General features: G+C 38.9%; 7 protein-coding genes across 12 annotated transcripts; 3 read left to right on the plus strand and 4 right to left on the minus strand.

The window, feature by feature from the left end:
- Positions 1-10027: 10027 nt before the first annotated feature.
- LOC121508561 (fibroblast growth factor-binding protein 1-like) lies at positions 10028-11928 on the minus strand. The gene is made up of 2 exons (XM_041785494.1): positions 11837-11928; positions 10028-11601 (listed from the first exon to the last, which is right to left on the minus strand). Exon 2 carries the CDS (start codon positions 11574-11576, stop codon positions 10884-10886), a length of 693 nt encoding a protein of 230 aa, XP_041641428.1. The 5' UTR covers positions 11577-11601; positions 11837-11928; the 3' UTR covers positions 10028-10883.
- A 9288-nt stretch (positions 11929-21216) lies between these two features.
- Positions 21217-21969, minus strand: fgfbp2b (fibroblast growth factor binding protein 2b). The gene has a single exon (XM_041784031.1). The coding sequence runs from the start codon at positions 21967-21969 to the stop codon at positions 21217-21219; it is 753 nt and encodes a 250-aa protein (XP_041639965.1).
- Positions 21970-25730: 3761 nt separating this feature from the next.
- On the minus strand, positions 25731-68940 carry prom1b (prominin 1 b). 5 transcript variants are annotated; one of them, XM_041786250.1, is made up of 27 exons: positions 68172-68940; positions 52499-52560; positions 50665-50691; positions 50358-50563; positions 46845-46965; positions 46645-46708; positions 46432-46521; positions 43271-43488; positions 43105-43179; positions 42932-42995; positions 42458-42617; positions 41720-41872; positions 40941-41064; positions 40690-40793; positions 40282-40366; positions 40046-40192; positions 38364-38435; positions 37569-37661; positions 36864-36917; positions 35545-35625; positions 35026-35094; positions 33700-33789; positions 32093-32208; positions 31582-31647; positions 31316-31407; positions 28282-28316; positions 25731-28195 (listed from the first exon to the last, which is right to left on the minus strand). In XM_041786250.1, exons 1-25 carry the CDS (start codon positions 68440-68442, stop codon positions 31338-31340), a joined length of 2682 nt encoding a protein of 893 aa, XP_041642184.1. In that variant the 5' UTR covers positions 68443-68940; the 3' UTR covers positions 25731-28195; positions 28282-28316; positions 31316-31337. The 5 variants fall into 5 exon arrangements, with proteins under 5 accessions (XP_041642184.1, XP_041642185.1, XP_041642186.1 ...); XM_041786251.1 differs by having other exon boundaries at positions 31307-31407; XM_041786252.1 differs by lacking the exon at positions 31582-31647.
- Positions 68941-71076: 2136 nt separating this feature from the next.
- On the minus strand, positions 71077-91551 carry tapt1b (transmembrane anterior posterior transformation 1b). Its single transcript, XM_041785404.1, has 14 exons — positions 91349-91551; positions 85944-86074; positions 85722-85840; positions 83751-83913; positions 83510-83645; positions 81678-81775; positions 81517-81586; positions 81251-81331; positions 80411-80520; positions 77547-77606; positions 76489-76557; positions 76296-76372; positions 75692-75864; positions 71077-74506 (listed from the first exon to the last, which is right to left on the minus strand). The coding sequence occupies exons 1-14, from the start codon at positions 91524-91526 to the stop codon at positions 74253-74255; spliced, it is 1719 nt and encodes a 572-aa protein (XP_041641338.1). The 5' UTR covers positions 91527-91551; the 3' UTR covers positions 71077-74252.
- Positions 91552-93940: 2389 nt separating this feature from the next.
- On the plus strand, positions 93941-100069 carry clrn2 (clarin 2). 2 transcript variants are annotated; one of them, XM_041786161.1, is made up of 4 exons: positions 93941-93996; positions 94134-94472; positions 98902-99081; positions 99215-100069. In XM_041786161.1, the coding sequence occupies exons 2-4, from the start codon at positions 94220-94222 to the stop codon at positions 99481-99483; spliced, it is 702 nt and encodes a 233-aa protein (XP_041642095.1). In that variant the 5' UTR covers positions 93941-93996; positions 94134-94219; the 3' UTR covers positions 99484-100069. The 2 variants fall into 2 exon arrangements, with proteins under 2 accessions (XP_041642095.1, XP_041642094.1); XM_041786160.1 differs by lacking the exon at positions 93941-93996 and having other exon boundaries at positions 94029-94472.
- A 1175-nt stretch (positions 100070-101244) lies between these two features.
- Positions 101245-109147, plus strand: lap3 (leucine aminopeptidase 3). Its single transcript, XM_041786290.1, has 13 exons — positions 101245-101430; positions 101647-101762; positions 102332-102386; positions 102839-102944; positions 103041-103200; positions 103336-103500; positions 104063-104221; positions 104310-104434; positions 104599-104687; positions 104803-104905; positions 106508-106587; positions 106677-106789; positions 108679-109147. The coding sequence occupies exons 1-13, from the start codon at positions 101332-101334 to the stop codon at positions 108863-108865; spliced, it is 1557 nt and encodes a 518-aa protein (XP_041642224.1). The 5' UTR covers positions 101245-101331; the 3' UTR covers positions 108866-109147.
- A 3685-nt stretch (positions 109148-112832) lies between these two features.
- Positions 112833-116722, plus strand: med28 (mediator complex subunit 28). The gene is made up of 4 exons (XM_041784483.1): positions 112833-113062; positions 115225-115291; positions 115368-115480; positions 116263-116722. The coding sequence occupies exons 1-4, from the start codon at positions 112850-112852 to the stop codon at positions 116464-116466; spliced, it is 597 nt and encodes a 198-aa protein (XP_041640417.1). The 5' UTR covers positions 112833-112849; the 3' UTR covers positions 116467-116722.
- Positions 116723-120542: the final 3820 nt, after the last annotated feature.

Raw genomic sequence — 120542 nt, forward strand, 5'->3', positions numbered from 1 at the left:
TCTGTTTCAGCCCTTCTCAGAACGAGCTGTTTCTGTGTCCATGGCTTTAAATGGTAATTACCTGTCTGATTTCGCCCCTGACCACACCCCTCACAGTAAATAGATGTGGCACTCCTAATGTTACAATGGTACGGACACTTTCATACAAATTTTTGGACTTGACTGGGATTTGAACCATCAATCTTCCAGACAAAGGTCAGCAGGGTAACCCACTGAGCTCTCCAGCATTTAGCTGGCAGCTGAGAGGAACATCAGGAGAACAGCAGAACTTTCCTCCAAGCAGGGAGGGCTAACCAAACCTGGGGGCGGGTGCTTACTCCCCACGTGACATCATAAGGGTAAATCTGAGAACGGCTTGTTTTAGTTCACATTTTCTGAAAGGTGGAGAAAGAGAGGGGGGAAGGGAATGGATTTCTCTGGTATTTGAGGGGATTATTGACAGGCCAGTGGCACATATTTTTGTTAGAAAAGCCTGAAAAAGTTATTCTTGCTTAATACGTCCCCTTTCACTCTATTGTACTTTTTAGTTTCAGCAAAAGGCAGTGCTATCATGTTTGTTCTGTAAACAAACATTTTGACAAGAAGATTTTTCATTAATAACGTCCTGATGGATTATCACAGCAAATAGCAGCACCAGTAGCATTTCATGGGCCAAGCCAGTGGTAGCCAGGGCCAAGCAGGGCCCTTTGAAATCTGATTGGCTCCCCAAAGTCCTGAAAATTATTCCCTATTTGCCTTGTCAGCCATTATCAAGCCATTTAGGTGCAGTCACTAAACATGTATTTACTTTCTTTGGATTAGTCTTACTAACTTTAAAAAGGAATATGAAAGTGGCTCACTACCCTGATATATTTCTGTATGTGGCCCTCTGTGGAAAAAGTTTGGGCACCCCTGGCTTATGAGATTTACTCTGTTTTCAAAGCGGTGGATATGTCATATATCTGCAGGAATCATTTAGGTAGTTATGTTAACTCATGCGAGAGAAGCTCTTCACTAAATCTGAAGAAAAATGGCTTGAAAATGTTCTTTCAAAACCAAAAATAAGGACATATGTGCTGATTAAACAGCAATGTATGCCTGAATTGTTAGTTACATCTCAATTACCTTGAAGCCAAAGATCCTTGGTTGCACAGTTAAGATTCGGTATTCCTCCTCCTGCTGTTGAGATCAGACAGATTCGAAAATATTCTCAGAGAAAACAGACTCTATGAGCTGTGTGATTCATCAGAAGTAGAAAATACATCCCATTTTTTTTTGCACTGTACAAAATATGATGACCTGAGAGAGTTATTGTTTCATGAAACTACTTGACTGAACCCTGATATTCTGCATTTGCGTGACGAGTAAAATCTGGAATAGCTGTTTAAATTAAATGTGTTTAAACTTGGTTTGTCTCAAAAACTGAACTGAATTAATCTTTGTATGTTGTATGAATGATACAATAATAAAATAAAATCAGCTTTTTTCTCCATTCTGATGCAGATTGTCTTCATCGTGTCTACATGGCGAAATGCATCAGCTGATTAGATATTTTTGTGAATGAGCAGTTGAACAAGTATACCTAATATTGTGATCAGTGAATGTAGCTTCGGGTCGAAATGAGTAGGCCGGGACTGATGATTTAGTGACTTTTAATTCCGTTTTCCTTAGTGACATAAGCCAGCTAAACCAACGTAAGAGCTGGATAAACATAAACAACAAGAGACAAAACACAACCATTAGCTTTAGCCTTTTCCACAAACCAAAATTAGCTAAACATGTCTCTGTTCAAGCACAAAAAGTTACTAAACTACACATATATTTCATTATACATGTATATGTGCAATAAACATACCTTGTTCCCACTTTCGACTGCAGCTAAGCCTTTATTGTCTCTCCCCGTTACTCTTTGCACCTTTTCTCTCCCCGTCCTCGTCTACTTTCAGCGCCGTTTTATTTGTTTACAGTCAAATCCTGTTTGTTACGTTCATACACGTCCTTTCACAATAAACTTCCGGTTTCACAGGAAGTGCTAACACATTCAAAATAAAAGCACACAATTTAACGTTCACTTTACTTTGGAGGCACTTACACTCCCACCAAATTATTAAGTGTTTTAACAAAAATTAACATTTTAAAAACACAAATAATTTACTTTTATGAACTGACATTCCATAAAAATCTACGAACTTAGCTCTTTACAGTTCTGCCATTGTTCTCCTTTTAAGAAGTCTCTAAAAGCAACACTAACTTGTGAACTGGGCGTTCAACCACTGACACCTTGCTTAAGCGTTCACCTTTTTTGTTCAGATTTCTGTCTCCAAGAAATACCTTGACTCTTCTGACGAGTCCATCTTTGTCTGTTACAGTCTCAGAGACTCTTCCAAGTCTCCACACGGATCTTGGTAGTGTTTCGTCAGTGTCCATAACTATGTCACCTACTTGAATGTTTCTTTTAGGCATGTGCCATCGCTGCCTGACCATGATGTTGTGAAGGTATTCTTTCCTCCAGCGGCTCCAAAACTGCTCCGCTAAGTATTGCATTTGACGCCATCTTTTCTTACCATACAAGTCCTCTTTGACAAAGTTTCCTGGGGGAGGCAGTACAGTGTTGACCTTCATTGTGAGGAGGTGATTGGGAGTGATCGGCTCCAAGCTGTTTGGATCATTCAGGTTGTCCAATGTAAGAGGGCGACTGTTTACAATTGCTGCTGCCTCATACAAAAAGGTCCTTAAGGAAGCATCACTGAGTTGACCAGGTGAGAGGGAAAGCGTTGAGTTGAGAATGTTTCTCACAGTCCTTATTTGTCGCTCCCACACTCCACCAGCATGACTTGCGTGAGGTGCATTAAAGACAAAGTCACATTGTTTTTCTGCAAGGAAGGTAGTCAGTCTCTCAGCATCAACTTCTTGCAGAGCTGCATTCAGTTCATTTTTAGCACCTACAAAATTGGTACCTTGATCACATTTAATCTGCCTGACTGAGCCTCTTAGTGCAATAAAGCATCGTAGTCCATTGATAAAGGTGTCCGTTGACAGATCCTCTAACATCTCCACATGAATGGCACGGGAGTAGAAACATGTGAAGAGCAGGCCGTATCTTTTGTGTTCCTTTCGTCCTTGTTTAGTAAGAAATGGACCGAAAACGTCCATGCCGCAGTGTGTGAAGGGCGGAGAAGGTTCCATTCTTTCTGTAGGGAGTTCACTCATCTTCTGTCCTTCCACAGGTCTCCTTTGTCTCCGACAGAATACACACTGACGAATGTAAGATGCAACAGCTTGACTTAATCTGGGGATCCAGTACCCACTGGATCGGATCTCATTCATTGTGAAGCCTTTGCCCTGATGATGAACCTTTTCATGACAGTGAGCGATTATTTGCAACATGATGCTCTCTAGGAATGACTATGGGGTGCTTGAATGTGTTTGGAAGGGATGAGTAATGTAGTCTTCCTCCCACCCTGAGCACAGCATCTTTGTCTAAGTAAACATCTAAATGATGTAGTTTGTTGTTGCTTGGTAGGGATTTACCTTTGCTTAGTGTCTCTATCTCCCCCTGATATGCTTGTCTTTGGAGATCTTTGATGATCACACACTTTGCGTTTTGTCGTTCACTTACAGTTGAGTGTGCGCTTGATTTGTCTTTCAGCATACGGTGTCTGAGACGTGCCACAGCACTGACGGCGTGAGACCAGGATGAAAACTTTGTAAGCCGATCAGAAAGACTGACATGTTCAACAATTTCTGTGTGCAATGTCTGAACTTTTCTCACTTCTGGATCTCCGACTGGAAGTTCAATGATTTCCTTTACTGGAGGGAGTATTTCCTTTTTCCACAGGAATTGTGGACCTGTGAGCCAGTTGGACAACAGCAGTTCATCCACTGTTGTTCCCCTGGATGCCTTGTCAGCAGGGTTTTCAGAGGTGGAAACATAAAACCATTGCTGGGGTGTTGTGCTATCGCGGATCTTTTGCACCCTGTTAGCAACGAATGTGTGAAATCTTCTTGCTTCATTATTTATGTATCCTATGATGACTTTAGAGTCTGTCCAAAAGAATTCTTGGACATTTTCAAAGACAAGCTCTTCTCTGAGCATGTTACTCACTGTGACTGAGACGGCTGCTGCAGTGAGTTCCAACCTTGGGATTGTGGTCACTTTTGTGGGTGAGACACGAGCTTTTCCCATGATGAAAACACAGTGCACATCTCCATCCTCATTTATCAGCCTTAGATAAGAACACTGTCCATATCCAGTGATGCTTGCGTCCGAGAAATGATGCAGTTCTCTTTTCACCACTTCTCCAAAGTTAGTGGGCACATAGCATCTGGCTACTTGTAAATTTTCAAGATTGACAAGATCTTTTCTCCAATGCTCCCACCGTGGCTTCAGATGATCAGGTAGTTGGTCATCCCAGCTGGTGCCTTGACGACACATTTCTTGCAGAATCTTTTTCCCACTGAGGAGGTAAGGGGCAACAAATCCAAGAGGATCATATATAGCTGCAACAGTGGACAGTACTCCACGCCGCGTAGGAGGTTGATCCTTGAGTGTTACTTTGAATGTGAAACAGTCCTTTTCTATGTTCCAATGAATGCCTAGAGCTCTCTCTGTTTGTGAGTCGCTGAATGTAAGGTCCTTTGTTTTGATGCCTGCAGCATGTTCTGATGTTGGTATGCTGTTTAGAACGGCATTGCTGTTTGATATGAACTTGTGTAGTCGTAAACCACCTTTAGCACACAGTTTACGTGCCTCTTGTGTAAGCTGTATGCAATCTTTCACTGTCTTTGCACTGGTCACTCCGTCATCTACGTAGAAGTCTCTGGTTATGAACTGAGAGCCTGATGGGTACACAAGGTTGTTCTCTTTGGCAAGATGTTTTAACCCGTAGTTTGCACACCCTGGAGAGGAGACTGCACCAAAGAGATGTACTGTCATCCTGTATGCTTTAGGCTGTGTGCTTAAATCTCCATCTTTCCACCATAAGAAGCGGAGATAGTTCCGATCATTTTCTTGTACTTGAAACTGGTGGAACATTTTTTCAATGTCACACATTACAGCTACTTGGTGTTGTCTGAAGCGTACAAGAACTCCTGTTAGATTGTTGATCATGTCTGGTCCAGACATTAGATGCTCATTGAGGCTTGTCCCATTGTGCTTGGCTGAGCAGTCAAATACTACACGCAGCTTGTCAGGTTTCTTTGGGTGATAAATGCCATGATGTGGTATGTACCACGTCTCACCTGGAAGTCCCTCATCCTGAGCTTCTTCTGCATCGCCTCTTTTGATGATGTCACTCATGTACTTAACATAATCTTCCTTGTATCTGTTATCTCTAGTGAGTTTTTTCTTGAGTTGGTTTAGTCTGACTTCAGCAAGTTGTCTGTTATCAGGCATGTGTGGTCTTTCCTTGAAGGGTAGTGGCATTTCGTAGTGCCCTTGCTCTGTTTTCTTTATGCCTTCTTTAAGCTTGTCGAGAAAGATGAGATCCTCTTGAGACACCGTTTTGTCACCTCTGCTGATTTCTCTGAAGTCACTTTCTAATACACGGATTGCATCCATAGGAGTTGTAGGAGGGATCTCTCTCACTGCAACACGATGACAGAAGCTGTTCCTCATATCAGTCTCAAGGTAAGGCTCTGAGCTGCCAACTATGCTCCACCCTAGATCTGTCTGCACAGCATAAGGTTCATTGTCTTTGCCTAGTATCACTTGTCTGGGCGCTAGTGCTCTGGGACAGTTATAGCCTATCAAAAGACCTACATCACAACTGAGAAGGGGTGGGACTTCATCTACAATTGGTGACAGGTGACTCCAGTGTTTAGCAGTTTCACAGGTTGGTATGTGTTCTCTGTTTGCAGGAATGTATTCTCTGGTATATGCAGGAGGGAGTTGGAGGACTGTTCCAGAGCTGTAGCCTCTCACACGGAGACCAGAGACCTTTCCACTGCTCACAACTGCATTTTTGCTCATCATGGTAGTCAGTTTAAGTTTAACTGGACAAACATCTGCCTGCAAATCATAGCTCAAATCTTGATCAATGAATACAGTGTCACTCTGTGTGTCTAATAAAGCATAAACAAGTTTTTCCTTGCATGGATTTGCAGCTGTAGACACCCACACAGGAACTATCATCGAGGTACTGACATACTGTCCTTCTCTGGCAACATTTAAAGACATTACAGCTGCTGTCTCTGATGTGTTGTTCTGTGTTGCATTTTCTGTACTCACATGTCTCTCTCTTTTCAATTCGCTGACATAGTTTCCGTCATGTAGGCAGGTTGGGTGTGCTTTCATGCAGGTGTCACAGGTGAGGCGACGTCGACAATCTTTAGCACTATGACCTTGTTTCAAACATCCATAACATAGTTTATTGTCTTTAACATATGTTCTTCTGTCTTGCAGAGACATTTTTACGAGGTGCGGGCACTTGTGAAGCTGATGTTTGTCCTGGCACAGGATACATGAAGATCTTACATGTGTTTTGGTTGTTGGCTGCTTGTCACCTTGTACGGTTGCTTCTGTGGTGAATACACTTGCCTTGTTCCTTCTGATGTCCTTTGGATTCCTGTTGTCGCTTGGTGCTTCCAGAGTACGAAGTGCACGGATAGAAGTGACAGGATTACAAGCGACTTCTGCTTCTAATGACAGGAATGCAGCAAAATCACTGAAGCTGGGAAAGTCTTTGCCTTCCATCAGTTCCTTTGTAACACTGCGGTTCCATCTGGCAGCTGCCCAATCAGGAAGCTTCTGTATCAATCTCTGATTTTCTTTGCAGTCATTTAATATTTCCAAGCCCTTTACATGAGGTATTGCAAGTGAACATGTATTTACAAAGTCTGCAAAATTTCTTAAACCTTCAGCGTCTTTAGATTGGATTTTTGGCCAGCTTGATAGCTTCTCTCTGAATGCCCTTTGAATAGTAAATGCTTGGCCATATCTCAGGTTAAGTTTATCCCAAGCATCTTGATAAGCTTCTTCATCATTTCTGTAAAATGTTCCTTCAATGCATTTACGTGCTGGACCACTCACATACCTTTTTAAGTAGTACAGTTTGTTTGCAGCAGATATGCCTTTTTGGTCAATCAGAGACATGAAGGAGGATTTCCATTCAATAAAGTGGATAGAATCACCACTGAACACTGTGGGCTCTGGTGTTGGAAGTCTGTTCATCATTATACTGTCCTGAACCGCTTGTGCTAGCTGAGCAACACTGGGGGGCGCTGACAACATGGGCGTGTTAGATGGGGGGGATGCAAGGGGCTGAGGTACAGAACATGGGCTCACTTGCACACTTTTGATTGACTGGACATCACCCATCTGTGTTATTTCTCTGTTATAAGCTTCCAATCTAGCTCGTGCTCCCTCTAGCTCCTTCTCAGCTTGCAGACGTTCTAACTCTGACCTTTGTGTCTCCATTTCCTTTTTGTGTTGCTCCTCTAGAGCTTTCAACCTTTCCCTCAGCTTTCTTTCTTCTTCTATGATCTTGTATTCAGCCTCCTTTGCAGCTAGCTCTGCAGCTGCATCAGCTCGTTTTGATGCAAGGTAAGATGATGCAGAATGGTGAGAGATGTTTGATTTTGCAGCAGTGGAACCGTAAATGGAAAGAGCATAGTCACGATCCAGAAGCCCACGTAGACGATCTCTCTCTTGCTCTGCATCAAAATCCCCATTTAAACCTGATATCCTTTCATATATGATTTTGATGAGGTCACGAGTGACTGCTTCACATGCATCTATTTTTCGTCTTAAATCAACTGCTGGTGTTACATGGCTTCTTAGATCATTGTACAGCTTCATAATGTCATCTCTTTCCTTTTCTAGCATGTCTACAAGTGATGATGAATCAGCTGTAGTTATGTCTGACTTTAACTTTTCTCTTGCCTCACGTGCTACATTTTTCCACTGTTCATATGCACTCATGAGCTTCTTCTCCTTTTTACTTTCTTCTTCTTTCTGATAAGCAAGCATCTTTTCAGTTGGAATTCTGACTCTTTCAGAGCGGCGAGGTAAATCACCCATACTGTGTAGTTTACTCTGTAGCTCAACTAACAGTTTTTCCTTACATCTGATAATTTCTTTAATATCTTGCCTTGTATTTTCACTTTCATCTTGAAGTAAGTCCTTATAGTCCTTAATTTCCTTTTGTAGACTAGCAATCTGCTTATTAGTGTCCTCAAGACTTACAAATGTTGTCTGTGAGTCCTCCATTTTTCATGCAGCTTTGTATAGCCTTATTCCTTTAGTTTTCCGACCAAATTCCGCCACCTGCTGTCCGTTGCGGGCATGCACCTTCAAGCGTTGAGACCCCGTTGTCCAGCATGGCGGAGAGTGGTCAAGCTCTTACTGTAGCTTCGGGTCGAAATGAGTAGGCCGGGACTGATGATTTAGTGACTTTTAATTCCGTTTTCCTTAGTGACATAAGCCAGCTAAACCAACGTAAGAGCTGGATAAACATAAACAACAAGAGACAAAACACAACCATTAGCTTTAGCCTTTTCCACAAACCAAAATTAGCTAAACATGTCTCTGTTCAAGCACAAAAAGTTACTAAACTACACATATATTTCATTATACATGTATATGTGAAATAAACATACCTTGTTCCCACTTTCGACTGCAGCTAAGCCTTTATTGTCTCTCCCCGTTACTCTTTGCACCTTTTCTCTCCCTGTCCTCGTCTACTTTCAGCGCCGTTTTATTTGTTTACAGTCAAATCCTGTTTGTTACGTTCATACACGTCCTTTCACAATAAACTTCCGGTTTCACAGGAAGTGCTAACACATTCAAAATAAAAGCACACAATTTAACGTTCACTTTACTTTGGAGGCACTTACAGTGAATGTATGTTTACATATTCCCATGCTTTATGAGGTCACATATGAGCTAGTGCACTAGTTTGGCCTCAAGGTCCACCACCTCCTGATAGAAAAAAAAATCACTGTTGTCAATTAGCTGATAAATACTGTCACAGTCTGGACCTTAGATAGGGTAAAACATCTGATTAAACAAAGAAACTGGACAAAACAAACATACTTTAAAAGTACATCACTGCAGAAGCACTGGAAGGAAAGGCATGCACACATTTAGTTTTGCTCTGTTCCTATGTAAATTTTAGTTCTTTTCTAGAATACAGAAATTAATGAATTATTATGGGGACTTGAGTTACCTCTGAATAAGTTAAATACAGTAGGGGTCCCCAAACTATATAGCCCATGACCCCCAAAATAACCAGAGACAGGGACCCCCACCATCCCTGGAGATGATCAAATCATAAGCATGGTTCTCATACAAAGTTACATTTTAAGGAGTTTTGATACACGTTTCTTATATTAAAGCAATACGCTATTTTACTTATATCTTATTAACTATTGTTTTATTTAAAATTCAAATTATTTTAAAGATATGTTTTACAAAAATTGATAAAATAAACTGCTTTTATGTATTCAGCTGTTTGTAGATGTTTTGCCTGATTTATGGAGGTTTTATGATCATAGTTAAATTTTTAACAAATATGAATTCATGTTTTCTAGTATAATTCATGTTTTCGAGTATTGTTTGTAGGGCTGCTTATGTTTGTATCCTTGTAATAGGTGCTGCTCTTGCAAAAGAAATATTACAATCTCAACGAGTTTTTCCTGGTTTAATAAATGTTAACAAATAATACAGTAGGTAAACTTCAAATTTGTTTTGTAGAGCATCCCATAACCCCTTTTAGTGTCCTGACCATCCCATTTGGAACCACAAGCCTAGTGGTTAGGTCGCCTCATGTACACAGTCCGCCTGGGTTCAAGTCCGGCCTGTGGCTTCTTTCCTGCGTGTCATTTCCCACTCTCTGTTTCTGACTCTTCTCACCATCCTTCTGTATAAATGAAGGAATAAAATTCCCCAAGTACCTTTTTTTCAAGTTACAATTTATGACAGCAACACCGGTCATTTTAAGGTTTAAGAGGCAAAAAGAGAGAGGTAAAAATATAACACAGCAGTATTGGTGATAGTGCCACTTCCCTCCTCACTCAGTCTTATACAAAGACAACAGGACACATCATGTAAATAGAAAATATTTATTTGTGGTGCATAAATACAGTGGTGTTTACAAGGTTGATTGATAATCAGAGGTAGAGGAAAGAACCACCCTGCTGTAATCAGAACCAGCCTTAAGTTCTGTGTGATGAGCAACAGAAGAAGTCCTTGAGTTGTTAGGGTGGAGATAAAAACCCGGTAAAAATACTCTATTCCAAGTTAAGTCTAACTTTAACTCAAGATCATCATCTTAACTGTCAACATCCTGAAATTGCAAAACTTTATAGCGTTACAGAGCAACAGTGACTTCCCATGTCTTTGATAAAGGTCTGTTTCTTTAAGTAGTCTGGTAGAGTCATCTACATATGATCCAAATGATAGTACCCAAAAACATTAAGAGTACCCAAGAATGCAGGTATTGATGTGTGAATAGCGTTTTAATTGTACTGTAAAATGTAAAAAGAATCATTCCATGTGTTTTAGAGGAAAATTTGATCACATGGAGGAAAAGTAACAAGTGCTTTATAAATGCCAAAAATGAAATATTCAAGTAAAGCAAGTGCCTCAAACCTAAGGACAGTACTTTAGAGTCACTTTCACTTCTGGTGATAAATTACTGCATTTACTGGAAATAATAAAGTAGTGTGTTCTGTTGGGAAATGTTAAAACATCCTGATAATTTTAGCATCTAACAGAGCGACAGATATGTCATATGTGTGTGTTAAAACTTAAAATTACTCATTTTACTTCTGTAAAAAGCGCACTGAGGAGAGAATAGCTGACCATTACTGGTTTTAAAAGACAGATTTACCAGCAGATGCTGATGTTGAGTCCTTAAGTGAATCCTGCATCAGTCTGATCATGTCCACGTCCCTGTTGGACTTCAGCAGTCTTCGCTTTGCAGCATGGACATAAAGAAGGTGCACAAACTGAACCACCTGCCGCAATTTTCCTTCGCCTTTTTTCGCTGCTCCTCGCGCCCCATGCAGGCTGTGGGTCTGGCTGGAGAGAGGCCGGTGGAGCGGGGAGGAGGAGGTGGTGGCAGGGTTGGTACGGGTTCCTCTCCCCCTGACTGAGCGGAGACCACAGAGGTGTTGATATCCAGCTTGAAGTGAGCATCTCGGGTTGCGCGCTTACACATGCCGGCCTTCACCAGCGCGCGCGAATCTTTGCACACTTTGCCCCGCAGCCTTTTGAACGCACGTGTCACCTGTTTCCAGAAGCCTTTGGGGTCGGATTGGTAGCCCGGGCAGCGCTGAGGTTTGCCGTTGTAATCACACTGGATGTCGGTCACTCCGCCTTTGATTCGCGCCTCCGGGTTTTCACATTTGAACGACAGCTTGACCGTGTCCCTGACGTCTTTAGCCACCCACGTGCACTGCATCTTGTCTTCAGAGATGACGAACTTTCCCCGGCCGGTCGCTGGGGACTTGTTCCTGCTCCTCTGCGCTCTCCCGGGGGCTGAGGTCACAGTTTTGCCCGCTCCCCGGGTCTTGTTGCGTGCACCGGAGGACAGCGAGACCTGCTGCCCGAGGAAGGCCAACAGCAGTAAGGGGAAGAAAGTCTTCAGCAGCATCTTCTTTAGCCGGAAACTTTATCACCTAAAGGGCAGAGAAAGGTTAAAAAATTAAAATCAAGAAAAGCAAAATCACTCCCAGAGATCATCAGTTTTATAAAGTCTCGGGTTTGAAAGCTTATTAGCTGAAATTTTGACCTTCTGAACATGCTGTTAATTCAGACGTAACTGCTTCAGTTACCCAAAAGCAGTGCCACAGTATTTTACAACTATAACACACTGCTCATATCAAAAAGTTAGACAGACAGGGTCTAACTTACCAAAATAACAAGTGTTTCCGTGCGTAAAGCTGCTTCTTGTGCCCCTCCGTGGTCTCGCACATGGCTTTCATACAAAGATGCTGCGGCACGCCCACCATTCCCGCCCAGCACACACACTCACAAAGTTACGTAGGCTTACGCATCTCCATTGAGTAAAAAAAAAAACAAAAAAAACTTGGCAGTATTTCCTTTGAGCGGACCGGAATGTGTTTTGTTCTGGCATGACCTGACAAGTCCAGACGGAGCTCCCGCCTCAACAGAGTCCAACTGAAGATCAAAGAGACCGAAAACCAAAACTGGGGATGGATTTGCGTGTCAGAGCAGAGTCGGTTTAATCTAAATACCTTTAACAAGCCTCTTTACCACATTACAACCCCACCTCACACACACTGCGGGCACGGTTCTGGAGGCTCGACTCTGACTTTCCACCAATCAGCTGCGGTACTCAGTTATCAGGAGATCCTCTCTTTTACTCATATCCGGCATGTGGCTGGACTTGTGTTGACAAGCAGTAGACTACGTGACTTTTATCAACAGAATAAAAAGAAAATGTAAGATACAGTAAAGATTAACCATGATTTTGGTGGGAAAAAAACGCACAGTGAAAGGCAGTTTGTTTGTTTTTAAAAAAGAGGATGAAAATGACTCCAGCAGAGAGCTGGGCTGTTTATGGTGAAGCTGCGTAAAAGTTCAAGTTGTTGTATTCACATCAAGGCCACCCTTAAGGGGGGATAAAGGAGACAGCTTTGCAGGGCCCAGCCAAACAGGGCCCATGGAGGTAAGAGAAACCATTGGCCACTGTAAAGTTAAGCTGTGACAACCAACATGTATTTTTAGCCTGTCTGGATGATAGAAGAAAAACGTTAGTTTGAACATAAATGAAATGTAGTATAGGGTCAGAGTATAATTTTTCTGAGCCTTATTTCTACTGTATTTGATCAAAGATTTCTCTTATCAAAGAACAAAAATGAATTTTCTTCACTGGGGAAACATAACTGAATAATTGTGAAAAGAGATAAAACAGTAGCTGATAAAGTGGCAAAAATGTGTGAAAGGTGGCAAAAAGTGGCCAAACAAGGGTTAAGGTGGCACAAAGAAGTGGCAAAAATGGGTTAACAGTGTCAAAAAAGTGATTGCTAAGGGGAAAAACAGCTAAACTTGGCAAAAAAAGGCATACAGATTTGGCCAAAAATTCATAACTGGCAAAAAAAAAAGGGGCTAAAATGAGAAAAAAAAAACAGCAATAACCAATAACCTTTGGTTACAGTGGCAAAATAGGGCAACAAGGGGCTAAAAAGTGGCAGAAATGGACAAAAGTGGCAAATATGGGCAAAAATGGGTTTAAAGTATCAAACACATGGGGGAAATGGCCAAAGGTGGTAAAAATAACCGGCAAAAATGGGGTTAAAAATTGGTTCAAAGTAGCCCAAAAGTGGCAGTTGACGAAAGGGGTAAAATGGGTTAAGAGTGGTGAAAATAAGTGGAAAAATGGTTGAAAGTGGCAAAAATTGGTTTTAAGTGTCAAAAAGTTAGCTAATAAGGGCACAAAGCAGCAAAAAATGGTTTATAGTGTCAAAAAAGTTTATGTCAAAGGAAGTGGCAATTGACCCCAAAAAAGGAAAAAAAGTAGCAAAAAGAGCAAAAACAGGTAAAAAGTGGCAAAATAGGGCAAGTAGTAGCAAAAGTAAGCAACAAGTGGCAAAAAGTGGGAAAGATGAGTGAAAAAGGGAATAAAATGGTTAAAAGTGGCAAAAATTGGTTAAAGTAGAAAAAGATAGTGGAACAAATGGGCAAAATTTTGCAAAATGAGTTAAAAGTGGCAAAAAAAAATGTGATTGCTAAGGGCAAAAAAACAGCTAAAGCTGGTAAAAAAAAGTGGCATGAGGATTTGGCCAAAAACATTCCTAACTGGTAAATAAAAAGGGCTACAATGAGAAAAAAAACAGCAATGATGGGTTAAAGTGGCAAAATAGGGCAACAAGAAGCTAGCTAGAAAGATGCAGAAAAGGACGAAAAGTGGCAAGTATGGGCAAAAATGGGTCTGAAGTATTAAAAAACATGGCAAAATGGGCAAAAGTGGCAAAATTGGTTAAAAGTGGTCCAAATAAATGGCAAGTACATCAGTCAGGACACTCTAAGTAGAGCTCCCATGTAGAATTTTTTAGGAGTAGTGTGTTTCATGGGGGTAAAAGAAAAGGGTCCCAGAAAAGATCTCAGGGGGACTCCACAAAAGAGAGAAGTGGCAGAGAAAGAGACCACTACAAACACACACTTGCAATCTGTCAGCCAGATGGGCTGGTAAACTTATTTGACCCAAAGACCACCAACAACATCACAACTTCAGGAGAAATTTTGAAGAAAAATCAGAGAACTGATCACAATCTATTTAATGGACAGCCCATCTGATAAGCAGTTTCAAAGGCCCCATTATTGTCAAATTAAAGGCAGTTGCAGTGGCAGTGAACTTTGGCGTCTCCCCCTTTTCCTTCCTTAGTATGTTCCATATGATGTCCGAGTGAAAGCAGGAAATAATCAGCTGAAACTAAGGCAGAATTGGTGGGATGGTATGAAAACACAACAACAAATGAAGACTTTAGAGAGAGAAAGAAAAATATCTCAAGGCTGTATCAGGGAATGTAATACAGCACAACTACTATTAAAGAACAATGCTGTTATTGTCGACAGGCCTGTCCACAGAATTGGCTGGACCTCTGGAAAACCCAGAGACTTGGCCTTTCCTATCTGCAGTCTATTGATGGAATGAATGCATGTGTGGTGGATCAGGAGCCTTGGTGCTAGCAGCCTGGGTAACAGTCCCTTCATTTTGGACCTGAAGATTGTGTCAAGCTTTTACTGGGTTCTGATGTTCAAATTACTTATTCATTCTACTTTAACCCCTTTTCATCCCTGTTTATGTACATTTTTGCCAAATTTGACCCATCTTTGTCTTTTAATCTTTTTACCACTTGTGGCCTTTTAACTACTTTAGCTACTCAATTTTCCACTTTTTATGCAGTTCTGGCCATTTTCGACCTCTTTTTTGCCTCTGTAACCCACTGTCGCCATTTTCACCCATGTTTCCCCTTTTTGCCACTTTTTGACCACTTGCTCCCTACGTTTCCCTACATTTTTGGTTTTCATTTTCTTTCCCTTTATAAGCCATTATTGCGGCTTTAAACCCTTTTTGCTACTTTTAACCCGTTTTTGCAACTGTGTAACCACCTTTCATCACTTTTTATCTGCCAGTTTTTGCCAGTATTCATCTTTTAAGCCTCTTTTCAGTTCCCCCTACTTTATTCTATTTTATATTTATTGTGGCTTTTGTGCACATCATGGCTTAGCTATGAAGTCTGATATCACTTTCTGTATGGTTTAGTCAATAACCCCAACCACATTGCTAATATTACCAATAAAAAAAGGTTAATTCTGCTTCAAGAAAAGGGGTTTACATTTTGAAAAGGCTACATTGTACCATAGCATGAATAAATACAATTCTTTTTTGTTCCTTTGATGATAGTGGTGTTTCAGTTGATGTAAAATATGGTCATCAAAGGCCTTGCTTGTAGATACTGCCATTGTAGACTGAAATACTGCTCCCCAACAATGATTATAAAAGACTAGTATAGATGAGCATTGTCTCAGTCTGAAGTGTTCCAGTGACATCAGTAATGGTGTGTGACTGACTAATTGTTGTAAAACTCAATGATTGAAGCTTCTGTGTTAATCCTTAGCTGTTTGTAAAGCCATTGCCTTGTGCCATCTCCATCATTTGTCCCACATTGACCAGATTGTAAAATCTGACTTCCTTTGTTCACGTTATCTATGAAACGGTGACACATTAACTCAAAGCCAGCTTCTTTCTCTCCATAAACCCCATCGCTTCTCCTTTGATATCCTGACATTAACTCATTGAGCATCTTTATTTACTCAACTCAAAGAGAAGTTAGAGGAAATGATTGTCTCTGTTTGCTCAGCTTAACTCAAGGCTGTTCATTTCAACAACCAATGAATTGTAACTCCAAATGCATTGGATTATTTTTTTTTGTAAAAACTCTGCTGTACAGCTGACTTCTTATTTAAAGGAAAAAAAAAGCTCAAAAGGACAAAAATATATTTTTAGTTTCACTACTGCACATTGCATTGCAAGGCTAAAGGGCCACACCTCAGTTTGTGCGTGAGAAGTGAGAAGTTTCCATCACCAGGGGGCGCTTAATCTAAACAATAACAAAAGATAGCAAAAAGAGACATGCTGCTCAGCTCAGGCCACCCTCAACATCTCACTTCATGTTATGAATTTGGAGCCCTGTTCCGTAAAGCTGCACTCCCATAATGTGTGTTTACTAAACAGTTAACCACCATTTTTCATTTGATTGATGAATTAGACATAATGATATGTTCATCTCATAGACATAATGATATGTTCATCTCATAGACATAATGATATGTTCATCTCAGCTTTTCCCTCTCATTGTGTGACATTAACCCATGCAGTGAAAACAGTGGATTGTTTAAACCTTATGGAGCAGGGCTGAATACACCTCATGGAGTGAAATCCTCATCTCATAACAAGAAGTTACACAGACGGGCAGAGCTGAGCATGCCATTTGGTCCAAACCTTTGACAAAACATCCAGCGTTCCAAGGCGACATTAAACATTTTACGTCTTTCATGGTGGCTCCATCATGGTGGCTACCATGACATCACACAAACCAATAAAATGATCAAAATTAAGGATTCATGGCTTTGAAAACTGTTGGAGATATATGAGGTGATCTAATAACTCGACTAAAAATATACAGATCTGTGGAGAACTTTAAGGCATGTTTGGACCAAAACTAGAGTCCAAGATGTGATGAGTAAGCTGCCTGGAGTCACCATCAGGCAGGAAGGAAGACTGACTCAACCCCAGTTGTGCTCTGGATGTCTTTGCATTCTACCAGACGCATGGGGAAAAAAGTCTGTTGAAAAAAAAAAAAAAACAAAGTCCACACCTTTAGAGTGGAGAAAGGAGTGGATTTGGCAAGTAAATGTGGAAGGTACTGTCTGGGCATGTAGCATGCAGCAGAGCCCCTGGCTGTGCTGTTGATGTCTGAATGGCCTGAAAACCACCGGCAGTCTCTGGGTGTATTACCAGGTGTGTAGAGGCCCAGAAAAAAAGAGATGCCATCGAGCTTGACCTTGACTGCAAATCAACACACACGTGTGTGACCAACCTAGGCAGCAATCTGCTGACTGCGAGGCTGAGATTGACCGCAGACTTGGACTCCTGCATGGGACAATGAGGTCTGCTGAGCAATGTGGCTTCCCGAATATCTGAGCATGCGGACGAAAATCAGAGTCTTTCAGTTATTGGTCCTTCTGGTCTTACTCTGCTCTTGTGAGGCCAAAGACGTCGACTCCTTGGTGACAACTTCTCTGCAGCGCATCTTTGGGTATTGTTGGCAGGCCGTGTGTCTAATGCTGACATGCTCAAAGAGTGAAGATGGTAAGGGTCAGCTTCATGATACAGGAACAGCAGCTGCGCCTTTGCGGGCATCTGGCAAGCTTTCCCAGGTCTGGGAAAAGCCAGGACCAAGCATGTTAGTCCAGATGCTGAGGGTGGCCGCCTGTGCTGTGGAGGGGTCAGCTAGGAAGGTACCCAGAAAGATGGCACATGGGCGTTGTGCAGGCCTGGAGGATGGCCATCAGGGGGCCAGAGTAGCACAGGACCAATGTTGACGCGGCAAAGTGCCAAACTGGTATATGCACCCATACCTGGCCCGCATAGGTTGTTCCATATTTTATTTTCATACACTTGTTATGAATTTCATTATTACTATTATTATGGTTTTTTTTAATTAAGATTTATTTTTGGCCTTTTTAGACTGCTTGGCCATCTGCACACCCATGAATGTCATTATTATGTCTCCATTGGGAACCAGAAGTTTGCGTTAAAAGTTTAAATCAAAAAGGGGAAATGTTACAAGTGGGTTTCCTGTGGCAAGTGGATTGAATGACGTGATCAGACTATGTTGTAATGGTCCTTTTTCTTGCATGCATTTAGATCCAAATATAAACAGCGTTGATGACATAGAAAACAGTTGGTCTCAGTTCCTCTTTTTGCTTCTGAAAGTGTTTTTCAAGCAATCCTTTTAAGAGCTGAAACATACCAGGGGTTTGGACTAAAAAGGCCTACATGTAAGCAAGAAATGAAGATGAGTCCCAGTGACCTTGACATTAGACTCCCAAAATTTAACCAGTTCATCCGGAAGTCAGAGTGGTTGTATGCAAAGTTTGAAGATAATCCCTAGAAGGGGTCACAAGAATGGCCCTGAAAGACAAAATGAAAACCTGAAAACGTCATGCCTCAGTGCTCAGTGGGATACATAAAAATATAGGAACCATACAGTCTCAATACACCACTATGAAGCTTCAAACAAGGTTGTACGTAGAATTGAAAAAACTTTATACTTAGAATAGATTTATAATCTGAACTGGACTACATGTTATACTTTTTATATTCTTTTTGATTTGATTTTGGCCCATATATAGTTCAAAGCACACTGCAGACTATTCTTAAAGGTAATCGACTTCACCACACCCTGTCATTATGTTTTATCTCTTTAAAGCTGCTGCAGAGGAGGATAAAACACACTGTGTTACAAGGAAGGAGCTGAACACAGCCAATATGTGTAGATGCCTAATAAGCTACTTTAAAGTTAAAGGAATTCAGCGATGACTCACTGTGAGTGGAAACAGTACTAGAGGATTTACTGTGGGAGCTTGTGGTTCTGTGAGTCCCTGTGTATCCATGTTACAGGTCAACACAGCACCATCTGGTGGTAGAAGGTGTCTGACAGTATGAAACACTGAAGCTACTGGAAATGTGGTTTAGTATTATATGCTCAATTGAAGAAAATGAGCTCTGTCAGAAGAAGAGATTTGTTAAAATTGTTCAATTTTTAATGTACATTATTTTATATCTAACACTGCTATGCATACTGAAAAATTGGATATTTTTCTTTACAACCTTTAGGCTCTACTTTATTTGTGATTAGGGTTGTAAGTTTGTTTAATTTTATCTTATATTAAGTTACATAGCGGCTGTATGTGGGGAAAAGTGTTGGGATATATCTACAACCCAAATTCCAAAAAAGCTGGGGCAATGTGTAAAATGAAAATACAACTGAGTGCAATGATTTGCAAATCTCATAAACACATATTTTATTCACAATAAAACATAAACTACATATCAGATGTTAAAACTGCGAAATGTTACCATTTCATGGAAAATTTCAGCTCATTTTGAATTTGATGGCAGCAACACATCCCAAAAAACATAGGGAAAGGGTCACGTTTAACATAGTATCCCCTCTTCTTTTAACAACAGCCTGTTAAAGTCTGGGTAGTGAGGAGAAGAGTTGCTGGAGTTTTGGGAGAGGGATGTTGTCCCATTCTTGTCTGATGTAGGATTCTAGCTGCTCTATAGTCCTGGGTTGTCTTTGCTGGATTTTTCATTTTATGCTGTGTTAACTAATGGTGAAAAGACTGGACTGCAGGCAGGCTAGTTCAGCACCTGGACCCTTCTACCGTGAAGCCATGCTGCTGTTTTGGATGTGGTAAGTGGTTTAGCATTGTCATTCTGAAATATGCAAGGCATTTACTGAAAGAGGCCTTGTCTGGATGGGAGCATATGTTGCTCTGAAACCTCAATATCCTTTCAGCATTGATAGTGCCTTTCCAGATGTGTAAGCTACCCACAACACAAGCACTAATGCAACCCCATACCATCAGAGATGCCAGCTTTAGAGCTGAGAGACTCTACCTCACTAAAATGCTCCTTTTATACCCAGTCATGATAGAGACCCGTTGTCAATGAATTAACCTAATTAGTTGCAAACTGGTCCTGCTGCTGATTTTTTCATTGGTGTCCCCAAAGGTGCACATCTTATGTGCACCTTTGCAAAACTTTTTCCACTCTCATATATATGTTGTATTCTTTTCTGTTGAATAAAGACATTTCTTTATTTAAAGGACACTTTTAAGTTCTTTTTATCTTTTATGTCAAGCAAAATATGCGTACAGAACTTCAAATGTGTATATTTTATGTTTTATTTGTAATAACTTATAATAATTTTCATGCATCTGGTGCAAGAAGGTTTGATGAAAGATTAGCTCTATTCTAAACTCTCTCACACTTCTGTATGACCTCTCAGCCTGATCCAGCATTCATCTGATGCACCAAAAAGAGCTCAATGTTTACCAAGACTGCATTTTTCCCCAGCTTTAGCATGTTTTCAAATTAAAATATTTTTTTTGTATTTTGTCCAAAAAAGTCGGCCTGTGTTGTCTTTGTTTACCACGTCATTGTACAAAATGTTAAATTACAATATTCGGCTCCTCAGTATGAGTTTATTTTGACTGAGCTGAGGTTTGTTTAGGTTTGAATAATCAAGTAATAGTCACTGACTAGCAGTGATTTGCAGCATCCTGTGCCTTGTGTGTGTGTGGTTTCCACCCACACAGAGCTTCTCTGTTCCCCCACACGGTAGCTCTTAAGACTCAATTCATCAGCTCATACAAAGAAGTGTTGAGCCCCACTCAGACGGCTCCTGTGCCTGAGCCGTATTCTCTGGCTTCACTCTGTGTCTGTCTCTTAACTACTTCCTTAGTTTTGTTACAGCCAGTGATGACAAGGAAACAAGGACTCCTTTCAATGAAAGAGTGTGAAAAGCTGGACTGCTAATCGTGTTTAGGTGAGCAAAAGCAACAGAGCGACACAGGAGGAGGAGGAGAGGTCACCACTTTGACTTTATTCTCTTTAGTTCACATTACTGTGACACAAGGAGGGAATTTTACATCATATACAAACACAATCACATGCCTGCCATATTTTCCCCGTTGCCTTGCTGTGTTTTACAGATTTAAAAAAAAAAAAGACATGTACTATACATGACAGCACGAGCAGTCATCCGCTAACTGTTCACAGGTGTAGATGGAGTGTTTTTGGCTCAGCCTGTAAGATGCTGCAGTGTGGGGAGTCAGACTTCACAAGGCGACACAATGACTCCAGAGGCTCCAGCACAGATCCTGGAGAGGTCAAAGACAGACGAGAGGAGTTTTGACCGGGTCCATCGCTGCTGTTAACAACCTGAAAAATAAGGGGAAAAAAGGAGATTATGCAACTAATTTAAGATATTCTTTGTTTTTTGTGAATGGAAAAAGATTGCATGGAGACAAAGTCAGATAGAGTTAAAAATGGATGGCAATTTTATGTCCAAAATACCAGCAGGTTAATCCATTCAGTTTTTGTCTTTCTCTAACTTTTGATTCTAACTTTCAGAATTTTAAATTTACATTTCTTTGTCTTATTTCCACTCACCTGCATCTTTGGTGTCGCCTCAGTTTTGGAACCAGCTGATGAAGTAGGTGCAGACGCCATGGAAGCTCTTCCAGCAGTACTCGGAGGCCATGCGGGATGCTTTGGACTCAGCCTGGTCTGTGGGACGAGTAGTGGTCTTCCCAGGCTTGGGGGTAGTCTTCTTCGTCTGGGGGCCCTTGCCTGGCTGGGGCTTGACTGGCTGTTGCTGAGGCTTGACAGGTTTAGGAGTAGTGACGGGCTTCGTCTGGGCTGGCACCACTGGTTTACGGGGCTCCTGCACAGGTCTGGAGGGCTTAGGGGTGGTAGTCTTGGGCCAGGCGGCCAGGAAGGTCATCTGGGCCTCGTCGGGGTATTTCTTGCACATCTGAGGGCGGTAGATTTTGGGTCCCTGGCAGGCATGGCTCAGCTTCCTCATGTCCCACATCATCTGGGTGAAGTAGTGGCGAGGGTTGAGGTTGTAGGCGCGGCACAGATTGGGTTTGCCCTGGAAGTCGCAGTAGTAGGAGCGCCCGGCGGTCTGGCCTTGACTCTGACCTTTGCAGGAGACACGAAGGCGAGTATAGTCCCCGGCCCCAGAAACCACCATGGTGCAGGAGTCTTTGGTCTTGGTGCTGAATCTGATGGGCTCGTCCCAGATGCTGCGTTGCTGCTGCTGCTGCTGTTGTTGCTGCTGCTGCTGCTGCCTGTTGTCGTTGCTGGCGTTGTTGGTCTGAGCATTTGACAAACACAGATATGCTGCCAAACACAGCAGCATCCTCATCCTGGCTCTCATGGTGGCGTTTGGTGTTGTAGTGATGGGTGAATGAGGGTGCGGGATGATAAGTATGCGAGTGTCCGCACAGAAGGGTAAGGTGTGCAAGGGTAAGAAGCATCTGAGAGCGACTTTTAAAGGCCTTTCACTTACAAAGAAGGTATTATTCAGGTGAGCTGAGGGGCTCCTCCCCCAGCTCTGAAACCCCCACATCACGCCACACGTATGTGCACATATAGTATCACGCAGACACATACACAGACCACATAAGACTTGTGTGGTATGTTCAAAACTAAAAAAAAAAAGTGATGGGTGATGGGAGGAGGGGTCTGACATAAACTGAAGGAGGAAGAGGGAAGAGGGGGAAGCGGTCAGCACACACATGAAGCCAAATGTTCAAATGGACTGCACAAAATTATATAATCTCACACAGAAGGCCCTTTGACTATTGATGAAGTGGAAGAAGACTGAGGGTCCAGAGCCAGATTACAGCCCTGAAGTTAATTGCTGAGGATTTAAAGTTGATATGTGGCCCCTGTAACAATAAAAACCTCCTCATGTTCATCTAAGGATGCAGATGTAAACAAACAGCTTCATGCATAAAAAAAGATATTTGCAGCATCTGTAAAAACCTCATCAAGTGCAGCTAAAACTGCCCAAACTCACCATGCTGATCAAAGTTTACAACACTACCAAAGATGTCAAATTAAGTCAGGATAAATGTTCAGGAACTTGATAAAATTAATGCACAAGGATATTGCCATTTTAGATGAGTCAGACAGCATAAGGTATAACAGTTCCTTACAAATTAATATCTGATATGGTTTATCATTCAAGCCCTACGCTATTTCTAACCATTTTGTTTCGCCATTATTTTGTTGTGCCATTATTCAAAGCTGTTCCTGTCTGCAGTGACACAGAGGGCCACATCACAGGCTCCCTGTCTTTCTCTCCATTATGAACTACTCATGCTGTCTCTACCATGATCAAAGTTTTAAGACGTGCAGTTGGATGCAGCATGATGCAACGATGGAAAAGCCTGCCTTTGGTTGCCACAGCCTGTCATAGAGCATTCTGGGAAAACAATACAGTGGTTAGCCATTGGCAGCCAGCGGCAGAAACAAATGTTTCGGATTAAAAAATGAATAAAAAGTTGTTTAATGTCTGATGTACTGGTGATGATTTGATCTTTAAAGACCCCTGTAAGTCGCCAAGCTCCAGGCTTGCTAGAAAAACTTCTGTAATGGATTCGAAGGCATGGATAGGGTCATTGGAACAGGAAAATGGCAGGCTGCAGGAGGGAAATAAAGTAAGAAGCTACTCCTGTAATAATAAGGCTAATAGTCTATCTCTTCTTGTTGTGCATGGCAGTGCCAGTCTCAGAGGGTTATTGCATTATTTTATGTGCAAGATGAAAAGCTAAGTTGTTAGCAGTTGTGTTGATGCTGAATAAATTTAGAGTAGTTGTCAAATGTAGTCCACAAGAAGAGACATGAACACCCACCTGTTGTGGCTTCAGAAGTCAAATAGCATGTCCCATATCATGTTAGAATATTGTTACAGCACAATTAAATACAGTACAGAGCACTTAATCCCAAAATCCCACACTGGCGTTTTGTACTTATGGGAAGTGACGATGGTTGAACTGCATCTGTTTTTGTCTTTTTGTTTTTAAGCAAGTTGTAAAGAGACGTTAAGCAATTAAAATAGAAATGTGACATCTATTTTTGTCTGAATAGTTCATGTCTTTTTAAGCACACACTGAATGGGCACACTTATGTTTTAAGATGCATATGAGTTGTGCATACTTAGCTGAGCTAACTTGTTTAGCCATTCAAATGTTTATGTGTTAAATAACCAATTTTTATAAATACATTTTTTGTTTTCTTTTACATCTATATTTAGAGTGGAGGACAGTAAAGGAGATAGTTAGTTAGGTTGGTTTTGCAGGCATGTCAGACATCACAAAGAATCCCATAGGACTGAAAGGCCTTCCTGTTGACTTACTCTGTAACCATACTTATGTGGGAATGAGGAGTCAGGCCTGTCTCAGCTCTACCTCTTTGTTTCTCGATTTATATAGTTAAACTGAGACAGCATTTGCAATTTAGCAACAATAGTGGATTGGCTTTAAAAGCGCTCTTTAGTATCCATAAAGCTGACATCACTCCGGTATTTTCAGCAGTCAGTATTAGTCTCACCCCTACAGAAGTCGTTTGACAATTAAGTACACAACTTTACATTCCTGTTTAGAGTGAGGTAAGATTCACTCTAAAATTGTAACAGCTTACATGCTGTGGTGGGGCTCAGTTGGTCAGCCTTGCTTAGCGTAGATTAGCATATGGAAAGATCTAGTTTGTTTCTGTCTAAAGGCAATACAATCTGCTTAAAGCTGCACTCCAGCAGACTAATGACTGGTTATATCTTGTTTGTTCAATCTATAAAAAAACTGTATTTAGGGGGAAGTTACATGCAGTGACCTTCCGGCACTTAGCCTGAATCAACTTTTTTTACACTTCTGTTTTTGCACTGATTACACACACAAGATACAGCCTGTCAATTAAATGCTGGTTGGTAATTTTTTTCTCACCTGTGAGCAAAGGACACCTCTTCCTCTATACCTTTATGTTAAGCTCTCCTGCTAACTGCTGTCAGCAATAGCTTTGTGTTTTTACATTAAAACTAACTGTGGGTGGTAAAAGTGGAAATGTTTTCAGTGAATTAAACACTTACACAAGCTGCATAAACAGCTGTGTTGCAGTAGCAGTCTTAAACGTGGATGAATTTCCCAAATTTGCATATTATTAGCTGTTGACAAAGAAAAAAGCTGCACGTATGCACAGGAGTCTCAGTATAGAGACTAAGCTACAGAAAGAGACATGATTTAACTTTAAATATCCCCTGAATGAATACCGTGTGATGGTTCGGTATCATTTCAATGGTCTAAATGGTATGCAGGTAATAAGTTCAAAGTCAAAGCCTACCAGCTCACTACAGTCGGTTTTAACATATGAAACTAAACAGGAAAACAGAAGCTGCCTTTTTAGAGACTTAAATATTCTGTATGAACTGGCTGGCCTGGACACAGAGCGGAAGAAGAGAGCGTATGTATGGCCTGCTGATGTGTACAAAGTCACATATGTGTGTACTAATGCACGCATGCCCTCAGTACATTCAGGAAGTTTTGTTTTTATAGCCATCAATCTGGTGGGGAGAAGAGAAAAAAGTTTCCCCTAGTGAGAGACACCGGGAATGCAAAGTAAACATATGAAGAGTATGTGTGTCTGTGTGTTGCTTGAAACAGATGTTTTCCCAAATTAAGTTAGTGTAGTCCTCTTCTGATAGGATGCAACGGCATCACGCCACCTCGAACTGCTGCCAAGCCCCCTCCTTCTGCCGCTCCCTGCAAACCTGTCATCCCCCTAGAGCAGACCTGAACCCTTTCAGCTGCTGTGTGTGCATATATTCAGCTCTGCATGTTACATGAATGCTCTCTGCAATCCTGTTGATTTTGGCAAGACACAGGACTTCTCTTCTCTTTTTCTTCACTTCTATCGACTGTACTCTTTTTCACTCCTATCTGGAGGCTCCTGCAAAACGTTCAAAGATCATAAAAGCACTCTTCAAAAGTTAACTTGGGTGTTTTATGACACTCAAAAGCACAAAAATGCTCTTGGTTTTCTCTGTGTATGTGTGTTTTTTCTATACCATATGAACTGTAGGTATATTTAGTCTGTGTATATTCATGTATTGGAGAGAAAAAAACACAAAGCAAACGCTAGTTTGACTGAAGTTTTTATTCACAGATTTGATCCCTTACCATAACTCCAGCTGTTTAGTCACTTTTTTGTGATTCTCAAACAGGCCTCAGTAATCAAAGAGGCTTTTGGGATTTCAATTTCTGCAACCACAGAATGGCAAAGAAAAACAAAACAAAACAAAAAAAAAACTGACAACACAAGCAACTAGGCTGCCACTAATGTTCTGGCGAAAGATGCCTAAGACACAATATTTTGTTCGTTAGCTGTCGTAATTTTTATGTACTGAGACCCTGAAGGCTCAAAATTTGACATCCGTTCCCATACACTGCAAATCACCAGATAAACCGCGGGAATAAAATCACAACCTTGTTTTCTGACCTGAGCTTTCAAGAGCTTCACATGCATGTGTGGAGCATGAGTGTGTGTTGAATTTCAAGTGACACTTTACATCTTGCAGTAGAAATTTAGCAGGATACTTATCTGTTTTTGTTTCAAATATACAATAATATAAGAGCAAAATTTATATGCCACTTTACCCCCTTAAAGTTAAAAGCCACATTTAGGTATCACATATTTTTGTGAGTAAGCTGAGAAGATAGATTGCCCTCACATATATGTACAGTATGCTAGTCAAGAAGCAACAGCCATGAGATGTTTAGCTTAGCACCGCACAAAGACTGAAAGTGGTAAAGCAGTTAGCCTAGCTCTGATGAAATTTAAAAAAGTACACATAGAAGCTTTAACAGCACATTTCTAACCTTCCTATCTTGTTACTTTAAAGCTGGGGTAGGCAACTTTGGGAAAAATCACTGAGAGTAAGGCTGGCCACACAAGAATTTTGTTGGTCTCGATTTTCATAAGGACTGTTTTAACCGATTTTTTATCTTAAAATCCTCTGAATGCATACACCAGATGACATCACAGGGAAGACTCCTAGGTATGCATGCGATTAGCTGGCTAAATGGTAGAAGCAAGATCCTTTTGTAGTCAGCACCAGAATTACTAGTTGGTTAAACTATGTAATAACATTTATTTTGTCATTTTAGCCCCATAATCCTGGTCAAAAGCTTCGTCTAAATAGTAATGCAGTTGCCTGACACTAGTAGCCACTGTGGTTGTTTTAATGACTACTGCCTTGCTGCCACAATGCTCTTTAATCTGATGTAAACAACTGCTCACTGATAGCACCGATAGCATCTTGTAGGACTGGCAAGGTTTAGCCCTATTTTGATCTAGAAAATGGGGATAAAGTTGTCCAGATACTTTGTCAGGTTATAATCAAATATAACCAAAGCACTGAGTGATGATATTTAGCACAGGAATGTAGACATTAATATGCAAAGAGGAGCAAAGGCTGGCCATGTTAGCACTGCTAAGGTTAGCCACATTCTCTAACCCAAGTTTGCATTGACAAGTCAACTAAAATCAATTATGATTTGCGTGTAATCCCATAGAAAATTACTGTCTAGAAATGTCCCTGCTCTACCCACACATAACATCTCAATGGGACCAAGCATGTCTAAAGGAGGAAAAAAAACATGGAGGACAATTGAAATCCTTGGCTGACCTTCCTTGCATGTGTTACAGTTGCAGCAAAAATTAAAAGACAATTCTGACAGGAGTCTGGCCTAAATCAGGCTTAAAAATCATGTCGTGTGTGGCCAGCATAAGCTGCATTTTAAAAAATATCCTTCCAAAATCATCAAAAACATCCCCAAAGCCATGTTAATGTGCAGCACTGTACCTGTGCTGGACTCAGAGTCAAAACGTTGGATTATTGCAATAGTTTAGCTAAGTTGAGATAATATGCTGCGCATGGTTAGCATCCAGTGTGTGCCTCACATCATCATGTTATCAGTGAGAGCCTGTTAGCATGCTGATGCTAGTATAAAGCTAAAAGCAAAACATACTTTGAGTCTTTGTTTTTGTATTATTCATAACTAGGCGAATCAGCAACTGTCATTAAATAATAAAGTTTGAGAGCTCCATCTTCTCACCTAACTCTTTGCATATGAATTTCTTTCCCAAACTGATAAGTAATCTCTGAATTCCCTGATCAATGCAACCTGGAGAGCCAAAACGATTCAAGCTAAATTACAAGTATTCACAAAGAAAAGCTAACACTACAAAAGCTACGTACATGTTATAAAACATTAACAAAAATATATATAAAACTTTCAAAAGATTTGAAAGCTGTAAAAAAATGTACACTTGTGTCATCGTGTTAAAACTCATAAGTAGAAACAAATGTTTTCTCTAAAATAAAAACTATCTATGCGGGTACATTGCTCTGGTTGGAGATAGGTGGTACTGCTGGGGCTTGATACCGGTGGGTAGAGAGAACACATGATATATTACAATTGGCTTGCATTAGAGGTCCTTGTCAAATGGCTTGAAGCTGTACTGGGGGGTGGGACGCCCTCACCACACAGTTCTTGATTGCTGCTGATCTTCCCTGAACAGGAAGGCTGAGAAGTCCAGTGATTCTGATGGAGAGAACCCATGTCAAAAAATAACAATCACATGTTACACAGTGCCTTTTTTTAATGGCAATGAACAAATGAGCACTTACCAACAGGGAACAATCAGTTCCAGGTCTCTTGTCCGCTGTGGGAAGAGAAAGAAGACAAGGTCAGCTCTTGGCTCATGAGGTATTTTTGTTAAAGCTCAAGACTTGCTGTTATGCCAGTATTGAGAAATAGATAACATCACATAAAGCAACTAGGGATGGTCTGATGGGTACCCAAACAAAACCAAGTGCAAAAAGTCACTGTTTGTTCTAATATTAACTTTATGAGCTGAAACTTACAATTGTGTATTTAAGAATGACATATCTGGGCACCAGATAGTCTAATGGTTATGGCACGTGTCCATTTACAGAAGCTAAACATAGTCCTCAAAGCATAGTCCTTTTTGCTGCTTCTCCCCCTGCCTCAGGCTTTCATTATAGACACAGGAAAGGCAGGAACATGTGCTATTCCTGCTTGGTGCTTTCCACTAAGGCCTGTGGAAGAGCAGGGGGATCTCAGAACAGCTACACCTCCAAATACAAATAATGGCAGTAAGTGCAAAATCATAACAGCTAATGAAGAAAAATCTTCATGATCACAATCATGTATGTCCCTTGACAAAGTGGTTCTGACTGAAACTTTATACAGAGGAAAAAACAGCCTCAATCACGAGCAAGTTGTCAGATGTTCAGGTCCAGAGTTTGAAAGCACACTGATGGTTAGAAGAGATGTCAGTGATGAATGAAGGATGAATAAAGTGACAGCCAAAACACAAGGCAAGTTTCAGTCCTCTTGTTTTGATTCTTTCATCCCAAAGCCTTCAATGTAGAGCTGAATATTGGGAAAACCTTTATATATTGCAGTTCTAATACTTAGCCAAGGTGGGAAAGTTGGTGCATAAAAATACAATTCAAATCTTCCTGGCAAATGAATCTTGACAAGCACAGAGCAAGAAACTGACAAGAGTAATATGCAGAAATTTTGCATTTAAACTAGGCCTGTTAATATAAATGTGTTAACACTCATAATTAATCTGGAAATCTTTACACGTTAAAAAAATAATAATACAATTTATTCATATGACTAACTTTGACCATAACTTTCTTCCGTGGTCCTCCTATGCGGATGTTTAGGTCCCTGGGGTGAAAAGGTTAAAGACGGGCCAAATGCAGCCAGCAGTGATGATTGAGGAGAAAACCCCACGTCTGCTTCACTGCAAATTTGGATTTAAAAAGCTGCCTTATGGAAGTCTGGATAAAACACAAGTTGTGTGTTCATACTGTGGTGATGAACTGTCTTTACGGCAAAGCAGAACAAATCTGAAGTACCACCTCCAGGCAAAACGCATCTTTGCAAATGTTAACAAAGACGCTAACAACAACACGTGATCAAGCCCAAGGCCAAGCTACACTGGCGCAGTCCAGCAGACCCAGATTTGTCCCCAAAATGACAACATCTAAGCTGATTAATGCAATCGCTGATAGGTCGCCAGAGACTGCAGACCATTGACATCGTTGACGACAAGGGGCTTAGAGGGGCCTATGGCATCTAAAAAGGCAACTAAAGTGGAGCAGCTGGCTCAAGCTACATTTATTACACTGGCGAGAGACCACTGGACATCAGTCAGCAACTTCAGCTACCTGGGGGTAACAGCACACCTGATCATTCACTTTACAGCAGAAGTTATTGTGTATCTGATGTGTTTGTATACTGGGCTCGTTTGCAGTTGTCAAAAATTTATTTGCTGAGTGAATTAAGACACTCTGATTTACAAACCACAAATAAGTTTAAAAACTCTAGTTTGTTTTATATTTCTTCATTTAAACACCATACTTGAACTAATTTATCTCAACCGCAAATACGAGTAAATGGTAATATTTTAAATGTTAATTTATAGATAATAATAATAATAATAATAATACATTCTTTGGTAAAAAGCGCTTTCAAAAGGCTGTACATAAAGTTAAAATAACGAAAATAAACACTTGATAATAAGGACGTTTAAAAATCTTAAAATTACTAAAACTAAAGAAATGCTGTGATTAATCATGATTAATCACAGAAGAGTGATGTGATTAACTTGATTAATTTTTTTAATTAATTGACAGCACTAATTTAAACAGTTGACTTGTGATTTCCTGGAGTTATGTAGTTATACTGTTGCAAATGCTTCCAGCAATATTAAATCAGAAAGCTGCTTGAAGCCTTCAAGATCCTCAATATTCTTTACACAACCATGCGTTTCAGTCTTTTGCTGGTAGTTCTGGTAAGCCAAAGAAAATGTGAATTATTTACCATATTTGCATTACACTTGTGATGGAGGGGTGTTTCTTTTTTGTTGCTGATGGCATGCACATTCAGTCTCAGCTGTTGTCCCTACCATGCAAGTTCATGACAAGCCAGGGTGACAAAAAGATTTCCATTTTGAGGGGTCTTCAAGACAGGTAACCACCAATTTAAGGATGACTTCCATGACTCTGACTGATCCACAATGAGATGAAACTATTTATTTTATCATTGGTTTGACTGAAAGATGTCTCGCAGTAGAAATGACCCCCTGGCAGCAGATGAAAATATCAGATTTTTATATTACAGCGGTGTCCAAACTTTTGTCATTGAGAAGAAAACACAGAAAAATATTAAGATGCCTGGACGACTTTGATATTGTTTGGACACCCCTGATAAAGAGCAATTAGTAGCGTGAAATGATTCTCAGAACTAAAAACAAAACAAACAAAAATCCCATAATTTCATCAAGTTGCCTGAACTTTCTTGTGGTTGCTTTTTTACATATGTTGTTGTTCTGCTACAATGATCTAAGAACTGACTGCACATTGGTCACCCCAAATTGTACATGTTATATAAATATTACAATAGCTTTGGATTAAAAACTCATATTTTCTTGTGCAGTCTGGCATATTCAGATATTTTTGTGCTTCATCTGGGTAAAAACCTGACCCTGTGTATGAGGAAAGGATGTAGAAAAAAACCCTGGATGAAGTTAGATTGCTGAAGATGAAATGAAAGGTGGTTCTTGGTTATTGTTTGTTGATGTTAGATGAGAGTTAGTGAAAAGTTGAAACTGACTTTTAGTACCTCATCGACGAGTTCCTTTGGGTCACCAGTTGGAGTAGCTCGGGGGAGCAGATGCCCGAGGGAACCGGGTCAGAGTGTCGTAATAAGGAGAGCTACACGTACACACACAGGTACACACATACATATCGGGAATTCTTTATAAAAATGTAAAATCTGTGGAGAAATGTGGAAATGTTTCTCTGTCCGCAGACTCTCAATGACAGGCTGAAAATTATCCCTCCACCAATTAACACGGCGGCATGTGAGAAAGCAGCGACTGCTCATACCTGAGCACAGCGAGGTCTCCGTGGATTTCACACACCTGTTCACCATGATTACCTGTATTACCCATACTGCAACACAAGAGCGAGGGTGGACAAGTGAGAGAGAGAATGGGAGGACTCCAATGGAAGAAACAAGGATGGAGTTATCCTTGTAAAGCAAATCAAGATGGAAAATAGATGAAAAGAAGACGGAGGACAAGACGATGAAATCAAGATCCATATAAAGATGAGAAAAAGTATGAAGAAATCCAGAGCTCAAGTATCCCATACGAACAGAGGAGTAGGAAAGGAAGAAAGGGCGTGTGAATGACAGACATTAAAGTGCAACAAGCCACGGGTAAGAGGTACTGCAGAGACATGAGGAAGTATGTGAGGAAAAAATGAGAAGAGTCAAAGAATAGAGGAAAGGAAAGAAGAGGATGATTAATTTCATTTTAAGAGAGAGGATTGAGAAAAACTAGCAGCAATTTCAACATTTTTCACTGTGGCTGCAGGTAAATGTGTTTCGACTCACTCTTCGAAGACGTCCTCTGTGTCCATTCTTCTGTAATACTTGGCCAGTTTGACAGAGAAGATGATACTGGGAATCAGGAGGATGCTGCAGCCTCCCAAACCAAACCAGAATGTGTTCTAAAAAAAAAGGGGGTCAGTTTTAACATTTTATTCTCTAGATGGATCAATCACATCACAACCAGTGTTGGGTGTAACACACAACACTGTAATCACATTGCATTTGTCTGTAACACAGTAATGTAACGTGTTACATCTGCTAACTTAGTAAACACATTACTTTTACTGTAAAATAACATTCTTGCTACTGGTGTTACTGTGAATCCTCCAACTACCTGTACAATGGGAGCAGTTAAAAAAAAAGGATAACTATTTATGTTTGGAGATATGCACACTGTTTTGGATTTGTTGCACAAAAGGACAAGAATGTGCCAGTGAAGTGTAAACTGAGCTCAGACCAGAAACAACTCTCCACTGCTGTGAACTTCATACAAAATCTTTCCAAACACCTGCAAAGGCAGCATATAAATATGACGCTAAAAGCTTTAGACCCCCAGAACCCGAGTGAGCCTCAAGCTAACTGCGATGGTGGTACCGTGTTTAGCAAAGCTGCCTTTTAAGCAGTTGATCCCGGTTCACTATCAGCAATCGCAGTGTCTTTTTGGCATTAAAGGGCACAGCAAGCCAAAACAACCTGAACAGTCCCCCTCACTATAAATTTATCCCATGTACAAGCCACTGATGCATCAGTAGGACTACTTTGATGCTGAGTGTCTTACCCAAGGACACATTGATATGTGACTGCAGGAGCTGGGGATCAAACATCCAACCTACCAGTTGAGAGTCAACTGAATCGACTACAGATAATCATACAGTACCTAAGTGTACAAGCTAAAAACAGCTTTTTATAATGTAGCTCAAAAAGATAAGTAGGTATGTATTTGGCATTTTTCAAAATTTTTAAAACTTTGAAGACTGATTTTTTTTGAATATTCAATCAGACCTATCTATGTAAGTAAGTGCAATGAGTTTCACCTTTTATCACACAAAGAAAAACGCATGGAAGAAAAAGAAATATACACATTTCCAACACAAACAGTGCAGGACATACTGTATAAATATAAACACACATGCATGTACACACATGCAGCTGTAACTGCAGGCTCGCTGCTGGAGCTCTGATATATAAAATCTCTGTTTATATCAACCACAGTCTGTGGCTTGTTTGAGCTCTCATTAAACTCTCACAAACTCACATGCATGAATTATGGCTGATATGTAAATATGAACCTTTACAACTCCTCAGGAGTCAGAGTGCAAACAGTGAATAATCTGTGTGTATGTAACTCTCCGCCCTGCCTCCAAACAGACTGTATCTCATCTCAGTGTGTGAGAGGGAGTGTGTTGAAGGCTGGAGAACATACTGTTCTCATATGTGTGGCCCAATGACTCCACAGACTTCATCGCTGCCTCGTACAGTCAAAGAGCCGTTTATGTTTCCAGTCTGAACCCAAATACATGTGGGGAACATGTTCTGTACATACAGCTGCAAAATGAATCAGAGCACCTCGGCACACTCACACAGATAACCACAGTGTTCTGGAGCCTTACCACTGAGTCCACTATGAAGCTGCATCCGACGATCTCCATGCTGTCCACGATGTTACTGATGGGTTTGCACTGGGCAACCTCTACAGTCAACTACAGACGAAAATACACACATTAAGAACAGATTACAGTAAAGAAACCCAAAGTATAGATTACAGAGAGTGTGCTCATGACGTCAAATGTCAAACCCAAACTTCCTGAGTATGTATACATCAGTGGAAATTCTCCTTAAATGTGGACGCTCCAGCTCCTGCTGGCTTATCTCCCCTCAATTTTTTATCATAAGTCTTGTAATTTAGTCCTGAACTAATAAATTCCCTCTGGTTATGATTTTTAGAGCTCCATTTATTGACTGAAATCCGAACTTCATCTTGTTTCAACAGAGTGCATCTTGATATACAAGAGACAAAATACAAACTTCATAAGACCTGGTCTCACTAATATAGCTGAAATAACCGAGACCTGCTTGATGGCACTTAATGAGCCTGCAACACGAAGCCCCACTGGGCCTCTGAGAGGGATATATGTATTTTATTTTTTCAGGGGAGGTAGAAGTCCTTATGAAAGTCAGGTGGTGCAGCATTAAGACTGAAAAAGTAGGGTGGATAACGGGTCAAACAAACACAGGACATTCTCAAGGAATGTAAGCATTTGAATCCTGTGTGAGACCAAGTGCCAACACCGATTTATTTACTTTTGTTAAATGAGAAATGTACTTATTTAAACCAAACCACAGACTTTTTTTTTAGATGTAAGCAAGCAGTTCAGATGCCTGAAAATAACTTTACAGTCCTGTTTCACGATATTAAATGTGTTTGAGAGGCTGTCTTCATCTCTTACCTCATGGGTGGCACTTTTAACACATAACAAGCCACCGCCACAGAAAGCAGTGTCAAGATGTTGTGGTCTTTTCATGTTTTTAAGATTAAAGAAAGAAAACCAAAAAAATGTAAAGCTTTAAAGGGAACCCCCCCTACTGTACTGTTGTCCTTGTAAAGCTTGCTCATGTATAAAACTCCTGAAAATTTAACTTGTTTTCCAAAACCAATCGCAAAAAGCTGACTGTACTTTAAGAGAGTCTCCGTATTTGGTTGATTTTTCCCACTTTGCAGCATTTTTAATCATATTGGTGATCGTATGAACTTGATGTTCATTCAAAGTCAATGAGTATAATTTAGCGCTACAGGAACACTCAATGATATGTTTGAGTTTATGTGGGCTAAGGTAACTGCACCTGTTGACAATTAAGCACTTGCTTTCTTGTTTCTACAGGAAATAATTAATCCTAAGCTTTAAAACGAGACATCAGTATCATGGCAGTATACTCACCGAGTTTTTAACCCACGCTGTGTACTGTTTGAAGTATCCCACTAAGCTCTCTGTGTACGCCCTTGTCTCCTAGACACCAACAGAGAAGCAACATGTTAGCAAATATGTGCCTGGATAATGTCCTGGGAAAGTGCCCTGGCTGCATAAACCTTCTCATTTCTCCACAGATGTTTTTCTTTGAAAAAGGGGTCTGCACCATAGGGTGAAGACTAAAGGGTTTTCTTTTCTACAGGTCATATCCTTCCTCAGGATCATTATTTTGGCATTTCTAATCTTATCAAAAGTGATAGTATGGCAGCATATGGTCTAGCATTGGATTGTAAGTGGAAAAACTTTACAAAATTGCCTCTCTGATGATCTTTTAAGGTTAGAGAGGCAAGAGCTTGGACTGGGCTGATAAAAGCATGCCTATTTAGAATAATTTGCAGTTCATCTTCATCTGATTACCGAAACTAAAACAAGAAGTGGGATGAGAAATGTACAGTATATATACAAAATAAAAACTGTTTTTTCCCATACCTGTTTAACCACATGAGAAGCATTATGAGTGATGAGGTACTCTGCTGCATCGATGGCACTCAGGATGTTTGTGACTTTGACCTGAGAAAGAGCAAGAAGATAAGATTCAGCTTTTACATAGGAATCAATAAAGGATTGGATTATGGTAAGCAGATTGTTATGTATTGTTTGTTTGCATTTATTATCGTAAATGAAAAGGTTTTTGACATTTGATTACTGTGGGTTAAAACATTAGTAGTTAGGTTTACCCACTGACAGCAGGTTTATACAATGCAACTAGACTTGTCCCAGCATATGTGCACTGCAAGAAGACTGATTTATTGACTCAAACATGTCTGACTCAACTGTTGGATTTGGTGATAAGTCCCCTTTCAGCTTCTTGACCTTGCAGACAACATTGCAAGAGAGAGCCATACATTTTGGTGCAAATGTAATAAACACTTCTTCTAGCTTATTGTGACATCCTCAGGTGGATAACAATGCGACTCGTTCTACGCTTAGATCAAACATTGCTAAAATTTGGCTGATTTCATGAAGCCAAACTGATTCCAAATTGACAGCTGCTTGGGAGCTGAAAGAAATGTCTCTTCTTATTGAGCTGAATGATCCAGATCACCAATAAGAATCTTAAGACTGTGAAGCAGAGGTGGATAAAATACAAGACTGTCATAATCTAGTAAAAGTACTCTCTGTACTCAGTACTTGATGCTTCCTCCAAAATACACTAACACTCATAAGTTTGGGATCCCTTGAAACTTTTCTTGTATTCCATTGAAACACTCATGAAATAAGTCTGAACAGGAAATACAGCAAATGAACTGGGCATTGTCAAAGTTAGAAATAATGTTTTAATGAAAATGACTACCTTTGCCTTCATAAAAAACACTTCTTTTAGTAGTTACAGCCTAGCGGACCTCAGCATTCCAGCTTTCAGTTTTTCAAGGTAATCTGATGAGATTTCACCCCATGCTTCCTGGAGCATCTCCCACAAGATGGATTGGCTCGATGGAGTCTTCCTTCATACCATACGGTTAAGCTGCTCCCACAACAGCTCAATAGGGTTCAGATCCGAAGGCTGTGCTGGCCACTCCATTACAGTCAGGATTCTGACTGACTGCTTATTCTTTAAATATTTTGTAGACATTTTGGAGGTGTGTTTTGGGTCATTATCCTCTCCTGCCATTACTTGATTTAAATGCTGCCACAGAACTATGTACGCCTTTTGTTCAGAAGCCCATTGCATGTTATGTTGCCATTTGCCTACTTTTTCTTGTTTTCAACGCCAACAAGGCAGACAGAGAGCTCAGTTTGTTTCTCACCGGTAGGTCATTTGACGTCCTCTGCAGTTGCTTGATACTCTGGCTCATAACACTCTGTGTGAAAAAAAAAAAAAGTCATGACCCAAACAATAACAGCACATCTAAACACTCATGGAAAACACACAATCACGTCACTGACACAACCATCACTAACACTGTGTAGACACACGGGCACAATGTACACTGTCACATAGCTGTTTATCAACAGTGTCTTACCCGTGCTCTGACATATTTCTGTTACAAATCAACAAGAGAACAAAAAGAAAAGTTTGGATCAGCTAACAACTCATCCACTCCTTTTACTCAGTGACTTTTTACCATAACATTATCCACAGTATAAGCTGTCTGTCATCAAACTTGTGATTTACTGAGCAAATTACTTTAGTGTTATTTTGGCCGTTTGATGTATACTTTATGGATTTTTTTGGTAGATGCAAGAAATTAAGGTCTGTTTTTATCTAGAGCTACAGTTATATTTATGATTTGTAACAAACATCAAACTAATCAGGATCAAAATAGAAAGGAGTGTTTGCCCCTTCATACTGCATACAATTTTACCCTTTATTTAGCTAAAAGAAACATACAGCGATGTGTATATGGTGTTTTGGACATAAGAGAGGATCTATATGTATCTGCTTGTAATCAGTCACAACGTTTACAGTGTTTAAATATAGTAAATTATGGTGCTGTTGTTGAGTTTATTACCATTGCTTGCTCCATGGGTACCACCTGCTCTCTGTGAATCTGTCTGATACTGCTAGCATGTCCTTTCAGTGCGTTTTCCAGAGCACCACGTGGCTGTAAACAAACACACAAGAGAAGTAGACATAGTTGCACATTATGGAGTTACTTCAAAACACCTGTAATAGATTGTTAAAGCTTCAAGATAAATGGGTCATTAACAAAATGATTTGTTATTCTTTCCTTAGATATGCACACAGACACAGTAATCCCTCTGTGGCGTTTCCCATGTGCTTTAAATGGCACAGTTCCTGTACATACCTGTATTTATACTATACATGTGCCATAAATGTGTCAGTGTGTGTTCAGGGTGAATGGGTGGCTTGTTCAGGCCTTCAAGCCCGATCACTGAGCATGAAGTTTAAAAAAAATAAAATAAAAAAAAAAAAATCTTGAGAGGCAGCCCGACTGTACATTAGGATTTATTGGTTTTAGAAAACTTGAAGTTTTGCATTTCAATCCAACAATGAACACGTTGTAAATCTTTGTCACCAAAATGGAAAAAAATACTGTTAAAACAGTTCATACAGTATTAGATTCCAGTAGAATAAATAATCAAATGGACAATTTATTGTGGATGTCTGTGACGAACACCAGAGTTTCTTAGCCATAAGATGACTTTTTGCATCATCTCAGTCAAGTATGTTGCTTTTTTTAAAGCTGCACGTGTTACTCAAACATGTTAAAATTTTGGTATGGCATGTTAAAAGTTGTCATCCTGTTACTTTATTTTGTTGCCCATTCAGAGTTTAGACTCACCAGCTGGTCGGCCTGAGCCTCCAGGTTGGTAGAAAAGGACAGAAGATCCACCTGAGTGACTCCCTTATTCACCTAAAAGACAAAACAAAGCGCAGGATTATTAAACATTAACATTTATACATGGATTTGTCTGAATTTAGGTTGGTGACATATTTGAATTATCATGATGTCTCAACAGTACTTGCAAATTTTGGCAATGCTGTCCCACTGTTAGTGCATATACACTCATCGATCACTTTATCAGGTTTATCGGTGCAAATATCTAATTAGGTTAATACATGAGTAAGAACCTTTGTGATTGTACTTGTTGCTCAGGGGGGGTCAATAAAGACCAACAAACTAAGTTGGTCGTCATGTGTCTCTATTGATTCAGGTTAATATTGTACCCATAAACAATATAACACTAATCAGCCAATCACATGAAAGCAAACAATGGATTTTGACACTTAGACATGATCAAGGTGATCTGAAGGTCATACTGAGCATCAGAATTGAGTAGGTAGAGGGTTAAAGCGGCTTTGGATGTGCCATAGTTGCTGGTGACAGACAGACTGGTGTGAATAATTCACAAACTACTGATCTACTGGGATTTTCAATCACAACCATCTATCAGGTTTAGAGAGAATGCTCTGGAAAAAAAAAAGAAAATATCCAGTGAACGGCAGGTCCATGGGTGAAAAACAACAATAACTTTAAAAAACACTGAGAATGAAGGCATCTCTGAATGTACAACAAGTCGTACCATGTGCTCTTCAGCAGCAGCAGAAGATCACACTGGGTGTCACTCCTGTCAGCTAAGAACAGGAAACTGAGGCTACAATTCACACAGGCTCACCAGAAATGGATGATACAAGATTGGAAAATATTTCCTGGTCTGATGAGTTCTGATTTCTGATACAGCGTTGAAATGGTTGGGTCAGAATTTGGAGTATACAACACAAAATCCAACCAGACCACAAACAATCGTAGCATTTACCAAAGTCACTTTAACCCCAGTGTTTCCCAACACTGATGCTTAGTTTGAATTGCAGATCGTCTTGACCATGCCTACATACCTAAATGCAGTGGTTGCTGCCATGTAATGGGCTGATTAGATATTTTCATCAAAAAGCATCTGAACTGGTATTTTTAATAAAGCTTAGCTTTACGTCATGCCGGACATGGTAGTCACACGCCCAGTCGTGATCAGCTCATCCCAATTATCCCAGCTCTGACAGCCCATCACAACTCTTTTCCCCAGTGCGGCGGTCCATTTAGATATGATGTCTTTCTCACTAACCCCTGCTTCATCAATACTGAGGCACCGCGCTGCTGCTGGTCAAACTTCACCTCCCCCACCCTAGCCTCCTCCTTTATAGCACAAGCTTGTTGCACCCTCGTATTCAGATTCATGTAACTATGGATTAATTTCTTCTAAACTAATTTGACTGTAGTCAGAATGCATTGTCATAAACGTATCTATCCATACAGCGGTTTCTGATAAGTAGAAAAAAATCACACATAAAAGACCAACACTTAAAAATACTATTTTTGTCTCTAGGCATTTAGCTAATTAATCTCACCTTAACTAAAATATTCCTATCCCAAAGTTTACCCTATGGTGACCTGCTGTTTTCCCTCGTATGGGAGTAGAATCCTACCAGTGTGACACACCACAGGGATAGCACACAAACACAGATTACCTCCGCCAGGTAGGCATTGTAGTCGATCTGTCCAATCCCAGAGTTGGCAAAGTTTAAGAGGTTGTCTCTGCCAGCCTGTTCCAGCAGCGTGATGTCCCGCAGGTCAACCTGAACGCTTTCAAGCACATTGGCCAGATCCTTGTTGTACTGTTGTGAAACACACAGACAAACCCTCAGATGCCAGCTTGTCACTCATTTTTCACCAGTAATACATCAGTGCTGAAACAGACACCTACCACAGTTCTGTTGAGGAAGGAGTTGACGTTGAACATGGTCTCCAGCTGCAGAGCGTGGTACAGACCGTTGTTGTCATAGCATGCCCTGTAAGATGAACACAACACACTCAGTATGCCTCCTTCGGTTTAAATGTATATGTTTATGTATGGACTTTTTTCAGGGCTCTAGAAATTAAATAAAAATATCACTCTGGGCAAAAACATCATTTTACACATACATTTTACATTTAAAAGATAATAAGCATCTTACTGGCAGTTTTCTACATTTTTTTTCAACAATCTCTGACACCAAGGCTGATATTCTGTAAATTTTTACAGTTAAAACGTGGAACCACAAGTGAACCAAGAGTGGGGGAAAACACTGAGCTCCGTGGTGATGATGTGCATTATCAGCTGTTAGCATGTTACCTGTACATGCTCCCCAAAGTCAAGTCAATGTTTGGATTCTGAAACAGCATCCCAGGAAGGAAGTTCTTCTTGGCGGGATGAACCAAGTAGGGTGTGTCTATGATCTACATACAAACACATACACATTCATCAGTAAAAAGCCACAGTGTTATCTGTTACTAAACACTATCCACTACAGATAAGACCCAGAATAATGCAGATGCAAGCAGAGAGTAGACAATTCAGAGAGGATAATAGTGTGCGTTTACTACCTGGAATAGCTGTCGGTTGGCTAGCGGTTCACAAATCAGCTTCTCCATGTTACCGCTGACAACAAACAAGGTGCACACGATGCCCATCAGCACCCAGGAAAAGATGAAAGAGAAGCCAACCCCACTGAAAGAGCAAGAGACAGAGGATTGGAAATAATGTCAGAGAAGAACTGGTTGTTCTATAGTCCATTCCTTCCATTATATTTTAAAACATCTTTATTCTTTTCCCTTAATGCCTCAATACTGCAATTATTGTCAAAATTAATTTGCAAGATCACTTCTCAGTGGCCCGTATGAAGCAAACTGCTAGCTCAGCTAAAGGATCTTATTTACAAAGGGTTTATATATATTTAAATATTTATTTCTATAAATTTTCTTAGTGTTATATTTTCCATATTCAATGTGTTATTCCTGTACATTGCTGCAAAGCTAACCCGAGTCAAAATCCGAAAGACGAAATTATATTTTATCCTTATTTTTGATTGTTTATTTCTACTCCTTTTCCAAATTCATTGTATTTTATTTTCATTATTTTTTTGGATGTAGCACCCACTAGACTAGAGCATAGTCCCGAACTTTCTTATCATTTCTCAAGCATCAATTATAATGATTTTTAACAACAGTCATCATTTTTACAAGGACCCTTTAACTGGCACAATTATAAGGTATGAAATTAATATATCTGTTTTGAGTTTGATAATAGCAAGTAATGCCAACCAAAAAGGCTTAATTTGTTTACTAAAGACTCTCAGTGTTGAGGTGTTGTTTTGGTAACATACGCCATCAGCAGGTTGCCTCCTGTGTTTGACAAGCAGCCTCGGGTTGTAGGTGTAGCTTGCTTATCGTAGCCACAGGTTCCACAAAGCAGCCCAAGTATGTTAAACGCCACAACCAGGATGACCATACAGAGCACAGCGATACAGCCGATCCACCTGCAGCACAGACACATTAGTTTATGAGGACACTATAGTGACTCGCATGAAGCCTACCACAACCATAACCATGCCACCAGGGCAGCCCATAAGGGGGGAGAAGGGGAAAGCTTTTGGTCGCTGCAGAGGGAGGCGACCCATTCAGGTTAGTATAGCATGGTCTATCTGAAACTTAACCCTTAGATAGGCAGAGACATATAAACATTAGAGAAAATTATTTACTTACTTTCTTCTAATGTGTATAAACCAAAATAACAAAGTTCAAATTATCACTTTTAATTTCCGAGTTACAGTTTGTTTCTCCTGGGATACGTTGCCCATTGAGTGTAAGCATTTTTCCACTTTTCTTATTCCTTTTTTTACTTCTAAAAGCACATAGACAAATTCCAAAAAAGTTGGGCCACCACATAACTGTGGATAAAAACAGTATACATTGATTTTTGAACTGTTTTTAACCTACACTCAATTAAAATGCACCAGACAGATCTTAAGGGACAAAAGGTTTTATCCCCATTATTATTAAGTCTAATTTTGGAAGTTTGCTCCAACAATGCATGAACCCCACCCTGATTCACTTGAACAAACCTGTAGAAATCCATCTGGTCAATCTGTGGGTAATAGGACTCGATTTTTTTCTGTGCATCGTTGAGAAAAATTGTGAAGTTGGCCAGCGAGGCCTCCACTGGAAACATCTTGGCAAAGTTGTTGATCTCTGAGCTAATCTTATCCAGCATGTTCTTTACACCTAAAATTACAAAGATGAACAAATAATCAGAGGGCAGAAAAAATGGCACCTTTCAATTGAGTGGTGACAGATTAAATATAGGCAAGAAGAGTGGAAGAGCTTATCTAACCTAGAGAGAAAAGATACTTACGAGGAAGAGCTTGGTTGCACCAAAGTAAAAGTATGCAAGTAAAGGTAAGAGAAGAAAACATTAAAAAGAAATACTACAAGCAGAGTTAAGATAAAAAGAAGAGGAAAACAGTTTGATTCAATAGGCACACTACATAAAATAGCACCTTATACATGCAGACAAACAAATACCCGTGTTTTTGTACCTGTGACAATGTTCCTAGTTTGTTCTTTAACCAGTTTTGGTGTATCATTGAAGGATGAGTAACCCTGAATGAAAAGGAGAAAACAACAACCAAGACAAAGATTTTGTTTATCTAGAGTTGCAGTGAGGTATAATCAGGGATAATATGATGATGAGCTGCACACAGGCACTAACCTTTTGTACAATATTACTAAGGTCCGTTTTCAGGATTACATTGACGTTAGCCAAGGCGTGATTCACATCTGGTAGCTGAAAGAAGGAAGTAAATAAAAGTAGCAGTAAATTAAAATGCTTGTTACAATCCCCCCTCATGTGCCAGGTCATTTCTAGTTCTTGTTACCTTTGAGTAATCAGCGTTGATTCCCAGTTGGGACAGTGTGGAGCGGATGGTGTTGCATGTGTGAGACACAGCTCCATTAGTGCATGCAGGGTCTGACAGGGTGTTGGAGAGAGAGGCACGCTCCCCTGACAGACTGGCCCGAAGTTTCGCCGTCCCCTCCTGGAGAACCTCTAAGGAGGAGCTGACGTTCTCCAGGGCCTCTTTGGTCTCCCGCATGGCTACAGGACAAACAAGAACAATCGACTCAACCAAAATAATTCAAAATAGTATATTTTATCACAGTTTTACTGGTTTATGAAAATGTACATTCACATTTACAATTCACCACAGTAAAACATAAATATAACAATAGCACTGGTTACACAGACTACACAACAGAACACAAAAGTCACAACAACCACTGATGCACTGACACCGAGTCTGATTACCTTTGATGGCACTTTCAACTTTAGCTTTAGCAAAAAGGAAACATGAGGATGACAGAGCAAAAGAAAAAGTAAAAAAAGGTGAGGATAAGCCCTTAAACACCACACCAAGAAACCTGCCTCAATACATTCTTTACAATATAAAAATAATACATAAATGTTAAATGCATTACAGCTTTCAGTTTAAACATTCAATTAGGAGTGATCCCAATCAATGGAATATTTGGCAATTTGTTTGAAAAAGCCTCATTTGATAGCCAATCTCAGTCAAACATCTGCATAAGAGACAAGTTAAACAGAGATGATTAATGCCAAATTTGCATAGATCTGCCTGTTTTAATCAAAATAAATCTTGACAAACAGCCTATCTGAGAATTACTATCAAGTTATTCATACTCAGCACAGAACTGAAACAAACTCATGTACTTTTGATCACTCTTTTTTGTAACATTAAAGAAACACCACATGAAAAAACGCAATTATTTGAATCATTCTTTCCCCGTGCAGTTCATTTTTGATAACTTGCACATCCTTTGTCATGTTTCTTTTAATGCAACCCCAAAGGTTGCTGTTTTATTCTTCTTCGCATTTCCATTGCACTGCACTTTGCAGAAAAAAAATCTGTTGCTGATAAATGTGAAGGACAACCAAAACTCACTTAAAGTGTCAAGTGTTTCATACTAACTTAGGTAGATTAGAATTCAAGGCAGATGTAACCTTTATGCTATTTAAACATTCTTTTTGGCAATAGTTTTAACTGAGTCAACATTAAGTCAATTATTATATACAGTCCCCTCCAAAAGTATTGGGACAGTAGGCCCAATTCCTTTATTTTTGCTGTAGACTGAAAACATTTGGGCTCATTAATCCACATTGATGATGTAACACATGATGGCAGCAGCAAAATGAACTCAGAAGTCTACAGAAACATTTTGGCTGCCAATTTAAAGACAGATGCAACAAAACTGATTGTCAGATCCTTTATCATTTAGCAAGATAATGACCCAAAACACACTGCCAGAACAACAAAGGAGTTCATCAAGGGCAAAAAGTGGAAGGTTCAGACTGGCCAAGTCAATCTCCAGACCTAAACCCTATAGAACATGCATTTGACCCGCTAAAGAGGAGACTGAAGGCAGTAACTCCCCAAAACAAACAACAACTGAAAGAGGCTGTGGTGAAAGCCTGGAAAAGCATCACAAAAGAAGAATGTAAAGTTTGGTGATGTCAGTGGGTCACAGGCTTGATGCAGTTCCTGCAAGAAAAGGATTTTCAACTAAATATGAAGTCTTAGTCACTTTAATCTGTTTAAGTCTATCTGTTCCGATACTTTTGCTCACCTAAAAATTTGTTGTTCCGTTACAAATAATGCTATCTCCAAAGATTTTTTATCAGATCCAGATGTAAATACCTGGAATTAGCGGAAATGTTTCTCTGGTCTCATATTCATCTTTTTGTGTCAAACCCAAATGTTTTCAGTCTACAACAAAAATAAATGAATTGGGCCCACCATTCCAAGACTTTTGGAATGGTGGGCCCAATTCCTGTAGGCCAGTAGTTCTCAAATCATGGGTCAGGACTCAAAAGTGGGCTGCAAAGCTCTTTCTAGTGGGTTGTGAATGTGTGCCTGGGAAAAAAAAAAAAAAGTGACAAAAAACTCCACAGAAGCCCTGAGTGGACACAGGGGCATAGCCAAGGACTTTGGGCCCCCAGAAAGAATATTTACACAGGGCCCCCAGGCTAGCCAAGCAACAAATGTTGCATCCTTTTAACAAATATCTATGCATTTAAATGTTTTCAGACCATAATTAACCAATATATGAGCAATATTTTTACTATGGTTAAATTACATTTACTTGCATTATTTTGCAGTGCTGGACTAAACCATTTGGATATTTTTAAGGGAGAAGCAGGGGCCCCCCAGTAATTTATTTCACTCTATTTGACACAAAAAAATGTAGTTTGTTGATCAATTCATGTAGTTGCTTTTGATTCAATAATGATACTAGTTACTAAGAAGAAAAAAATAAGAACACACTTTACATTATAGACTTCCCAAGATCCCCTCCCTACTGTGGACCTGGGTAATCAGTACCCTTTTTCCCCCCTGTGCCACACCCATGAGTGGATATATAGTAATTTCATACATGTATTTTTTTTAAGGTTTTCCTGTGAGTCAGAATAAAATGTAGTATTTTCCTCAAGATTTTTAACTTTTTTATCTCTTTTTTGCTGGTTTACCCAACATTACAAGGAAATTCTTAAAGATCCATGCTATCCTTGGATAATGAAGTAAAATAATATGTATGCATGCAAATCCTTCTGTAACGAACATGCAAGAAGTTTTTCTACTTAGGGTCCAAATATCAATATTTTTGGAGTGTTCTTTTGTCCTCATGGTGTAATGGTTGCCCAGAATACTGATTAACCAACATTCATGAAATAAATGACGATTTCTTTTTTTTATTATTATTTTGGGTCGTGATTTCTCTTAAGGAGGAGGTAGTGGGAACTGATGCCTGACCAGCTGAAAACCACTGATATAGGTTATAGACCAACTATGTGACCGGTTAGAATCAATGATCCTTAGTTGTGCACACCCCTACATGAAAACAGTCATTATTTAAACCTGTAAGTAGACCAAGATGTACTGTTACTTCAGCAGAATCAGCATGTGACTGAGGTGTTTGAACTGGACAAAATTAATACTAGATGTAAGACAGTGTTGTGTGTTACCTCCAGCCATGCGCAGTGCTGTATCTAAGGAGGGGACCACTTCTTTCTCTAGCTGACTGTGGATCCTCCCGCCCAGCAGAGGCCCGATGTCTGCCAGAAAATAATGCAAAGATCAGTTATACATCTTTTAGGTAAACACAGGGAGCATTAGGTGAAAAAATGTCCAGTAACATTCAAGTAACAGAGAATGTAAAGAGTGTAAGTTTGTCTTACTATCAAGGTCTGACAGGACTTTGTGTTTTGCTGTGGTGTACTGCGCTGTCATGTATTCGACTTGCTGCAAGAGAAGACAGACACCTCCAGTAAGCAAAGTATCAAAACAAATAAGCAAAGTCTGAATTATGGTGTATATTTTGATCTCAGAGGAAGAGCAAAACATGCACCATGTAAGGACTGTGTGTGAAAGGACTTACTGCGGGTGTGTTGTTGGCAAAGGTCTTCATGTCTCTCATATTGGTGTTGATGAACCGCCGAGTGTTTCTGATCTTGGTGCTGACATTGTGGTTTGCTGCATAAGAAATAAGTACTCCAGCGCTGAAATGCAAACACACATTAATACACACATTAACACACATTTTCACAACAAAAGACAATCTAAGCAAGTGTGTTTGTCCGATTTCGAGTCAAAAATATTTTATTGCACTAATTGTAAGTCAAATTCATGAGAAAAGTCCACCAAAGTCAGGCAAAACTGTAAAATGATGTTCAAAAATGAACTGTGTTAACTTAAAAATCCAAAACAGCTATTTCAGCTCTATTTTTCTGAGTTGATATAACTTAAAGATGATGTACTGAACTCTATGGAAGAGCATCTTCTGGTGTCAAAGTGCAGATTTCAGCCTTTGTTACGGTTGTCAATCTAGTAAGCTTACTTTTGGAAGCATTATTATGAAAAAATTAAATATGTGAAAGACTAAAGGGGGAAATGCAGTGGGGAAACATGGCAATTGCATATTTTAACTTGAGCCATACTAAAAAAAACATATTTCCACTGCTTAAAAACATTGAAGTAATCAGTTCCAGCAAATATTTTGAATATTTTTTAACTTGTTCAGTTCTACAGTCCAAGAAGACATCTTAATTCAAGATTTATTACACAAAAAGTAAGGCCTTCATTGCTTATGACTATTCAAAATATCTGTCACGGGGCAATCACAGTTTACATGTTGAGTTTCAAGATGCTGTCAATTGTCAAGAGCCATTTTGGTAGATTTTTTTTTTAATCTGTATTTTTTTAATAATCATAACAAGTAAGGCCTTATTTTTTTGTTTTATAGTTTGCATATAAATATGGCTTACTATAAGTGTAATTAAATATTTGTCTAAAACTAGACAAAAATCTTGCTTTAAAAGTCAGTTTTTTGGTACAGCACAGTAATCTTTAAATCATGTTTTTCTTGTTTTAATGATTGTTGGGAGCCAAAATTGAAGCTTGCTTAAAGCACAGCAGCAGCACATTTAAAGATCAAGAAAGCAGAGAAACAGAGTGAGCAGTGTTCACCAGCAGGGGGCAGCATTGCTACATTCAGCTGTATTTCTGCTGAATGGGTTTCAGGAGTCATTCAGGGACTTGTCACAGGTCAGTTATCACTGTTAGAGAAAGTCGAGTCATTCATGATTTTTTTAAAAAATATCTTACTTAATTTTCTTAGTCTTGTTTTAAAGACCAGCTTCAAAATGTGAGATAGCAGCAGCCTTCTGTTTGTTTATTTCTTCACGCTTGACCACAAGAAAAGTTCCCATCATGAACCATCAACACCTCTTTAACAGAAATCGCAACCCTTTTTTTTTCATTTCTAATCACTCGGACCTCAAATGGAACAAAACAAAGGATAGAAAAAGGAACAACATATTTAAAAAGCACATCATACAGAGGAACATTAATGCACTCATATAATTTTACTCCATTTGTCTGGGAGAGCATGGAAATTTGGCAATTTCTCAAGGAATTTCCTCATTATCTTGGGAAAAGTAACTTTATTTTCCAAAGACAAGGAGATAAATAGGTTGAAATCTTGAGACAAACACTGAAACACACTTGTCATCTTAGGAAAACTTCCTGTATGCCCAATTAGGGCTTCCATAATGAGACTTGTTGCCACATTTTTTTCTAGGCACATATTCGTGAGCCACTTTTGGGTTCTGACCCACCAGTTAAGAACCAGTTAGATGCAGGGGCCATTACAAGCACCTCACAGGATGACAGTTGTGTAACATTGATAATTAAAGCAATAATAGTTTAATTTTTGATTTTTTCAATCAATGACAATTGAGATTATGAGTAAAAAGCTGATGGGCAGGACTTTTTCACAGTCTAAACTAGACAAGGTTGTCATTTTTGTCAGATCAATGAAGACTTTGAAAGACCTCAGAATAAACTTCAATGAACCAAATGAACTCACTTCCCTTAGCATTAAATTTTCTGCCTTTATGTCTTTATTTTACTCTGAAATGGGACGACTAGCCACTGCCAAGCACCTGTTAAATTTGGGATCTCAGACTAATGTTGGTTCTTTTTCCCTAAATTGGATAAGCACATAACTACCTTCTTTGGACCTTTTAAAGATATTTATCTCAACTACCAGAGGCCTCAAGTAAAGTATTGACAGAAAGACAAGCTAAGGGAAAAAAGAAAGAACCCTCTGTCTAAAATAATAAAAGACTCATATCAACAAACCCGGGTCATATTATATCTCCACAACTCCAACTGGCCACAGAGAGCTTTATGTATGCATGTGTGCATGTTTCTCTGAGTGTGAATGAGCATGCATGTGTGCGCTGTGAAAAGACTCATTCAGACAGAGAGGCCTCACAGAATCGGCCAAGTGGTATCAGTAACACTTAACTGTCCTGCAAGGTTTGGATTGTGTTTCTCTGCCAGTGCACCTGTCTCCTCTGCCGCAGGTAAACTGCTTGTTATACAAGTTGAAGAGAATGCAACTCGCACCAACTCTTCTTATGTTCTTATTTGTTCAAGAGCAAATCACTGATTCTATTTCTGTGTTTTCCAAAATTATGGTCATTCTTTTATAAAGGCTTTTGGCTTGTTATCTTCTGATTGGCAGATAAACATTGTAGTCCCTTTACCTTCATAGCCCATGTAAAGGTTTATTCATGCTCTATATTCTATATGCATGTAGAAACAGACGGAGCCTTCTGTCAGTGCTTCATGCTCATTTTGTCTGGATTTCTGCATGTTTTCTGAAAGCTTACAGATAAGTACCAACACTTTTAATACTACCAGAAATCATGGGGGAAGCATGGAGCAATGCAGACTGACTGTGTGAGTAGGTTAGGAACTATAAGCATGTATTTAAAGATAGAATTGATTATAGAACTATAACAGAGCCGCTGGGGGGAGATCAGATGGGAACTGAATGTTGGTTGGACACCAAACAAAAAGAAGTGGATGTTTTCTTTTAGCATCCAGCCTTATCTTAAGCCTGTGTATGAATATATGGGTAGTCAGGGTTGCATTGTTTTAAATGCATATTTTTAGACTGAATCATTAATGATACTCAATAGTTAAGAACCTTAAATAAAGATATCCCAAGGTTGCCAAGAACCTGACACAGGTCTCTGGGGGGAATGTCTGGTAGTCCTTCTATTGATCTCTTACCCGTAATAAATCAATTTAAACTGGTTTGACTCCATTATAATTTCCAAAATGTTTCATTCGTGGTTGTCGTGACAACTATGACTTCCAGTTAAACTGAATAAATTCTTGTCCAGGTATAAATATCATGGTCTTTTCAGTATATAGAGCAGATAATCCCAATCCTTCACAGCAGTAAGATCACTAAATCTACAGCCTTTCCTAAATCAGGATCCACACCGTAACGGCAAGACCTCACAAATCAAACAAGTTCTCTCATGGATAGAAGAACAAGAAAATGAACACTTTTAGTAAGAAGAATATAACTCACATGATGAAGATGGTGGTGGCGATGAGTGAAGCAGTGAAGAAACCTCTCTGACAGTCTGCGTTCTTTCTCTGTCTTTGATGCATCTCCCCTCCACAGTTCTCACAGCATCGACACACACAGAAACACATGCCTATGATGGGGGTGAGGACCACAAATAGAACACCGACGGTGCCACAGATGAGGAAGCCAGCCTCATAGTAGATCCACTGCAGGATGACAAGATTTGCACAGTCGTTATATCCCCTCTTTTTGAGACCTCATTCTGTGATTTACATGTAACATAAAGACTTTATGATGGAAAGTTTACCTGCAGTAACAGGACTACGTTGTCTGGCTGTAAGAGCCGCCCACGAATGAAGGAAAACAAAGCAGAGGCAAGGGGACAACAAAGACAAAAATGTGATCAGAGTTACAGCCAAAAAGTCAGAGGGCTTAAAAGGAAGTTCAAGACAATGTAATGAATAAAGCTAGAAGATGTCATCGCAAAATCCACATCACTACATTAGGTAGGCTACGATATAAAGTTGTTAATGTTGTCAGCATTAATGCATTAACTTGAATGGGATTAAGGTCCACAATAAACACATTTTTTTATCATATTGATTGCATGCTTGATTGCCTTGGTTCTCAACTGTGGGTTGGGAGCCTAAGTGGGTTGCGAAGTCATTTTCAGTGGGTCGTGGATGTATGCGGGAGAAGAACATATGTGGCATGAAGTCTATGAAATGATTTATTTGTAAGGAAAAGTCTTTATGTCTAAATTTTGTCACAGCCTTTGATCCTTTCCAAGTCCACACAACCACATTTTTCATTAAAATCTTGTAGGTGTGGTTAAAAAAAAAAAAACTGGGGCAGGATTGGTCAACAAAGAGGTGGTAGTGGGTCCTGACTCCAGGTAAGTTAAGAATAGGGCTGGGTAATGCCGCCAATTGCCTGAATGGATTCAATTCAGATTCATATGGTCTAAATTTGATCCGATTCATGAAGGGATGTTTTAGTCATAAAACCTGTTTTGCTTCAACATTAAAGAAATACCAGAGAACAAAAATTGTCAACAGTAGAAAGATCGCATTGATAATATGCCTGGATATCCAAAATAAAATAATTAGGTTTAAGATTCAAACCTTGAATTAGAATCTAAAGGGTTTTAGAGGTAAGTGCAGGTCAAGTCCCAAGCAGCATGACCAACGAAGTCTGAGACTGGCTACATGAGGAGCCACCAGGAAACAGAATAGGTCTATATATGAGGATGGATCTTTGGATAATATGAATCACAGAAAAGACTTTTTGAACCCCTAGTTGACAACACCTGCTGTATAATCCCTTTCAAACATTTCCCTTTTTATTGTTCACGCATTTCCTTCTCAATCCATAACCAGTTTCTTGGATATATTTGTCATAATCTCCAATCTACCTGAGATTCCTTATCTTCTTTCAAAATAAGCAGGTCTGTAAAATAGGAAGTAATTTACCCTTAGCTTTAGACTTAGTTAAAAAGGCAAAACAGTGGAATTTTAAAAAGTGACAAAAATTAAGATTGATCCTCATAAACTGTAGAATTTCTGAAATTAATTGTGTAAAACTTTTGTTTGACAGCCTTAAAAACTGCTACCAGTACCGTGTATCAGTGCTGATACCAATCCTGAGTACTCATAAAACCCTGCAGGCAGGTTTTATGACTGATGTTAGTCTGTCATTATTTGAGTATGTAGTCAAAGTTGGAGCCATGTCTGCAGATTGTTGATTTTTTAACATAAATGTGGATGACAAAAGCAGAAGAGAACAAAAACTATGCACTAGTAAACTGTCAAGAGGAGGGGTGAGGAACACCTGATGAAAACAGAACAAACTCTCAAAATGCTCAAAAGTGCTTCCCTCCTCAAGATTTAATGAGTCAATAATTAAGAGAGGAAACTGTGTATAATATAATTATCCTGAAAATAGTACACAGATTAGGCAACAATAAAATCTTCTTATTTAAAAAAAAAAAAAAGCTCATTAAGGAGCTATATATGTTTCAATTATACAGGGAAAACTCATAAACATATCCCAAAAAGGCTATAATATTTGGAACATCACTATGTAAAATTTGCAAAACTGTATTGTTATACAGTCATTCTGAAGCATCTCTGAAAACATACCTTTCTCCATTCTTCTAGTTTGATTCCTCCCATGTTTTGTTGTATAACTTTCACAATCAAATCTGCAAAGAAAAAAAAACAGATAGTCAGCCATCAAGCCTGTTTTGTTTGCTAAAATCATCCAGTACATTCATAATCCCTTGTACAGCTGTGTTTTACATGCAGTGCACAGCTTGGAGGGGGATCCATCTGCCAATTTCATACATAATCAGAAACACTTCTGATATGAAATTTGACAGACTGCTACAAAGAGAACAAAAATCTGTTTCACAGACACATAGGCAGATTGTGTGTACTGATTGTTGCATTACTCTACTATTAATGTATTTCAAATTGTTCTGGTAACTGCGTTCGAAGCCTGTAGATTTCCAGTAAGGATACAGCTCAGTCCAGCTGTCTGGGTTTATGTGGGTCAGCCAACACTAAGCCTACCTGGTTGTTGACTCACCCACACTGTTAACTCCCTAAGCAGGTAAACAATGGGTCCTTAGCACATAACACTTCTATCTGTGCCAAGAACATACAAAGCCATACCTACTGTGTAAGCATGTATACACAAAGGCATTTACAGTTAAACACACCACATCATTAAAAGATAGCTGATAAAACAGTGTCAGTGTGTACCCAAATTAATGATATTAAGTACAAAAAGGTATTTAATCAACTGTGCTTATGGAGATTTTTTAAATCATATATATTTTTCTAATTTTGGAGGGCTTTTTTAATTTCATTTTGATAGGACAGGAAGGTGGGAGAGTGGGAGACCGGGGAGAGAGAGTGGGGAATGACTTGTGGGGCAGCCCACCATGACAACAGTGTCTACAAACAGATGTTTTATATAAAAATATATTAGACAATTAACAATTAGCAAATCTATGAAGCATCTTGATAGACAAAGTTTCCTATCAGTCTAAAAAAGTTGTTTTAGCTTTACCTTTAACAGCTAAACCATTGGAGATCTAACTAGTTCTAGTAGCAATTTCCATTTCATTGTTAACAATGTGATGGTCTTACCTCTGTTCTTCTTAAGAGAATAATTCTGCTTAAAAATTATTTCAACTTTAGCTGTTTCTATATTTTAGTTTGTAACTTCCTTATTTTCACTGTAAATACAAATTAAATTCAGGATATTTATTTGTTACTAGCAATACACAATATTGTCAGCATGATATTATATTTGCAGATATTAGCATAATAAGTTAATAATTGCAGCTGCAGATTTGAAATTTTCTGCTGATGTAAGTATTAGCCTTGTGTACGAATAAGTTTGTGGAGTTTTAGGCAAAACCAACTGACCTTTGTCACCTAACGTCTTTTTCTTTTTTATCCTCATTTCCTAAATTTAAAATTTATTTTGGGGCTTTTTTTGGCTTGTATTTGGAGAGGACCGGAGTTAGAAATTAGTGAGAGCTTGTGGGAAATGATGTGTGAAAGGGTCCACAGATCAGACTTGAAATCAGGCAGCCCATTTGGAGGATGAGCTTCTGTATTGTCCATTGTTCATTTTTGCACTAAAGTTTTTTAAGGACTGACTTTTTAGGTCTGAACTAGATTTATATATCAGTGCTGATAGCAGCTAAATGCATTTATAAATACTGGGATAAGGCAAAAACCTATTTGTAACTGAGAAACACATCAGAGTAGTTTAATTTACACCTCAGTCTTGTCAGCACTGATCCTATTTTTATTCATTTTTCACCAACTACTTTGGATGTCTGCAGGGAATCTGCATTAGTACCTTGGTCACTTTATATATAGCTATTATATCCTGGTCACTAAGTCATGAAGTTACTAATGTTATATGATTTCATGGTGCTGCTCTTGCTACTGATGAATTAGGGTGACTTTTTGATGTAATTGTTGCATTTAGGCACTACATAATGCTGCTATTGTGTCCTGGTCATGCTGTAACTATTGCCTTCCTGTATTTCTACATGGGGCTGCTTCTGCATCCTGGTCACTTTATGATAATGCCTGGTCTTTGTATATCTCATAGAGCAGGGTTTATCTAAGGGTATATTTACCTCCGCCAAGGAGGTTATGTGATCTGTTGGGTTTGTTCGTTTGTTAGCAACATAACTCAAAAAGTTGTGGACGGATTTTGATGAAATTTACAGGAGATGTCAGAAATGGCATAAGGAAGAACTGATCCGATTTTGGGACTGATCCAGATCACCGTCTGGATCCAGGAATTTTTTAAAGGATTCTGTACTATTCGGAGACAGGGCTAATGGCAGAGGTCTGCGCTGTTACCACTTTACACCAAGAGATGGTGGACATGAGCAACTTCAATCCCAGCAGCATTTTGGGTGTGTTTCTATTCAAAGTTTTGGAGTTTATAGAGTTTGAAAGATGCACGCCCGGTCGAGGAGACGAGTCGGAGCATAACCGAGAGAAAGACAGCGAATTGTAGCGAGATACTCACAATGCTGGGAGGAATAGAGGAATATTCACCCTCTGCCATGACTTCCAGTCGTCTGGTGAGACCATGGGTGCATCTGTTGGCAACTGTAGCGAAGCCAGTTCTTTGCCTCACCGTGTTTCCACCCCACCGAGGAGGAAGTAATCGGCAAATGCCGTGGTGGAGGGCACATAGGGACGGATCCAGGAATTTTTTAAAGGATTCTTCACTATTGGGGAATAGGGCTAATGGCGGAGGTCTGTGCTCTCTGAGTGCTTTTCTAGTTAGTGTGTTAGGCCTCAGCATCTGGAACCAATCTATTCAAAACACATCTGTGAATATTTTAGACAACTTTTTTAATTTTATACAATTTGTTCTCAGTAGGACTAATTTATTGTTCTCTTTGATGATTAACAATATACCCTACGTACTTTGTCTTTTAAGCTGTTGTCAGGTGTTTCTCCTTGCTAAGTGGGATTATTTGGACGTCCTGCGTCAGTTTTATGTGGGATTAAAGATGGAAATTAGCTACTTACTAAATCTGGTGCAACCATGTTTTCATTTACTATGTATGAATGATCAATGTCATTTCACGCTGTCCCTTGATAAAAATAAATAAATAAATAAACCAAACCAAACATCTGAGCACCTAATTCTCCACAGCCACAACCAGATCTCTGACAAGATATAGAATCTAACCATAAACATAAACAATAAGCACTTCCTTTTTCTGAAGTAACATTCATTAAAAAGTTTTAACATTTGCTATCTATATGTCAGATTTCTCAGTATATTGGTTCAAACATTGTTTAAGTTCTGATGAGCAGGCAAAAATAGAAGGGGAAAATGTATGCATGCCATCTCTTTCAGAATATAAATATCTTCAGAGGTTCGTAAAGGAGGTGCCACTGCTCATGCTAAGCAGATGGAGGCCAGTCTAGCATGTACATGCTGACACAGCTGATACAACCACAGACACAAACCTGCACACAGACACTCACATTATAGCATAAGTGTACTTTTGCCTTCTGCTGGAACACAAAGGATGGCTGATGAATCTTTTATCTAAAAAAAAAAGGCCCTTGACTTGATTTCTTCTCCAGTAAGTAAGTTATGTACTGTTAATTCAATGCTTCTTACATGTCCCATATCCTGATTACTCTCATCACCAAACTATTTGATAATTATTTTCCTGATAAATTCATATTAGTCATAAAAATCCCCAAAATACAAACAATAAAACACCACTATAATTCTGATTGGACTAAAATGACATCTTTTAATATGTTAGGACTTAGTGTGCATTGTTATATGACAAAGACAAGCAGCATATAGGGGTGGGAAACCTGAGACTGAAAACCACTGGTATAAATCAGTAGTTCTCAATTGGTTGGCCAGGACCCAAAATGTGGTTGCAGAGCCACTTTGTAGGGCCAGGATTGGGTTTCGGAAAACCTAAATTGCACCAGAAAGTCTAAAAACATCTTTAAAACATGCTTGTTTTGTTCTTTTTGTGTGATCTGTTACATGGTTTTTGGCCCAAACATTTTTCATTAAATAAGTCTGATTGGTTAGAAAATATCTCTAATTTGGGTTATAATTTCTTACTGATATAAATGTTCTAGATCAAGCTCTCAAGATGGTTCAAAAATGGAAAAAGCCTTTAATTCATAGGGCTAAAAACATAATAAGATACCTCAGTATTGGCCTGAGACTTCTCCAAGGTGGCCTTTTTATATCCTGAAGTATTCCCTCTCATGTGCTGGGGGTTTGAGAGACAACAGATGATTTCCTGTTGTCTCTCTTTATCAAATATTCACATTTGAGATGCTTAGATCAGGGAATGTTCAGCTTTTAAATCAAATCTTCCAAGAATACATAATGATAATAGTTATTGCCAATTTATTCAGCAAACAAAGGGCATAAAAGTAGTCATTTTATCAAGTACACAGTGCAACAATGGTATATATCTTTTTTTTTCAATGATAAGTGCATCTCATAACAAAGTGACCTCTTTTCCAGGCCTCATGAAAGTAAAAATGTCTCTCTGCTGAGGAAAAGGAGACCGTGTATATCCTCTGTAAACATGGATAATCCTCTCAATACCATCTTCCCCTTTAGCTGTGAGTCAGCTGCCTTATCTTTTCTCAGATGTTTATTAGCTCTTCATGAGCCGTGTGTTTACCTGAAAGAGACCCCAGACTGTCATTTAGGGTGAACACATGTATATCGGTCTACTCTGCAGATGCAACATATGAGCACATCTGAGTTGTGTGGATGCCACCTGCTGTTGCTCAGCTACTTAGCTAGCATTAGCCACAGTGGGCAGTTAAGCTTAGACAGCTTAGTTCAGTGACCCAGTATAAGAGTTCGCTACTGCAAACGAAAGGAAAGGGGGAAGGGAGGGGGCTCTAAGCATAAGAATTAGACCTGAAAGGATGAAGCGACCACCGCGTCAGCTAAACTCATTCTCGCAAGTGAAAATGTTCAGCTTATATAGTTTCACTGTGCATTGTGAAGAGCTACCTTTAATAAACTAGCTATTTAAATTTTACTATAGTTGTAGTTCATTTTATGTGATTATCTCATCACTGTTTCAAATGCAGCAACCCTCAGTGAGTCTGACCCTGGTTTGACCTTACAGTGTATAAATCAGGTAAAAAGGGGAATTTATCTATTGATTAACCTGATGAGATTTTTAAAAAACACCAACATCAAACATTGCTGCTGGTTAGCTTTAAAGATGTTTAAATCAGAACGTGTAGCCCCCTCACTGTAATGTTTAAATATAGGCTGGCACAATCCTATACACTGACCCGCTCCAAGAGATTACAGCGAGGTGTGAGCATAACCTTACCCAACCAACAGTCAGCTCAACTTTGTAGATAAAGGGTCTCCTCTGAACAGTGTAACATTTTTGCCTGTACAAACAATACAAGAAATCACTAATTAGACAGCTTATTCCCCATTCATGGTGAAGCCATGGGTGGACTTAAGGTACAAAAATAATATCTATATATATATATATGTCCAAGTCTATTTTTGAAGATTTTTGTAGAGAGCCAGTGGTTCAAAATGTAATATTTAAACTTTTGTTTTTAAAAAAGAAATGTAATGCTGGGGTGGTTGTGTGCGGTGGCTTATGATATCTTATGAATGCATCCATAATTAACTGATTGCTTTATGTCTTCAGATTAGGGCTGTCAAAAGGTTGTCAACTGCAATCAATCCCAGAAATTCTGTACTTAATTGTGATTAATCCCATCCTTTTACTGCATTTTAAAATTCTACTATTTTGCAGTCAGAACTGTTTTTGTGTTGCTTTGGATTTTTTACAGCCTTACAATCAGGGTAATTGACTTCCTGTCAGGACACAGACCTGCTTTTATAGGTAGATTGAGGATTTGAACATAAATATTACCACAGAAAAAGGAGTTTGTTATGGATCTTAAAAGACACAAGGGGGCAGCTTAAAGGTAAATGTTAGCACAAGGTTCAGAGGACTTTTGACTTCTCCACTTAGCTGAGAGAGTGAAACGAGACATTAGGTAGCAGTGGTGGACTTATTTTACATCACTGAAGCTGCAGGGAGATGCCGGTGGGGCTTAACCAAAGTGTGCTGAAAGGGACAATGAAGAAATAGACTAACTGTGATAAAAAATGAGTGAACAAATTGTGGACCTTGATTAATATTTACCAATTAACCTGATTAATCTTGACAGGTCTTCTTAAAATCCTATTTTTAAGTGGTAGCAGATTTATTCAGTTGTAACACAAATGTACTGTACAGATATTTTAACAAAGTCAATAGTTATATATTAAGTAGTGACTGAAAAAGAACAGACAGAAGCAAACTGCTTATAGCCTGTCCTAGATTTGTATTAAGTTAAGCTATCGACTTCCAGAATGCAAAGAAAAAATAACAAAGAAATTAATCACACTTGTAAGCATCACAAATAGCTTTACAAACTGTTTTCTGAACAACAAAAATTGAATTTCATGTTTTTAAATTTATAGGCATCATTACATAGCTTAACTCCAACAATGGAAAAACATCTCCTTTTAATACATTATTTTTTAGCTTTTTGCACAATAAATTTACAAAAATCTCTCAGATTATAACAACTCCCCTAAATTAAAAAGAACTTCTGTCAGAGAGTGTCTTTGATTTTGCTCTGAGCATTATTTGCATTATTTTGCAGCATTAAAAAAATCATAAAATTTCATAACATGGGAATATAGAAAAGATGGATCTGTGTGAGCATAACACTCAGCTTTATTGTTAATATATATAGCTTGATTTTGCAGTTTTATTAATGAATTGATGCTTGTTTTAAAGGTGGATCCCCATAATTCCACACAGTAAGATTCCGAACAATTCCGATATTGACATGTAGTTCATACCTAAAACAAACTTCACCCCTTAAAAATATTGAGGTTCAATGAGTGAGGATGAAAAAAGAGAGCGACTGTAACTGATGTGGCTCTCTTGATACTCCCTTAAACGCCACAAACCTCTTTGAACAAACAGCAGATATTAACAGTTGATATATCTATTGTAAATACTGGCAGAAGTGTTCATATCTATTAACAACAATATTATTCAGATAATATAATACATCCCTGATCACATCAAACCCTGTGCTACCATCATGTATAGCATTAAAGTGTATGGTATCAAACATAAGATAGAGATGCAACACTTGAGTCCTAGACATATTTCTCTAAGAGGATAATGAGGTGCATCATATTGTGTCATACGGGATTGTACTGAATCCATCTGTGCTGAAAGTGCAGGGAAAAGACATTAATGTTTGCAAAACCCAGACCTGTTATATATGTTTTTGAGGACTTAGCAGCTAAATTAGAGCACTTTGCATGTCTGTGAAAGTTTATAAAGGAGATCTAATACCCCTGCTACAGATTCTGAGCAGCTAAAACTAGATATATTGTTATATAGAAATAGTGAATAGGGGTGCAGATAGCCCAGTGGTTAGGTTGCACCCCATGTTTGCAGGCTGCCCAGGTTCATGTCTGGCTACTGTGGCTACTTTCCTGCATGTCTCTCCCCCATTTTCTCATCCCTGTTTCTGAATCTATTCACTGCTCTCCTCTCTCTAAATAAAGGCGCGGAAAGCCCAAAAATAAGTCTTTAAAAATAAGGGAGAAACAGCAAAGCCTAAGATGTTTTACATTTACAGTACAAGAACAGGAAAAGTATTTAATTTTTTTTCTTCATAGTCAGCCTTTTGTATAAGTATTATATGGTACTTTCTAGAAATGTCTGGATCATCAGGTGGGGAACACTGCTTTAAAATTCTCATACAAACAGCAAACAGGCAGGAACCATCTTGACTAAAATAGCTTTAAGCCAAAGAAACACTTTAAAATAGAATTTCTCATATTAAGCAACAATATTAGTGCAAAGTGATGCAGTGGGCTGCAGTTCAAAAGGTGCTATGACATAAGTCATGCCAAGTTTATAAAGGACTAGTATGTAACACTTTAAATAAGACTGTACAGTATGTTTTAGTCAGTGTTACACAAGCTTTAAGACTCAGTTTGTGTATGAATGGCACCTGGGGCCAAAGAAAGTTACACAGCCCCCCGTCAGGGAGAGCCACACAACTAAGAGGATTATGTAGAATATCTTTCCTCACTATTTATAATAGACACTTAGATAAACTTACAACAAAAGCTCCACTTTAAGATGATGTAAAGATGGGGCACAAGACTGAAACAGCTGTGTTCATAATCATTTAACTGAACATTCATTTTCCTGGGGCGCCGATGGCTTAGTGGTTAAGTAATGCCTTATTTGAAGTGGCAACAGTCCTCCAACAGGTGGACCAGGCCTCAAAACTGACAGTTTTCTGATACATCTGATCTACAGAATATTAGAAAAGAAATAGTGAAAATGATATTCAGATATTGAGATAGTTTTTATAAGAATAAGACATTAGAACACCTTCTCTCTTCATAAGAAAGCAGGAAATTCACTCCTTTTTTAAAGATTTCTATGGGCTTTTTGCCTTTACTGGGATGGGACAGCAGAAGACAGACAGGAAACACGGGGAGAGAGACCAGCGACCAGTGAGAGACAACATCAGTACAACACAACTCCACTTCTTGGAGTTGGTAATTCCTCTCTTGTCTCATCAGTGGACTTAATTTGCTCTCTCTTTAGTCTGATCTTATTTAAAATGTCTGTTTGCCCATAACCAACTTGTCTACTACCGATCATCGTAATTAAGGAGACAGACAGATACCAGGACTATGACCCACTTTCAGTACATGTCAGTGTGTGTGCATGTCTGTGTGTGCTCACACGTATGTGTGTACGTGAGAGTGTGTGACAATGCCATCTGTAGCAGTTGTAGCTTTGCAGTGTTAGCATTAGCCCCGTGGATGCTAATCCTCTAATCTACCCTGTGTGTACCGGAGGGATAAGACACTGCCTCCTCACACAGCGAGAGCCTGAAATGCATCGTAAAAAAAAAAACCTTCACACAGATTTAACATGGATCAGTGATTAAGGAGAGAAAAGAGATGCTCATGAACCTGTCATGACCTCATAGCTCTGGTATTTTACCTAAAAATGTAGCTATTTTTAGTATTCAGAAGACTTAAAATATCACTTAATTTACTTTATCTGAATCCTTTTTGCTATCATGTTATAAAACTCATCTTTACGTTCTTGTGATATTACAAGGATTTGTCACGGACTATAGTATGTGTCAGATTAATAAATGGTTAACTATTATTAGATTGATCAACCTTAGCAATCCACCTGATCTCATAAGACTAATCAATTTACTTCTGATCCACAGTGTCCCTTACATCAATTTGTGTTCCTCCACCTCAGAATGAACCCAGCCTTTGCCCTGACCACAATCACCTCTGCCACAGCTAATTATGACCTTACTAAAGCCCCCAGACTCAACTTCATTCAACCCCAGGGAATAGTAGGGCAAGTATACTGACAATGATCTTGGTGAACATAATCACTATTTGGCTAGAATCACAAGAGAAACAGCCCCTTTTTGAGTAAAAGCTTCTAAGCAAATAGCATTCATTCTGAAATGTTTCAGCTTGTGCTTGCTGTTGGCTTTGTGTGAAATGTTGAGCAGTAATCTCAACTATCTATAGTTGAGCCTGTAGCCCACTGTTTAAAGACCTTTCCCCCCAAAGGACCGGGTTGTTGTGATGCTCTCTTACCCAAAATCCCAAGTGGCACAATAAGTGACCCAGCAGTGTCTGTTCTGCCAAGAAGAGCAGACTGAGCCAGGAGAACACAGTTGCCTATCCTCTCATTTGTGTGTAAATAGGCATGAAACTTTTTGAGGTCTCTGCTAGTCTTTTGAGTCTCGTTATGCATCCATGGAGTAAACAGGATTACTCAGACAAAGAAAAAAGAAATGATGTAACTGACAGCTGACTGACATCACGCAGCTGACGTTTGAATCCTCAGAAAACGAGGCAGAGAAAGATCTAGAAACACTGGTGTAACTGATATTGCAACCTCAAAGTAACATTCATAATATGCAAAATTTCATTATATATAGGGATGCACAATGATATCTGACACGCAGATAATGCCAAACTCATTTAAGCAGAAACTTTTGATTTAATTGTAAATAACACCATCTCCTGTGCAAAGAGAGGCTGTTAGAAGGAGCTAAGAGTTAAGAGAGGAGCAGAGAAACAGAAAGTTTTTCTATTTGGAGCTTCACTCAAAGTGTTCAGGGCTCACGCCACTAAAATACCTGATGCTACATTTAAAAATTTTACCCATAGTAAAGGCTGATATATGATACTGGTAGTATTTACAGCTGACATTTCCGCTGAATTTTCATATCTGCCAATATTTACTTTTCAAGCTAATATCTGCTGATAACATCCTGCATAACTAAGTCAGACCTCAGGAAACTGAGAGGGGTCTGGCTGCAGACAGCTGCTCTCAGACACCCCCTCCTGCAGAATCCCACTGAGACACAACCTCCATCAGGTAGGAAGTGGCATAACTTGCAAGAATGACGTATTAGCCGCTTAAGAAGTAGTTACGTGAACAATGGCTAGTTTAAGCTTTGTTAGCTATGTGGGTATGTGTTCATGGAGAATGAGCTTTTATCTGTATGCTCACTTTTTTAACAGGATGTACTCTGTAATCATGTTTTGCAGGCCAGATTAGTCACTTTTGATGGAAAAGGCTTAAAGTTTGTAATGATGAGACTCTTTGTCTGAAACTTGGTTAACTGCTGCTGAAAGAAAGAAAGAAAGAAAGAAAGAAAGAAAGAAAGAACATTTTAAACCAACAGCAAAAAATGTATTTCCTTAAATCCAACAAGGCATGTATCAAGTTAGCTTGGGAAATAGCATCAACTGTAGAAAATACTGGTCAAAGCCTGAGTGACATCAGCCATTTGGTTACTGAAGACGGCTTCAGAAGTCAGGCTGCAGTGGCTGCCATATCGAAACTTTCGGTCAAGAGCTGGAGCTGAGGCGGGTCTCAGTGTACAATCCAGTTAATCTCCAAGCTCAGAAATTCCGAGGTGCCAGTCGGATACACAGTGTTCTGACTCGTAAAGTTGTAGGAACCTTAGTAAGCCTGAGCTCAACATCCAACATGGCCACACCCTGCATCAACTGTGAGAAAGACTTTATATTATAGCATATAAAAGCATGTTAGCATTAGGGCTGAAAGATTTGTGAAAATAATCTAGTTGCAATTTTTTCCCGAAATATTGCGATTGCAATTTAATATGCGATTATTTCGGTTCCTCATTTTATGTTGTTCAACAAACATAAGCAAGAAATTATTCTATATCATGACAAACACAATATTGGATAAGTTAAACTAGGGATAAAAAATTAAGAAAAAAAATATTGCGATTTTGGCTCGTATAGCCAATTTAATATAAATTCCTTTATTAAAGGGGATGATCATTTTTCATGTCATTGTCATTTTGATGAAGAAAAATAAATACATGAGCAGGAAAAAGTAGGAATTTTGTTAAAAATAAAAGAATAAAAAGGACACTGGAATGTTTGAATAATGTGTAAAGCATAAAACAAGAAAAAAGACTGTATCAAACTGATATTTTGACACTTTTCCGGAGGATTGCACTGTCTGTGGTTTGAAAATTGCAGCATGTCAAATTGCGATTCAACCAATTTCGCGATTAATTTCCCAGCCCTACTTAGCATTGTTTTTTGCGTTATAAAAGCAGTCTCACCGACAGCAGAGCAGCATGTATCCACTTGTGTTGAGTTGCTGTCATACTAAAATTGCTGTCACGTTGTGTGTTGGTATCGTTTTCAAGTAGCTAAAAAGGGTCAAAACAATATGAGCTAACGGCTGAACAACCACAGTGGCGTTGATTCATTAAAGAGTGTGTGCCCAGACATGAGCTGCTCTGCGAACCATGCAGTAAGCATGTTTATCTTTAAAAATGTGTGCTTTAATATGGGGTGTGTATGTGACTTGTAGTGCTTCTACAGCCAGCCTCAAGTGGGCATTCAAGACTCTGCAGTTTTTTGCACTTCTACATTTATTTCATTCTTCACCACGAGAAGCTGCTGCTTGGGAAACGGACACACCTTCGTGGTGATGATTGTGTTCAAGTGCAGACCTGATTGTGATAGACAAAACAATGTTTTAAAACAGCTGTAACGATAATTTACATTATGTAATGTCAAAACCTACATTGCAATCATGACATTAGCCAAATGCTATTGAAGCTCTGCTGTACTTTTCTTCAATGCATTTACATCACGGTGAAAACTAAGAACTTAACTAATTTTGCAGACTAAGTCAATCAAAAACTTCCTTTGTCAGAAGTTATGGGTGAAGCATGTCATTTTAAAATCTTGACTCTCAAACAATGAACAAACAAAACCAAAAAAATTGACTCTGAAAAGGGAAGAAATAAAATATGGTAGATTCAGCTTTCTTAAAACATGCATAAATCACTAGTTCATATTTGAAGTAGTGTGCAAAACTGGGTAAATCAAAGCAGTATGTTAAAGGATCTATACAAATAGTCAAAATCTCTGACTGACTCTGTCACTGCTGATTCAATTTGATCCTAAATTGTTCATGACTCAGAGGATCTGGCAGTTTAGGCAGCATCGTGGTTCCCTGAACTTGTGAAACCTCAGATTCTTGGGTGAACTGTGATTAACCTCTGTGTGACAGTCCTTGTCCTGTCCCTGTTTCTCGTAACTAGCTGGGTTTATATCCCTGTATAATTACCTGGCTGCAGTGAGGATTTGATGTCAGTAAGAGTGTTTTACTTTAACCCCTCCAAAACACAATATTTTGCTCTCTGCACACTTTTTAAGCAATTAAAAAATCAAGACAAATAAATATTTGACTGAATTTAACTATCATCTAAGAGTCAGTCATGCCTTTATCACTTGTCTTCTGGTTTATTGTATTGCAGAGTTTACATGCCTGTGTCAAACATGGCCTCCTGGTGTCAAAAATCCAGTTGCCAGATCTCAATGCATGATTTTTTGTCTTTAATGTTGACTTAAATTGCTGCAGCCAACTTCAAACTTGTGATAAAGTTTTAGTCTTAACATTCAAGGGTCTTGGCTGAGCTTCTAAGTAAAAGCTCAGAGGACTAAAGTTTAAGCGTAGAGATATTTAAATGCCATTTTTCCAGGTTGACACAGATTTAGATACCTCAGCATTTTTGGGCCAATCTGATTCCAGCCCTGTATACGATAAACATACAAATATATACCCACAGTAGAACGAGGATACTGACCCTGACCTGTTCAGCAACTCTAGTGTCATCTTTTAATAAAACTAAAGCTTTACAACTCACATGGATTATATACGTTGACTATTCCCACAGAGATTTTCCGGAGTAAAAATCTTGTCAAGTTGCAGAAATTTAGCTTTTCTGACATCTGTTTGGGCCATATTGTTGTTTCTTGGCAGCTTACATGAGCAAAAACCCATAAGGGAGAACTGATTTGTGTTATTGATGTTGGTTTTTTGGGGCTAATCAATTTAACAACTGAAATCCACAAAAATAGATGCACATGCTGATTCTAACATGTTTTCAGGGGGTTTAAGAGAGGCATCCTTTGGTTTTATCATAATATTTCCTTGACTATTTTCCTCTTGGTTTATTTATATTTATGAAGCACTTTCTCCTTAGTAGAAAAGTAAAGTTGCTATAAAAATCAAGTGTTAACTCTATACAGAATAACGAATTTGTTTTCATAGTAGCATGCATTGTTTAACCTACATCTGATATGTGACTTTAGAGTGCAGGACTTGACATCCAGGTGGTCTCCACCTGCGTGTGTGACAGTGTGAATCATACTGGAAAGTCCCTTGCAGCAGTAGCATATGGTCCATTGGATTAAGGTATTATGTGGTGATGCAGGTGACTGAGAAAGCCTCCTCTAATCGCTGATCTCCTAATTGATTAGCCAGCCAGCAGCCCTAACCCTGGACACCAAAATGGCAGCAACTTAAAACCTCCAATCCTATTGCACGGTGTCATCCTCCAACGTGACCACTCATAGCTACACACAACGCATAAACAAACCACTTAGAGCTGGTTGTTTCTCTATGGGTTACTTTACAACACCAAGAGGATCAAAAGAATAACATTATCTGTGAATGTATTGATCAAGTGATAGCCTGATCACTTTTTAATCACCTCAATATTGTTAAAGCATAGGGCCCTGAGAGGATCAATGATGTGCTATATCAGCTATTGATCCTATTAATCTGATCTTAACATTGGTTTATGGGCTCAACAAGCACACAGTAGATGCATGCAAGCTCTCCGCTCTGGTTGTGCTCTTCTGACCTGGTAGCATTTTAATCAGGGGCAGATACTGATGAAGAGGAAGTGAGAAGTCACTGGGCAAAGTTGACTGGTTGTAGAGTATAGACAGATCTGGGATGAGCAAATAACTCTTGCCACAGAGGTCTCTGAAGTTTTCAATGTTGTTGGACTTTGATGTTTAGTTTATGATGCACTAAAGGTCAGACAAAATCTGTGATGCGAAAGAGACTTGTAACTTTAGCAACTTGTACCTCTCAATATGATTTATAGGCTTACTGTGGATATGTTCTGTTGAGTTATTTTCTGATAAAGTGTTTAAGTTTAAGGTTTTATTTTAAACCTGAAGATGAGAAAAAATACAATGGGTTTAAACAAAAAAGTTACACTTACAGCAATGTTTACAGAAGTCTGTCTTCATCATCACTTTCATTATCTCGTTACCCTGTCAGATTAATCCTGGGAATCTATAGTTGGATCTCACACCCCAGGCTGGGAACTTTTAGCTTTAGCACGGGTTAAATAACCTGCGGGTGTCACCATATACTGACACGTGCTGTGTCAGAGTGACTTAAACACTAGCTGCAGTTTCTGTAAGCACACTTACAGTCAAAATCTTTAAATAAAAGTGGTCTTAAATACCTCCAAGAAAACATTGACCCTTTTGATAATACCATAATTAAATACCTCAAATATAAGCCACTGTTATGAGTCCTGTTTTTTTTAAGTCACAGTATGGAGTACAATATTCATATTTAGTGTTTAAATGCTTATTTTACATTAATACTAGAGGGCTGAAGCTGACTTTACAACAGCAGAGTGAAAATGAAATATCAGTTTATCAACAAACCTACTGAAATATTTTGCTGTTTTATCGGCTGCATATATTGTTGTATTTCTTTGTCATTTATGATAGTAAATGATACATCTATCAATACAAATATGAAGATGAAAAATCTTTGCTGTGGTTACTTTTTAAATACATATACTATTCTGTATGTTATTCTGCATGTAATCTATAACATGCAATATCATTCATGCACCAACTATCTACTTATCTGTCTATACTTCTTTCCATATTGTGCAATATTGTAAGTAAAATATTTATCTCTATTTGTACTAAGTTGTTGTTTAATGTCTAAAATTTAGTTGAACATTCACCACAAATCAGAAAGTGGTCTTCAGGAAGCAACTGCAGCGTCATTAAAGCGACATTTCTTAATTGGGTCATTGAATACGAAGGGTAACAGAATTAACCGTATCACCAGTTCAGCACATACTTTACTTACAGTAGACTTAAAGGTTATTTGAAAGGAGTTTCAGCCATGTGAGCATTAAACATGACTTGTAACCAGAATAAAAAAACAAATCCCTGGCCATGTCAGAGGAATAAGACAGAGTGAAGATGAACAAAGAAGAGTATGAATGTGTTGGAGGGAGGGGGTGATTAACTTCTCACCTTTTGGAAATGAGTTCGGTTGAACCACGTAGAGAAAAGCATGGACCATGTGGAAGAGGATGCCCACGGGTCCTGGCTCGTAGTAAGCATGGGTATCATAAACTGCGGCTGGTACAAACCCAAAATCCAACGGCTCCACAGGTGGAGGCGACCGCTGTCTGTGGGAGTCCGGCCTGACCGCAACCGGGCTCCCGTCCCTCTGTTGCGCATGCTGCTCGCTGCTTGTAGACCCCCAGCAGAGCAGCAGGACGAGCCACCTTGTCCACAACATGGCTCAGGAAAGTCCAGCTCCGAACCTAAAATAAAAAAGAAAAACAACGGGGAAAGAAAACTCCTAGCACCGGCCGCACAGTGAGCTAGCGGGAGGATGGAGAGAGGGGGGGGAGTTGAGACACCTGTCCCTCACGGTGCTTTAATCCCCGCAGGCAGGACAGAGACAACGGTCCGAGGGTAAAACTTTAACATCCAACGGTCAACCGTGAGCTCCTGGTTCCTCGGTCCGGACTCTTTAAAAACATTTTCCTGGAGAACGTCAACGGCATACAGAAACAACAACCGAGGATGTGCCCGTTATCTCGGTGTCCTCACTCACTCTCACCGGGTGCCTGCCTGCCCTAATCTCGCGTGCACGTGGAACTCTAGAGCGCTCGTGACCGATGGGAGCTCGCACGGGCGCTTTTGAGGCGCGCGACACGGCACAGTCCTCTCTTTCTGTCTGAGTTACAGGTGTGATGATAACACGAAGGTGTAAAGCTGTTACATTTAGGCGTGTTTAGCAGGCATTATGTTGTTCAAATTTAAGGCAATTTAAAAACAACTGCAATTCAGAGAGAAAATAAAATTAAGCATTTTAAGCCGACTAACTTCTTTTCTTTCCCCAATTAAAATACCAGACATAATGTTAAATCAATTTGTCTAATAGGATTTGTTGTGCATTCTCATTTTAAATATGCATTTTTAAGTAATATTTTATCAATTTAAGGATGCCATCTTGAAAAAAAACTTGTGAAAGCCTTTCAGTCGACAATATGAACAGGATATAAACTCTTGTTGTTGTATTTTCCAGCATCAGTGTAGCCAGAAATAGATTTAGCATAATTGAAACTAACAGTAAGTGTTTTAGACATCAATGCATTACAAATAATCTGCAAACCCAATTCTAAAAAGGTTGGGACACTGTGTAAAACATTAATAAAATAAAATACAATGATTTACAAATCCTTTTCTACCTATTTTCAATTGAACACAGTACAAAGACAATATATTTGACTTTAAAAATGTTCAGCTACATATTTACAGATTATTCACACTTACTGAATTTGATTCTAGCAACATGCTCCAAAAAGGTTTGCACAGAACAACTAGGAAAGCCGTGGAATACTCCATAAACACCTGAAACATTTCACAGGAAAGTAGGTTTATTGGTTACAGGATCCTTTTATACCATGACTGGGTAAAAAAGGGGCACTCCTGAAAGGCTCAGTCGTTCGCAATCAGTGATGTCACAAGGCTCTCCATTAGGCGAATTACATGGAAGAGAGATTTAACCATCTATGGTCCATAATATCCTCAAACAATGAGGAAGAAAACCACGACTGATGGTCTGTAACCTTCAACCCCTTAGGTAGCTCTGGTTTTAAAACTGACATCATTCTGTGATTGATATAATGTGGGCTTAGGCACACTTCAGAAATGCAGCACCTCACTGCATCTACAATCATGTGTTAAGATCCTACAATGCAAAGTGAAATCCATACATCAACAACATTTAACAACAATACAATAACAATAAACATCAACAATAATGTTTATTGAAATGTACGTGAAGAATTCCACTTATAACACTTCAATAACTGGAGCGTATTGACCAAAGATACTTACAGGGTCTCGTTAGATAAGAGGTGATGTAACACAGTGGTAAATATGCTCCTGTCCCCACTCAGGCATCAAATTCAGAATGTGTACATTCAAAAATAGGTTAAGTCAAAATGCACGTTACTAACATTAATTACCTAGTCTTTGTGCTATATCAATAAAACATGCAGTCATGTGCTTAAGTTTTAGGCATGTCAGGCGCTAAGGACTCATCACAGGGCCTGACAAGCCACAGCGGGGGCAGCAGGGGAGGGGCAAAGTCAAGGTCAAGCTCGACAACATCTTTTTGTCTTGGCCTTTCCACACCTGGTAAGACACCTGGAGGGTTTTCGGGCCCTTGGGATATCCACAGCATTACCAGGGGATCTTACTTGCCTGTTATTTCTTTTAACTGATATTTTCCCATGACCCTGGTAGCATGCAAAGACGTCCAGAGTTTGACCAGGGTTGAATCCCCCTTCCCGTCTGATAGTGCCCTCGGACAGCTTACTCGCAACACCTATGCCTTATTTCAGCTTCAATTTTTTTGGCCCAAACATACCTTAAAGTTCTGCACAGTACTGTAGGTTGAAAGGGATTTGTATAGTGTATTTGTATTTGGTGTATTCTGTTTTTCACTTGCATTCTATCCAAAGCTCCAACTTTTTAGAATTGGGTTAGGTAATATTTAATTGATTTAAAATTTTTCCACTTCTGCCCTTTGTTGTTGTAATCCATGCATTTCAATAGTCCGTCTCTGTAAAGCACAATGAATTGTCCCAGTGAAATAAGCTATAAAAATAGGCTGTCATTGCTTGGCCTCATGTAAGCACATGTAGCTAACAGTGTTGTCTTAATTATTTTGAATCCCCCTTTTGTTATCAACTACTCTGAGGAGTTTTTCAGTTGTTTTGAAAATGAAGAGAGAAAAAGTAACACATACAGATAAAACCCAAACCAAAAGTTCTTAACAGTAGCTTTAAAAAACAGTCAATACATGACTTTTATTTGTGATCACTGAGCAGCTGACCTTCAGCCCTGTGGTCGATCTGATAGGTGTTCAGGGCTACGGTGAAATGTTGGCAAGCACAGAGGGTTCGAGTTCAAAAGAGGGAAAACCCAAAGTTCAGCTCCAGCCCGGTTAAGTTGTGCAAGTGTTTGAAAATAGCTTTGAAGTCTTTCACATGTCAGCGCTCTCTTTCATCTGCTCTCACATGGTTTGCAGTCACTTTACACGACACATGACACTACAGCTGGTTTAATGCAAATGTGAAATACGTCCCATGATTACAAAACACAAGTGTCCAAAAGCAGATAATTTTTCAGTGTTGGGCCCTGAAAAAGTCCCCCTGTGTGTGTGATGACAGACACCCCTCCAAATGCCCATTCAAGGGGAACAGTGGTCCGCAGTGTTTGCCCATGTGAACAGAGACCGCAGTGACTTCTTTCAGTGAAACACCCGCCTCTGTGCTCACAAACACACACCATACAAGCAGTGAGAGACAGATACCACACACCAGAAAGGGTTAGAAAACAAATACCTTGTTTTATTCTCCCTCTGCCATGTAGGAGATGTATTACATAGATGGGCTGCACATGAAAATAAAAATAAGGGAATGTCAGATTCATACATGAAGTTTGTCTTTTAGTAGTGAGATTCATTCATGCAGTGCAAAGTATAGCACTCACTGATACACATGTGCACCCACACGCTGCCATGATGAATCCACTCGCTCAAATCCTTCCATCACAGAGTTGCATTTATTTAATTTACTGTCCTTTCCAGGTATCATGAATTAAATTATATTCAATGCATCTTTTCCTGCACTTTCTGGGTAATAATTTCCTTGCAGAAGTTGAGAGAGTGAGAAGAAGCGATGTGAGGGGCTTGACCCCATGCAGCTGTCACTTAAGACTGCAATTTCACTGATATTCCAAGTTGAAACTCAGTTTCCCAGGAAGCCTGAAATAAATCTTACTTCTTAAGCATTCAACAAGAAAAATATAAACATATATTTGTATAAAAACTTAGAATAATCAGTAATATAGACACATTTTTACATCTAGTGATAAATCCTACATATTTGTTCACAAAGTACAAATTATCTTTATGTATTACTAACATTATTGGATATGAAAAAAGAGCGGCAACTTAGGAAACCAGTTCAGGAAGGTTGTTGAAAGTGTATCTGGTTATCCTGTAACTTCGGAAAAGTAATTACTTTTAAATGTTGAAATATTTTGTGTTTTTCAAGACCACATGATTTGGATCATTTCTGGTATATGGAATAAATCCTGGTGCTAGCATGAAATGTAAAAACTTGGTGCAAAGTTAAACGACAGCTGCAATGGTGGGTCTTTTAAAAGATTGAATGAAAAATAATTGCCACATGTTTTAATAATAGTTGAATCTTTCCTTTGGGCAAATTGGCATTAGGGAGGTATGATATTAGAGTTTCGCCAGTATCTTATATTTCTAAACTCATTTTATTTACACCTTTTTTTTTGTAAAGAACCCAGAGTGTCTCTTCTGCAGAGAGGCTGACTCAAGCAGAGCTGATCTGGATCAATATCTGTAATGGTTGAAATTTATTTGTAAATATCGGTGTATCAGATATTAGTAAAAATCCAATATCATGCTTGCCTAATTTAAGCTGGTGCTAGCTTCTTACATGTTAAAAAATTGACAGTAAATAAAGGGTGTAAAGGTGTAAAAATAGCATGGTGGGCTCTGGGTGGACAATTACCATGTAAACATTTTTTTTATTATTGGATACTGAAAATATTGTAAGATGCAGCCTCTGTTGAACCTCGCTTTTGTACAGGATGTACAACTCCTGGCACCTCAGACCAAGGTTATAGGATCCACAAACAGTTTCACAGCATCTTAAAGCGGTCTGCCACACTGTAACTGCCAACTGTACCAAATAATATCAGAAACATTCAGGGATCAAACCTGATTTTCCAACTTTAAAGGGATGTGAAAACAGCTGGGTTTACTGCTCTCATGAGATCACAGTGTTGTTATGATCCTTCTGTTATGATGTGATTCTTCCAGCAGCTGTTTTATGCCTTTTGATGAAAACACAACTGAATACATGTAGTCATCATCTTATCACTGCCCAAAACAATGTTCACCATGTTAAAAAGATGCCAGTGTCACAAACTCTGAACTGAAAATGAGACCAAGAACACAGTGGTGTCACACCATGATTACCTGAAGGCTACATGCTTGTATAATGACAGTACATATGAAGCATATTGATTAGAAAAAACAACGGAAAATACAAAAGAAAAATCGTCCTTGATTTTTGCTTTGAGTCTAATTCCAAATAAATAACGGTGCCTTTAAAAAAAAAAAAAAAAAAGCACCATCTTTTCTCAGTGCTTCAAAGCAACAATATCAACACAAACAGCACAATATTCAAAACTCTCCTGTTACTTGAGTGGAAAAAGGTAAAGTCAATGATGCGTCCTCGCCATGAGTATGTAATCTGATGACTTACACCCCAGCTGCTGCTCTTAGTGCCACTGCTGCCATATGTAAAAGCTTTTAACATCTGGGCTCTTCACATTAACTTAATTTGAATGGAGCTTTTCTCATTTGTTTGGGTTTATGTCTGCAGAGAGATTAAGACTTTTATATAATTTGATGGGATCATTAGTCTTAAAACTGTAGTTGACTTGGTCTTGGAAAAAAAAGATTCCCAAAATTTCTTAAAAACACCATTTAAAATATAAGAATTTTTCACAACTTCAAAATAAAAAAGTACAAAAGTTGTCAAGGTCTGTTCTTTCTAAAAACAACCCTGCGCTTTAGACAGGTTTGTGCTTTTGGACACACTCTCACAGTCCAGCTGTCATGTTCCTTTGATCACACAGCCACTAAGAGTCTTGATCCTGATGCTCTCTTCCAGCAGTGCACTCCAGTTTTTCCCATCTTCATCATCAGCAAACCTGTCTGAAGGTTGCTGTGACACCCAAAACCCATCCTCAAAGCGTTTAACTGGCTCCGGGGATGCAGACTTGAACAGATGGAAACATCTGAAGCGGCTTCTGAGGCCTGTAGTAACAGCTTAATGCCTTGGCTGGTTTTGTCTGTAATAAATAAATAAATACTCCAGGGGTCAGGCACACAAAATGTGTCTGGTCTGAGCATGCTCCGTGACTCTTGTCTGAACCCTGAACCTTGCTGTTGAGCCAGGACACTGACTGTTTATATGGCTTTCAGTCTATCCGGTTGCCACAGATGGTGAAGCGGTCTATTTCCAATAAGTCTTTCTTGGGTGTTCTGTGTTCAAGTCCGCCCCCTTCCAGTCCTGTGTTAACGTTGATGATTTTGTCATCGTCCTCCTCGTCTGGCGTTGTCAGGAATGTGTCTGAGTCACTTTTGGGGATCGTGGGGGCGGTGCTATCTCCCATGTTGGCAGGCTGAGAAATGTGTGATGCCAGTGATATTCCTCCTTTATCAACTGTGGGGTCTATTTGAGAGATGGAGGGAGGGAGAGAGATAGAGTGTATTAAAAGCAGAAGAGAAACTTACAGTACAGTACCTATGAAAAGTATTCATCCCCTTGGATATTTTACCCTTTTATTGATTTTATAAATTAATCATGGTCAACCTGATTTGGCTTTTAAGACAAAAAAATTACAAAAAAACTTGTTCAATGTCAAACTGAAAACATATTTCTACAAAGTAATGTCAGTTAAACAAAAAAATGTAAGGTAAAATAAAGTGACTACATAAAAATTCCCTAGTGCAGTGAATGTGTTTCAAGTGATTAGAATAAAGGCACCTGTGTCTGGAAGGTCCAGTCACTGGTTCATCAGTTTTCCTGACTACCATTACACCATGAAGGCAAAAGAACACTCCAAGCAGCTCAGAGAAAAGGTTATTGAAAAGTATAAGTCAGGAGATGGATAGACACTAAGCATCCTCAGGGTTTAGTTAAATCCATCACCAAGAAATGGAAGGAATATGGCACATGCGTAAATCTGCCTAGATCAGGCCATCTTCACAAACTGACTGACTGTGCAAACATAGGAAAGTCTTATTCAGTCTGCAAGAGAACTATGGTTTGGGATAAGGTTTATTTCCCATGAGCTGAGTAATACAGGGAAAACTAAACAGAAATGCTGTGATTGTAGCCAAAGGGGAATCTATCTTTTTTTTCTTTGTTTTGTTCATTACTTTGTAGAAACCTGTTCTCACTTTGACATTAAAGAATTTTTAAAATAAAAGACATGAGGGACACCTTTTGTTTACAGGGAGTACCAAAACAGACACAAATGCATTTTTCCTAATCTTAACATTCTCACTAATTAGTGTTTTTGTATACATGCTGCCCTGCCATCAGTGGTGTTCTCACTTTGGACATTTTCTACCTGAACCCTGCTGTGCTTAAGACTTCCCCTGTTTAACCAAGAGCTAATGATGTTTCATTTATAGGCATTAATAGTATAATTTATCAAACAGCATTATCCTATCACAACCTGGTAACTGCAGTACAGACATGTGGATGCTTAACTTTTAAACAGTTTGGTGAGTACAGATAAGTCATCAAATAATTACATCAGAGTGAGCATCAGCAGTTAAGGAGGCACAGCATACCTAACACTTTAACTAAATATTATAGGAACATACAGGTACATAAAATGAGCTTTACCTTGCTGTGGTACAATGTGAACGTGTTTGGTGCGGTGAGCTCTTGAGTTCACACGGCTGGAGACAGCAGAGGGTGGAGGGTCGAAGAGCTTCTCTTCCATGTTAGCCTCTTTCACAAACATACATGATCTCCCAAGAAGAACAATGCTGTTGAGCACCTTCAAAGTGATCATCCTGCTCACAAAAAAACACAAAACATAAAAAACAAACATTTAAAACTACATGAAAAACAAGAAGATACCAACTGACTGACAGAACAGTTCACCAGTGATGCACCACATCATTGGCATTTCTATACAGTTATAAGCTTAAAAAGTTAATTATCAGTATGAAAATGTTTGTGGAGTTCTAGGCAGGACCAACAAACCTAAGTCTGCTGATATATTTTTCTTTGTTCATCCTCATTTTTTAAATTGAGGAGTATTTTAAAGACTGCAGACTGTGTTTCGTTCATCCTTAAACATCAAAGTGCATTTTTAGGCACTGTAGTTTTTAGGTCTAGACTCCATTTATTCATTGGCATCAGCTTAAATGGCCTAGTTAGTATGAGCAAAAATCCAATATGCATGCCCCTGCAAAGGTGCTTTTAAAAATGTTTCATTTACCCAAGATAAAACAGCAGCACACACATAAAGGAGAGTGAACCCTGAATCTTCACTGAGCTGGTCACTACTCGGATCAACTGAAAAAAGGACAAAAGCACATCATGATTAAATCTAGAGTTTATACAGTGATTATAATCATTATATTAACAACAAAAACAGAAAAGGACATCCTCATTCAAAAAAAGTTACAGACCAGCAGAGCTAGAGGAAGTGGGATGAAGCCCATTCTTCTGGATACAGAGTCGCTGTAGTCTGTGTACGCCTGGAGACACACAGAAGACATGAATTACTACATGCAGAACTGTACTTAATAAAACATGACATAAAAACAAGAAACTTTAACCTTTAAACCTTTATTTAAAAATGTGACATGCCACAACATACATTAAGGGACGAGTCCTGCTTGAGGACAGAATGCACCACAGACTGCACCTTCTGAATCCTCCAAGAAGAGCTGGAAAATATCGCTGGGTATGTCTGGGTTGACCTGCTTACTCTGCTGCCACCGTGACCCAGTCCCAGATAAATAGAAGGAAATGGATGGAGGAATCACGTCCTTGAATCAAATCTTTACTGGATTTGGATTTTGGGGGGCCCTTTTTGATGCAGCAAGACCGTTTTGTTGAACTTCTATGACCAGGGAGGTAAACAAGAGCTTCAAATGGTTAAGTTTAATTACTTCAAATTGTTTTTTGTGGTCTGAAGGATGCATTAATTGTGCCTTCTGCTTTGGCTGGATCTTTAAATGGTCAGAATTACAAAAATCATAACTTTCAAACAATTTATGGTATGCTCCTTATACAAAGCAAGGATGTAAATAATAGTGGCAATGAGGATAAATACAATGTCAACCCAGGGGTGGACCATATGACTTTCAACAGGTTTTAATGCCAACTTTGAACAGAATTAACTGATCATCTGTAATTAATATCAAACCTTTATTGTTCCCACCTCTTATTTTGTGGCCCAACTCCAATTCCCTGGCTTCTTTAAGTTTACTTGTGCTTCACATGCATATACATTTTTTTTTGCAAAAGCAGCTTGTGTTGTCTCCCTACTTTGTCTTAATCTATTAGCAGGTCTGTATCACAAACTTATGACGACTAAATCCAATATATGAGATGAGAATGAAAACATTATTTGACTGTGTCATTGTCTGCAAAACAAGTGACTCTACTCTGAATTCTCTGCCCCAGTGTGATGAACATTGGCAACTTCTTCGTCACAAGTATCCGAGATGATTTCACTCACATTTTTCTGTCGACTGCTGACAAGGTCAAATGCCAGGCTGGCCCTGTATTCCCCATATACCTGAAAATCACACAGAGTGACACAAAATTAATCAAACAAATAATTTTTATGAACTAAATCAGCCATTATCATCTTACTGTCACAACTGGAATAAGCAGAAAACAATCTGGATTATAACAGGAACTGCTGCTAACTTATTTTCCTGAAGGAGCCTCATAAATGCTGCTGGGTTTTTTATTATTGTTTTGTACTGGTGTAAAGTAAAGGCACAGTACTGATGGAAAAAGGGGCTGTATGTAAACTTTCATAAATCCTGTTTAAAAAGACAAGTGAAAACATGTATGGATTAAATGTAGGTGAGTGCAGGTACACAAATGCTTGAACCTTCACTACCTGTCAGTGAGGTTTGTGTGATTAAGTGCGACAGTTTGGAGATAAGGGGTTAATCCCTTCCTGTGAGGAGGATGGTGTGTGTTACATAACCCAAGCTAGAACCTGCCAGGGGGAATCATGGAGGAAGAGAAAAGAAGGGGAGAAATCCGGTAGGCAACAAAAGCATGATGAAATGAGAGAAAATGGGTCCACTGATTGACAGTTTTCCTCTGCACTATTACACATCAGAGTGTGGCTGTGTGAGAGAGGCAGGAGAGGTAGAGCCACAATTTTTCTAAAAGATATTCATAATCCCTGTTTTAATTCTATCCTGATCCTCTGACTACATTTTCTCAGTATTAATGAAACATCCAAACCATTCACTGACATTGTTTGGGGCAATAATTACAGATTAAAGACGGTCAAATCTGAGACATGATACACATAAATGACCAGACACACCAGAGAAACTGTTTCATACAGTGGCTTGCAAAAGTATTCATTCCCCTTGAACTTTTCCACATTTCTTCATGTTACAACCACAAATGTAAATATATTTTATTAGGATTTCATGTGATAGATCAACATAAAGTGGCACATAAATGTAAGTAAAAGGAAAATTAGACATGGCTTTCCAAATTTTTGAAAATAAAAATCTGAAAAGTGTGGGGTGCAAAAGTATCCAGCCCCCTAGAGTCAATACTTTGTAGAGCCACCTTTTGCTGCAATTAAAGCTTCAAGTCTTTTGGGGTACGTCTCTACCAACTTTGCACATCTAGAGACTGAAAATTTGCCCATTCCTCTTTGCAAAATAGCTCAAGCTCAGTCAGATTTGATGGAGAGCATCTGTGAACAGCAATTTTCAAGTCTCGCCACAGATTCTCAGTGTGATTTAGGTCTGGACTTTGACTGGGCCATTCTAACATGAACATGCCTCAATATAAACCATTCCATTGTAGCTCTGGCTGTATGTTTAGGGTCACTGTCCTGCTGGAAAGTGAACCGCTGCCCCAGTCTGATGACTTTTGCCAGTTTTAACAGGTTTTTCTCCAAGATTGCCCTGTATTTGGCTCCATCCATCTTGCCATCAATGGCTTTCTTCTGGCTACTCTTCCATAAAGGCCAGATTTGTGAAATGCACAAACAATAGCTGTCCTGTGGACAGGTTCTCCCACCTGAGCTGTGGATCTCTGTAGCTCCTCCAGAGTTACCATGGGCCTCTTTGTTGCTTCTCTGATAAATGCTCTCCTTGCCCGGCCTGTAAGTTTAGGTGGGCGGCCATTTCTCAGCAGGTTTGTAGTTGTGCCATGCTCTTTCCATTTTCAGATGATGGATTGAACAGTTCTCCGAGAGATGTTCAAAGCTTGGAATATTTTTTCATAACCTAACCCTGCTTTAAACTTCCCCACAACTTCATCCCTGACCTGTCTAGTGTGTTCCTTGGTCTGGTGCTGTTTGTTCATTGATGTTCTCTAACATACATCTGAGGTCTTCACAGAACAGCTGTATTTATACTGAGGTTAGATTACACACAGGTGGACTCCATTTACTAATTAAGTGACTTGTTAAGACAATTTGTTGCACTGGATTTTATTCATGGGTATCAGACTCCAGGGGGCTGAATATTTTTGCACACCACACTTTCCAGATTTTCATTTGTAAAAAAAAATTTGAAAGCCATGTGTAATTTTCCTTCTACTTAACAATCATATGCCACTTTGTGTTTGTTTAAGCATTTAAGAAAAGCAGGACTTTTAAAAACATTCTCAGAATATGATTGGACAAACATTCTGTCACATTCATTGCGGGAAAATCAGAGCAACAAGACAAAATAAGATAGCAGTCATGAGCAGCTTCAGTAATAATAATAATACATGACCTCTGCAGGCTGGCGCTGTTGTGGTTTATAAGCTAGTGGAGCTTGCTGGTGGAAAATGTGGCCCAGTTCAGGTATAACTGCCACTGTAACTACATCAAAGCTAATCAGTCAACCAGCAGCCATTGTCTATTACAGCTTACAGTGCAACTAAACTCTGCCCGAAACTTTCGATAACTCACAGAAGCAGGCTGCGAACAGAGTGTGTGTAATTCTAAGTCACAATATTTAACTCTCCAGGTCTCCATTACTCTAGTAGCTCCTTTTTCTCACAAGCATAGGTGCTGGCTGGAAAGACCAACTTTAGTCTTTATACCACAATGAGGCCTCAGAGGATTTAGGAGTGAAATGGCTGTTCTTCTGTTCTTTGTTTTTATGGATATATCCCTCCACATTTGAGAAATAATGTGTGCAAACCATTTTATGCCCCAAATGCTTCATCATCTTGGGGAGTACAATGCACAAAACTCTAAAAGGGTCATTAACAACTGTCTGGGGCAAATCTACTGACAATAGATTTTTAAATCAAAACAAAATGTCTCCCTTCTTGTTACATTTTTAAGTACACACACTGCCTTATATCCTAATTCACACATTGTAAATCATAAGGACTTACATCAGCACTGATGTCATTGAATTTGGTGATAAAGGCATGCTTTACGACGTCCACTGCAACCTCTGATGCTATGACCATGAGTACATCAGGAAACAGCACCCACAAGTGGTCTACAAAAGGACAAATCAGAAACAAATCAGTGACATTAGTCTGCATAATATAAGCTCTAAAAGTGGGCTGCAGCTTACTGAGAGACTCCACAATTACAGTGCTTAACAAACTTATTAGACCACCTGTCATATTTGTCTCATAGACCATCCAGCATCATGAAGTGCTTTAATGCGGACTCTTTCATTTTCAGTGAGCTCTCCACGTTTTACCATTTTGAACAGGAATGAGGGATTTCAAACTGAATTCACCCAAATTTGAGCTGGCTCACTGGGCTTCTCTGAGAAGTCAGAAATTAATCAAGCATAACATTCAACCACTAAAACTCATTTTTCTGTTCAGGAATGCAAGTAGATAACTATAATTTGACATATTAATCAAGAAATAATAATGTGCTTTAATATTTTTTTCTGTTTTTTTGTAAATCAGTAAATTTGAAAATTCATAGATAACAATAATAATTATATTTTAGCATTAAAATTCATTTGGGTTAAAGAGCTTCTACATATTGGTGTATTAACCATTGCAGAAACATAAAAAATGATTTTGGTAATTACCAATGCTGTTAATTTAGGGCAGCTGTGGTATAAACCTTACTTTGGTTAGGGTTAGGGGGGTCTAATAAATTTGTTAAGCACTGTAAGTCATAGGATTAACAGTATTGTGATGTAAAACCAGTTGTGTATATTTTCAGTATCGTTTATGTTCTGTGTACAGTCTTGTATTAGTTACCTGGGTTCCAGGAGAACTGCTCCATGTTTCTCAGACAGACAATGAGCAGGAGGATGTAGTTGGTGAACCTCTCTTTAATGTCTGTGGGAAACAAACAAATCAATCCTGGATTAACCTACTTTGTACTCACTGCCGCTGAGCTAATTTCCATAAATTTTACCTTCCACAAAATCACCAAGTTCAAAGGCTGAATTACAAACTGCTCACAGACTGTGCTGATTTCAGTCCACATATCTAAGTCTCTGGCTCTACCATTCATCACTTACCGCTGTTTGACATCTGGAAGAGATTGTTCTTTTCAAACTTCTTGAAAACACTGCCTTTAATCTCCACAAACTGCAGACAAACAAAACCAAAATATCACATCTGAATCAATGCTGCACGCTGTTTTAAAATGGATTAATGTGTCTGTGTTCATTATACTCACATTGTTGGACATCATGATGGTGAGCAGGGACTTGTTGTGAGAGTTGAAGGCTACATTAAGAGTGGTGGCTTGAACCATGATCAGGATGGCATGGAGGACTGGATACAAACACGCTGAGGATAATATTACCCAGAAGTGGAGCCTGAACAAGTGGGTATACTCTGAATCCATCCCCTATATTTTTTAAAAGGTTTATCTAGCACAGGATAAAAACCTTGTGTAATAAACAAAGACATGTAAAACTATCTTGCATGTTTAGTTCACCTAAAAACATGTCTTAAGTATTTGCACAGTGCCACTAAACTTCTGCTGCTTCAGGGAGTAAGGATCGTCATGAATTTACCAGTCAAAGAAGAGCAGATCAACACTGGCCAACCTCAACAGACTGAGTCAGCTACATGATTATAATATGAATGAGTTATGCCATAATTTACAGCAGTGTTGGGGGTAAACAGAGCAGTGAACTAGTGCACTCAGATTACATTTTTGTTGCTTTTAGTATCCTAAAAGGAAGGGTGTATAAGTGGGTATAATCTATGGAGACTGATTATAAGTGAATATGCCCTATGCCCTGTACTACACCACTGACTGTAGTGGAAAATTATTAGAGCTTTAAGAGGACATGCACCCAAAAGAATTTTAATTTAGTCCATTTTCCCTTCATGATAAATAAATCTTTGACGTTTTCTTAAAATCTTGGCTGATTTTTTTCATTATCTTGAGCAAACAAAGCTGGTTTTCTTGTGGTAACTAGTTAATTTCCTCTTTATTTCCCCACGATGCCAGTTAATTAACTCATTATCATGTTTCTTTTTTTCTGGAATAAGACAAAATCTATGTATTTCGGTCTGCTAAGGACTTCCATATAGAATAACATGCTGTATGCTGATTCTGCTGTATGCTCTATAAAATGCAAGTAATATTCACTTAAAATCAAAATCTGTAAGGCTGAAGCGGTTTCACACTTCATTAATGTAAAGATCATAATTTGCAAAAATCAGAAAAGAATGCTCCTCAAAGCTTCACAAAGCTCAAGAATTGTTGAATATGGTTAACATGTCCAACAAAGACTCCAAATACCAAATGTCATGACAAAAAAATCTGTAGAAACTAACATTTAAAAAGCTGAAACATCTAGTCATTTTGCATGAAGAATAACAGTTACACCTACTAATTATAACAGGATTCAAGACATTTTTGCTACTTTTTCATCAACGCCAAGAACATAACCTGCCAGGAATTGTCTTGAGGATGGTCCTTTCTTATTGATTATCTGGCTACTTCTTTGTCCTTCATGTTTTACTCACCTCTTCAATTGTATGTAAATAACATTGCATTGAATACTCGGATGAATTTGAAACTGTCAGAACACTTTTCACTTGGAAATTCTTTTCTGTCTAAAATTATCATTTGTTTTAATTTATTGTTTATAATCTGTCTCTTGAATATGCTATTTAATATGTTGTGTGCTGCTGACCTCTTGGCCAGGTCAGTCTTGAAAAAGAGATCTCAATATCAACGGGTCTTTGTCTAGTTAAATAAAGGTTAAATAAAAAAAGGGTTTGTCACTATGGGCCATCTTTGTTCCTTCCTGTTTCTTCTCATAATTTTTTATTCAAATCACATATAAAGCTAAACTCTACACTCGCTATGAAGAAAATTTGAAACTTTGGAGGAATTTTAACATTTTTGCTGATATATTTTCTGTAGGCTGCCAATCACATAGTTCTTGGTGTTTTTCTTTTATTTTCTGGCCTCCGGTTCCTTTAACACCTTGTATGACAGAATCAACAATCACAGTTGTAACGCTAAGTCGATTTCAGTGAGGATACAGACGTAGAGTACAGCCATGAGGAAATGAGGAATCACGCCTATGTGCGCTCTCTTCTTCTCCTTTGGTTCTGTGGCCGTCCAGTACAGAGCGTCCAGGATGTCTTGACCAAAGGATGAGAAGAGGCGGTCCGCCACCTGACGACAAGACCGAGACCATGAGAGAAAATGAGTGGTCAGCTAAAATGTACAGAACAATCAGAGTCACTAAAATAAGAAAATTATGGTGTATGACTGGTGTACCTCCAGCATGTTGTATATGATGTAGAGTTTGATGACAGACTGTCCCCTGATCAGGTGGTACATCATGGAGTAATCCACGTAACTCATCATAGAGTAACACAGCACCATAATGAAGCCTTTCAGCACATCGCACACCTGGGCTGGCTGGAGTAGGCGGGAACCACTGAAGAGCACATAAACACACTATTTAAACACAAGGCCATGTTAAATGGAAAACTACACAAGAAGATAAAGAGCAACAGAAAACAGGTTAGAGTAATCTGTTTAGACTGGGAGTCAAAAAGAGCTGTACTGCCCTCTAGAGGTTAAGAGCAAAGCTGAACTAATCAAATGTCATATGGAAACATGACGAGTAGAAAAAGATCATTATTTAACTGTGACTATATTCCCCTTATTTTTTTGAAAGAGATTAAAAATTAATAACCATTTAAAGGAGAAACTATGCTTAATTTACAGTTTCAGCAGGACTCTAAGGAAAAGGAAAAAATCATCACTAATTAGAAACTGGGACCAGTAGACTATCTTATATTTCTCCTCAATAAATTACCAAATCAACATACTATATCATCAAAATCAAGATCATGCATCCACTTACTAATCTTCTCATAATTTTACCACTAATATGTTTGCACTGTCTTTAAGAACTTAAACAATCAGTCAATTACACATAAACGTTAAGATACACTCACAGATCATTTTACTAGGTATGCCTGTTCAACTGTTTGTTGATGCTAATATGGAATCAGCCAATGGCATGGCAGCCACCAACGCAGTGAGGCATGTAGACATGGTCAAGACAGTCTGTAGAAGTTGGCTGTTGGTGTCAGACAGGCTGGTCTGAGTATTTCACAAACTGCTGATCTACTGGGAGTTTCAAACATAACCATCTCTAGGCTTTACAGAGAATGGTCCAACAAGAAAAACATCCAATAGGCGGCACTTCTCTGGGTAAAAACACTGTGCTGGCGGCAGAGGTCAGTGCAGAGTGGTCAGACTGGTTTGAACTGAATAAAAAGGTAGCAATAACTTGTATAACCACTCTTTACTACCGAGGTATGCAGAAGTGAAGGCACAACATGTCAAACCTTGAAGCACACTGGCTAGACCACTGTGGGTGCCACACTATTGGCTAAGAACAGGAAACTGAGGTTATAGTTCACACAGGCTCACTAATATTAGATAATAAAGGTTTGGAAAAAAGTTGCCTGGCCTGATGAGTCAAGATTTCTGCTACAAAATTCAAATAATAGGGACAGAATTTGATGTAAATAACACAAAAGCCTTCCAGACGACTGACAACCATGACACCTTCAAAGTTGTTAAATCTTGAAATCATCTTTCTTCCCCATTATAATGTTTGGTCTCAACTTCAACAGATCCTCTTCACCATGGCTACAGGCCAACAAGCACTGGTTAGTGCTATGTGATTGGCTGATAAGATATTAACAATAATAAACAGGTGTGCCAAAGGGATTGGTGAGCGTACCGTTTATGTGAGTATGTACAAGTGAGTAACTAAATATCTCCAAATTATTGGTTAAAAACTCAAATCGGTAATTACGAGATGTCAACTTCGGCCATAGCATCGTTTGGTAGTAATTTCTTGTTCACTATTTTCTTTTGTGTTGTAGATCAAATCATAAAAAAGAAAAATCATTGATAATGTAATGATCATTATTGCAAATTAATAGCAACATCACAACATCCCTCAACATACTGTGCAGTAATGTTATACAAAACAACAGCTCTGTAATGGATGAACCCTTTTGTGTCTTTAACTCTGAGGTAATTCCAAGACACTTTGCCCTACTTAAAGAATAATAATTAACCCACTAAAAAAATCCTTTTTTTAGAACTGTATCAGATGATTACTGAAACATATATTCAAGAATTAAAGACTTATCATTTGGCCAACAATCAATGAATATAATTTCCTGAACCTGCATCTCTAGTAACAAGTATATGCTTTACCTGAGACCACAACAAGGTAATGTAAGAAGCCGTAAAAGGGCCAGAATCACCCTGAGAGGTAGCAGGGTGAACACATAGAGAAAAGCATCCAGACAGAGGAAGAAGCCGAATGTCATCAACTAAAGAGGGAATAAGAGAAAGACAAATACAGAGAGATTATTTCTGTGTGACTTGTGAAAAATTCAGTAACAAAGACAGTTGTGGGTTGTTTATTATTTTTACCTTCTCGAGCTCCTTGGGGATGCGAAGACAGGTGTAGACCCTCTCTCTACGCTCTGTGTATTTGGCCTCATTGTGTTCCAGGAAGTAGCCTCTGGTGAGTTCAGTGGTTATAAATCGGACCAGGGACAGGTCTAGAGACAGAAAAAGACAGACATAAAGATTTTAAGACATAAAAAAGAGACCCGACAGCCTTTTTACTGTCACTCTCTTTTCATCCAAGTGCATAACACCCATTTAGATCATCAATATGGCTCATTTCTTACTGCATGATAACGCTCTCTTCTCTGACACACTCTAATGCTTTGGCGCTTTGATCACTTGATTAACCTGCATTTCTACAAACAAAGAGACTCCCTGGTAAATAATAGAGCAGGCATTTTAATTTTGCATTGAGACAAGACAGCTTGATTGCAGAACTAAACATGTGAGCAACCTTAACTTTGCACACATCATTGGCACACAAGGTGCAATAGCAATGTATCACATTATGAGACTTTATGTACTATTTATTCATGTTTATCTCTTATTTATTACTTTTTAAAAAGTCCTACTTGCTTTTCATGTTAGAGGGTTTTTAGCTTTAAGGTTTTAGAAGCTGGGAACAAATTCCTATTGTTACTTTTATTTCTTATATCAAAGAACGAACCTTTGCAAGTGTATCCGTACAAATGCAAATTTTTACACTGCTATGGAGTCGGAGTCACTGGTGTGTGTAAATTGCATGTAGGTGTGAAAGTGAGTGTGCCTCATTGTTTCAGTCCTGTCATTGACTGGCGACCAGTCCAAGTGGTACCCCTTCTCTCGTCTAATGACTGCTGGGATTGGATCCAGTGAAGTGATGATGTGCTGGGTGGGGATGAGGCAGGTGTTCAAAGAAAAACCATGTCTGCCGTTATGAACTGCTAGGAAAGCAAATTTTGTGAGACCACCTCCAGGTAAATGTAAAGTACTGTCAGCTGTACAACACTAGATATTAAAGAGAGAGCCACACTTTATCCTTTAATCACATCCTACTTTAATCTGCCAAATGAGGCCTGGAAGAAAAGTTTGGGAACCACAGGCAGCAAAAGAGACTTGACGCAATATTATAGCAGCTAAATGATTATTAGCATGTAGTGCAGAAAAATGTTGCTGCCAGTGCTTATGTAATAAGAGATTTAAGTCATACTTCACAAAGATACAGGTGTGTTGCATGCGTTTAATTTGCTTCAGAAAAGCCGGCATGCTGTGTATGTACCCTAACAAATTGAGAGAAGGATATGCAATATGTTTTTTGTTACAGTGTAGAAAATGTGCCATAATTATAGAAAAAACTTTATGACATAATGCCAGGTCTCTATAAGGGGTGCTTTGCAGAATCCATGCCAAGGTACATTGTGCTACTCTGGCAGCATGTCCTCATCCAACTGCTAACTGAGACATTTCATTCGTTTTTCATCTGCATGTTATTTTTTAGCAGCTCATTCCAGTAACATGAATCAGCTGTTTATTGTAACAGACATCCTCCAAACTTCTGGGAGAGTTTTGAAAAGAATAATTTCAGAACCTGACTGCAGGAATTTTCTCACATTCAGTGAAAGGAGTATTAGTGAGATCAGTCACCGATGCTGACTGATAAAGAATGGCTTACAGTTAGAGCTGAAATCCCAAAGGTGTTGGATTGCTCTGAGGTCATGGCTCTGTGCAGGCCAGTACAGTTCTTCTTGGCTTATCTGAGTATAACATTACTTTATGGACTTAGGTTTGTGCAAAGGGCATCAGTAGGTTGAAGAATTAAGAAATTCTCTTAAACTGCTGTCACAAAGTTGAGGCACTCTATTGTCCAAGTGCTACATTACAGTAAAGCATTAAGGTTTCAAAGAAAGGGACAGCTTTACATATCAAAGCCAGCATATTACACTAGGGATTTCTTCTGAGGCTTTAAAAATGTTACATAATGTTTTATAAAGTATAATGTGTTTTTGGAGGAGCTTTCTGCTCTCAGGCATATCTCAGGTTGGGCTTGGTTTCTACATTTTTTAGCATGTATTATAAAATAGGGCCTTGGGGTTTGAAGGGATGAAAGTTCACCAAGCAAGAGGGGTCTCATGAAAGACTCTGTCAGGCTGTATTAGGGACAGTGAAGCATCCAGCCATTCCTGAAGCTAGCCTGAAAATAGAAAAACAATCAGGATTTGTGTGCCCCTGCTACATTGAGTAAAAAGACTTAAAGTTGTAAATAGTCAAATTAATGAGGATAAAGTGCTTACTAGGACCCTGATTTAAAAAACAGACACATTTAAAGAAAGACACTGTGTGTTGTGTTGTTAAGTTTGATAACTGTAACTCTATTCACCTGTCTTAGTAGAGCATCTATGAATGAGGCCGGGACATATATGGATCATTTGTTTTTCTTCTTCTCCTCACATGCAGAAACACACATGCATTTAAGCAGGAGTAAAAAGCAGCAGCATTTCTCCAACTATGCTTACTCCAACTATACAAGACAATAGCAGAGCGACCCACTCGTTAAATCTGCAAACAATTTAAGCATTTATATTGTCTTTATTCACAGAAGATCGACCTCTGTGATTGATGTACCAGGAAAAAAGCTCTATTGAAAATAGGGACACTTCATTTTGAGGCCCTGCTTCGAACAAACAACAAACAGTCCAAAATGCTGCTGGTCTGAATCATCTAAAAGTTCCCACGTCAAATCCAACCTCATGACTTCAAACTGGCTCTTGATTAAGTTCAGAATTCACCATAAAACTTTTGTGATAGTTTTTAGAGTTTTGCATGCTAAAGGACCTTCTTTTATCAAAGAAGTTATGAAGCCGTACAACACCAGCAAGACTCTTGGATCTTCTGATCAGGGTCTGCTGGTGGTTGCTCATATAAGACCAGAGCAAGACTAGACCAAAACTAAAGGAGACTGCTAGAGATGCATGATATTTGATTTATGTTTATATCTTTTATGCTGATACAGATATTGAAACTGTTATTTAAATATGTAGTTCCGACATTAAAGTTAGGTTCTAAAACATGCCTTAAAATTTAAGGATGAAAAAAAACCCCACAACCTTTATGCCTCAAAATACACTTCAAAGTTTAAGGAATGAGGATAAACAAAGAAAAGACTTCAGCTGGCGTAGGTCACTAACTTATTTGTACACATGGCAGATATTTACAGCTCATGTGTTAGTTGCAAATATCTGCAGAAATGACAGATTTGCCCATACTGATAGTTTGCTTTCAATCTAATATAAATTAATCCTAATATCATGCTGAGAATATCCTACATACCAAGAGACTGCCTTTTTGAGGCTGTAGGTGTAAACTGTGGAAGTGCCCACCTTCAGAAATGAGAGCAGTGAACTCTGTGGGTATCTTTATGAAGCAGTTAAAGATCCATTTGTTTGGACTTGTCTGAGTTTAAAATGTCTCTGTCTGCTTTTATGTAACCACCTTTTATACTGTCTGCTATCTCTCTGCTTTGTCATTGTAATCTTTTATTGTGAGGCTATTTGGGACATATTCTTGAAAGAGGCAATACAAATACACTTTACTTATTTACTTACTTAGTGTTTAATACAAAATCTGCTTCCTATACAAGGGTTGTCACTGATACCAGAATTTGATATACCAGTAGGACTCCTCAATCAGGAACTTTCCTGCAATTTTTGAAGGATTCATTCCTCTAAAGCATACCTATATTTGGAAATAGATGTGTTTTCTGTTGTTGTTTCGGGATATTTTTAGACCAGTGATACTCAACGCATGGCTCTTTTGTGTCTTAATTTGAAAAATTATTCCCTCAGAAAGCCTTTAAAACAGGAAACTTTGACTTCAGAAAATATCCATTGCAAGTCAAAAGTCAGTTTATTTCCCTCACTTGTACAGTATGCTTTAATTGTCAAACTTAATTGTCAACCTTTTTTTTTATATTTCCATTGCCCTCATTTGCATTTTTTTGACCATTTTTTCCCTTTATTTGCCCCTTTTGATCATTTTTTTGCCACTTTTACCCATTTCTGCCACTTGTATTTGGTTGTTGCTGCTTTTTGCCTACCTTTCAATTGCATTGTTTCCCTTTTTGCCATTTCCTGCCACTTTTCACCCATTAAAGCTGCCTTTTGCCATCAAATGCCACATTTTGCTAATTTTTCCTAACTTTTTGCTGCATATTTGGCTCATTTTAGTCACTTTTCACTATTTTTTGTGACGTTTTTCCTGATTTTTGCCAATTTTTGCCACCAATAACTCACTTTATTGTCATTTCTCACCCATTTTGCCACTTTCTGACCTTTTTTGCCACTTTTCACCCAGTTTTAACCATTTTATACCCATTTTGCCCCTTTTTGGCCATTTTTGCCTCCTTAAACTTAATTGTATTGCCACTTTAACCCTTTTAGCCACTGTTCACCACTTAGACTGAAGCTCTTTCAAAGGAAATTTCCAACAATTTGGCTCTTTGGTTGAGCAGGGTTGAGTAACACTGTTTTAGACTATCATCAGGAGTTAATCAGGAGTTTTCCTGTAATTTTTAAAGGTTTTAATCATCTCAAAAGCACCCATCTTTGAAAACAGATGTAGCTTATGTTTCTTTCCTGTTCTTAGTTTTAGTATTTTTAAACCATCATCATGAGTCAATCAGAAATTTTCCTACATTTTTACAGGATTCTTTCCACTCAAACACCACTAATACCCATTTTTAACACATGGTGTCTAATAGGTATCTTTGTACTGACATTTTTGTCATCTTACTTCACAACAAATCCGATACGTAAACGATGAAAAACGATCACTAAAAGTTTTTTTTTATTATTCCACTTTTCATAAATGCAAAATTAAACCACTTTTTAAAAATTTAATTGTAACTAAGAAAAGGGAGAAAAATAAATTCCCGGAGAGAAAGTTCACAGAGTTGGTGCACATAGGTGCCCTATAGTTTGGTCCAAAAACAGTATGTACCCTCTCTCACATGCAGGACTAGTGAATGTGCGCCTGTGCAAAAACAAGCACGCCTTACTACTACTGCCAGAGAGGCAAACTGGCCTGTTAGACTTGAGTATCATTGGAAACAACAGCGATATCTCGCTGACAGTCGTGAATCCTGGCTCCAGTTATGATTTTGTAGCATATTACATAAGCAGCGACCTAACGGCGCTTAACTTCAGCTCAGTCTTTGACAAATAGTCGCTGAGGTGTTAAAGCTAGTAACAGAGTGGGAACTAGGAGCGCCCAAAGCTGCAGAGACTACACGGGAACTGCAAGCGCTAGAGACGATATAGTAAATTGTATTAGTATATACATTTAACAATATAACACACCGCGATTCCGCGGGTAACGTAAACACAAAACAATCACCTAAACAGCTAGCTGGCATTGTCAAACTGGGGTCTGTTGCTTTTGCTAGCTCTCACCTGACAGGTTGCGTTTCTTGCCCATACTGCCGCCATTTTTATCGTTGGCGTTTAACGTCTCCGTGATGCCGTCTTTCCCCTTGTTCTTCTCTGATTTGGCAGCATTTCTGTTCCTCTCCCTGTCCTCCTTCTCCTTCTCTTTCTCCTCTCCCAGACCTGACGACAGCGAGTCCGCCATCTTCACCAAACGGTCTCATCCGCTGCCTGGGAGACTGACAACTGCGTCACATGCTCTGGCGTCATCACGTACAGCCTGTAGCTCCACGGTATCACCAGCAGAGGTCATCAAGTTGTCCAATGAGTTCGTTTCCAACCTGGTTTGTCTTATTTAATACATTATAAATATCTATATTTCAGAAGCAATCAGCAACAGAACTTTAAGAATAATAACTTACACAAAAGCGTATGACATTATGAATAAGAAGAGAAGTCTAAAAATAAACTCATTAGTGCTCAAACAACAAAATTACAATACAATACAATAAAAGTAAAAATGAATTAAAAGGTGATTTGTTTAAAACAATGATTAATAAGTTTGTGGAATATAAAACCAAACGAAACAAAGATTTTCAAGAGACTTTAGTTCTTAGTGACTTCAAAACCTTCATAGATGTATTTTATTATCTTACAGAATGTTTACAGAATATTACTAGTATTTTGAGGGTACCATGCAGGTACCATGCATTTATCCATGCACACTGAACCTTATGACACTGTATACGCACTAATGTAAGGTACATACCGTACACTGTGTGCAGACAGGGGATATGAGTTCCAACAGAGGCCTATGGCTCATGTTTGCCCCGAGGCCCTCTGGTGCACAGCTGGATTTACCTGCTTGAAGGAACTGTGACAAAAATGTGCAGCTAGGTCTGTGTTAATGATTTTATCCTGGTCTACGTAAGTTTGCTAGGTTATTATAAAGCTCGGTGTTATGTGCTTTGACATGTGATTTTTTCCATAAAGGTCTTGATCATGTTAATGGATTCTGTGCTTTAGTTGTGCATTCAATAGCCACTCTTTTATAACAGCATACCAGTTGTTACATACTTTACCTGGATGTAAGTGAGCTAGTCGGTGTAGATAATAGTTTTTGTAGGATTGATTGTTTACACTTCAAGGGTTTCTTTTAATCAAAGTCAGAATTCAGCTCATTGCCAAGCAGAATTTAAGTGCAAGGAATTTGGCATTTGTTGTATGAACATGACATAGATATGGACTTCCTCCATGGATGGCAGTTCTGTACTCATGATTTGCTGTGCTGTTTTCACCATGGCCCATGCCCATAAGGATTCTGATGCTGCAATAGTATAAAAGCAGTTAAATGATGATTACAGCCAGGATACTCTTAACACTGCACCTGTACTTATATGGAACCTCTAAATCCCTGTGCAATCTCCCCTGCAGGCCTGCAGACAGCGTTGGCCCTCCCTTATGTTATTAATTGATGATATCAATGCATGTGAGTTGGATCAGTAGTGTTGAGGCTTGCCTCCTGGCTAAAAGTTACCTTATTTTGGAGCTAAAAAGAATGTCAAGCTATTGTGTTCTGGTGTTGGAAGTATTCATATGTGCCACTTTTTAACCCCTTTTCACATATGTTTCTGCTCATTTTCACCACTTTTTCAAATTTAACCCATTTTAAAAATTTCAACTCATATTTTGCACTTTTAAACCATTTTTTCATACTTTATCTAGACAATTTTGTAGCTTTTTGCCACTTTTAATCCATTCTGTCAACTCATTTTTCCATTTTTGCCTCTTTGGACAATATTTGCCACTTTTTAGAACCTTTTCACTATTTTCCAACCATCTTTAGGACCCATTTTTGCCCATTTTAACCTCTTCACATTTTTAAATTTGTCTACCAATTTTGCAACTTTCATCTCATTCATGCTAATATTAACCATTTTATTGTCATTTTAACCATTTTTCCTATATATATATATGATATCTGGCCAATTTTGCAACTTTTATGCCACTTCTAACCATTTCTTTCACTCATTTGCCCATTTTTACCTCTTTAACCAATTTTTGCCGCTTTTAAACTGCTATTCCACTTTTTCCACCTATTTTTTTGCAACTCATCTTTGCCATTTTCAGCTCTCTATCAACCTCTTTTCACCAATTTTCTTTTTAATATGTTTAACCCAATTTTTTAAAAGTATTCCCTTTAGCTGTGGAAACAGCAGAGCGTTGGTGACTTTTACACAGCATGGACTTTAGCAGTTGTTGACCTCACAAGGTCTTCCACTTGGTGGCTGGGCTGGTGTTGTTCTGATAGCTCTTTCTTATATCACTTACAGTTGACTGTGGACTATCCAGCCAGGATGAATTTTATGAGGGATATCCACAGCTACGTATTTAGATAACTATACACACTGGTACTTAAGTGGTTAATACTCTTACTTGACCTTTTGGGTTAAAATGGACTATGTCTGTCATTCTAACACATTAATTCTGCGTATGTGATTTTACATCTCTATAAGGTCATGTCTCCTGATTAATTTTCAGCTCAAAAGGTCAAGTTGCAAAGGTTGATTTACCCTCTGAATTACGTGTGTGTTTGTTTGTGTGTGTGTGTGAGAGAGAGAGAGAGAGAGCGCACGATCCAGGCGCACAGGAGGACAGGGATAGAGTTTCTCCCGGTAAGAGATCTCTCTGACCGCCGTAGATTCGGTTTCCCTTCCTCTGTGACCCACACACATTTAAACGCGCAGCTTAAACAGAAAAAATTTACATGTTTCATCCTGATTATGATTCCCTTTTCTTTTAAAAACTACAGCGTAACCTGATGGTAATCGCCGGGTGCGCGTCGCGCTCGCTGCCCGGCGTCGTGTCACCTTCCTCGGGGCAGCATGGGCTCGTAAGATGCCTTCTCTGTGGAAACGGATAACCTTCTCGGTGGCCTCGGTGCTCTGTGTGGGCTCCGTGGCCTTGTTGGTGGTGGCCCTGTCAACGGAGCGGTGGGTGACGGGTAACATCCTGTGTAAGACCGGGGCGGAGATAGTGAACGCCTCTCACCCGGAGATGGAGCAGTTCATCGGACACATTTACTTCGGACTGTTCCAGGGAGGAAAGAGCAAGAAGTGCGGGCTGGGCAGGAGACGATCCAAGATATACAGTAAGATAAAAAACACTAACGATGAGCTTCCTGTCCTCACAACACTGTAATTAAACAGAAGAAGAAAGCATAATGAAACCATCATAAGCTGGGAAATGAATGCAGCCAAAAGTTTTAAATGTGAGCATGAACCCCAACAAGAAAAATAACAACTGCAGGCAGGCTGCCTTGTTTAGTACGGAAGCCCTAAAGGGCCATGTATTCTCGTATTCTCCGTTATTAGTTTTTCTTACTTATTTAGGATCAGCAGGACCTGATAAGAAAAAAACCTAGGCACTATCTTTAAACAGGAAGTAGTTAAAATAATTGTCTGAATATTTTCAATACATTACCAGAAATTAGTGTAAAATTACAAAAATCCCACTAAAATTTCTCCAAAAATTTTATGAAAATTCCAGCAAACTTTCAAGCAAATTACCATAAATTTCAAAGCAAATTTTATTTTAAACTCTCCAGAATTTACAAATCAATTGTACCTAAATTCCTGACAGTTTTCTTAAAAAAAAAAAAAGAAAAAAAAAGCAGATCCAAAACATTAAAATGAGGACCCTAAAATTACATTTAAAAAATCAGGAAAATTTTGAAGGAAGTTCCCTTCCCAAGTTGCCAATCAAATTCCCAAAAACTTTAACAACATTAGCTCCCTGTAAAACTACTTTAAAATACCCTTAAATGCCCTCAAATATTCCCCAAACATTTTAGGTAATCTTTCTGGAAAAGGCCTAGAGATAAACATGAAATTTTAACAAAAAAATCCCTTAAAACCCCCCAAAATATTTCAGGCAAATTGCCCTAAATTTAAAAGCAAAAATCACTTAATATTTCTAATCAAATTCTCCAAAAAATGCCCCCCCCCCCAAAAAAAAAAAAATCCTCTAAACATCCAAACAAAATCCCTAAAATTCCGTGAAAATTCAGGAAAAATTTTAAAGAAAACTCCCTTCCCAAATTTCCAATCAAATACCCGAAAAGCATCCCAATCAAATGACTAAATCTTTTATTGAAATTCTTGTCCATCAAGAAGATATTTTATTTATACTGTTTCCCCGTGATAGTGGTAAAAAATAAACTCATCAAACGGGAAAACAACCGTTGTAATCCTGTGATAATAGGAAAATTAAAGTGGTATCATGAGAAAACCAGCGTTTTCTCGAGATAACAACAAAAATAAGTCTAGATCACAAGAAAACCAGAGTTGTTATCTTAAAATTATAACAAAAATAAGTCTAGATCACAAGAAAACAGACAGAAATTATTCTCTATCACAGGAAAACAGAAAATAAAATATGTGAATATATGGCCCTTAAGGGCTTCTGTAGTTAAAGGCGTTTTGCAATGCACCTTTACTGCATCAACAGCAACAAAAAACACCTGATGTGCATTTATAAATTGTGTAAGTGAAAATAGTGTCATTACTGTTTCAAATATTTCTTATTAACTTATTAACTATTAACTTAGGATGCTCCTAGGAACATCAAGATATAGTTTTATTGATGTTCATCGAATAATCACACCAAAAAAAAGGAGTTGCAACCATGAGTGAAGCTACCCACTCATTTAGACAAGCCCTCTCTATGGGGAGCAAGAGAACGTACTGCTTTCAATTGATGAAATAACATGACAAACAAGAGACATCTTATAAAACCAAAGGTTTGTGAAGAGAGTAAGAGTGGCACATGACAATCAGAGTAACAGGAGAATAGAGAGATATATGATATGAAAAAGACATTGAGGTTATGTCCATGTCAGCCCTAAAAGACAGTTTGGGGTCAATGAAATGTAAAGAATCAGAATTTACACAAAGCTATCAGACAGAGTAGTAAAACAGTTTCACTATCTGAAAGGTCCTTGAAGGTTATCTAACACAAATAAATGCCTTTTGCATGTTACTGAGATAATGCTTCACACGCATGTCTGCTCTTTTGTGCTGTTAAGCCTTCCTTTGTCGAGGTTTTCAGTCTTTTGCCTTATATGACTTGGACCATCATAACTCACATCATCAGACATACTTGAAAAAAACTCCCACCATATTACACACTTGATTAGCTGGTCTTAAACATCCCTGAACAAACAAGAAATACTGTTGCATCATAAAGCTAAAACAGAAGCCCTGTCCATATGAAATTGTGCTCATGTTTTCATTTTCAGCTTATTTTTAACTTTCATTGAGCATAAATAGTCCTGTTACCTTAGAACCACAGATGAAATGAAGCTATTGTGCTAGTTCTGGTGATTGTACTTACAGTGCCTATAAAAAGTATTCACCCCCTTGGATGTTTTCAATCATGGTCAATATGATTGGGCTTTTTTGACCAAAAAGCATGACAAAAACCTCTTTAATGTCAAATTGTAAACAAAGTAATTTTGATTAAATAAAAACAATAACGTAAAATACATGACTGTATAAATATTCACCCCTTCAAGTCAGTATTTAGTAGATGCACCTTTGGCTGCACTCACACCACTGAGGCTGTGAGGATAGGTCTCAGTCAGACTTGCCCATTTTGACTAGTCCATTTTAACCCTAAAGGTCAACTGCTCAAGCTCTGTCAGGTGGGCGTGATCAGTCCTTTTCAAGCCCAGCAACAAATTCTCTTTTAGATCAAGATCTGAGCTTTGACTCAGCCTCTCCAGAACATTCACCTTGTCTTCAACTCATATCTTAACAGCTTTCACTGTTTGCTTCGGATCATTGTGCTGCTGGAAAACACAGCAAATCTTCTCCCAAGCTGCAGTTCTCCTGCAGACTGAATAAAATTGTCCTCTGAGATTTTTCTATATTTTGCTGCATTCATTTTACCTTCTACCTATACAAGCCTTCCAAGGCTGAGAAACACCCCCACAGCATGATGCTGCCACCACCGTGTTTCACAGCGGGGATGGTGTGTTTGTGGTGATATGCAACATAGCATCTTGTCTGATGGCCAGAAAGCACCATTTTTGGTCTCATCAGACTTAAAAACTTTCTTCCACTTTGACCATGGAGTCCCCCACATGCATTTCACTTTGACATTAAAGAGAGTTTTTTCTTCCAAAAAAAAAAAAAAAAAAAAGACAACTCATATTGACTGTGACTGATTTATACTATCAATAAAAGAATAAAACATCCAAGGGTTTGAATACTTTTTATAGGCACTGTAGACACATATTGTTGGTATGTTGATCAAAGTGTGCTGTCATGAATGAATGAAAAACATGCATACATAAAAACATCAATAAATACAGAGTTCTTTTTTTAACTATGTAAAAAAAATAACAGCATCTCGCAGTTTCAACAAAACAATCACATTTACATGTTGGGTTTAAGAAAGCATTAAAATGATCGCATTAACCAACATTAACCCCTTAAAGCCCGTTGTATCATATTTGATACATACTTTTATGATACCTCTATCTAATCAATATGATCAATAAATTACTGAAAAAATAACTTTTCAATATAATCTGATAAGTGATAAAAATGGCCTCAAGTGGATTATCAGTTACCAAAAACACCTAATGTATCAAATGAGACACAAAAAATATATATGTTAAATTTTATGGAAATTTGGATTTTTTTGGATTCCAGCAGAAAGTTAAATAATCATTAGGGTGTTAATTTCATCGACTAAAACTATTTGTTAACAGCCTTTTTCCATGACAAAAACTAGACTAAGACTAACAAAAATAGATCTACACTAAAATGGGACTCAAACTAAAATGCATTTCATTTAAAGACTGAAACTAAAACTAAAATTATAAACTAGCTGCCAAAATGAACACTGTTTCAGTCGCAAAAAAAAAATAGAATTTTCTGGCTATAATTTGTGTTTTCAGGCTTTAAGGGATTAACGTGAAGCTTGATCCCAACAGATTTGAAGATCTAAAAACTTTCTCTGCCAACTCTTCTTTGGAATTGACAAATCGTACAACGTCTGATGTTAAAGGTTGTGATTTCCATCCTGCAGTACCTTACTTAAAAGAAGGAGAGAAAGTCACAATAGCTTTATAAAAGGAGTGCACTGATGCTTACAAAAATTAACATTGACACAACATAACAACATTTGTCTTCAACTTAATGCCCTCTCATCCTTTCTGTTTGAATAGAGCCACACAAATCAAGGTCTTCTTCAGGTGGCTCCATCACTGTAATGAAATACTGTGATCTGTTAAATATGCAGAAGAAGAGAACTATTTCACAGACGTCACACTTTCATGCTTTGAAAGTGAGTGATTTTATGGCCAGTAATGTCTTTCAATTCAACTCACTGTTTTAAGATTTAATAGGATGATGATATCGCCAAAAAGTTAAGCATGCAGGGGAAAATAATATTTAAAAAGTATGAATATAAAATATGTAATCAAGCTACACACATGCATGCTTTAAACATATTCTGGTTTTTCATCTTGGTGCATAAATAAGTTGATCATTTGTGTTCTCTGTGTCTAGTTTTCCCAAAGCTTGTGCGGACAATAAACGGCGGTCTTCACATGATGGTGATTCTCTTCCTGCTGGTGGCCGTTGGTTTTGCCATCGTCAGCTTGTCGTTCTGCATCTACAACGCACGCAAAGTTCCCTATCAGAGCATCAAAGGACACAAAGGTCTCTACCTGTGGAACTTCATCGCTGGTATGATTCAACTTTTGCTTTTAATCTTTCCCCTTTTTCTCTCTGAAATGCTGATATTTGTGTCTTATTTCTTTGCCAGTATTTTGTTCTCCTTTTTGTGCCACCTTACTTGTTAAAATTTGATTCCCTCCAGCTTTTTTTGGCGCTCTGGCCCTGCTGTGTTTCCTGGCCTCCATGAGGCACCACAGTCTGACCGAGCGGGTGGCGAATTACAACGAGAGTCTCTTCGTGCTGGTGGTCCTGGATGACAGTCTGGACTGGTCCTTCTGGCTCGGGGTGGGGAGCATCGCGACTCACTTTGCTGTCTGTGGAGTTGTTGCCATGAGCCGGATCAAACTGCCCAAACCGGAGATCAAGAAACCGGAGGAACCAACGATCTCCTCTCTGGACCTGCTTTACTGATGGAGAATATTCGTTTGTTTTTACATCACTGACTGAGAGCTGCAGAAAGCCACAAAGACTGATTTAACACTGTGCTGGAGCCTGATAACTCTACATGACTTTTAGGTCTATACCAGCTTGAAATTGGCATAACTACTTCACCTATGCAAATTCTAACTTAGCAGTTTCTTTTCTGGGGTTAATAGAGTTATTTAGTCTCTGACAAATAACTCTATATTTATATTTCGAGTTCAAGCTTTTTCTGACTCATCCTTCCCTCGACTTTTGAAGCTGTTTCTGATAATTTAAAACGTTTATGTTATCTCTAAGCAGTGCAAATTGAAAGAAACACACCAGCACTGCTTATTTTAACACTCCTGGACTATCTATAACTTACTGATCACTCAATACTTATGTGCATGTCCAACACCAGCTCTCCATAAACTTTGGGATCAAATTAGGTGACACAACAAAATCATTTGAAGCTTTCAGGACTAACAAACCTTCATTAAAGGCTGTATATACACTTTGTGCAGTACAGACAAAAGTCTGTACTGCACATTGTTAAGAGATGCTTCAAATCAGAGAAAGAAAATGGCTGGCTACCAATAAAAATAAAGCTGCCACAAACTTGTATCAGTGAAATTATTTGGAGTTTGATTTTATGTGTTTTGTTTGTGTATGTGCTTCTTTTTTCCCACTTAATCCAGTTTGCCCGTTTTTTGCCCATTTTTGCCACCTTTTTTCGACTTTAAACATATTCTTGCACTTTTTGTCTTTTTTTTTTTTTTTTTTTACATTCAAGCCAACTTTTGCTGCTTATTTCCCATTTCTTCCACCTCTCTTTATGTCGCTGTTATTTATTTTTATGTTTTTTGCTGTTTTCACCCATTTTTACCACTTTCGCCCATTTTTGCAACATTTTTGCCATTGTTATCCCTATTTTTTGGCCCTTTCTTGTCCATTTATGCCACATTTTAGCCACTTGTCACCCATTTGTGACTCCTATTTTGACACCTTTAACCTATTTTTGCAGCTTTTTGCTAATTTTTGTTATCTTTCTGCCATTGTTTTGACACTAAACCCATATTTCTCACTTACAAATCTTTTGCCATTTTTCACCAGTTTTTGCCACTTCTACCTCCATTTCTTCTGCTTCTTGCCCTGTTTTTCCACATTAAATCCATTTTTGCTGCTTTACTAATTTTCACCACATTCTGCTTCTGAATTCCTTTTTTCAACCACTTTTTGCTAACTGTTGCCATTCTGTCACTTTTAACATATATTTCCGTCTGTTGGCTCTTATTTGCCACTTTGAATCCATTGTTACAGCCTTTTGCTTTTACTTGCCATACATTTGCCACTTTTGATCCATTTTTATTGATTTTCAACAATTTATGCCACTGATTTTTACCACTTCAACCCATTTTGACACTTTTCACCTATTTTGCCCCTTTTTCTCCACCTATAACACATTTTTGCCTCGTTTTCCTAGCCCATTTTGTTTCTTTTCACGATTACTTGGCTATTTTCCATTATATGTCTCTCAGTCTCTTCTTGGAAGGTTTAGAAATAAAACACGTGTTATAAATAACTTTACAACGGATCATGTGTTTTTTGCAGTCCTGCATGGGACCCAAATTTGTCCGGGTCCTAGTAAGTCTCTCTCCAAACACCGCTGGTTTTCTGAACTCTCGTCTACAGTTTCTCACCGCTGCTACCAGCAGGGGGCGACAAAAATCTATGTTTGTCTGATGATGACGTATAAAAAACGCGACGCTGTCAAGTCGCTTGTATTCTGTTACACATGCGTGCGACCTCTAGAACTTTAAATCGATAAATCATTTTGGTTTTACATATGCAGAACAGATGACAATGTTACTTCTGAGGAGAGCAGCCCAGACGGCAGTGCGGACTAACAGCTGTAGGTCGTTTTCTACGTCACATACTCACCTGAACGAGAGGAAAGTAAGTCGGCTAACGTTAGCCTGTCAAACATTAGCTTCACTGACAGTTACATCAGAGACTCACACAAGAGATTCAAACACATTTCACAACACTCTACAGAAGTTTAAACCATTCAGTTGTGTCTTTATTAATGAGTTGTGTTCACAGTAGCGTCAGGGTGTCCACGTTTCTTTGTTCGTGTTGTTTACCTTGAATGTTTTTGGTTTATGTGTGCAGGGTTTGGTGTTGGGGGTGTTTGAGAAGGAGGGAGAGGAGGGAGGCCTTCAGCTGACAGAGGCAGCTGCTGGTTTTGACCAGAGTCTTTCTGGAAAACTCTCTGAACTGCTGAAAATGTGAGTTTGTCATTTCTATGAATTTTCAACATGAAAACCACTGTTTGCCATGTGATGAAAAAAACTTAAAACTTAGTTCCCAGTAGGTATCCCTTCTTTACAACTGTGATACAACAGCCCTGCTCCAAATCATACCTTAATGAAGATCAGAGTTCACAGTATTTGTTGGATCTATATTAAAGAGGCATTTGTTGAATAGTAAAATCATTGTTGGGGCTATTTTAAAGATAAATAGACCCTCAGAATCAGCCACCAACCCCTCGCCCCATGGAAACATGCTCTGTCCTTTGGACCTAAAGCTTACCACACAAGACTATTTTCTTTCCCTCTGCTGCCGGCTTCATTCATAATGCTCTAATCCCACTCGGAGTTCTAACAGTTTACACTGCGCTCTGCAAACAGTTTTATTCTTTAAAATATTTAGACATACACAAGTCTACAGCTCCTACAAGAAGTTAGAAATTTGACACTTCACTGAGTACGTGGGCTTCTCTGTAAAAATAAACTTTATGTCTGGTTATCTTATTGCATAGATGTTTACTCAACAGATATTCTTTTTTTTTCTCCAGCTCTGGACCAACTCTCAAGAAAGGCAAAAGCAGATTATTTTATGGGATCCACAAGGTAAGACTTGTGGAGCGTGTAACAGCATTGTCAAGTCTTCCAGAAAAGCCTTGACGATGCTGCTACGGATTAGTGCTTACTGCTGTCATTGTATTTGTTAACACGGTTTGCTGTGCAGTACTATCAATGTGCAAATATTGCAACTTCAATATTCCTGCCTTCATACACATCCCTGATTTACATTGCAACAGTCAGGACAATGCTTGACTTTAATGTATATTTGTATTTGTATAGACTGTTTGACTGTTTTTTATAGAGTAACTATTTGTTTTTATGTTAACCTATCCTATTTTTCTTAATATCTAATTTTGTTCTTGTTATGTGAAACATGCTGCAGAATGACAGTAAAGCTTCTTGAATCTTGAATCTTAAAGTTAGCAAGGGGGTATTTGATTTAGGCAAGTCCATTAATGACATCCGAGTAATACAATCCCCTTTTGTGTCTTTTTCAGGACTTCCCTTGTGTGGCAGTAGTTGGGCTGGGGAAGAGCAATGCAGGTGTGTGTGGGGCAGAGAACTGGGACACCAGCAAGGAGAACATCAGGCAGGCCGTTTCAGGTAAGTGACATGACTTTTCTCATCTGCTCATCTTAATGCTGGCTACATGAAGGATCTTCTGGGAATGATAGCTGGCTAATGTCTGTGTATTTTTAGCTGGCTGCCGGTTACTTCAGGACCTGGAGGTGAACCATGTGGAGGTAGACGGCTGTGGTGATGCTCAGTCAGCCGCAGAGGGTGCAGCTCTTGGTTTGTTCCATTACGACCAACTCAAAACAAAGAAGAAGACCAAAGTCACCACACAGCTTCATGAAAGGTAGACGTAATAAATGAGCAAAAGCTGAGCGCTTGCAATATTTTAATTAACAGATATTTGATTATCTCCATTTAAATAAAAAAATATTGCCACATGTCAACATGCATTGTCCCATTTGTGTGAATTTTCTCTCAGTGCTGACTCAGCCAGCTGGGTGAAAGGATTCACGTATGCAGAAGGACAGAACCTGGCCCGACTTCTAATGGAGGCTCCAGCCAATCACATCACCCCCACTGTTTTTGCCAACACCATCGAAGAGAAACTTTCCCCACATGCTGAACGAGTCACAGTTAAAAAGAGGTTTGTGATTGACTCATCCTCACTTTATATATTTATAAATATTTGAGTGTATATTTACTCTGCAAGCTGTTTTGAGTATCTGTGATCTATCAGTACATTCACAAAGGCATTTCACAGGGGTGTTTTAGACCTCTATACACTTTCATTATTGACAGTTTTTGGTAAATATATGCCTGTTGAAGATGATTGTGTGAGGCATGTTTCTGATTGTTAAGAAAATTAAAAAAAGTTAACTTTATAATAACTATAAAAATGTGTCAGTGTACTTTGTATTACAATGAAACACTAGGCATTTTAAGGGTAGAAACTGTTGATCTTTATTTAAGTTTAAAGTTTAAAGTTTATTTATTTCAAGGATAGCCCCTTGAGATGCATCATCATTTTCAAGGAGGTCCTTAACTGATTTGTGAAGAGACAGGTTACTAATTCACTTTTTTTTGCTTAAAAAATAAGAATAAAACATTGTAAGAGTTGCACAGATGCTTGTTTATATCCTTTCTCAAATGCTCTTTTTCACCAGAACTCTGAGAGTTTTTCACCCATAATTCATGTGTTTCTGTAGAACACAGGACTGGATAGAGGAGCAACAGATGGGAGCATTTCTCAGTGTGTCTAGAGGCTCAGAGGAGCCCCCTGTCTTCCTGGAGCTGCATTACAATGGTTCTCCTGACAGCAAGCAGGCACCACTGCTCTTAGTGGGGAAGGGTATCACCTTCGACAGGTAAACTGTAAACTCCAGCTCACAGTCATGCTACCTTATATTCTGGACACCTCTTCTCTCATTAAGAAGTTTATTTGTATGTCTGTAGTGGTGGTATTTCTCTGAAGCCATCTGCTTCTATGGATGCAATGAGAGCTGATATGGGCGGAGCTGCCACTGTGTGTTCGTCTATCGTCACAGCAGCAGCTCTCAAACTGCCTGTCAACATTATTGGTGAGCGTTTTGTCAGCGTTGATCTCTATAAAAATGAATGATTCCTTAAAAGTACCAGTGGACCAAATTGTAACGTTATATATCTCAAAAGAGACAAAACTTTTTCATTGATTAAGTGAACAAAGAACTCTATCTTTGTGTATCCGCTCATTACTTTGAACCAGGTCTGGCTCCGCTGTGTGAGAACATGCCCAGTGGAAAAGCAACTAAACCAGGTGATGTAGTCAGAGCCAAAAATGGAAAAACAATCCAGGTAAATTCAATTATGATTAAGTGTGATTGATTTAAACTCTGACCTGAATATGGTTTATGCCTCTTAACTGTTTATCAACATTTTAACAAAGTTTTATCATCGCTGTTGTCTACAGGTTGATAATACGGATGCAGAGGGCAGACTCATTCTAGCTGATGCTCTGTGTTATGCACACACCTTCAACCCCAGAGCCATTGTCAATGTTGCTACACTAACAGGTGGGATTATATCAATCTTTTTCATCAACTTTCATTTTTTAAACTCCACGTTTAACTTCAGCTTCACTCATTTGGCGCAGTACTAGAAACTCTAGTTTTTGCTGTTTTGTCCTTGAATTTGACCAGTCAACCAGCCTCAACTGGTCAAAAAAACTGAATCTCGATAAATAAAGTCTCAAGGAAGAGAGCTGGATCACAGTTTTAATAAATATACTCAATAATTTGGTAAAAGACTATAAAAAACATTTCAACATATCAGGAGACTGAGGCTAAATCCCACTTCACCCCTTGCCCCTACTACTAAGCCCTAACCCTACGTTTTTTATATTCACATCTAGATGTAGGAGTCCCATTTCTTGTCTGAAAGAGAGGTTGGATCAAGTGCTAGGGATCCATGACCCTTCAAATAGAGATTAAACAGAGGCAATATTCAAACCAAGTGTTAAATCTTCCAGAATGATTTGCAAAATTTTTAAAAATGTACCACCTATCTAATATCATAGTTTGGTATTTTTCCAAGAATTGTGGTCCTTTCCATTTCAAACAAGAATTTAAAAAAATTGCTCACTGTAGATTTGTCCAGTATTGTCATTGCATATGTTTACATAAGTGCTGTTCTGATGTATCAGGAACTCACGAGTTGTCCCATTTCATGGAGAAAGATTTCATCACTCACCCTTGTAACTGTTTTTCAAGGGGCAAGGGAACACTTGAAGTCACAGGGTAGAGGTAAAATTAGTGAGAGGAATGATGTAGGAATTTTCTGAGACATCAAATTAGGGCTACAGTGGTTACTACTGTTGCCTAACAGCAGCAAGGTTCCTGGTTTGTCCGATAGGACCTTTCTGTTTGGAGTTCGCATTTCCCCCCAGTAGGTAACCTGGCACGCCAGATGGATTTAAGGAAATGGGCGTATCCATCTGCTATGCAAGGTTACCCAGTAGGTGCATGGGCTCAAAGATGGTGTAATAAGCGTAGTTTTTAACATGAGACGTTGGTCCTCAATGGTGCATGGAGGGACATACAAGGGGATGCCTCTTATGTTATCCATTGATGGTTGTTATACACAGATTTTAAAAGAAGAAGAAATAGTCAGCAAATGTACGTGAGTAGCTACAGATATACAGTAACTGGGTGGCTCTCACAGGTATTGTCTACACCTGGAGTAATGCTGAATGGGAAACTTTAAATCACCTGTAGGTGTGAGAGTGGTTCTCCAGGTAGGGTCTGTAAATGTATGACGAGACCATATATGTTTAAATTGAGAAGATACATTAACATATACAGTAAGATACAGTGAGGACTTGTTGCTGAATGGAGTAATTCTTCAGTGGTGTCCATGTAATGATGCAGGATAAAAATACAAAAACTGTGCAAGAAATATTAATTTAAGCATAACTGAAAACTGTTCATGTAACAGCTGTTAGTTTTGTTGATAAATCACTGTAAACATGAGGCAGACCACATCCAGAAGACAGCAGTGAATCAACTTGACTGCAGATTCGAAATGTTAGTGTGACAGCAGTGAGTCCAGCATGACTGAATGACAGCTTTGTTAATACAATCAGTGAAAATTAAAATGTGTATTTTTATGTCTCTAAGGTGCGATGGATGTAGCTCTCGGCTCAGCAGCGACTGGAGTGTTTACAAACTCTGACTGGCTCTGGGGGCAGCTGCACAAGGTACCGTGTGTGCAAAATCTAACACTTAAGGTATCTCTGTCTCAGCTACTCCTTTGACTAATGATGTGTGTGTGTATGTGTCTGTGTAGGCTAGTGTTGTGACAGGTGACAGAGTATGGAGGATGCCGCTCTTCCAGCATTACACCAGACAGGTGACTGACAGCCAGCTGGCTGACCTCAACAACATCGGGAAGTACAGCCGGTATGTATCTCGCTTCACCCTGGGTGACTAAAGCTCATGATTCAGACGGCGGAGCTGTAAAATATGAATCTGACCTGCTGCCAGAGCAACAAGTCCATCAGACTGGACCAGCAACACAGCAGACCAATGAACATTAAAGCACTTATTCCTACTAAGATAGCAGGATAGTAGCACAGAGTGGGGGGGCTCTGCTCTGGGACACCTTAGCTCATTGTCTAGCCATCCTGGGGTGTCTTGGAACCAAATGAGGAGGTACCCATTTGATAACTTTAGGGTTTTCTTGGCTCCAGCTGCCCACTCGTCTACACAATTAACTTGTGGGGGTGAATTAGAAGGGCTGGGTTTAGGTGTCCCTTTTTAAGGTTCAGGATTGTTTTTTGTTGTTTAGGGTTGGGTTTTAGGGGTCCCTTCACTGAACACTTTTCCTTTCATTAAGACACAAGAATCCTGTATTACTTTTAAAACTTGGGCTGTTTTTCAGTTTGTAATATTTTCATTTTTGAAACCCACATTTTGAAAGTTGCATTAAAAGCAACAGTTACTGTCTCATGACCTCCATGAACAAGAATGGGTTAAAAAACTTGTGACTGAACTATCGCTAAAACATGCAGGTTGATTTGAAATCCCTTTACGCTTTTGCAAGTACAACATTTAGCGTGGTAAATGTGCAGGTCACAACTTGTCCACGAGAGCTTTTGGAGTCGTTGGATTGTTTATTTGATGAGTTTGATGGGGGAAAGCCAAAAATACCGTCTGTTTCCATTGAGTTGGCACAGCAGCTCCGAACGTGGCAGCGCTGATCCAAAAAAAGCTTGCATGGCCAACTAAAGGTAAGGAACCTATTACTAAGACTATAGGGATTATGGCAATGGGCAAATTTGCCAAAATGTTGAAGTATCCCTTTAAAAAATTCACTTATATGTACATTTTTCCACTATTCAGGTATTTTAGTCTCACAGTGCAGTAATCCTTTGGGAACAAGTCCACGGCAACGTGTTTTTCCAGCATCAAAGAAAAAAAAACTAAAATGAAATGAAGACCTGGGACAAAAAAGTGACGTCAGCATTTATTAAACAATTGCTCTTTGAATTTACAATATGTGCAAAAAAGTGTTGTTGGTGTACATTAGATTTGTAATATTCTTATAAAACGTTTGTTGTCCACCTAAAAATAGCTGTAGATCTTTGGTGATATATTCACTGATGCCCCTTACATCCTAACTTTTATGTAGGTCATGGCTTACGTTGAAGTCTGACAGTACAAGCCAATTTTTTTTTTTCAATGAACCCATTCATATTGTTGACATGAGCCTAAATTAAGCTTCATTCTGAGCCTGAACATGTTTTTGCTATCCTCATTGGGTACCCCATGTGGTTTGGCTCCTGAAAGCTTTCCCCCCTTATGGGCAGACTTGAGATCATGTACCAATATTAGTGATACTGCCACCGTATTTGGAGGTAACGATGTTATTTATGTGCAGTATATTCTAGCGGATGTTATTAATTTAACTTATGTTGGTTGTGAATGTCTAGTAATACTCTGTTAACTCAAATAACTTTATCTGGGATTCGCACATCAACCCTGATCCTGTATTTAGGCAAAGCAAGGTAAGAAGCACCGTCATTCATATATTCAGCTGTTCAAAGTCCTTTACAGTGTTAAAAACAAAGCATATAACATTTAGAGCATTAAGAGACATGGCACTGAACAAAAATAATACATTAAAGTGTGATCAAAAATGAATTGATATAGTTCCTTGAAAGATAGCAAAGATGAGAGTGAACTAAGTTTATGAAATGAAAACACCAGCTGGAAATGTTTTAATAACAGAGCTAAGGTATGTAGTCATTTAATGCAATCTTCTGATCATGTCATTATTATCTTTGCAGCTCTGGGGGTGCCTGCACAGCAGCTGCTTTCTTGAGAGAATTTGTCACTGCTCCTCACTGGGCCCATCTGGACATCGCCGGTGTAATGAGTAACAAAGATGAAGTTCCCTACCTAAGGAAAGGCATGTCTGGGAGGCCGACACGCACGCTTGTGGAGTTTGCTGCAGGACTGGCCCACAGCAGCTGAAGGACTGACTTGCAATCACATCAAGAAAAGACTGTGAGCTACATCTGTGATCTTTCAAACATGGTCAGCAGTCACTGCTAATTAATTACATTAATAAGATCATAGTAGAGCTCTAAACATGTTGTAAGGGTTTCATAGCTGTAATTTGAGGACCACTCTTCAGTCTATGGATCAGTGAAATACAACAGTTACAAGTTCAGTGTCCCTCAGCAGGGATGTCATTTCAGCTATGTAATAACGCCATAATTTGTATGTTGTTTAAATAAACTGTATTTTAATGTGTGTGTGTGTGTGTGTTTATGACTCTGCTGCCGTTACAAAATAAGCATTAACTAACTATACTGCTAAAAATAAAGAGTCATTCATATAACTGGCGAAAATAATAAGAAATAAGTTCATCTTTAAAAATAAATAAATTAAAGCTGCAAGCAGCGATGATGGGCCCTCGCAACCCGTTGCATGTCGGGATGTGTAGCAACCGCGGGTGTGTGGCATCTGTCGAGTGCCAGCAACAAGGCACGCTGCTCCCATGGGGTATGTGGGTTTTGCAACCCTCACAGTTTCACAGAATCAGAGGGGGATCCCCCTCATTAGTGCCATTACTTTCCTCTTGTTCACGCGCACTCCACAGGAGAAGAATCAGTGTCTAAAAGCATTAACTGTTCTCAGGTTGTTGCAATCATCAGTGTGGAAGATGGAGGAAAAAATACAGATATACAGATGTGTGCAAGTTTGTGTCATTATTTTCTTCAATGCTTTGATATCTCCTCTGTTTTTTTTTTTACCATGTATTTATGGTTAAACAGAGAGATACAAACAGTACTTTACTGCATACCAAGCACCCTCAGTACTTTATATTTCATGCCTGCGACACAAGCCGAGACTCCTCAGATTCCAACAGTGTCCTTCTTGTTACTCTAGGATCAAAAGTCAAGTGGTAGACAGCAGACAACCAGACCAAGCAAGAATCCCATTCACTGATCAGAACAATAAATTTCATCCTAAGTTTAAAGTTTTTTGTTGTTGTTGTTGTTGTAGTTAAAGGTTTTCCCAGTCAAATAAATCCACTTGTAAGTGATACTCCAATGTCTTCCCATTATTTTGACCCTTCACAGCATCAGGCACAGCTACAAAAGTGTGGTCTTTGCTGCCATCTAGTGAGTCACTGAAGGTTTTGACCTTTGTTTTAAAAGCCAGTAGCTCTAAATCATTAATTTTTTAAGATATTTTTTCCATTCTTTTAGTCACCCCCCACCTTTTTTTCATGACTTTAATGTTTTGCCATGGGCGATAGATGTGTAAAATAAACAGATATAGATGCATAAAATACAGAGATACAGATGTGTACAAGTTTGTTTCATTATTTTATTCAGTGCTTTTATATCTTATCTCAATTTGGCAATTTACCTCATATTCATTGAAAAATAGACAGAAGTCAACTTTGCAATGTGTTGTTTGCTGTTTGGACCCTGTCCTTAATTGTGTTGTCATACTGCGTATCATTAAAAGATGGCAGCATAGCCCTAATTTTGGTTCCATTAAGAGAGGACCGAGTTTTGAACATTTCAACATGAAAAATGACAAAAATGACTCGCTTTTGTTTGACAATTTGGGTCCAAGAAGCTTCTTAAAAGGTCCTGAGATGACAGATATGCTGAAACATTTTCAAACGCCTTAACAATATGCACTGCGGGGGCTGATTTTTTGAAATATTGTAGGGGGCACCAATGAGCCAATATTCTATGCCCACTCACAACACAACGGGCAGTCATCTGAACTTCCCACTGTGAATTTTTGTGCCAGGATTCATGACTCCACAAGTTTTGTCAGCCCAGGATAATTCTACTTTCTTTTCATGGCGAAGAAAAATTCATCATGGCCACACCCCTTTCAGTAATAAAAAAATTCCAATGAATGTTTGAACTATGACATGTCTTCTTACTACGGAAGAGTATTAGAGCCACTGAAAAAAAAAATTGAGACAAATTTTTTTTTTTCACTTGTGAGAAAAAAGTCAGAATTCTGAGAAAAAAGTCAATTCTGAGATTAAAGTCAGAATTCTGAGAAAAAAGGCAGAATTCTGAGATTAAAGTCAGAATTCTGAGATTAAAGTCAGAATTCTGAGTTTAATCTCAGAATTCTGAAAAAAAAATTTAAGCCTTTTTTCATTTGAAGAATAAAGTCAGAATTCTGACTTTAATCTCAGAATTCTGACATTTTTCTCAGAATTCTGACTTTAATCTCAGAATTCTGACTTTTTTCTCAGAATTCTGACTTTAATCTCAGAATTCTGACTTTTTTCTCACAAGTGGAAAAAAAAATTTTCGTCTCAAATTTTTTTTTTTTCAGTGGCCCCAATACTCCTCCATATCTTACCATATCCTCCGCATGAAGGTGTTTGGATGAATTCCCCAAGAGGACTTCTGAAAATTGTGAAGTCTGCAATAAGCAGACTTTTGCCCCCCCAAAAATCAAAATGGCGGACTTCCTGTTTGTTTTACGGCATAGGTCCAAGAGGGTTTTTTGTAGATCTTACAATATATCATAAGCTCAAGAGTTTTCAAAATATTTGGTTAAACCTGCTGCAGGGGCTGAATTTTCCAAATATTGTAGGGGGCGCCACTGAGCCAGGAAGCCACGCACATCAACAATCATCCTATCAATCATCTCGTTTCATAACTTGATATTTTTCTGTCAATTTTCATGGCTTTACAAGTTTTCTAAGCCTAGGATAATTCTACTTCCTGTTCATGGTGAAGAAAAATTCACCATGGCCATGCCCCTTTTATTAATGAAAACTTTCCTATGAAAATTTCAACAATGACGTATCTTCTTACAATATCCTGTACGTAAAGGTGTTTGGATGAATTCCTCTAGAGGAATTCTGAAAATTGTGAAGTCCGCAATATGCTGCTTTTGGACCACAAAAATCAAAATGGCAGACTTCCTGTTTGTTTTACGGCATGGGTCCATGAGGCTTTTTTGTAGAACTTAAAATGATGTATAAGCTCATGAATTTTCAAAATCCTTGGTTAAACCTGCTGCAGGGCCTGTATTTTCAAAAAATTGTAGGGGTCACCACAGAGCCAAAAAGCCACGCCCACCCAACACTCATCCTATCAATCATCTCGTTTTGCTACTGAGTAATTTCCTGCCAAGTTTCATGGCTTTACAAGTTTTGTAAGCGCTAGATAATTCTACTTCCTGTTACATGGCAAATGAAAATTTGTCACCGCCACACCATTTTAGGTAAGGACTCTTGACCTTCAAATTTGAGTAATACCAACCTTGAGGGATGTGCCTGGGCTAATTTCAGTAGGATTTGGCCAATCTTGTAATAAATAGAAATTTTCTAGTGAGCATCTTCCACTTTTATCACATGATGAAGCATTTCAATTTAAGGGGCCACCATGGCCATGCCTTTCAACTAATGAGAAAACCCTGAATAACTTTTCATCGTCCATGTCTCATCTATCTCCGTGCCAAAGTACAAGTCGATAGGATGAAAACCCTCAGCGGAGTTAATACAGATATGACCCCTGGAAAAGGCCATAAACAGGCCCTTTTTGCATATTTATTCAAAAAGGCGGATTTCCTGTTGGAGATAGAGTGTAGGCCCAAGAGGCTTTTTTTGTAGATCTCCCCAAGCCGCACCTGCACACAAAATTTGATGAATTTACGACAAAAGTCAAAGGAGGGGGCTTTAACTTCGAAAACTGTTAGGGGCGCTATTTTTGCAATTCTGAATTTTCATGTTGGAGACCCAAAAAATATCAAAATTTTCGCGAGACCGGATGTACGTGCAAAGTTTCCCGCGAATTCAGAAATGTTCAGGTCCTCAAAAGTCCATGCAATGACGGCAAATGCCAATAAAAATAATCCGAGCAATTACAATTAGGCCCTCGCACCACTCGGTGCCCGGGCCCTAATAAAGCAAAATCGTCCTTGCATGACCAGAGAGCGTTCACACAAGTCTCTGTGCGCATGCGCGAACTGGGAACAGCGATCCAAGGATCAGACACAAGACAAAGGCGACAAATGGCGTCTTCCATGGGTGGGATGTTCTCTGGCCAACAGCCGCCCAGTGCCCACCCAGTCGGGGGCCCGGGTGGACCGGGCCAGCCTGGCTTTCCCGGTACCGCGCCCAGGCCCCAGGGAGCTACCACGCTCGTAGACGAGCTCGAGGGTGCATTCGAGGTAGGGATATCTGCTGTTAGCTGCGTGCTAATGCTAGGAGCTAACAATGCTGGGGGATTTCTCGGTTCCCAGCCTGAGCGGGTCAGAGTTCCCTCGACGAGTAGCCACCGAACCAGGGTTCCCTTACGAGCCAGCACCGCGGCAGAGTGTCATATTTCATGAAGGTTGATACCCGTGTGTTTTAATATGGCTATATTACTGCAGTATGACCCTAGAGGGTTGTGGGAATCTTAACGTGTTTACAAATACAGTATTATTAATTAGAACCCGCAGAATATACCCGTCTGTAAACGATAAAATACAATAGTTCGCCTAGGCCGTGCGTTGGTCCGCTCGGGGTCTACAACTGAAGCCAAGTCCTCTGTCTGAGCCCCGAGCAGTCGTCATCGGGACCTCGGTTTGATCCCGTCCGGCGAGCAACCAACGCGACTCATTTTCTGATATCAGTACATCGTAAACATGACCAACTCTGCCATGAAAAGATTTAAAAAAGAAAGTTTGGTGTAATCAGTTCTGATAAGCTCTATAGTTGCTGATCTAATTGTAATTTTAATAGTTGAATTGAGGTGTCCTTCGAGTTGTGGCAGTGATAATTACATTTATGTGGCCCTCTCAGTGGCCGAAGTTGCCCATCCTTGTCCCAGGCTATCCACCTCTGGGTTGAAAAGTATGACCCCAAAGCTTTCCTCTACTGAACTCTGCTTTCGCAGAGCTTGTAGATAGGGGTTAAAGAATTCACAAGTAACATTAGTAAAACACAATATACACAATTGTAAATATAATTCAACCTGCATTCCTAATATTAACTCAAGACTAAAACGCCCTAAAATCTATTTGAAGATCCTAAATGTATTGGACACCAATACAGTACATGTAGACCATGGCACTTAACTGAAAAACTGCAGTATAAATGAACTGGAATGGATTTTACATATGGGAAGCTATGTAGAAATGATCAGAGATCCTTTGCTACCAAAGGTCGAGGATAGATGGATGGATACATTAAATTTTTATTTATAATGACCTTGATGAATGAGCACTGACACAGGCATCTTGCTTGGATTTGTTTAACACATCAAGGTTAATCTCAAAATAATCACTTCTCCCCTCAGAGTGTATTTCTTTCTGTCTTTTAGAATGCGTATCAGGATGAACTAAATTGGCATGTATAGTCACAAGCACAAGGAATTTGTCTAGGTGTTTTTGGTGTTGAAAAACATAAAAGTAGAATATTAAAAAAAAAAAAAAAAACAGATAGCCAGTGGACAGCAGCGCTTCTGTTTTCAGGGTATTTAATGAGGATCATTTACACAATAAAAAAAAAAAAAAAAAAGAAAGAAAGACAACATTCGATACAAAATATGTTCAGTAGGAGTTCTGGAAAAGACTGCAGTTGTGCAGGAAGGTCCAGGATGAAATTTAGTGCAGATATCATCTTTTCATAGTTTATTGGTTTTAGTAGCTGAAGTCATTTAGTGAGAAACAAATCCTTACGACAGAGCAATATTAAGGTTCAAGGTTCTTTATTAGTACCCAAAAGGGTAAATTTGTTGTGCAGACAGGAGTACAGCATCCAAGAGACAAAAAAAAAAAAAATACAACAACAACAATGGTTCATAATACAAGACACAATCCACAAAATACATTCAAAGGTGACATTAAAATGCCAAAAAACATTGAGGAGTAAAACCAAGTCATGATAAAGTGCTCTAATACTCTAAAAGTGCTAAAGTGCTTTTGAAGGCGCTCTAAAACAACACAAATTCCTTTCTAGTTAAAGTGCATCATCATGTGCTTATTTGGTTAAATAGTGCAGTAGCTGCAGGTACCAAAGTGTTCCTGTAGCGTTTTGTTCTCCCTTTAGGAGCAACACAGCGACAACCTGAGTGAAGAAGTTGGAACTCTGAATTTAAAGGGTGAGAGCAGTCATGGAGAAAAGAGCTGGCTTTACGCTGCAGCTGTGAGGAATACAGATCTGATAGGTTGAGTTGTTGCTCACCTATTAGCTTGCTTGCCCACTTTATTAAAGACACTCTGTCATCAAATCAAAGGCCAGGACTCTATAGAACCTCCTAAAACCCCACATCAGATTTTGATCCAGTCATTTAGAGAAATGCCCATATGATTTGATGATTTTGTCTTTTTATGTTTTTTGTCTGTAGGCCTGTTTTGCATCTCTAGTAAGTCAAGACTATGTTAATGGAACTGACCAGGAGGAGATCAGAACTGGTGAGTGAAGCATCTTCTTGTTCGTTAATTCTAGGTGATCTAAGTCGATCTTGATGAATTTGTCTGTTGATTGCAGGTGTTGATCAGTGCATACAGAAGTTCCTGGATGTGGCTCGACAGACTGAGTGCTTCTTTTTACAGAAAAGACTTCAATTATCAGTGCAGAAACCTGAGCAGGTGGTGAAAGAGGTAAACTTTTACACTGCCCTGTGTTCTCCTGGTTCTTGGTAGGGTTGAATTGCAGGAATCTATGATTCCAATCCAAAAAGATTCAGAGTTCTATTAGGGCTGTCTGGCTATGGAAAAAATAATAAATCTTAATAATAATAGAGGAAAATTAATGAGTGGAAAAAACAGAAATGTATAAAAAATGTTGCTATATAGTAACAATGAGAAAATTACATTTATGGCCAGAATTTAAGAACAAACTTTGAGACATTTTCCACATGACAAAACAAGTGTAGCATGACACTTAGCACAGTTATCATTTAACGATGATTATCCTGTTTTATAATTGGGGGAAGCCAAAATGATGGTGATAGAAATTGGAACTTAATTGAACGCTAAGGATGAACAAATTAAAACATTTCAGTCCTTTATAAATACCTTTATAGTGTAAGAAATAATGATTAATAAAGAAAAAGACTAACTGATGGAGGTCTGTTGGTCCAGCTTTAAACTCTACTGACTTATTTGTTTGTACAGCCAATATTCATAGCTGATACAGATTTTTATCACCCAAATATCAGCAGAAGTCTTTACATTTGCTGATCCTAATAAATTACTTTTTAAGCTAATATTTGCTGGTACCAATATTGTACTGATGATGTGTTCATTCTATTGATGTTCCTTCACTTCCAATCTCTTTTTCTTATTGCTTCAACCTGCTTTTTGGGATTACATGTAATTACTTCATGTCTGTTTGCTGATTTGCTTCTTCTCTTGTGTTAATTTTTCGTCTCTCACTCCAGGATGTGTCAGAGTTGCGTAATGAGCTACAGAGGAAAGAATTGCTGGTTCAGAAACATTTATCCAAACTGCACCACTGGCAGCAAGTTCTCGAGGATGTGAGTGTCCAGCACCGAAGACCCACAGACCTTCCTCCTCCTGGACCTCTGGCTTTTCTGGAGCAGGCCTCTGCGAGTCTACCTCCTGCCCCTCTAAAACCAAACTAGTCTTCTGTTGTATAAAGATAACCCACAGTAAGAAGCCATGATCTATGGGTGATAAAATTTGTAGAAAAGAAGTGTGGTGTGACTTTACTGTCACACTAGAGTACGTCCTGTGTCAACACAACACCCACCCACCACTGTGGGAAAATGAACTCAGTCGTTAGATTTTTGTTACTTTCACAGGACTTCTCAGTAATGTAAATAATATTTCTGTTTTTGACTTTTGTACTGTAAAAATAAAATTGTGAGATTTTTTTTATCCGACTGAAGCAAGTTTTGCATTTTCTGTTTCTGAATTTCTGTAGAATTTAAAGGGATATTCCAACAGTTTGGGGCATAAAGATAAGCATTTAAGCACATAAAAATATGTTTTTTTGCCTTGGTTCTAGGACAGCTGAAGAGAGACAGGAAATATTGGGAGAGAGAATGAGGGAAGAGATGCATGAAACAGTGCCGAGACAGGGAATCAAATCTGTGACCAGTGCATTCTGTCCATGGGGTCTGCTTTACCACCTGAGCTAAACTGGTGTCAAGATGGGTGCTTTTATGGGAGTCGTACTCAGCCCTTGAAACGTGTCAGTTTTGTTCAAGTAAAACACAAACTGCAGATATGGGGGTTAGAGGGCATGGGCATTCTTCCATGTTTCATTTGTTTCAGAGAGGATCCAGAAAAATTTGAATATCAAGTGGCAGTTTGGGTGTTGGATGAATGCTGGATCCAGCATTATTGGTGTCCAGTATAATGGTCTGGTAAAAACAAGCATTTCACAAACCTTTACTGTCACTGGAACCAGTTAAAATGTTTATCCACTCTAAAAAAAAGGAAAAATCAGGAAAGCTTAAAAGCAAAGCAACCAGTTGCAAGGCCTTTTTGAGTTTACTCAGCTAATGTTCTGTCATCTTAGTTTAAGAAGTTTACTTAGTTTTGTGAGTTTTTCAAACTTGGTATCACTACTAAGTTCTTCTCATGCTTAAGATGAAAAAATGTATATATTTACTTTCAAAATGCAGAACTGGGTCTCTATCATAGACTCAACTAAGTATTGACCAAAGCCTGAATCATGTAGCTCGTTTCGGTTAATGAAGTTGTGGCACATTAAGGCACATTTTCATTTTTTTGCAAGCGAGGTACCTGGCGCTTATCAAAAAATTCAATTAAACACATAAATTTGTAGAAAATAGCAACTAAAATTCGAATCTTCATATAAATCCAGTAAGAAGGAACGCTTTTGTTAAGAGAAAAACCATCCAAACCTACATGGCCCCATGTGGAAGTCATTCCTTCCCCCTCGTTAAATCAATTAACTGTGATTAAACAAGTGAAATAGGCTGAAAGATCTCAAAGAGCAACACATCATGCTAAAGAAAATTCAAGAACAGATGAGAAAAAAGTCAATGACATCCATCTGTATGGCAAGGGTTAGAAAGTTCTAAGTCTAAGGCTTTTTGGCTCCATAGACCAAAGTAAGAGCCATTATCCACAAATGGAGAAAACTGAACAGTGTCAAACCTTTCCAGGAATGGCCAGCCCACAAAAACTACTCCAAGAGCTACATCAATGACTCATCCAGGAGGTCACAAAAGAACCCAGATCAACATCTAAAGACTTGCAGGCCTCACTTGACTCAGTTAAGGTCAGAGTTTATGACTCAAAAATAAGGAAGAAACTTTGAAAAAATGGAAAGTTGAACTTTTGGAAGGTGTATATCCTGTTACATCTGAGGGGAAATTAAAACAGCATTTTATTTAAAAAAACAAACAAACATCATACTAACAGTCTAACATGGTGGTGGTAGTGTGATAGTCTGGGTCTCCTTTGCTGAATGACTTGCCATAATTGATGGAGCCATTAATTCTGCTCTCTACCAGAAAATCTTGAAGGACAATGTCCAACCATCAGTTCATGACCTCAAGCTCAAGCACACCTGGGTTATGCAGCAGGGCAATGATTGGAAGCACACCAGCAAGTCCACCTCTGAAAACAATTCTGCAAAGAAGAGTGGGCCAAAATTCCTCTACAGTGATTTCAAAGACTCATTGCCAGGTATCACAAACACTTGTTTGCAGCCTCACTATCAACTTTTTTTAAGACTTTGCAGCTGGCAGCTAATAACTTGTATTTTAACGGTGTAAAGATCCCTTAAAGTAGCTGTTATTTCATTGGAAAGTGACATCTAAACTGATAACTGTTCAGTAAAAACAGAGGAGAGATTTTCTCCAGATTTCATGAGGGAGGAGATATCTGTGAACTGCAAGAGCCTGTTCAGACAGAAACATGGCTTGAATTCTTCTGATTATTTATCTGAAATATGCAGTTTCAGTGTCAAAATGTGCAAAAGATATTTGGCCACGGAAAAATGTGTCCAATTTTCATAGACTAGTGTGGAGTAAAAAATTCAGTCCTACTCTGCACCTGTTACCAGCTTCAGTTTGAGAGAAAAGACTCAGGAGCAACTGATAGTCTCCGAAAGGGGTCCAGGAGCAAAACCTACTACACACACAGTTGTTGTCTTTCAGTCTCTGGTGTTAACAGTTCTTTCTGTTTCTTTTCTTTACTTCAGTTTCTTTGTTTTGATCTGGCTCTCACAAGTCCACAGACTTAGTTGAATGCAGTACTAAACTGCCGGGGCACTCCTTTATTCCACTAAAACTGGTACCATATGGGAGTGGTTAGCTGGAATGGCATCAAAACTAGCTATGACGCACATTTGAAAATAACCACCTCACATTCAAAGTGGACCTTGTTATTGAGAGTGAAAACATATTTGTGCATCTTAAAGTCCTGATCACTTCTTATGAAATCATGGCATGAGCTGCCTGTTCCTCCTGCAGACTGTTGTCACTAATACATTCACTGTTAACACTCCAACAGACTTGTTCTCCTCAGCGTCACAGCTCGTGGTTCTCCGCTGACAGTACAGCCAGGCTCAGATCTTCACAGATGGACTCTGGGGACAAAGCTTTTTGTGAAGCAGGAGTCTGTGGGCTTGGCATGAGAAAAGGGGGGAACTGGATATATTTTTATATTTTCAGAACTCCAAATGGGCTCCTGTTTTCTGGTTCCTAAAAATTCTGAGTAAGCTCATGTCAGAAAAGGACTTGGGTGTATTTATGTGACCATTTATTCATCATAATGTAGCTCAATCCAAAGATTAATTCTGCTGGGAAAGAAATAATTTGATGCCGTGTCATTTCACTTCTTCATATTTGAATTTACTTGTTGAATAACAAGAGCACTGTAGAGCTGTTATGGTCTTATTTATGTTATTTACATGCACACACAACAATATTAAGAGCCCAGCATCAAGACTTGAATTAGCAAGGGTGTTGTGTCTTATTTTGACATGCAAAGTTAAAGCTAAAGCATGCAAGCTAAATTCAAATACAAAAAGCAGAAGATTTGAACACCTTTACATTTCTGAAAGCAAATAACAACCCTGCATGTAACATCCATATCAGGTCAGTGTCCAGAGGGGTGGACAGGGGTGGCATAGAGAATTGTCCAAAATGTCTTGGTATGCTGACCCATTAAGATTAGCCTTCACTGGAGATAAGGAGGCTGGACCAGACCCTGAAAAACAGACCCATACCATTATAACTCCTCCACCAAACTTCACAGTTGGCACAATGCAGTCAGGCAGGTAACATTCCTCCAGCATGCATCCAAATCAGAAACAACGGAGCGTTGCCAACTTTTACCTAACATGCCCCTTAGAGTAGTTAACCCTGCTCTGTGATTTTACTTGGTCTTCTGTTCTGTGTCTGAGGTGCTGGTATTCCTAAATGCTTCCGCTTTCTAATACAATCACTTACTGTTGAATATCCAGCAGCAGGGATGAAATCTCATGAACCGTCTTATTGCAAAGGTGACATCCATCACAGTGCCACCCTTGAAGTCACTGAGCTCTTCAGAACAACCCATTTTGTGTCACAAACGTTTAAAAATGTAGACTGCATAGGCAGGTACTTGATCTTATACACCTGTGGCAACAGGTCTGATTGAAAACCTCAAATTCAGTAATTAACAGATATGGTCAAACACTTTCGTCCATATAGTGTACAGATGTTTTATATCTGTC

Source organism: Cheilinus undulatus, linkage group 4 (genome assembly GCF_018320785.1).
Source record: "Cheilinus undulatus linkage group 4, ASM1832078v1, whole genome shotgun sequence".
NCBI classification, from domain to species: Eukaryota; Metazoa; Chordata; class Actinopteri; order Labriformes; family Labridae; genus Cheilinus; species Cheilinus undulatus.

Excerpts from the sequence above, each read along its gene's own strand:
- LOC121508561 (XM_041785494.1), bottom strand. The coding sequence starts at position 11,576 with ATGCTGCTGAAGACTTTCTTCCCCTTACTGCTGTTGGCCTTCCTCGGG.
- tapt1b (XM_041785404.1), bottom strand. The coding sequence starts at position 91,526 with ATGGCGGACTCGCTGTCGTCAGGTCTGGGAGAGGAGAAAGAGAAGGAG. Across the intron at positions 77,607-80,410 it reads TCAATGACATCAGTGCTGAT|GTATATGGGGAATACAGGGC; the intron begins GTAAGTCCTTAT and ends TGTGATTTTCAG. Across the intron at positions 76,558-77,546 it reads TCAGCAGTCGACAGAAAAAT|GCGTACACAGACTACAGCGA; the intron begins GTGAGTGAAATC and ends GTGTGTCTCCAG.
- prom1b (XM_041786250.1), bottom strand. The coding sequence starts at position 68,442 with ATGTTGTGGACAAGGTGGCTCGTCCTGCTGCTCTGCTGGGGGTCTACA. Across the intron at positions 32,209-33,699 it reads GCTTCATAGTGGACTCAGTG|AACACATTCTGGTTTGGTTT; the intron begins GTAAGGCTCCAG and ends CTTTTTTTTTAG. Across the intron at positions 31,648-32,092 it reads ACAGAGGACGTCTTCGAAGA|TATGGGTAATACAGGTAATC; the intron begins GTGAGTCGAAAC and ends CTTGTGTTGCAG.
- clrn2 (XM_041786161.1), top strand. The coding sequence starts at position 94,220 with ATGCCTTCTCTGTGGAAACGGATAACCTTCTCGGTGGCCTCGGTGCTC. Across the intron at positions 94,473-98,901 it reads GAGACGATCCAAGATATACA|TTTTCCCAAAGCTTGTGCGG; the intron begins GTAAGATAAAAA and ends CTCTGTGTCTAG. Across the intron at positions 99,082-99,214 it reads CCTGTGGAACTTCATCGCTG|CTTTTTTTGGCGCTCTGGCC; the intron begins GTATGATTCAAC and ends GATTCCCTCCAG.
- lap3 (XM_041786290.1), top strand. The coding sequence starts at position 101,332 with ATGACAATGTTACTTCTGAGGAGAGCAGCCCAGACGGCAGTGCGGACT. Across the intron at positions 102,945-103,040 it reads CATCAGGCAGGCCGTTTCAG|CTGGCTGCCGGTTACTTCAG; the intron begins GTAAGTGACATG and ends GTGTATTTTTAG. Across the intron at positions 106,790-108,678 it reads AACATCGGGAAGTACAGCCG|CTCTGGGGGTGCCTGCACAG; the intron begins GTATGTATCTCG and ends TTATCTTTGCAG.
- fgfbp2b (XM_041784031.1), bottom strand. The coding sequence starts at position 21,969 with ATGAGAGCCAGGATGAGGATGCTGCTGTGTTTGGCAGCATATCTGTGT.
- med28 (XM_041784483.1), top strand. The coding sequence starts at position 112,850 with ATGCGCGAACTGGGAACAGCGATCCAAGGATCAGACACAAGACAAAGG. Across the intron at positions 113,063-115,224 it reads AGCTCGAGGGTGCATTCGAG|GCCTGTTTTGCATCTCTAGT; the intron begins GTAGGGATATCT and ends TTTTGTCTGTAG. Across the intron at positions 115,292-115,367 it reads CCAGGAGGAGATCAGAACTG|GTGTTGATCAGTGCATACAG; the intron begins GTGAGTGAAGCA and ends TGTTGATTGCAG.